The sequence below is a fragment of the Perognathus longimembris genome, chromosome 28 (genome assembly GCF_023159225.1).
Source record: "Perognathus longimembris pacificus isolate PPM17 chromosome 28, ASM2315922v1, whole genome shotgun sequence".
Lineage (NCBI taxonomy): Eukaryota > Metazoa > Chordata > Mammalia > Rodentia > Heteromyidae > Perognathus > Perognathus longimembris.
In genome coordinates, this window is record NC_063188.1 from 81,728,723 (window position 1) to 81,872,901 (window position 144,179).

General features: G+C 39.9%; 2 protein-coding genes and 2 long non-coding RNA genes across 15 annotated transcripts in view; 2 read left to right on the plus strand and 2 right to left on the minus strand.

Moving 5' to 3' along the window:
* Positions 1-22,950: 22,950 nt before the first annotated feature.
* Positions 22,951-79,686, plus strand: Dipk2b (divergent protein kinase domain 2B). 2 transcript variants are annotated; one of them, XM_048336222.1, is made up of 5 exons: positions 22,952-23,335; positions 42,068-42,332; positions 75,440-75,613; positions 76,927-77,215; positions 78,595-79,686. In XM_048336222.1, exons 1-5 carry the CDS (start codon positions 23,103-23,105, stop codon positions 78,936-78,938), a joined length of 1,305 nt encoding a protein of 434 aa, XP_048192179.1. In that variant the 5' UTR covers positions 22,952-23,102; the 3' UTR covers positions 78,939-79,686. The 2 variants fall into 2 exon arrangements, with proteins under 2 accessions (XP_048192180.1, XP_048192179.1); XM_048336223.1 differs by lacking the exon at positions 75,440-75,613 and having other exon boundaries at positions 22,951-23,335.
* A 3,707-nt stretch (positions 79,687-83,393) lies between these two features.
* LOC125343703 lies at positions 83,394-105,451 on the minus strand. The gene is made up of 2 exons (XR_007209368.1): positions 105,405-105,451; positions 83,394-83,446 (listed from the first exon to the last, which is right to left on the minus strand). It is a non-coding gene; the product is annotated as an uncharacterized LOC125343703 (long non-coding RNA).
* Positions 105,452-117,786: 12,335 nt separating this feature from the next.
* Positions 117,787-144,179, minus strand: part of Kdm6a (lysine demethylase 6A) — a 171,835-nt gene continuing 145,442 nt past the window's right edge. For 6 of the 11 annotated variants that reach the window (XM_048336734.1, XM_048336731.1, XM_048336735.1 and 3 more), the window contains 5 exons: positions 143,419-143,606; positions 142,535-142,676; positions 123,630-123,756; positions 120,482-120,652; positions 117,787-119,305 (listed from right to left, as the gene is read on the minus strand). In XM_048336734.1, the coding sequence (XP_048192691.1) occupies positions 119,276-119,305; positions 120,482-120,652; positions 123,630-123,756; positions 142,535-142,676; positions 143,419-143,606 (658 nt within the window). In that variant the 3' untranslated portion in view covers positions 117,787-119,275. Of the gene's footprint in view, positions 119,306-120,464; positions 120,653-123,629; positions 123,757-142,534; positions 142,677-143,418; positions 143,607-144,179 lie in introns of all 11 variants that reach the window. The other 5 variants (XM_048336736.1, XM_048336730.1, XM_048336737.1 and 2 more) reach the window with 2 other exon arrangements.
* On the plus strand, positions 133,272-134,673 carry LOC125344131. Its single transcript, XR_007209413.1, has 2 exons — positions 133,272-133,644; positions 134,262-134,673. It is a non-coding gene; the product is annotated as an uncharacterized LOC125344131 (long non-coding RNA).

Consider the following 144,179-nt stretch of genomic DNA (forward strand, 5'->3'; position numbering starts at 1 on the left):
CTGTCAATAGATAAATGCTTTAAAAAATGGTACAAATATACAAGGGAATACTATTCAGCCATCAAAACAAGGCAAACCTGTCCATTGATACAACATGGATGGTATCAGAGACCAGCATGCCAAGTGAAATAGGCACCAGACAAGTATAAAGAATGAAATTATATCATTTTCAGGAAAATAGATAGAACTATAAGTAAACTGAGAAAGACAAGTATCACATTTTCTCCCTCATATGCAAACTTCTAGACCTAAAAACTGAATGTCATGAGTATGAAATGTGGGGACTGTTTGGGAACCAGAAAGAAATAAGAAGGTAAAAGAGAGAGTAATGAGGGAAGAGAATATGATCAAAGCACTTCATACACATTCTAAAATAAAATTTGTTTTTAAATGTTTTAGAAGTATGGAGGAAGCCAGCCACCTGGGGCTCACATCTGTAATCCCAGCTACTCATGAGATTGAGATCTGAGGATTGCGGTTCAAAGCCAGCCCGGGCAAGAAAGACTCTTATCTCCAACTAACCACCACAAAACCAGAAGTGGTACTGTGGCTCAAGTAGTAGAGCGCTAGCCTTGTGCTGAAGAGTTCAAGGACAGTGCCCAGGCCCAGAGTTCAAGCTCCACAACTGATCAAAAGAAAATAAAAGAGGAAAAAGAAACCATAATGGAGCAGTAAATTTGATCAAAGCACATAATATACGTTTGTGAAAATATCCCCAATTTGATCAAAGCACATAATATACCTTTGTGAAAATATCCCCAAGTAAAATATTGTAATAAATAAAAAAGATAGGACTGGGTATGTGGCTTAGCGGTAGAGTGCTCATCAGAAAGTAGAGGGATTAAAATCAGCATAATAAAGGTGGTGCTGAATGAAGATAAACAATTCAGAGTTAAAAGGAGAGACGGGCATTGGTGGCTCTTGCCTGTACTCCTGGCTACTCCTGAGGCTGTGATCGATCACAGTACAAAGCCAGCCCAGGAAGGAAAGTCCATGAGACTCTTTGGTCCAATAAAGTATTTAAAGAAATTGCCCAGTAGTGGTGGCTCATACCTGTAACCCTAGCTACTCAGGAGCCTGAGATATGAGAATCACGGTTCGAAGCTATCCCAGGCAGCAAAGTGCACTAGACTCTTATTTCCAATTAACCACTAGAAAATCGGAAGTGGTGCTGTGGTACAAAGTGATAGAGCTCCAGCCTTGAGCCCAAAAAGCTCAGGGACAGGATCTCAGCTCAGTTCAAGACCCACAACTGACCAAAAAAAAAAAAAAAGATAAAATCAGAAGTGAAGCTGTGGCTCAAGTGATAGAACATCAGCCTTGAACAAAAAAAAAAAAAGAAAAAAGCTCAGAAATAGTGTCCTGATCCTGAGCTCAAGCCCTAGGACTAGCACAAAAATATAAAATAAAGGAGAAGACACAATACTGAGGACCCAACCACTAACCACCTCTCCAGGGGTGACATCTGAATCTCCTCATATTTTGTGAAGGGGTGTGTGCAGGCATGAGAAGCTCATACAGGGCCCCTGCTGAGGAGAGGAGAGGGCACAAGCTGATCCTATGTTGCTGATTCAAGAAGCATGTTGCCTTGTTTGGCTGTGTTGCCAAAAGCACACATGGAAAGCCTTTGGAGAACCCAATGCCTTTTCTGGACATCTAGAGACTCAACTTAGATTGCTGAAACCACCAGAACAAATTCAAACCACCTTTTGAGAGGCAGCCAAAGTAGAGGAGATGGTATAGTGGGTTATGCTTCAAAAGATCTGGGTTCAGCCCTCAGATCTGGCATATACTAGGTGTTTCAACTTTTAAAGCACAATATCTAACAAACCCTCAATGTTCTCATCTACAAAATTATTGACTTTCAGTTCCTTCATATGGTTGCTATAGAAGAATCAAGTAAAAGAATAGAGAAGTGCTTTGTAAAAAGTGTACAAAACTCTGAGATGTAAGCTATTATTAGTGGTTTTGAAGTTCTGGTCAGATAAATTAAAAAGTGGGGAACCAGTGATTCCAAATTCACTAAGGGCAATTTTATAACCATATTCTTCTAAAGAACAACCACAGAATAGATTTGCTCCCTTGGAGCAGGTGGCGTTAGCAGACAGAAAGCTGAATTATATTGAGTTGTCATCATTGACATCACAGAGAATTATTTTCAAATATTAAAGAGTAGAGCTAATACACTTGAGAAAGACTCATATCCCAAGCAATCTGAAGAAAGTAAACATGTCTTTCTTGAGACTTCATGCTTCACAAATCATTCATGAATCCTTAAACAACAACAACAACTGGGCCTGCGCTGGATGGCTCACACCTGTAATCCTAGCTACTCAGGAGGCTGAGATCTAGATCACAGTTTGAAGTCAGCTTGAGCAGGAAAGTCTATGAGACTCTTATCTCCAATAAACTACTCCAAAAAAAGCCAGAAGTGGAACTGTGACTCAAGTGGCAGAGTACTAGTCTTGAAAAAAGAAGCTCAGGGATAGTGCCTAGGCCCTGAGTTCAAGCTCCAGGGCGCACACACACACACACACACACACACACACACACACACACACAAATGAGCATTGGATCCCAGGTCCAATGCTGGAGGAGCACAAAAGAATGATATTTGTGTCAATTAACTCTTCCACGAAGTAGACAGAGGGATGGAGCAAAGAGTATGTATTGGCAGAAGATACCCACAATAGACATAGGAAGAAGATTAGAGTAGGAGATGCCTCTAGTCACATACACAGCTAACAAAGCTACAGTCAACCAAGTAGGAAGCAATGAAGCAAAAGCTACATATTGAAAGTATCCCCTGTTGGGAAGAAGTAGGGCTTGAACTCAGGGCCTGGGCACTCTCCCTGAGCTTTTGCACTCAAAGCCAGTGCTCTACCATTTTGAGCCACAGCGCCGCTTCAGTTTTGGAGTGGTTAATTGGAAATAAGAGTCTCATATAGACTTTCCTGCCTGGGCTGGCTTCAAATCACAAAGATCTCAGCCTCTTAAGCAGTGTAAGCCACCAGCACCTGGCTGTAAAACTAGTTTTTGGTAGGTGTTTTTTGTTTTTTTTTTTTTGGCGGGGGGAGGTCGGTCATGGGGCTTGAACTCCAGGCCTAGGCTCTAAACCTGAGATTCTGTTGCTCAAGGCTAGGGCTCTACCACTTGAATCACAGCTCCACCTTGAAATTGATCAGTATATTCCCTTCTGGAAGGAAATTTGAGCAGTGTCCCTTTGTAACTGCCACAGGTTGACTAACACAGACGTCTGGGTTTTTTAATGTGGCATATCTAGACTGGAATATAGTATGGACTCCATGAGTTCTTGCAAAAAGCATTAGAGATTACTGGGAACCAGTAAGGGTTCATGTTTTTGTTGTTGTTGTTGTTGTTGTTTTGGTGTGTGTGTGTGTGTGTGTGTGTGTGTGTGTGTGTGTGTGTGTGTGTTTCAGGGCCTGAGCACTGTCCCTGAGCTTTTTTTCCTCAAGGCGAGTGTTCTAGCACCTGAGCCCCAGCTCTACTTCTGTCATTTTTTGTGATTAATTGGAAGCCTTATAGACTTTTCTGTCCAGGCTGGCTTCAAACTGCTATCCACATATCTCAGCCTCTTGAGTAGCTAGGATTACAGGTGCAAACTACTAGCTCCTGTCTCACTTCTTGTTTTGAGTATTGCCAGTCTAGCACACGAGATACTATATGTATGATACACATAAATGGATTTCAGTAAGGCTGATCAAAACGATTATCATCGAAGTGAAAATATAGAAGCTGGAAAATAAGTTGGACAAATTCTGTTATACTTAAGTATTCATATTTATGAATATCAGTTAATAAGACCTACATTAGCAGCTAATGTTTTATGTACAAAAATAAAAAATGGGGATTACTAAGAAAATGGTGTGTGAAATTACGCCCTTTATCTTTTGTCTTTCTTTCCCGTGGTTTTAGCCCTGATATCACTGTAACTGATTTTGGTACCCTGGATATTGTCTATAGGTGTATTGGAACTAGGGAAGGGAACTGGAATACCAAATTCGAGGACAAAGGATAAAAAAGACAAACCAATGCAACAGCAATACTTACAAAACTATATGGTGTAAACCAACTGCACAACTCATGGGGAGGGAGTGGAGGGGCAGGGGAAATGAGGGAGGAGGTAACAAATTGGATAAGAAATGTACACACTGCCCTACTTATGAAACTGTAATCTCTCTGTACATCACTTTGACAATAAAGAAATGAATTTTAAAAAAAAGAAAATGGTGCATTACTGGCAACCACTATGGACCAATTATAGGTGTGAGTCTTAGAGGAAAGGCCAGCTTAGATGAGGATGCCTGCAATGTACAGACAAACTGTGGAAGCCTAAATTACTGAACTTTTTTTTTGGTTGGTTGTGGGGCTTGAAAAAATGACTGAATCTTAAACCTGTAAAAAATGAAGAAAGGATTCCAAGTCTATACATATACTATCATCTACTCACTTAAAAGCTTAGACAGGCGGGGCGGGGAGGGGTAAGGGAAGGACAGCCACTTGGTACAGTAACTGACAATTCCAATATTTTTTTTTAAAGTTTGCTTTTGTCAGGGTTTGGTTCTCATTGTTTTGATAGTATATTGGCTTGAGTTGATTTTTTTGTATCTATCATTGATGTGTCATTGTACTCTTCTTCCTTTTCATTTTAGTTCTGTATTTCCTTTCTTTCCTTTTCTCTGCCATCATTAGATGGGACCCATGATACCAAACTTTCATCATTCAATCTGAAACCGTATCCTCTACCTTCCTTTCCTCACTAACAACACTGTTCTCTTGCTCTGATTTTGCCTCTATATCTACCCATACTTATACTTTTACCTCAGCATAATAAAGGCTATAACAGCACAACTATATAGTCAATATCATATGAAACAGGGAGACTGGTAACATTTCCCTGAAAATTAGAATTGAGATGTGGTTATCCACTGCTACCATCTGTATTCAATATAAGTACTGAGATTCCTAACTAGAGCAATAAGACAAGGGACCACTGACTCATACCTGTAATCTTAGCTACTCAGGAGGCTGAGATGTGAATATTGCAGTTTGAAGCAGGCCCAGGCTAGAAAGCCCGTGAGACTCTTAATCTCCAATTAGCTATCAAAAAGTCGGTAACAAGTTGAACAAGAAATGTACTCACTGCCTTACATATGACTCTGTAACCCCTCTGTATCACACTTTGACAATGAAGAAAAAAGAAAAAAATTGGGGGAAAAAAAGTCAAAAGGGGAGCTATGGCTGAAATGATAATGGACTAGCCTTGTGTAAAAAAACCTCAAGGACAGAGTCCAGGCCCTGAATTCAAACCCCAGGACTGGCACAAGAAATAAAAAGAGGGTGGCAGTGTGTTTTCAAGCCCACTAGCTGTGCTACACCGATCAAACCAGGGCCCAGAGGATCTACAAAGGCTGTAAGAGTAGATTCATTTTACTGATAGAGCACAGCTGGTATTCATTCTTCTACTCAACACAGAAGAAAAACTATTTGGTTTTCCCCACACATAGGCTGATAGTTGCCTCCTGCTTTCCTTATTTTCAGCTTTTCTGCCCTTTTATAATCCACTGAATAATAGACCTATGCACAAGTATTCTGGTATCTGAATACTCCTCACACTCCATTCCTGCTCTCCCCATCTTCCTTCTTCCTATCTCTTTCTATACCACCCTGAAATCCCCAACTCCCACACGTTATTTTTGTTTTCCTAATTCCTTCTTTTACCATAGAAGAATGCTAGTCTCCTGCATATATAACAGGATTATTTGTGTAATATTACCAATGGTATTTTACTGCTTGTAACTATTGGATTGAGTATACCAGTGAAGTAGTTAGTGCTGAGATACCAGTGGTGAGAAGCTGTACATCAGCTAAATGCAAGTCCTATGAAAATAGAGAGAATAATCCAATAGAAAGACTTCAGGTGACTAATACCACAAACGGTCTTCAAGTTAGTGAGTCTAAATACAAGAAATAGGAGAGAGTAAGGAAATATAACCCTTCTAAAAAGCAGTAATTACACAACAAAGGATAATAATGACATCGAAGTAAAGGAAATCTCATATACTGAGTTCAAAGGAATGAGAAGAATGTCCAATGAAACAAAAAAGGATGGTTGTAAGCAACTCAGTGAAATCAAAGAGAATACAAGCAAACAACTAATTAAATCCAAAGAGGATTCAAATAAAAAGCTAAATAAATACCAGGTAAATGCAAATAAACAGCTACATGATCTCAATGATAATACAGCTAAAAAAGATCAAAGAAGACACATATAAACAAATAGCTAAAGAAGGCAATGCAAGACAGAAAAAAATTCTTCCTACAGATATAGAAATTTTGGAAAACAAATCAAACTGACGTCCTAGAGATGAAAAATAAAATGGAAAGCCTCTCAAGCACAGTAGATGAAATAGAAGCCAGGATTTCAGGGCCTGAAGATAAGTAGACAGAGTAGAAAAATCAGAATAAAATACAGAAAGGTTAAAGATATATATTTTAAAAAGGGGCTTTGAATATGGACTAGTGGTAGAGTGCTTGCCTTGCATCCATGAAGCCCTGGGTTTGATTCCCCAACACCACATATATTAAAAAAAAAAAAAAGCCAGAAGTGGCGCTGTGGCTCAAGTGGTACAGTGCTAGCCTTTAGCAAAAAGAAGCCAGGGACAGTGCTCAGGCCCCTGAATCCAAGCCCCATGACTGGTAAAAAAAAAAAAAAAAAAGAAAGAAAGAAAGAAAGAAAAATGCAAGAACTTCATGACTTTATTAAAATACCAAACATTTGTTTTGGGTATTGATGAAGGAGATGCTAGCTGAAGGGACAGGAAACATTCAAAAAAGTAATTGTCGAAAAGTCCCATTAAAATGGTTAAAAAAAAAAAACACGATAAATTTTTCACCAATATAGAGTAAAAGGCTTCAAATGAAAAGTTATAAAATATGAAGTTAGTTGTTTTTACATATGTGAACCTATAGATTGAAATACCTACCTGCTATATTTGTCATGCTTGAAATTAAAGGTGCCAAAAAGGTGAACAATTGTGAGAATACTATGAAAAACAGTATAATTTTTAGAAGAAAACAATTCAGGAAAAGATTAAAATTCTGAGAAACACTATATTTAATCCAGATTCTAAAAAGGAAGTCGTCTATACTATAATCACAAGTGGGCCAGCGCCAAAAGTAATCAGAGGGCTACATTTTTGCTATATCCCCTTTAAATGTATTCTTGAGACAACATTTCCTGTGTCTTTCCCTTTAAAAGACTGTATTGAAGGGGGAAAGTGAAGGACAGAATGATAATTCCCAAAAAGAATTGTATTCATTACTGAACTTATCATATAGTAACTCCTCTGTACAACACTTAATAATAACAATGAAATCATATCTACAAAAGTTTTTATTTAACGCAGTGGTGCATGTTATAATGTAAGGCATTTTGGAAGTAAAGAAAAACACTATTCATCATTTTCAGGATTTTCAACGGTCACAATCTTACCTATCAGTAACTAAAATATTCAACAAGGGATTTGTTAAATAAATGGTGCTATGTTTTTTATAATGGAATGCAGTAGTTATAGATGGCCTAATAAGAAATGTTTAAGGACATGAGAAAGTGCTAAAATTAACAGTTAAAAATAAATGACTTGTCTGTGAGCTATGAATGTGGGGTGGGTGTACACACACACTCTCACAATTTATATATCTGCCTCCAAGGCATCTCCCAAGCTTTCTAATCTGAAAGATTTTCCTTAAATCTAATAGCCTGGCCAACCTGAAATATAATCTCATATCCTCAAATGGAAGTTCTACCAGGGCTAGAGTCATCAGCCATTCACATTTTCCTGGAAGGGAAAGCCTGCCTGTAACATAATGCATTCCCATCAGGACTCAAAAGAGTCCTGGGCAAATTGGAGCAATTGATAAGTGCTGTTTTGAATGTGTCTCCCAAAAGTTGGTGTGTTGGAAATTTAATTAAAAATGCTTGTTAATGGTATTTGGAGATAGAATATTTGGAAGGTAACTAGGTATTAGTAACTTTATAAGAAAAAAGGAGTAGCCAAGCACTAGTGGCTCATGCCTGTAATCCTAGCTACTCAGGAGATTGAGATCTGAGAAATGCAGTTTGAACCCAACCCAGGTAGACTTTTATCTCCAATTAACCACCAAAAAAGCCAGAAGTGGAACAGTGGCTGAAGCAAAAACAGTGAGGAACAGCACCCAAGCCCTTAGTTCAAGCCCAGGAAGGAAAGAAAGAAGGAAGGAAGGAAGGAAGGAAGGAAGGAAGGAAGGAAGGAAGGAAGGAAGGAAGGGGAAAAATGAGGAGGAAGAGGATGAAGAACAGGAGTAACCCGAGATAAGACACTTGCTCTGATTTATCATATGATGACCTCTGACATTTCAAGACATGGTAAGAAAGTCCTTACCAGGTACAACACAGATGCCAGCATCATGCTCTTGGGCATCATAGCTTCCGTAACCATGAGGTAAGTATACTTCTATTTTTATACATTTGCTGGTCTCATATTTTTGTTATAACAACAGATAGCAGACTAAGATAATCAGCACAGGACTGGGAATGTGGCTTAGTGGTAAAGTGTTTGCCTAGCCTGCATGAAGCCCTGGGTCCTCAGTACCATATAAACCAAAAAGCCAGAAGTGGTGCTATGGTTCAAGTGGTAGAGTGCTAGCCTTGAGCAAAAGAAGCTCAGGGACAGTGCCCAGGCCCTGAGTTCAAGCCCCAGAACTGGCAAAAAAAAAAAAAAAAAAAAAAGATAATCAGCACAAATGACTCAAATTCCCCATCGATCTTTGCTACAGCAACTTGCTTCTATTAGCCACAAACAACTTCCTTGATTCTTCCCTGGTTCCCCTGATGTTGAGCCTTGAAGTCATACTAAGTACCAATAGATATGTTCTTACATGTGTTAAACTTCAGCAGTTCTTCTAGCACTTTCTCTAGACCTTTGTACTTAGTCCAGTACCCTTTTTCGTGTATTTCAGAGCTGTTTTTCCATTCATGATAATAATGTGCTTATCAAAGTAATAAACAAAACTGAAACTAGCTAACTCTCATATCCAAAATATCTCCAAAAGTGGAAACAAATAGCCTCAATCAAGATACAACTAAACAGGGAGAAAATATCAAGATTTCAAAATAAGGCATTTTTCAAATCATAATATAGAGTAGTTAATATGAAAAAGAAAAAAGCCTAAGAATGTAGTTTTCTGGGAGCTTAAATGAGGCAAAAGAATGCATATATAGCTGCCAAAAAAAGGAACCATAATCTTTAAACACATCTGTAGAAATATAATCTTTCAATAAGAGTGAAATCCAGATCACGTTTACCCCTTACGAAAAGGGTTGATGAGCTGTATCACTAACTCTCCATGTGCATCATAATCACCCAGAAAACTCATTAAAGCCCAGATTACTGAGCCCCACTACAGAATTTCGAATTCAAGAGATCAAGTGAGGCCAAGAATTTCCATTTCTAACAAGTTATAGATAAAGCTTGTCCTGGCACTATGTTGGAAATGAACTATACAACTTGGGAGAGAGGAGGGCCAAGAAGGGAAAAAATTGGGAGAAAATGAGGGAGGGAGTGACACTGTTCAAAAGGAAATGTACTCATGACCTGAGATGCAATTGTAGCCCCTCTGTACATCACATTTGCAATAAAATTTTTAAAAAGTAAATGAATGTTGGATAAAGGTTATTTGAAAAAAAAAAAAAGCTTGTCCTTGGATTAGTTTACAAGGGGTAGAGGGACACAAAAGAATGGCAAATGTTCTAGAACTCTTGACATGATAAACTACCATGATAAAAGAACTCTACCTCTTTAGCTTGAATAAAAGGGATACAGTCATGTGCTATCTGTTTGAAGGCTTAGGTAACAGAACAATGGGCTTCCCAGTTGTAGATGCATTGCATTGTTAAATGGCAAATCCTTTGTACACCTACTTAAAAACAGCAATTTTTTAAAACATTAATTGAAAATTACAAAGAAGAAAATTGAAGCTTAGAATAAGGACATACTTTCTTTTAGAACTACTCAAAACGAGACAAGTTTTTTTTGTTTTGTTTTGTTTTTCAAATTTTTATTATCAAACTGATGTACAGAGAGGTTACAGTTTCATACGTTAGGCATTGGATACATTTCTTGTACTGTTTGTTACCTCGTCCCTCATTCCCTCCTCCCTCCTCCCCCTTTCCCTCTCCCCCACGAGGTGTTCAGTTCACTTACACCAAACAGTTTTGCAAGTATTGCTTTTGTAGTTGTTTGACTTTTTTTACCCTGTGTCTCTCGATTTTGGTATTCCCTTTCAATTTCCTAGTTCTAATACCAGTATACACGGTTTCCAATGTACTCAGATAAGAGTACAGATACAGTGTAGATACAGCCACAGGAAGGTGATACAAGAACATCATCAATAATAGAAGCTACAGATACACATGGGACATTGAAAGTAGTTACAACTGTGATATAACAATTGTTTCCATAACATGGAGTTCATTTCACTTAGCATCATCATATGTGATCATAAGGATATAGCTATTGGGCTCCTGTGATCCTCTGTTGTGACTTGCCTAAACCTGTACTAATTATTCCCAATAAGGGAGACCATAGAGTCCAGGTTTCTTTGGGTCTGGTACACTTCATTAGTATGATTTTTTCCAAGATCTTCCATTTCCTTACAAATGGGGCAATGTCATTCTTTCTGGTAGAGGCATAAAATTCCATTGTGTATATGTACCACATTTTCCTGATCCATTCGTCTACTGAGGGGCATCTGGGTTGGTTCCAGATTCTAGCTATGACAAATTGTGCTGCGATGAACATTGTTGTGCTGGTGGCTTTACTGTGATTTTGTTTGTGGTTTTTTGGATAGATACCCAAAAGTGGGGTTGCTGGGTCATAGGGGAGTTCTATATTTAGCCTTCTGAAGAATCTCCATACTGCTTGCCAGAGTGGCTGAACCAGTTTACATTCCCACCAACAATGAAGTAGGGTTCCCTTTTGGCCACATCCCCTCCAACAATTGTTATTGTTAGTTTTCTTGATATATGACATTCTTAACTGGGGTAAGATGGAATCTCAATGTTGTTTTGATTTGCATTTCTTTTATGGCCAGTGATGTAGAGCACTTTTTCATATGCCTCTTGGCCATTCTCATTTCCTCATCAGAGAAGTCTCTTTGTAAGTCTTTAGCCCACTTGATGAGGGGGCTATTGGTTCTTTGCGGTTTTGTTTTGGAGGAAGGTAATTTTTTTAATTCTGCATATATTTTAGATATGAGGCCTTTGTCCATTGAATGGCCGGTAAAGATCTTCTCCCAGTCTGTGGGCTTTCTGTTTATCTTGCGAGCTATGTCCTTTGCCCTGCAGAAGCTCGGCAGTTTGTTGCAATCCCATTTGTCTAACCTTTCTTTGATTTGTAGCCTTTCTGGGTCTTTGTTAAGGAAGTTCCATCCTGCGCCAAGGAGTTCAAGTGTTTCTCCTACTCCTTTAGTGTTTTCAGGGTGTCTGTTTTGATTTCGAGGTCTTTAATCCATTTGGAGTTGATTTGGGTGCAGGGTGATATATAAGGATCTAGTTTTAGTTTGTTGCATGTGTTGAACCAGTTTTGCCTGCACCATTTGTTAAAGAGGCAATCTTTCTTCCATCCTATTTTTTTTAGCAACTTTATCAAAATTAAGTAGGCATACTTCTGTGGGTTCATTTCTGGGTCTTCAATTCTGTTCCATTGGTCTTCAGGCCTGTTCCGGTGCCAATACCAAGCTGTTTTTATTACTATAGCTTTATAATACAGCTTGAAGTTGGGTATTGTAATTCCTCCAGCACTGTTCTTTCTGCTTAGGATTGTTTTTGCTATTCTAGGTCTATTATTGTTCCATATGAATTTCTGGACTTCCTCTATTTCATTAAAAAATGGTGTTGGGGGCTGGAGATATAGCCTAGTGGCAAGAGTGCCTGCCTCGGATACATGAGGCCATAGGTTCGATTCCCCAGCACCACATATATAGAAAACGGCCAGAAGCGGCGCTGTGGCTCAAGTGGCAGAGTATGCTAGCCTTGAGTGGGAAGAAGCCAGGGACAGTGCTCAGGCCCTGAGTCCAAGGCCCAGGACTGGCAAAAAAAAAAATGGTGTTGGGATATTAATGGGTATTGCAATGAACTTGTAGATAGCCTTTGGCAATATTGCCATTTTGATTATATTAATCCTCCCAATCCAGGAGCATGGGAAGTTTTTCCATTTCCTTAGTTCTGACTTAATTTTGTTTTTCAAGCTTTTAAAGTTCTCATCAAAGAGGTCTTTCACTTCTTTGGTTAAGATTATTCCTAGGTATTTTATGTTTTGGGGGGCTATTGAAAAAGGAGTTGCTTTCCTGATTTCAGCCTCAGTCTTCGGGTCGTTAGCATAGAGAAAGGCCGCTGATTTTTGAGGGTTTATTTTATATCCTTCAACTTTGCCAAAGTTTTGGATCAGCTCTAGTAGATTGGGGGTAGAGTCTATGGGGTTCCTAAAGAACCCCATAGGATCATGTCATCTGTGAAGAGAGAAAGTTTAACTTCATCTTTTCCTATTTGGATCCCTTTTATATTTTCTTCTTGCCTAATTGCTCTGTCTAGGAATTCTAGTACTATGTTGAAGAGCAGGGGAAAGAGTGGACATCCCTGCCTTGTTCCTGATTATAAAGGGAATGGCTTTAGTTTTTCACCATTTAGAATTATACTGGCTATTGGTTTGTCATAGACTGCCTTTATTATATTCAGAAATGTTCCCTGGAATCCCAGTTTTTCCAGGGCTTTTAGCATAAATGGGTGCTGGATTTTATCAAACGCTTTTTCCACAACCAGAGATAAAATGATGTGGTTGTTTACCTTGCTCCGGTTGAGGTGGTGGATTATATTAATTGACTTGCATATATTGAACCAACTTTGCATCCCTGGGATGAATCCAGATTGATTGTGGTGTATGATTTTTTTGATGACCTGTTGAAGTCAATTGGCCAGACTTTTTTTGAGAATTTTTGCATCTATGTTCATCAGGGAAATCAGTCTATAGTCCTCTTTCTGTCATGAGTCCCTGCCTGGTTTTGGGATGAGGGTTATACTGGCTTCATAGAATGTGTCTGGTAGTGAACGTTCTCTTTCAATTTCATTGTAGAGTTTGAGAAATATTGGTATGAGTTCTGTTTTGAAGGCCTTGTAGAATTCTTCTGTGAATTCATCTGGACCTGGGCTTTTCTTGGATGGGAAAACATTTATTGCCGTTTCTATTTCAATACTGGATATGGGTCTGTTTAGAAGGTTTAAATCTTCATGGTTGAGATTGGGGATATGAGTTTTTTCTAGGAAATCATCCATTTCTTCCAAGTTCTCGAATTTGTTGGCATAAAGGTTTGCAAAATAGTCCCTTATTATTTTATGAATTTCGGTTATTTCTGTGATTATGTTACCTGTTTCATCTCTTGTCTTGTTTATTTGAGTGTGCTGCCTTCGTTTTTTGGTCAGGTTTGCCAGGGGTCTGTCTATCTTGTTGATTTTTTCAAAGAACCACCTCTTTGTTTTGTTGATTCTTTCAATGTTTTTTTTGTCTCTGGTTTAATTATGATTTGATTTTAATTATTTGTGCCTGTCTATTGACTTGGGGTTTGGCTTGTTGTTCTCTTTCAAGGAAATTAAGGTGCTTCCTTAAATTATTGAGTTGCTGTTTCTCCAGTTTGTTGGTGTATGCACTCAGAGATACAAATTTTCCTCTGAGTACTGCCTTTGCTGTGTCCCAAAGGAGCTGGTACTTTGTGTCCTCATCTTGGTTGAATTCCATAAACATTTGAATTTCCGTTTTAATTTCTTTAATGACCCACTGATGGTTCAGCAGTGCGTTTTTTAGTCTCCATGAATTGTAGGATTTTCTGTGGTGGCTGTTTGAGTTGAGCTCTAATTTTATTCCATTGTGGTCTGAGAGAATGCAGGGAATGGTTTTGATACTCCTGAGTTTGTACAGATTTTCTTTGTGCCCTAAGATGTGATGTATTTTGGAGAATGTTCCATGTGCTGCGGAGAACAATGTGTATTCTGTTGTTGCTGGTTGGAATATTCTGTAGATGTCGGTTAAGTCTAGTTGGTCTGTGCAATTATTTAGTTCTGTAATTTCTTGGTTCAGTTTTTGGCGTGTTGATCTGGCCAGAGGTGACAGTGGAGTGTTAAAGTCCCCAACTATCAATGTGTTTGGATCTATGAGTGTTTTTAGAGTCAGTAATGTTTGTTTGATGAAGTTGGGTGCTCCTGTATTTGGTGTGTAGATATTTACAATGGTTATATCTTCCTGTAGGAGAGATCCCTTTACTAGTGTGTAGTAACCTTCTTTGTCTCTTCTTACCATTTTTAATTTGAAGTCAATTTTGTCTCAGACTAGGATTGCAACTCCAGCCTGCTTATGGCAGCCATTTGCTTGATAGATTTGATTCCAGCCTTTTACTTTTAGAAGATGTTTACTTTTGCTGGATAGATGTGTCTCTTGGAGGCAGCAGAAGGATGGATCTTGATTTTTGATCCAACTTATGAGCCTATGTCATTTGATTGGAGAATTAAGTCCATTAATGTTGAGAGTTAGTATTGAGAGATGATTGTTTATTCCTTTCATTATCACTATCTTGTTTAAAGCTGTGTCTTCCCATTTCTTGATCTGATGTTTACTATTTAGGGTTCATTTCTCTGTCTGTATTGGGATCTTGATTATTTTCCCTGCATAGTACATCTTTGAGGATTTTTTGTAAAGCTGGTTTGGTGGTTTTTCCTTACTGTGGAAGACTTTTATTTGACCTTCGGCTATGAATGAGAGTTTGACTGGGCACAGAATCCTTGGTTGGTAGTTATTTTTATTTAGTGTTTGGTATACTTCATTCCAGGCTCTCCTTGCTTTCATGGTCTCTTCTGTGAAGTCTGGGGTAATTCTGATTGCTTTTCCTTTATATGTGATTATTTTCTTCTCCCTAACAGCTTTAAGGATTCTTTCCTTGTACTCTACTGATGCTGTTTTGATCACAGTGTGTCGGTGGGATGGCCTATTCTGGTCTGGTCGGTTTGGGGTTCTAAATGCTTCTTGTATCTGTATAGGCCTATCCTTCTGGATATTTGGGAAGTTCTCAGCTAATATTCTGTTAAATAGGTTGCCTATCCCATTAACTTCTTTCTCCAAGTTTTCCTCAATACCTATTATCCTTAAATTGGGCTTCCTAATCATGTCTTGAATCTCCAGTAGTGATCTGTTTTGTTGATTGGACTGGATTTGTATTGATTTTTTATCTTTCTCCATAGATTCTAGGGAATCTTCAGCTCCTGAGATTCAATCCTCTGCTTCAGTTAGTCGGGACTGTAGGCTAGCTACTTGATTTCAAATCTCTTTTCCTTCTGACTGGTCTTTCCTGATGATTTCCATGTCATCTCTGAGGTCTTTCATGGGCTTCTTTACTTCATTAATTTGGTTTTGAGTGCTGTCTCTCAAATCTTTTACCTGGGTAGCTATCTTTACATTTGACTCTTGAATTTCATTTATTTTTCTATTTGTTGAGGCCATGAAATCATCTATTACTTTATGAAAGGATTGCTGTATTGATTCAGACTTTTCATTTAACATGTTTATCAGTAGACTTTGTACAGCATTTTGAGGGTTCTCTTCTATGTCTTTGATTGACTGCTCTGTTTCCTGCTTGTTTTGAGTGGGAGAAAAGAGTCCATAGTTTGCCATCTTCCTTGTGTTTCTTCTGCCCATTTGGATTGGTAATGCTAATCTACAAGCACCTATGAGCACCGTTTAAGACCCAACGCAGACCTTACCAAGCACTGTTGTGTAAATCTTACAAGTTCACAATTATATACAGATACCTTGTATACCTGCCTATAAAATTAGATTTGGTGTTCCTAAAGAATACAATTTCAGTATAACAACCTATCCTGGGCCCTGTATTCAGTAGTTACTTATTTACTGTTACAACCCTATGAGCAATTCTTGTTCTTATATTAAGTTCTTTCAGGACTGGCTTTCTCTATGAACCCCTTTGATTCACTTGGATTAAGCAGGGATACCATCTATCCAATAACCAGGGGTCAATGGAACCTGGAGATCCTGGCAGTAAGTCAGGAGGGTAAGTTAGAGGTAGTAAAGAGAATAGAATAAAATGTATTGGGGGGTGATGATTTTGGTTTAGTTTCAGTGACGTGGAAATGTGGAGAAGAGTAGAATCAGTAGGAAGATCAAGGTTAAAATGATAGACAATGGAGAGTTAGCAGAAAAGAGTGGAGGTGTTATTCATAGGAAAGTAATTTTTAAAGAAAGAGAATGCAAAGAGAGAAATGAAGAAAAAATACTGGAAGACAGATGCACAAAACAGAGAAAAATTATTTTTAAAAAATAAAAGAAAAAATAAAAAGAAGAAACAAACAAACCAAAAAAACTTGATAAAACAAACAGGTAGTAATGGAAAACAAAAAAACCAACGACATTACAGAAGTGAAAAAAAAATTTTTTAATTTTTTTAAAAAGTTTAAAAAAATGTTTGAAAAGAAAAAAAATGGAGTCCTCCTTGTTTGGGTGGTCTTTCCCCAGTTTCTGGTTTCCTTGCAATGGTCTGCAGTCTATTTTCCTGACTGGCTGGTTTGACTTGCTTTCAGTTTGCAGGGGATGGATCTGTTCTGACCCTTCTCCCCTATTGGTACAGTCCTGGGTCTCTGTGGTTTGCACAGCTTGCAGGTAAGACTTGGGCATCCTCTGTAGATAGGGACTTGAGCAGTCTCGGGAACCGTGGCTCCTCTGTCTGCTGTGAGGCGTCGGCCTTTAACGCCTGGCTTTGAGTAAGCTGTGTACTCAGCAGGGCGGGGTGCTTCTGGCCTGGTTTACCTGGCTGAGTGTTGCTTGCCTGGGGGAGGTTCCTTCCTCCTGGGCGGGGCAGCCGCCTGGCGGAGCTGGCTGTGGAATTCAGCTCCGTTTCGGGCTGGGAATTGGCTCCTCTATGACGGGACCGTTTATCTGTCTCAGGAACTGTTTGCTCCCGCATCTTGTGTTTCCATGCCACTGGTTGCTGCTTGTGGCTTTCAATTTAAATTTGGAAATTCCGGCAGGCAGGGTGGGACACCTCTGGCTAAGCCTAGGCCCAGGACTCGCCTCCCGCCTGGGCAGGGGGCGTTCTCCTGGGCAGAGCTGGCTCTTACTGTTTGGTCCCTCTTGCCCTTTTCAAAGATGGCTCCTTTGTCCTCGCTTTCCCCAGGCCTGCTTTAGTTCCAGTCTTGTCTGACCCTATGCCAGTGGCAAAGATGGCGCTTTGCTCTGGCGGTGGGGGAAGGGCTGCCTTCCAGAAGCTGCTCTGTGGGCACAAGTGAGAATGTCTTTCGTGGGGTACTCATGCTTTCTCTGCGATTTCAGCCCGTCCGTGCTCAGCCGCCATCTGGAGGATTTCTCCCTGGTCTATGCTGTGTGCTTTAGCCTCGCAAAGTGCGGGTTGCTGTGCCAGGCACTGTGCCGGTGCCAGCACTGGCGTGGTGGCGGGATGCCTCCCGGAGCTCAAATCTGTGTTTTCAGACGAGCAAAGTCGATTTTTCCTTCCTGGCCAGAATCCCTGTACTGTTAGAACTTACTCTGACTGTCTTTCTAGGAGTAAAAGTTTCTATGGGGTGAGAAAACTGCGATGTCGGAGGGAGCTCAGCTAGGGTTCTGCTCTACAAGTTTTTTTTTGTTTGTTTTTTGGGGTTTTGGTGGGGGGTTTTTTGCCAGTCCTGGGCCTTGAACTCAGGGCCTAAGCACTGTCCCTGGCTATTTTTTGCTCATGGCTAGCACTCTACAGCTTGAGCCACAGTACCACTTCTGGACATTTTCTATATATGTAGTGCTGAGGAATCAAACCCAGGGCTTCACGTATACAAGGCTAGCACTCTTGCCACTAGCCATAATCCCAGCCCCTAGACTTAAGTTTTTTTAAGATCTGTTTTTCAATTTGTGTGTATTATGATTGCTTTTCATATATGTGTGCATGCATATAAGCACACATATACACATAGGCATATACATACACATATGTATATGTATGCATGCATATGTGTGTGCTCATACACATATACACATGTGTGGGTATATGTATGCATGTGTGTGCATATATGTGAGTGCATATGTGTATATATATATCTCTTTAATATCCAGAACCAGATTTTTTTGTATCACCTGATTTTAACACAATGCATATGGATGATTTCTGTAATAAAGTAGTAACCATTACAAAAGGAAATGGGCTGCCTTGTAGAATGGGTAAGTAGTTCTGTGACCCTGAGGTGATTTAAGCAGAAACCAGAGGGATGGCTAAGTAAATGCTTTGAGAGTATGTCTCAAACCCCAGTGTGCATCAAATGCCCTGGAGGGCTTGTTAGAGTGCTGACTCCAGTCCTAGAGTTTCTAACTCACCAGGCTTAGCTTAGAGTCCAGAGATTTGCATTTCTAACAAGTTCTTAGTGATGCTGATGCGGCTGGTCTAGAGGTCACAATTTAAATGGCTTTAGTATGGTACACACCCACCTAAAATGGCTTTCAAAGATTTTCCACTTGTGCTGTTCATGTCCTGGTGTCAACTTCTCTGCCTCGGTGTGAGCTGAACCTAATGACTTGCTTCTAGCAAGTAAAAGGCCCCCCAAATGATGGAATGTCATTACTGGAATTCAGCTAGAAAAGACTAGATTTCTGCCTCCAAGAAAATAGAAGACTTTTTCCTCCTTCCCTCCTCTTCCTAAGCACAACTAAAAATTCTGGACATTATGTATAAACACAGCAAAAAATGACACTGAGAAGTGAAAAGAAGAAAACAGATGGGCTAGGGACCTTGAGATCCAAGAAATGTGCTATGATTGTGTTGGAGTAGACAGATAGCTAGACAAGTGGGAAAAGGATGCCCTCCACACACACTCCCACACATCTGAGACATTTTAAATATAAGAACCTTTGGGGTATGATTAACCAACACCCTCCTACATGGGGCCATCTTCATGTGAAAGGCAAACATACACAACTTAGAAGAGCAATAGGTGACCCTCAAAGAGCGAAAGGGATATATGACATTTGCATCTGTCCTCGTTGACATCACTGTGCAAGCATTCAACTTCCCACAAGGAGGCAATATGTGCGCATGCTCTGGCTCCCTTAGAGACAGGTGAAGGCAGATCCAAAAGTACCACTAGCAGATTTCCCCTCTCCATTGCCTAACAAAAGATCCAGACAGCTAGATCTTGAGATAGACAAACTGGCCTTGCATATGGAAGAATACTTTCACCTTCATAAAAACATCTTTTTTTCCACAGTAAAATTTTCTCTGTTGTGCTTTTCTTTGCTTACTTTTCCTGCCACCAGGACAGTGTTCTCATTTTAGGCACTGTATCTCAAAATTGAGGACTTTACAGTACCACCCACCAACACCTACTAACTGGTAGCAGTTATAAATTGCCTATACTTTCTTTTTGCCTTATATACCCAAAACTTGGTACTGGAATAGCTGGTAACCTGGAAATGTCAATGGATGGGTATTTTTCTTAAAGCCACTACAAATGCCATTGCTCTCTACCCAAAGGAGTACTAGAAAGAAAAAAAAAACAAAAAACTATAGCCTTTCTCCCACCAGCAAGGCCAAGAGAAGAACCTAACTTTCTACTCATGCCAGGCTATCAGAACAGCCTAATTCTTCCTCTAGTGAAGTGGTGTCAGAAAAAACCAGGTAGGGAGCTAAGATTTTCATCCACCCATGCAATAAGGCCCACCCTCCCTTCACACCAGGGAACTTATGTGGGGAATCTGAACTCCACCTCTCACCAATGATTCATGGCGTGCCTACTCTATCTTCCTGCTAGCTTTTTATTAGAAGGAGGCCTAATGAAGACTCAGGATTTTCTCCACTGCCCAGTAGTAACAAGAACTCCATCCCCATGCAGTATCTGAGATCATATGGTCAGAGAGGTATGGCAAAGAAACATCCCTTCCACGTGAAGAAAAAGAGGGAAATGGGGCATAGATTTGCCTTAGAATCCAGCACTGGGGCCCTAGGTACCAAGCCTCCAACTCCAAGCTGGTATCCATGGAATGAACCTTCAGGCAACCCCAATGCCAGGTCAGATCTCATAGCTCCAATTCTAGGCCTCCATTTGGGTCTGTCCCACCAACCCCAGGACTGATGCCAACAGCCTCAGGGCTTTAGATTCAACCCAGGCTAAGGCTCTAGACCACCCTGCACCTAGCTAGCCCCTACAAGCTTCAGACCCATTCCAACAGCGAGTAAACTGCAGAAGCTATAGCCAAAAGGTCAGCACTCACTCGAAAACCCACCCTCCAGGCTGGCCCCGTATATATAGGCATCAAACCCGCTGGCATAAAAACCAACAAAAGAAAGAATGACAAGCCCTGTGCATTTACAGCCAATTGATTTTTGACAAAGCTAGCAGGGACACAAAATGGGAGGAGAATAAGCTTATTACATGAAATTGAGACACTGGATATCGAAGATGCTTTTGTTTTCCTGCTATGAAGTTATTTGAGTTCCTTATAGTACTTTGGCTATTGTCCTTTATAAGATACGTAGTTTTCAGGTGTTTACTCCCAATAAGTCAGTTGTCTCTTTACTGTTTGTTTCCTTTGCACAAAATATTTTTGTTTTAAATTGCAGAAATGATACTAGACACTGTTGAAAATGAACTATACAACTTGTGGGGGCGAGGGGTCAGGAGGGAAAAACTGAGAGAAAATGAGCGAAGAGGTGATAGTGTTCAAAAAAGTACTCATTACCTGACTTATGCAACTATAATTCCACTGTACTTCACTTTTAGAATAACAATTTTTAAAGTTTTCTGTTTTAGTTTGATGCCAAACCATTTGTCTGCATTTGCTTTCCTTATCTATGCATTTTTGTTATCTATGCTTTTGGGGATCATATAAAAAATCACTGCCTTCAACTAATATCATGCAGCTTTTCTTCTGTGTTTCCTTCTAATGGTTTTACAGTGTCATGTGTTAACATTTAAGGCTTTAGTCCATATTGAGTGGAATTTTGCCTATGGTGTGAGAATCTAATTTCATTCTTCTGCTCATGGATATCCATAAATAGGGATAACTGACAAATCAGAATTCAACAAATTCATAATTTTTGTTCTGTAAAAGACTCTGGTAAGAGGATAAAAGACATATTGATATACAGGCTGGAAGAAAGTATTTGCAAGTTATATTAAGTTAACTTTTCCATTACTGTTACAAATGCCTGAGAAAATCCAGCTAGTAAAGAGAAAGGGTTTAACTTGGTTCACACTTCTGGAGATTTTAGTTCTTGGTCAGTTGGCCTAATGCAGACTGTGATAAAGCATCACATCATGGCAAGAAGCATGTGGGGGAAGAAAACCTCAGAGGGACAGGAAGAGAATGATTCTCATGGCCTCACAATTCTCTTCAAGGGCATGTCCCTACTGACCCACTAGGCTTAACCTCTTAATGTTTCCATCATATTCCAATAGTGCCATGGGCTGGAGACAAGACCCTTAACATAAGAGCCTTTGGAGAACATTCTAGATCCAAACAATAGCACCATATATGCCACAAAGGCCTAAGATCTCAAATGGATAAATGAATGATAGACAGGTGATAGATAGATAAATTGATAATACACAGAAAGATAGATGATAGATGACAGAGAGATATGTGATAGATAACACCTAGATAATAGATGATAAATAGACAGATAATAGATAGATGATAAATAATAGATGGTAGGTATATAAATAGATAATAGATTATCAATAGATGCCAGACAGAGATAGATGATAGATAATCAACACAATGCATAAATAGACAGATGATAGATAATGCATAGAAAATAGATGATAGGTTAGATAGCAAACCCCGAGATGGAAGATAGATATATAGATAAATAGAGAGATAATAGATAGATAGACAGATAGATAAAAATTCAATCATCTTTAAAACGACTCAGTCCAGATATTTCTCCACCCTGTCTTCCTGGACTCTCTCATATTTCCAATCTGGCCAGCTACTGGCAAATGACTGCCAACCTCTGTAGGAAGTCAGGCACTCTCACTGCCTTTCCTGATTCCATCCTCACAAACTATTCCCAAATCAGCACTCCCATCTAGTCCATGCTGTGATCCTTACCTTGGTATTGAGAGGCTTGCAATCGGGGGACAGTTAAATCCTCCCAAATCAAGCCTACAGCTGAGAACTGAGGATAAATGGTTTAAAAAACAAGAGAGGCTTTCAGGCCTGAGGGAAAAGGACAGACACTGCTGGGTATGGGCAGGGGCTCTTTCTGTTCCTCTCATCAATTCATAGAGGTCACTAAGTTTTTCCCCTTCTCTTGTTCTCAGAGAAAATGTACTAAGCTGGAGTTTTTGACGATCTAAGCTGTGCAAAAAGTCTTGAACTTTCCAGTCAGTGTTAAATGTGCCACTTAATGGCCAGCACACTAATCTGTAATTATTTTGAAGCAGAGTATGGTAAAAGTGGGGGAGGTATGGTTGGTTAAGTGACAGGACAGGTTATCCAGTCCAGGGGAGGAAGAAAGCGGAGAGTGTGTGTATATTTTCCATAAGGGCAGATATTCACAGAATGAAAACAGTAGAGGGCGGAGGACTTCAGGATTCTTTGAAACTCCCAGGTGGAACGTAGGTCAGACACACATCCTGCATGAACCTTTCCTGCCCGGCTGGGATATCCTGTGTTTGTTGAAAGAACCACTCAGGGAAGCCGTGGCCATTGTCCTTCCCGAAATCTGCCAGTGAACCCCTCCCCAGGCTGTGGCAACCACCCCAGGCAAAGGAAGAAGGACTCTGGGAAGGTCTTTATCAGCATCCTCCATGGACTTCCTCACCTCCTGTCCAGCCTCATTAGCCCCAAGCTCCTCAGCATCCTCAGATAGAAACCTGGGAGGCTGGGATGGGCTCAGAGCCCTGAAACAACTGCCTCTGACAGTTTCCTCTTTGGCCCTGTGTAGCCCTGACTGAGCAGCTGGAGGCCGCAGCTGGAGGCCACAACCGCAGTCCAGAGCCCAGGATGGACCTACGGCTGGGGCCTGAGGCTGCCGCTCCCAATCCAGGCTGGCCAGCCCTGCTGTTTTGGGGGGTCTCAATCTTGAGCTGCTCTACCTCGCCAGCATCTCCCCTTCCTTCTCTGGTACCCCGAGTCAGAACCAGCTACAATTTGGGAAGGACTTTCCTCGGTCTTGATAAATGCAATGCCTGCATCGGGACATCTATTTGCAAGAAGTTCTTTAAAGAAGAAATAAGGTCAGAATCTCCATCAAATAATGCAGAGGGGCAAAATTCTGTACCTTTCATGTGAAGATGTCCAGGAATTTGTTGAAAATGCACTGGAATGTAATTGGTGGGGTGGGAGGGAAAACAAAACCAGTTAATGACAGTGATGGTTTGACATTGCAAGGGGTAGCTGAACAAGGGCTGATTCCAACTTCTAGCCCTAAATGCTAAATGCAAAGTTCCGTCTGAAATGAAAACTTGAAAGTTTTCTTTTTTATGAATAAAGTAGTCTGGGTCTGTTTTTCAACTTTATTCTTCATGGTGAGGCTGGGGGCAGCTAAAATTTCTAGGAAGCCTAAGGCTGACAAGCCTTGGTAGCCATCTTGGGTGCTAGTAATTTGTACCCATTATTCAGATGGTCAACTGAGATATAGCAAGAAGAAGTGATTTTTCCAAGGGCAAGTGACAAATCTGGGATACAAACTGGAGCAGGTGTGTGACTGTGTGTGTTTGTTTTGTGTGTGTGTGTGTGTGTGTGTGTGTGTGTGTGTGTGTATGCTAGTTCTGGGGTTTGAACTCAGAGACTGGGCACTGTCCCTGAGCTCTTTTACTCAAGGTTAATGCTCTACCACTTGACCACTTGAGCCACAGCTCCACATATGACTTTTTGGGTAACTAATTGACGATAAGAGTCTCATAGATTTTTCTGCAAAACTAAAACAATTTTAGCCAAACTCCAAAGTCTCAGAGCCAGTTTTCTGCTGTGTGATATTGATCAGAGGGGAATCAGAGGTCGGTAGATTGTGGTATACATGGCTGTCACCCAAGGAGGACACTACACTCTGCAAAAGCCTGTCAATATACAGACACTGAGCTTCTACCAAAGCCAGACCCAGAATATGCTGTGATGATGGTCACTATAATTGTGGTTATTGATCTCTAGTGCATCCGAAGGAGGAAGCCATGTTACAAATAAAGAGAACACTTGGTCTGATCCAGGTCAGGGCAAAGGACCTCCAAGATCCCCAGGGAAGTGACAGTAATTCCAAATTGGACCAGGAAAGGATTTTTCTGCAGGGGAAGAATTCTGAGCAAAACCATAAAGGATAATCTAAATTTCATGAGAGGGGATAGAGATCAGGCAGAAATGGCTTAAGAAAAAGTATAAAGTATGGAAAGAGATGATAAGAGATTGGTAGACAGTGCACTGGATGGGTATAAAGGTGTGACAGAGGACCTTGACAGCCATACCAAGGAATTGAGACATTAACCTGCAAGCCAATGATTTCTAGCCTTTTTGGTACCAAAGCCCCTTTGTCATACAACCCTTCATTATTTTAAAAAATATTTTCTTACCTTTAATTAGCTGTACAAAGTAGTTACCATCTAACAAAAAAGTTTATGAATACAATGTATTTTGATCAATGTCACCACTTCCAACATTCTCACTCATCCCTCCCCTACCCACCCCTTCTCTCACTCTTCTTAATTTTGTAGGATAGACATTGAATTGTTATTGCATTCTCCCCTCCCCTTCTTCTCTTCACATACAATCCTTTCTTCCATCCTTCCCTAACAGCCTACCTCATACTTGTAAGGTTCAGTGATCAAGCTAAAAGCATCAACAATCAGTTAATGACAAATCTATACTAATTAGACATCTATGATTATTCAACTAAATCATCAGAAAAAATAAATAGAAAATATCCATTGAAAAATGCTAAAGTTTTGAGAGAATAGATATTTTAGGAAGGTGATATGAAATTTTTCTCTCCTAAGCCCTTTTTAAAGGCACTTTTTTGCAGGGTACTGGTGGCTCACACCTGTAATCCTAGCTACCCAAGAGGCTGAGATCTGAGGATCACAGTTCAAAGCAAGCCTGGACAAAAATAAATCTGTGAGACTTGAATCTCCAACTAAGCACCCCCAAAAAAGCTGGAAATGGAGTTGTGACTCACTTGGTAGATTGTTAGCTTTGAGCACAAAAGCTCAGGGATAGCACCCAGGCTCTAAGTTAAAATACCAGTACCAGCACACAAAAAAAACCCATTAAATAAATATATAAAATAAAGGCACTTTGAATGAGGAAAAGTTGGAAGAGCCCCACTGGGATAGCTCTCTGGAAGGCAAAGTTGAGGGCATGAAGCTGGGGAAGGAAAGATGAGGCTGGGGTTTCTGAAAGATCTCATAGAAAGCAATGTGTAGGAGGGACAGGATTTTGTGACTCATTCTAATTATCTAAAGAGATCATTGAGAATAAAGTAGAGCAGGAAAATACAAGTCCATTTAGCCATAACAGTTTACTGAATAACTTGATGTGAGAGGAAAGAAAGGTGGAGATGTTGAATGTGATCTCCAAGGTTCCTATCTAGGAAATGAAAAGAGAATCAAGAACATAGATGAATGATGTAAACTCCCTTAGGGAAAGAAAGCAATGAGAATATGACTCTGTTTTAAGCTAGAAGAGAGATACACTTATTGAACTGAAAAAGATGTCTGAGTTTCCATCCTCCTTCACCAAGTAGCAGTGAAGGGAGGGTTTTCTCCTCAGGCAGGTACTAAACAAATCCAGAAAATAGTTCTCTAAATAGGTTTGTGTTCCACAGTATTCAGGATATTACTTCCCCTCCCTTATAATTTATTTCCCACAAGTGCCTAAAAGGGAAATGTGCACGTACACACAGGAAAACATCAGAAAGGAAGGCTCAGGGCTGCAGCTGTCCATGCTGAGTGTTCATCCCCAGCACAAAGAGGCAGAGAGGGGCAGGGAGTAAATTTCACAGGACTTGGCTACCAGCCTTCTTGATCCAATATACAGTAACTTTTTTGTGTGTGCCAGTCCTGGGGCTTGAACTCAGGGCCTAAGCACTGTCCTTGAGTTTTGTTTCTGTTTTTTGTTTTGTTTTGTTTTGTTTTGTTTTGCTCAAGGTTATCACTCTATCACTTTGAGCCACAGCTCCACTTCTGGTTTTCTGGTGGTTAATTAGATATAAGAGCCTCACAGACTCTCCTGTCCTGGCTGGCTTTGAACCACAATCCTCAGATCTAAGTCTTCTGAGTAGCCAGCATTCACATGAAAAACCCCAAGTAGAATATTGGGTAAAGAAGTAAAATATTTTGGATGTATATCTATCTTCAGAAAGACACTTCTACCTATAAAATTCACTTCTTGCATACTCACAAGCTCATCCATTAGAAAGAATGATATTGTACAATTTGTAAAGAAATGGAAAGACCTCATGAAATTAATCTAAGTGAAGTAAGCCAGATCCAGAGACACAAAGGATGCATGTTTTCCCTTGTATATGGAAGCTAGGTTTAGCTTATAAACTTGTAAGTAAATACATTGGGTGATATACATGTATATACAAACACCAGGAATCAGGTACTTGAAAGGAGTAGGGTAGGGCCAAGGAGAGAGGGGTATACAAATAAAGAGGAAGAGAACAGAGTTACAAATTCAAAGTGTATTCTAGAAAATTAAGAAAAGTGAGAGAAGGGGTGAATAGGGAAGTATGAGTGAAAATGTTGGAAGAAGTGATGTTGACCAAAAGCATTGTATTCATAAACTGTTTTGTTAAATGGCAGCTTCTTTGTATAACAACTTAAAGATAATAAAAAAGAAAGAAAAAATTGGAAAAATAATAGTGAATTAAATTAAAACTATTGAATTAATAAAATTAGTAAATTTTGAAGACATTAAATAATATCATGTATATATTTCCTATAGTAACTGTAATTATCTTTCATGTTATCTTTTCTTTTAATTTTTATTATCAAACTGATATACAGAGAGGTTACATTTTCATACGTTAGGCATTGAATACATTTCTTGTACTGTTTGTTACCTCGTCCCTCATTCCCCCTCCTCCTCCCCCTTTCCCTTTCCCCCCATGAGGTGATCAGTTCACTAACACCAAACAGTTTTTCAAGTATTGCTTTTGTACTTGTTTGTCTTTTATTACAGTGTGTCTCTCAATTTTGGTATTCCCTTTCAATTTCCTAGTTCTAATACCAGTATACACGGTTTCCAATATACTCAGATAAGATTACAGAGATAGTGTAGGCACAACCACAGGAAGGTGATACAAGAAGATAATCAAAGCTAGAAGCTACAGTTACACATAGTACATTGAAAGTAGTTACAAAAGTGATATAACAATCGTTTCCATAACATGGAGTTCATTTCACTTAGCATCATCTTATGTGTTCATAAGGATTTAGCTATTGGGCTCTTGAGATGCCCTGTTGTGACTTGCCTAAACCTGTGCTAATTATTCCCAATAAGGGAGACCATTGAGTCCATGTTTCTTTGGGTCTGGCTCACTTCACTTAGTATAATTTTTTCCAAGATCTTCCATTTCCTTACAAATGGGGCAATGTCATTCTTTCTGATAGAGGCATAAAATTCCATTGTGTATATGTACCACATTTTCCTGATCCATTCGTCTACTGAGGGGCATCTGGGTTGGTTCCAGATTCTAGCTATGACAAATTGTGCTGCGATGAACATTGTTGTGCTGGTGGCTTTAGTGTGATTTTGTTTGTGGTCTTCTGGATAGATACCCAAAAGTAGGGCTGCTGGGTCATAGGGGAGTTCTATGTTTAGCCTTCTGAGGAATCTCCATACTGCTTGCCAGAGTGGCTCAACCAGTTTACATTCCCACCAACAATGAAGTAGGGTTCCCTTTTGGACACATCCCCTCCAACAATTGTTATTGTTAGTTTTCTTGATATATGACACTCTTACTGGGGTGAGATGGAATCTCAATGTTGTTTTGATTTGCATTTCTTTTATGGCCAGTGATGTAGAGCACTTTTACATGTCTCTTGGCTATTCTCATTTCTTCCTCAGAGAAGCCTTTTTTTAAGTCTTTAGCCCACTTTTTGTGGGGCTATTGGTTCTTTGTGGTTTTGTTTTGGAGGAATTTCAATTTTTAGTTCTGCATATATTTTAGACATGAGGCCTTTGTTCGAAGTATGGCCGGTAAAGATCTTCTCCCAATCGGTGGGCTCTCTGTTTATCTTGAGAGCTATTGCCCTGCAGAAGCTCTGCAGTTTGATGCAGTCCCATGTGTCCAACCTTTCTTTGATTTGTAGCCTTTCTGGGTCTTTGATAAGGAAGTTCCGTCCTGTGCCAAGTAGCCCAAGTTTTTCTGCTACTCCTTCCATTAGTGTTTTCAGGGTGTCAGTTTTGATTTCAAGGAATTTGATCCATTTGGAATTGATTTTGGTGCAGGGTGATATATAAGGATCTAGTTTTAGTTTGTTGCATGTGTTGAACCAGTTTTGCCTGCACCATTTGTTAAAGAGGCAATCTTTCTTCCATCCTATTTTTTTAGCAACTTTATCAAAATTAAGTAGGCATACTTCTGTGGGTTCATTTCTGGGTCTTCAATTCTGTTCCATTGGTCTTCAGGCCTGTTCCGGTGCCAATACCAAGCTGTTTTTATTACTATAGCTTTATAATACAGCTTGAAGTTGGGTATTGTAATTCCTCCAGCACTGTTCTTTCTGCTTAGGATTGTTTTTGCTATTCTAGGTCTATTATTGTTCCATATGAATTTCTGGACTGCTTCCTCTATTTCATTAAAAAATGGTGTTGGGATATTAATGGGTATTGCATTGAATTTGTAGATAGCCTTTGGCAATATTGCCATTTTGATTATATTAATCCTCCCAAACCAGGAGCATGGGAGGTTTTTCCATTTCTTTAGTTCTGCCTTAAATTCATTTTTCATGTTTTTAAAGTTCCCATCATAGAGGTCTTTCACTTCTTTGGTTAAGGTTATTCCTAGGTATTTTATGTTTTGGGGGGCTATTGCAAAAGGAGTTGCTTTCCTGATTTCTGCCTCAGTCCTCGGGTCATTAGCATAGAGAAAGGCCATTGATTTTTGAGGGTTTATTTTATATCCTGCAACTTTGCCAAAGTTTTGGATCAGCTCTAGTAGCTCAGGGGTGGAGTCTATGGGGTTCATTAGGTATGGAATCATGTCATCTGCGAAGAGAAAGTTTAACTTCATCTTTTCCTATTTGGATCCCTTTTATATTTTCTTCTTGCCTAATTGCTCTGACTAGGAATTCTAGCACTATGTTGAAGAGAAGGGAAGAGAGCGGACATCCCTGTCTTGCTCCTGATTTTAAAAGGAATGCTTTAGTTTTTCACCATTTATAATTATACTTGCTATTGGTTTGTCATAGACTGCCTTTATTATATTCAGGAATGTTCCCTGGAATCCCAGTTTTTCCAGGGTTTTTAGCATAAATGGATGCTGGATTTTATCAAATGCCTTTTCCGCATCTAGAGATATAACCATGTGGTTCTTTACCTTGCTCTGGTTGATGTGGTGGATTACATTAATTGACTTGCATATATTGAACCAACTTTGCATCCCTGGGATGAATCCAGTTTGATCGTGGTGTATGAATTTTTTGATGACCTGTTGAAGTTGATTGGCCAGAATTTTGTTGAGAATTTTTGCATCTATGTTCATCAGGGAAATCAGTCTATAGCCCTCTTTCTGTCATGAGTCCCTTCCTGGTTTTGGGATGAGGGCTATACTTGCTTCATAGAATGTGTCTGGTAGTGAACGTTCTCTTTCAATTTCATTGAAGAGTTTGAGAAATATTGGTGTGAGTTCTGTTTTGAAGGCCTTGTAGAATTCTGCAGTGAATACGTCTGGACCTGGGCTTTTCTTGGATGGGAGATCATTTATTGCTGTTTCTATTTCAATACTGGATATGGGTCTGTTTAGAAGGTTTAAATCTTCATGGTTGAGTTTGGGGATATGAATTTTTTCCAGGAAATCTTCCATTTTTTCCAAGTCCTCGAATTTGTTGGCATAAAAGTTTGCAAAATAGTCCCTTATTGTGTTCTGAATTTTGGTTGTTTCTGTGGTGATGTTACCTGTTTCATCTCTGATCTTGTTTGAGTTTGCTGCCTTCGTTTTTTGGTCAGGTTTTCCAGGGGTCTGTCTATCTTGTTGATTTTTTTCAAAGAACCAACTCTTTGTTTTGTTGATTCTTTCAATGGTTTTTTTCGTCTCTAATTGATTTAATTCTGATTTGATTTTAATTATTTGCTTCTGTCTATTGACTTGGGGTTTGGCTTGTTGTTCTCTTTCAAGGAAATTAAGGTGCTTCCTTAAATTACTGAGTTGCTGTTTCTCCAGTTTGTTGATGTATGTACTCACAGATATAAATTTTCTTCTGAGTACTGCCTTTGCTGTGTCCCAAAGGAGCTGGTACTTTGTGTCCTCAACTTGGTTGAATTCCATAAACATTTGAATTTCTGTTTTAATTTTTTCAATGACCCACTGATGGTTCAGCAGTGTGTTGTTTAGTCTCCATGAATTGTAGGATTTTCTGTGGTGGCTGTTTGAGTTGAGCTCTAATTTTATTCCATTGTGGTCTGAGAGAATGCAGGGAATGGTTTTGATACTTCTGAATTTGTACACATTTTCTTTGTGCCCTAAGATGTGATCTATTTTGGAGAATGTCCCCTGTTCTGCCAAAAAGAATGTGTATTCAGTGTTGCTGGATGGAATATTCTGTAGATGTCTGTTAAGTCTAGTTGGTCTATGCAGTTGTTTAGTTCTGTGGTTTCTTTGTTCAGTGTTTGGCATGTTTATCTGTCCATAGGTGACAGTGGAGTGTTAAAGTCCCCAACTATCAATGTGTTTGGGTCTATGAGTGTTTTTAGAGTCAGTAGTGTTTTTTTGATGACGTTGGGTGCCCCTGTATTTGGTGTGTAGATATGTAGGATGGTTATATCTTCCTGTAGGAGAGATCCCTTTATTAGTATGTAGTAACTTTCTTTGTCTCTTCTTACCTTTTTTAATTTGAAGTCATTTTGTCTGATTCTAGGATTGCAACTCTGGCCTGCTTATGGGGGCCATTTGCTTGGTAGATATGATTCCAGCCTTTCAATTTTAGAAGATGTTTACTTTTGCTGGATAGATGTGTCTCTTGGAGGCAGCAGAAGGATGGATCTTGATTTTTGATCCAACTTATGAGCCTATGTCATTTGATTGGAGAATTAAATCCATTAATGTTGAGAGTTAATATTGAGAGATGATCATTTGTTCCTTTCATTATCACTATCTTGTTAAAAGCTGTCTCTTCCCATGTCTTGGTCTGATATTCTGGTTTACTATTTAGGGTTCATTTCTCTGTCTATATTGGGATCTTGGTTATTTTCCCTGTATAGTACATCATTGAGAGTTTTCTGTAAAGCTGGTTTGGTGGAGATATATTGATTCAGTTTTTACTTTGTGGAAGACTTTAATTTGACTTTCGGCTATGAATGAGAGTTTAACTGGGTACGCTATTCTTGGTTGGTATTTATTTGTTCTATTGATTCTGTTTTGATCACAATGTGTCAGTGGGATGTCCTGTTCTGTTCTGGTCGGTTTGGGGTTCTAAATGCTTCTTGTATCTGTATAGGCCTATCCTTCTGGATATTTGGGAAGGTCTCAGCTAATATTCTGTTAAATAGGTTGCCTATTCCATTAACTTCTTTCTCCAGGTTTTCCTCAATACCTATTAGCCTTAAATTGGGCTTCCTGATTGTGTCTTGGAGCTCCTGGAGTGACCTGTTTTGTTGATGGATTGGTTTTGTATTGATTTTTGATCTTTCTCCATAGATTCTAGGGAATCTTCAGTTCCTGAGATTCGATCCTGTGCTTCAGTTAGTCGGGACTGTAGGCTAGCTACTTGATTTCGAATCTCTTTTCCTTCTGACTGGTCTTTCCTGATGATGTCGATGTCATCTCTTAGGTCCTGCATGGACTTCTTTACTTCATTAACTTCATTAATGTGGTTTTGAGTGATGTCTCTCAAATCTTTTAGCCTGGTAGCTATCTTTACATTTGACTCTTGAATTTCATTTATCTTTCTATTTGTCGAAGCCATGAAATCATCTATTACTTTATGGAAGGATTTCAGTTTTGATTCAAGCTTTTCATTTATCATGTTTATCAGTAGACTTTGTAGAACATTTTGAGGGTTCACTTCTGTGTCTTTAATTGACTGCTCTGCTTCCTGCTTGTTTTGAGTGGGAGATGAGACTCCATTGTTTCCCATCTTTCTTGTGTTTCTTCTGCCCATTGGGACTGAGAATGCAAATCTACAAGCCCCTCTGAGCACCATTTAAGACCTAAAGCAGACCTTACCAAGCACTGTTGTGTAAATCTTAGAAGTTCACAATTATATATAGATACCTTGTATTCCTGTCTATAAAATTAGATTTGGTGTTCCTAAAGAATACAATTTCAATATAACAACCAATACTGAGGGCTGTATTCAGTAGTTATTTATTTATTGTTACAACCCTATGAGCAATTCTTGTTCTCATATTAAGTTCTTTTGGACTGGCTTTCTCTATGAACCCCTTTGATTCACTTGGATTAAGCAGGGATACCCTCTATCCAATAACCAGGAGTCAATGGAACCTGGAGATCCTGGCAGTAAGTCAGGAGGGTAAGTTAGAGGTAGTAAAGAGAATAGAGTAAAATGTATGGGGGGGAGGTGATGATTTTGGTTTAGTTTCAGTGACGTGGAAATGTGGAGAAGAGTAGAATCAGTAGGAAGAACAAGGTTAAAATGATAGACAATGGAGAGTTAGCAGTAAAAAGTGGAGGTATTATTCATAAGAACATAATTTTTAAAGAAAGAATGCAAAGAGAGAAATAAAGAAAAAATACTGGAAGTCAGATGCACAAAACAGAGAAAACTTATTAAAAAAATAAAAAGGAAAAAAAAAACAGAAAAACGAACAACCAAAAAAAAAAATCTTGATAGAACAAACAATTAAAAATGGAAAACAAAAAAAACAATGACGTTTCAGAAATGAAAAAAAATTTTAAAAAGAAATCTTAGAAAATGTTTGAGGAAAAAAAATGGAGTCTTCCTTGTTTGGGTGGGCTTTTTACAGTCTCTGGTTTCCTTTCGATGGTCTGCAGTCTATTTTGCTGCTTGGCTGGTTTGACTTGCTTTCAGTTCATAGGGTGTGGATCTGCTCTGACCCTCTTCCCCTGTTAGTGAAATCCTGGATCTCTGTGGTTCCCACAGCTTGCAGGTAAGACTTGGGCATCCTCTGTAGATGGGGAACACGAACAATCTTGGGAACCGTGGCTCCTCCTGTCTGCTGTGGGGCCGCTGACTTTAACACCTGGCTTTGAATAGGCTATGGACTCATCAGTGCGGGCTGCCTCTGGCCTGGTGTACCCAGCTGAAAGTTGCTTGCCTGGGGGAGGTTCCTCCCTCCTGTGCGGGGGGGCCTCCTGGGCAGAGCTGGGTATGGAATTCAGCTCCATTTCGGGCTGGGAATTGGGCTTCCTCTGTGATGGGACCATTTATCTGTCTCGAGAACTGTTTGTTCTCCCGTCTGGCTGTTCCGTTCCGCTGGTAGCTGTTCGCCACTTTCGCTTTTAATTTAGGAATTATGGTAGGCAGGGCAGGGCACCTCTAGCTGGTTGTTCTCCTGGGTGGAGCTGGCTCTCACTGGTCCATCCCTCCTGCCCTTCTCAAAAATGGCCGCTTTGTCCTCACTTTCCCCAGGACTGCTTTAGTTCCAGTCTGGTCTGACCCTATGCCAGTGTCAAAGATGGTGCTTTGCTCTGGCAGTAGGGGAAGGGCTACCTCCCAGAAGCTGCTCTATGGTGCCAGTGAGAAAGTCTTTCGTGGGGTACTCACGCTTTCTCTGCGATTTCAGCCTGTCCATGCTCAGCCTGCAATCTGCATCTGTCTGCCGCCATCTGGAGGATTTCTCCCTGGTCTCCATTGAGTGCTTTAGCTGTGCGGAGTGAGGGGCGCTTTGCCAGAGCTGGCACTGGTGTGGCGGTGGGACACCGGCCGCCTGGAGCTCAAATCTGTGTTTTCAGACCAGCAAAGTCGATTTTCCCTTCCTGACCAGAATCCCTGTACTGTTAGAACTTACTTGGGCTGTCTTTCTAGGTGGAAAAGTTTCTCTGGGGTGGGAAAACTGCGATGTTGGAGAGAGCTCAGCTAGGGCTCTGCTGCTCTTCCGCCGTCTTCCCGGAAGTCTCTCATGTTATCTTTATAGCTTGTGTGTTAAATATATTAGTAGAAATAACTTAAATTATATTTAATATTAACATTTTTACTTTTCATTTCTTCTAATTTTTGAACATTTTCTTTCAGGATCATCAGCCATTTGTGCTTCTTTGCTAAATTATCTAACTGTGCTTCTTTGTCTCCTTTCTTTTTTCCTTTTTTTGCCAGTCTTGGGGCTTGAACTCAGAGCCTAGGCACTGTCCCTGAGCTTCTTTTGCTTAAAGCTAGCACTCTACCACTTGAGCCACAGGACCACTCCTGGTTTTTTCTATTTATGTTGTGCTGAGGAATCAAACCCAGGGCTTCCTGCACGCTAGGCAAGCACACCACCACTAAGCCACATTCCCAGCCCTTGGGTTGGTTTTTGTTGTTGTTTTTCAGCCAGTGAGCTAATGGTGGCTCATGTATTGTTTTTAAAGGATTGGGTAGGGGGAGATAATGTCTTACATTATATGACCTACAAACTTTAAATATTTGCTATCTGATTCTCTGTAGAAAAGGTTTCTAAAGCTTTTGATTAGGAGCAATCTCGGTGGATTGTTGGGGATAAAAGCCTAATTGTAGTTGGCTTCAGAATTAAGTGGAAGGAAAAAACTGGAAGTGGAAAATACAAATAGTTCCAGCCCAGTCACATTCTCAGCCCTTTTGCCTCTTTTCTAAAGAGGAGGGGCTGCTGGAGATGGAATTCCAGAGCCTCATGCATTCTAAGCAGCCACTCTATCACTGAGCTGTGCCCAGACCCCCGGTTGCTTTTCTTTCTAATGGTGTATGTGTTCTTCTTGATCTCCTCTCTGAACTGCTTACACATTTTTCAGATTGATTCTCATTATACTTCAGGGCGGAAAAAGACCATCCCAAAGTCTCAGTAGTTTGACGACAATGTACTAACCCAGCCTGCTTGAGTACTTCCGCCCTGATTCTCACTAAGGACTATACAATGCTGGAATGCAAACAACAGAGGGCCTTTCTGGACTGGCAGGGTATGCTGGGGACCTCTAGCTGGTGGATGAGCGTGGCCTTGCCTTCCTTCCTTTATCTCTTCTTTGGTGAGAATGCTAGTTATATATCAGTGCCCTCCCTATTCAATACTTGGCCACCAAACACTGAAAATTGGAATGCTTTTTGTAACAGTTCTCCCAAGCATTCCATGTTGACTTTTATATCCTGAATGAAAGCATGAAAGGAAGCTAGAAAACTGAATATGCCTTATTGGCATACTCTTCCTATTGAAATTATACTTATGTATAAAATCCTGAAAGGCCATATAAACTGGGAGCATCTACCAGGATTTGGTTGATTAGTATTCTGTATGGGAGAGCACTTCATAGCACTGTTTTAGAAATATTTAAGAAGGCCCAAAAGAATTCAATTTATCTAGTAGTAGCCAATTGCATGATGGGACATCAAGCTTGTAATTGCAACAAAAGGTAATGAACCTAGAAAGAACATGGTAAACTATGATAAGGGGTATGAGTCCTGAGGCTTTCAAAAGATATTGAATGCTATGAGCTTTCCATGCTAGAGCTAAGGAATGGAGAGGAGAGAGGAAAGGCAAGAAATATTTAGGAAGGTCTGTGTACCTACAAGGGAAAAAAGCATTTCATTCTAAGTCCAAGTCTGTGCCCTTTCCAATGATAACCACCCTATTCTCCATGTTGAGAAAGTTAGGGACTTGACCTGGAGACTTCTTTCCTACTCTGAGAAATTGTGATACTCTTTGTTTATCTTTTTATTTTATTTTCTTTTTGCCAGTCCTGGGGCTTGGACTCAGTACTGAGTACTGTCCCCGAGCTTCTTTTTGCTCAAGGCTAGCACTTTACCACTGGAGCCACAGCACTACTTCTGGCTTTTTCTGTTTATGTGGTCCTGAGGAATCGAACCCAGGGCTTCAGACGTGCTAGGCAAGCACTCTACAACTAATCCACATTCCCAGCCTGCTCCTTGTTCATCTTTGAATGCAATGAGGATTTTAACTAGACTTACTTCAGTCATACCCATGATCTCAATTCAATAGAATGGTTTAGACTTAGCTACCCCTGACTGAGTACCCATGGCTCAGTCCTGTAATCCTAGCTACTTGGGAGGCTGAGATCTGAGAATCACTGTTTGAAGCCAGGCTAGGCAGGAAAGTCTCTGAGATTCTTATCTCCAATTAATGAGCAAAAAGCTGAAAGTGGAGGTGTGGCTCAAGTGGTAGAGTACCAGCCACAAACAGCTGAGTAAGTGCATGAGGCCCTGAGTTCAAGCTCCAGTAAGTTTCTTTTAAAAAAGAAACAAAAGCTACCTCTGTTTTGCAGTTTTCCAAATCCCAGGGTATCAACATTTTAGTGAATTTTTAAAAGCTCATGTTCTCATTAACATTCTCCTACCCAATAATGTAAATAATCAATGTTATAAAAAATATACATTTTCCATTTGATGAAATAAATGTATTACCATGCTCAATGTGGACAAACCTATTTGCCTTGGGTAGTCCTTATGCAATGCCTTGATCACTGCACCTGTGGGTCACCTAGCAAATCAGTGTTGTCACTTCAAGCATCCTGAGGAGATAAGGACTGAAGAAAGCTTGTCCCACAGGGCAGGAAATCTACCCTCTGCAATCCAATTGAGTGAGTAGGAGCCTTGAAATTTGCATCCCTCTACCAATAATTGTGATTCCTTAGACCGGTCACATGTTTGTTTTCCCTTTAATACTCTCATCCTCCAAACAAGATGGGAATAGAGGCAAAGAGAAAATAAACTCTCAGCTGGAAGAAAGCAAAGGAAGGGGTGGCATTGTCTAAAAAAGAAATATACTCATCATCTGACTTACAAAATGGTAACCCCTCTGTATATTACCTTTATAATAGCAATAAAAAAACACAAATATAAAAAGTAAACTTTCAGGACCTTGTCAGCTCTTAACTTTAATAAGGTTAACAATCTATTCCTATGTGCTAATTCAGGAAATGGCTGATGGATTAACAAGCAATATCAACGTGGTAAATATTGTGCCTTGAATACCACTTCTCCAATTCCTAGTTGTATGACCTTGGGAAAAGAATGCACTCAGCTAATAATATTATTAACCTCACAGATTCATTGAAAAGCTTACATAAAGGTCAGGCATGGTGACACATGTCTATAATCCTAACTACTTGGGAGACTGATGTTGGGATGATCAAAGACAGCCTCAGTAAAGAGTTAGCAAGACTCTATCTCAATCAAATAAGATTGAACCGGTAACATACTTGTCATCTCAGCTACACCATAGGCATGAGTAGGAAGATAAAGATCAGGGGCTGGTTCTGGACAAAACCCACAAAACACTACCTGAAAAATATTTAAAACAAAACAGAAGGGCAGAGAGCACAGCTCAAGTGGTCAAGTGCCTGCCTAGCAAGTGTAAGGCCTTGAATTCAAACCCCAGTACTCCCAAAAGAAAAGGAATCAAGAATGGAATCAATTAATACACATAAAGTATTTAGCAAAGTGACTTTCACACTTAATGGTTTCATAAATATGTGGTTCTGTTATTATTTTTTAAACCCACTTAGTTGTAAGTCCTAAGCCTCAGGACCTTTGTGAGGTTGAAACTGCACAAGCAAAAGCAGTCATGAGCAAAAGGGAGAGAAGCCTTTCTCTGGGCCTTGGCATGTTCCAATCCCCCAAGAAGGAAGAATCACATCACAAGGTTGTCCCCAAACTGAGTAAACTGGATACATTATAAGTTTACTGGATTTCATCATTCCTAATGTTTTGTGACAAAATTCTAGACTACATCCATAACAATTTGCCTTGTTGCCTCGTAAAAGTTGCTGACTGACAATCTGGAGCATACTTCCAAACGTAGGAGGACAAAGTTCTAGTACATTCCTCAAGAACTGAGTCAGGGCTCTCCAGCTCCCTGGACAAGTCCCTTGACCTCTTTGTTCTTGCAAGTTTTAGATGGTTTGTCTCACCATCAAAACAGGAGGAAAGGTTGGGATTGTGGCTCAATAGCACAGGCAAGGTTCCGGTTCTATTTATAAATAAACCATAGGACAGAGATTGTGGTGTCTTAAGGTAAAGCTGTACCATGCATGTTAAGGGAGAAAACGAAACAATACAATATTTGAGAGTTCTCAAAAATCTTAATTCTTCCAAAACTCACTCACTAAAATCCATTATCATGGGGTTACCTAATAGATCACAATAAAAATTTCAAGATTGAAAGTGGGAGGAGGGAGGGGGGGTATGAGGGACAAGGTAACAGTACAAGAAATGTATCCAATGCCTAACGTATGAAATTGTAACCTCTCTGTACATCAGTTTGATAATAAAAATTTGAAAAAAAAATTTCAAGGTTTTCATTTAGATTAAATACATACTACGTGTGTGTGCATGTGCACACATATAGTTGGTTGTGGGGTTTGAACTCAGCCTGAGCACTGTTCCTGAGTGCTTTTGCTCAAAGCAAGCCCTCTACAACTTGGAGCCACAGCTCCACTTCCAGGTTTTGAGTGGTTAAAGAGTCTCATGGAGAATTTTCTGCCCAGGTTGGCTTCGGACTATGATCCTTAGATCTCAGTCTCCTAAGTAGCTAGGATTACAGATATGAGCCATTGATGCCCAGCTACATACTATATTTTTATTAATTTATTGTCAAAGTGATGTACAAAGGGGTTACAGTTACATGCGTAAGGCAATGAGTACATTTCTTATCTAACTTGTTACCTACTCCCCCACCTCCTGCTTCCCATTTCCCTCCCCCCCCCCACCATGAGTTGTACAGTTGGATTACAGCATATAGCTTTGTATGTGTTGCTGTTGCATTGGTTCACCTTTTACCTTTTGTCTCTCCATTCTGATGTTCCTCTTCCCTTCCCTATTTCCAATAAACATATATACAATACCCAGGGTACTGAAATCAGTAACATCAAGGGTAAAACCCTGGGGAAGAAAGACAAAAGAAAGTGGCATAATTTCAAATGGTACATTGAAAATAACAATGACAATAGTAAACCATTTATTTCCATAACTTGTAATTCATTTCACTTAACATCATCTTATGTGTTCATAAGTACATAGTTATTGAGCTATTGTGATCATCATCTAGGACTATCCTAGAAATGTACTAATTATTACCAATGAAGGAAACCATAAAGTCTATGTTTCTTTGGGTCTGGCTCACTTCACTTAATGTAAGTTTTACCAAGTCCTTCCATTTCCTTACAAATAGGGCAGTATCATTCTTTCTGATAGAGGCATAGAATTCCATTGTGTATATGTACCACATTTTCTTGATTCATTCGTCTACGGAGGGACATCTGGGTTGGTTCAATATTTTAGCTATGACAAATTGTGCTGCGATGAACATAGTTGTGCTGTTGGCTTTATTATGGTCTTGCTTGTAATCTTTTGGGTAGATGCCCAACAGTGGGGCTGCTGGGTCATAGTGTTTAGCCTTATGAGGAACCTCCATACTACTGTCCAGACTGGTTGAACAAGTTTCCACTCCCACCACCAGTGTAGTAGGGTTCCCTTTTGGCCACATCCTCCCCAGAATCTGTTATTAGTTTTCTTGATAAAGGACATTCTTACTGGGGTGAGGTGGAATCTCAGTGTTGTTTTGATTTGCATTTCTTTTATGGCCAGTGATGTTGAACACTTTTTCATGTGTCTCTTGGCCATTCTCATTTCCTCTTCAGAGAAGTCTCTTTTTAGGTCTTTAGCACACTTATTGAGAGGGCAGTTGTTTCTTTGAGGATTTGTTTTGGGGAACTTACTTTTTTGAATTCTATGTATATTTTAGATATGAGGCCCTCATCTGTTGTATGGCCAGTGAAGAGCCTCTCACAATCTGTGGGCTTTCTTTTTATCTTGCAAGCTATGAGGACCAATGGAATAGAACTGAAGACCCAGAAATGAACCTGCAGACCTATGGCTACTTAGTCTTTAATAAAGGAGCTTAAAAAAATAGGATGGAAGAAAGACAGCATCTTCAAAAAATGGTGCTGGCAAAATTGGTTAAACACCTGTAACAAACTAAATCTAGATCCTTATATATCATCCTGCACCACAATCAATTCCAAATGGATCAAAGACCTTGAGGTAAAAGCAGATACCCTGAAAACATTGCGGGAAGAAATAGGAGAAACACTTGAGCTCCTTGGCACAGATCAAAACTTTCTTAATAAAGGCCCAGAAACACAGCAAACCAAAAAAAAGGTTGTACAAATGGGATTACATCAAACTGCAGAGCTCCTGCACATCAAAGGACATAGCCTGCAAGATAAATTCATACTATATTATATAGCCTGATATTCACTTGCAGTATAACCTTTAATAATCATGAAGGTAAAATTTTTTCTTGGTAAATTTTCGTACATAAATCTAAAAGATATTGAACATTCACTCTTTCCCTAATGGAAATGTCAGCATACAGCTGGAGAAATGACTTTAGAATAAAAAGTAACCATGAGGCCTTGGAAACTGGCAGTTGATAATAGGTCTGTGCCTCTCCCCTGAAAAGAAATAAAAGCTGACCGGGTCCTTGTATGTAATTTTCAGCTCTCCTAACGCTCTGAGATCTTCAAATCTGGTGACCATTTCGCAGCCATGATTGCCTGAGACTTGACTGGTTCTGATGACTTAAATCTTTAAACTGAAAGCTAAACTGATGGGACTCCTTAGGGGCTGCCTTTCAAGTGTCTGTTGGAAACTGTAATTCTGGGTCCAGGAGTTTGGCCTAGTGGTAGAGTACTTGCCTAGCATGCACAAAGCCCTGGGTTCAATTCCCCAGTGCCACATACACAGAAAAAGCCAGAAGTAGTGATGTGGCTCAAGTGGTAGAGTGCTAAGTTTGAGCAAAAAGAAGGCAGGGAGAGTGCCCAGGCCCTGAGTTCAAGTCGCAAAAAAAAAAGAATTAAAAAAAAAGAACACTATGATTTCAAGATCTAAGCAGTAGTTAGATGGTGGGTAGTTTGAGGCACCTAAAATATTTACCTGCAGAACAAATTCACAAGGCCTAAGTGCTGGTGTCCTATGCCTGTAATCCTGGCTAATCAGGAGGCTGAGATCTGAAGACCATGATTTTACGCCAGCTAGAATAGAAAGGTCTATAATAATCTTATCTCCAAAGTGGTAGAGTGCCTGCCTTGAGCAAAAGAAGCAAAAGCAGTGCAAAATTTCAAGCCCCAGTATGTGAAGACAAAAAAAAAAGGAGAACAGTTCAGAAGGTCATAACCAGTCCTTCTGTACATGCTGAATGAAGAGGATAGTTTCTCTCTGATCCATACCTTTCTGATATCACATATAAACGTATCTAAATCTGAGGAAATAAAAATGGCCAACCACTCGCACCACACTGGTAGATCACACCTGTAATCCTTGCTACTCAGAAAGCTGAGATCTGAGGATTGTGGTTTAAATCCAGCCCTGGGCAGGAAAGTTCTCAAAACTTTATCTCCAGTTAATCACTAAAAATAGCTGGAAATGGAGTTGTGGCTCAAGTTTTAGAGTGCTCAAGGTCAATGCCCAGACTCTGAAGTTCAAGCCCCTGGACCAGCAAGAAATAAAAATGGCCTTTTCATAAAAAAAAATTTCAAACTCTTCAGTCTGAGAAAGAAAAGTAGAAGAGAAAGGCTCCTTCCCATCTCTGTCTCTCATCTTATCTGACCTGTAGCTCACAAATCAATTATAAAAAGGCTATTCTTCTAACAGGTTTGACAACTCGCTGGCTTCTGACCTTGAACTGCCCCCTGACTACCTACCTTCTTATTCTGCAAATTACTCCGATGATTCGAAAACCTGGCGCCCTGTGGAGATCTTCAGGCTAGTGAGTAAAGAGCAAAATGAGATCTCAGACAGGAGAATCTGTGCCTCTGCCTCGGCCCCAAAGACCTGCAGCATTGAGCGCATCCTTCGGAAAACAGGAAGGTTCCAGAAATGGCTACAAGCCAAACGTCTCACACTGGACCTGGTACAGGTGAGTGTTTAGGCTATGGGCAGAGGGGATTAGGGAGAGAAGAGAAAGGAAGGAGGGAGGGAGGAAGAAAGAGAAGGGAGAGGGGGATCAAGGGAAGAAGGGAGGGAGAGAGAATGATCATGAATCCCCCTCATCTCAGTCTAATAAAAAGAAGCTGTAGTTCAAAATATCTGAAATATGACAGAGCACTGTCATGAAACAGAGTGATGTGACAAGACCTAATCAAGATTTACTTTTAATGAGGCTCCATCACATTTTCATCCACCATTCTTTTTTATGTGACCCTCAGCGGTTATTTAATACTCAAACCCTACATCTTGTCTAAAGACAAGTAGGAGGATGGCCCTTAGAAGCTACTCTCTGACAAGTTTTAGCTCACCTGGAAGTCTTCACCAAACCCCAGACCAGCTGAGCATCCTGCTGTAGAAACTCTATCTACAAGCTCTTTTGCCATATAGAAATCAGCTTCTTTTCTGTCTCCCACTATAAAGAAGAACCAGCCAAGCAAGCGCTAGTGGCGCATGCCTATCATCCTAGCTACCCAGGAGGCTGAGATTTGCAGATCATGGTTCAAAGCCAACCTGGGCAAGAAAGTCTATGAGATTCTTATTTCCACTTAACCATCAGAAAACTGGAAATGGCGCTGTGGCTCAAAGTGATAGAGTGCTAGCCTTGAGCACAAATGCTCAGGGACAGTGCTCAGGCCCTGAGTTCAAACCCCACAACTGACAAAAAGAAAGAAAGAAAGAAAGAAAGAAAGAAAGAAAGAAAGAAAGAAAGAAAGAAAGAAAGAAGAAAGAAAGAAAGAAAGAAGAAAGAAAAAAGGAAAGGAAGGAAGGAAGGAAGGAAGGAAGGAAGGAAGGAAGGAAGGAAGGAAGGATGGAAGGGAAGGGAATCAGTACCCTTTCCCAGCTGACAGTGCTGCACCCGCTCCCATAAAGACTCTCCCAGTTTCAATGTTCTTTGACTTGCGATGTGTCTGCTTCATTTATTTAATTCATTCTGACTGAATACCTAGTTTCACCAGATAGCAAGGTAAGCTTGGATTTTCTTGTTTCTCAAATGGCAGCAAAAGGTCCCTACCCTATCTTCCTCACTTTCTCTAGTGTGCCTATAAATATGAAAATATTTTAGTGTTAATCCATAACTATAGAAACATATAACAGCATTCTAATAATAAACCCATTAATTTATTATACTAGATTTTTCTTTATTTTTGCCATGTTGCATTTGACATTCAGTTAACCAAGTGTAGTTTCTTTCTGCCCAAACGATATCCAATAACAGCATTCTGACAACACAGCTCAAACCATAACCATTTTTCACTTTACTTTGGCCCTTCCTCTATTCTATCTTCTCACTTTCACCAGATTTTCCCCTTCCTTGTAAAAACCAGAAAAATACCAGCAATCATTTTATAAACTCGGCAGAGACTTCATCTATTTTTCTTTTCTTTCCTTCTTTGTGTGTGTGTATGTGTGTGTGTGTGTGTGTGTGTGTGTGTATGTGTGTGTGTATGTGTGCCAGTCCTAGGGCTGGAATTCAGGGCCAAAGTGCTGTCTACCACTTGAGCCACATCTCTACTTCTAGCTTTTTTGTGGTTAATTGGAGATAAGAGACTCATGTACTTTTCTACCCAGGCTGGCTTTGACCTATGATCCTCAGATCTCAGTAGAGAACACTACTAGAATTAAAGTCGTCTGACTTCCATTTCTCTTTCATCCACCAAGATCAAGGTCATCACTACTTCTTTCTGGCACCATCTCCTCCTTTTTCTGCCCTCCTCTCCTCCCAGATACCTTTGCCCTTGGGACTGAGAAGGGCATTCTGCCACACTCCTTCCTATTTCTAGGCCTCATCTGGGCAGCCCTTGGATGCCTATTATTTTCTTCTTAGCAAAACTCACACAATGAACAGTTTCAAATAGATCTGTTTTTGCTAAAGTTGGGAGGGGAAACTCACCCATCCCAAGGGCAACACTGTGAGGTCCTGCTTTATCATCATCATCATCAACAACAACAACAACAACAACAACAATAAATTTCAAAATATTCTGCCTCCACTAAACATGTGCAAACCTTTTTCCTTATCATTATTCCCTGAACAACACAGTTTAACAATGATTTGCATAGTATTTACACTATTGTAAGTAATCTAGAGATGATCTAGTACATGTCAGTGGATGTGGATAGGCCCTATGTAAATATTATGCCATTTTATATAAGGAATTTGAGCATCTCCAGATTCTGGCATCCCTGCATCTTCCCCTATTAAATCCAGATGTGGCCTCAAAACTCTATCCCACAAGTGTTCCAAACAAGCACCCCTCTGTCTTTGATCTCATTTGGAACAAGATGAAATCTCTGTGTGGTTATTCATCCCAGATTTGGCTAAACAGCTCTGCCCTATTTTCTGATAATTTGCCAGACCTAAGTCCTAGTTTCTGGTTTGGAAATCATGATCCTTTTATACTTAAATGGGAGTTTTAAACATCAAATGGAGATCAGTTACAGCATGGGCAGGAGATATGTATCATCCTTCAACTTGTATCAAATGGCCCAGTGTTCATTCAGCCTACCCCAAACCCCTAGATACTCTTGATGCTTGACTTAAATGGTTTCTCTTGATTTTCCTCAAGGGTCACTAACAGGAACCTCTGCCAAAACTCTCAATTGTGTGTGTGTGCGTGTGTGTGTGTGTGTGTGTGTGTGTGTTGGTGTTTCAGAAAGGAAAAAAAGGAGACACAAGGGACTAACAGACTTTGTTCATAGAAGTAGCAAGGCAGTGGTGAGAAAAAGAAGTCCAAGAAATGAAAGTAAAAACCGGATCTGATTGGTTCCTGGGACATTGGAACTTGGGCCTTGACTGTCAGGCTTATTTATGAATAAAGTCAAGTTGGATGAGAAGTTGGCTGAGTCTCAGAATCTCAGGTTCCCCTCCTGCATGGCCCAGTGTGGCCTGATCTTAAGCACACTCTCTCTGGAGCCACAGACTTGCAACAAAGAGGGCCACAGGACCAAGAATCAAAAAGGAGATCAATGCTCTGTATGTGTTGTCTCTGCATGTGTAATGTTTGTGCTAATACAAGCAAGCCTTTTCACATATAAAAATGGCATTTTCAGATTGGACGATCGCACAGGCTAAATTACTAGCCCACGGACTACTCAGAGCTTTTCATGATGTGCTTATTCACAAACCTACAAAGAAGGCTTCCTTTGCTATTATGCTAAACGCCAAAGGAGCAAGCGCTCTAGGCAGTCCGTGGCTAACGGGAATGAAATACACTGTGCCCGCCTCCCATCCCTGCAAGAATCAGCCCCATCCTCTGCTGACATTGTCCAAGCTATTTCCTTTACCCGGAATGGACTAGATGGCCGCAGAGCCTTTTCTCCCACGAGATGGCAGTAGAGAGTTCTCAAGCAGCTTTGTTTAAACAAGGATGGCTGGCAGTTTTACTTCCTTGTTTCCATTATTTCTTTTAATAGATTGGATCCAGGAAATTAACCAAAATGCACTTTAATCATTTTGTCAAAATATAGGTTTATATGTAACTGTCAGCAAGGAAAAGTAAATTTTGCTTATTTAACTCAAAAGTATGTAAGGGGCATTGGCAGGACCTGCATTAGGTACTGAGAAGATTTGTTTATAGGTATCAAGAAGCTACCTCTGCACTCTGGGAAATGACGCCCCAGTGGGGAGATAGATCATACTAGAATTATCTGATACAAAACAGACTGTGATGAAATGTTTTAATGTAGATGAAAATCTTATATTGGATGCCTGGCTACTTCTCAAATTTGAGTGTGTGTGTGTGTGTGTGTGTGTGTGTGTGTGTGTGTGCACGCACACACACATGCTCTGGTCCTGGAACTTGAACTCGAGATCTAGGCACTGTCCCTGTGCTTTTGTGCTCAAGAGTGGCACTTTACCACTTGAGCCACATCTCCACTTCCAGTTTTCTGATGATTAATTGAAGATGAGTCTCACGGGCTTTCCTGCCTGGGCTGGCTTTGAACTGCCATCCTCAGATCTCAGCCTCTTGAGTACCTACGATTATAGGCGTGAGCCTCAGGCAGTTGGCTAGAAATCTTTGTTTAAAACTTTTATTGTTAAGTAGTTGTATAAAGAGGTTACAATTTCTTGAGTTGACTACAATGCATGTTGATCAATGTCACCCCTTCCATTAATCTTCCCCATTATTCTTCCTCCCATCCCATTCAATTTTTACATAGCATTCATTGAATAATAATGACTGCATTTGCTCACCCTTCCTCCTTCCATTCACGTGCCCCTTCTTTTTTCCTGCCCCTCAAACATATTTTTGCTTTCTGGTATTCATTATTATGAACCATTAATTATTAGTAAACTAAATTAGAAATCTTCTAATCACAGACTATCATCAGGTCAAGGACCCTCCGAAGAACATTGCAGTGGGGTTTTTTTGTGGTTGTTTTGTTTTGTTTTGAAAGTAACATGACTACATTGATGTTGAAACAAAAAGCAGCTGACTGGTGACTGTATCATTTTCATGATTAGTTAACTCTGGAATAACACATGAAATGATTATTGGTGGGAAAGGAAATTGAAGCAGCCCAAAGTGCCTTGCCAGTACACCTGGAACAATATTATTGCCTGTCTGCCCCCTGGTGAAAGTCTTCCAGATCAGAGCCCCATCAAAAGTGAGTATGAGATCATAAGACTTCCCTTCCTATAACTCTCAGGAAGGAGGGCCTGTCCTGTGTGTTGCTCATAAGTTTCAAGAGATATGATGAGCTAAATGCATGTGTACCCACACTGCACTTTCTCTCCAATCAATGGAATGGTTAGGAGTTGAAACAACTAACACATTGAAGAATGGGATTTGTTTAGAATTAGAGTTATTGAAACCTTGCATTTGTGGTAAAAAGTTATTTGGAATGGAGACTTGACCTATTCATTTCCAGGCCTCTCTATATTAAAGACCCATAGAAAAGAAACGAATAGATCACTCAGTCTGTTCACTAAAATGAGCCCTGAATTATTCCTCCTGTACCTGTGAGTGAAAAGGAGATAATCAAAGGCTTCCCTAGGTTTGATACAAGTGGAAAAAAGGAAAAGAAAGCAAGGGAAGACTAGGAGAAATGTCAAGTGATAAGCCCCCATGAGCCCCTTCGGAATGAAGCTCAGGCACAGAATAGAAGCATTTTGTCCCTCTCCCTCCCTGAACAGTCCCTCTCCCTGCCTGAACAGTCTTGCAAACAGACTGTCCAAGGTAGCCTTGGTCTTTAAAGGGCTTTCTCCTTTCCTTGTTAAGTGTGAGCCAGCCAAGGCCCCTTTTAGAGTTTAAGCCACCCTTTCTCCTTGCTATGAAATTCTTCTTTGAATATCTCACTTTCCCTATTCTGATGTATAGTAATCTTCCTGCACACCTTATCTGCAATTTCACTTGCTAGTTTCTGTTCTCTGCAGTCAACCACAGTCCAGGAAATAGTACATAGAATGTTCTAGAAAGAATTTGTGAGTTTTAAATCACTTTTATTAAAGTATATTATTATAATTGTCCTCTTATTATTAGATACTGTTTGTAATCTCTTACTGCACCTGATTTATAAATTAAATGTTATCACAGTTATGTTGAATAGAAAATATATAGTATATGTAGAATTTGATACTTCCAGTTGTTTCAGGCATTTCTATGACATCACTGACTTCTTCCTCCGCAGATAAGCATGTACTACTATTCTCTACAATAAATGCTTTTGCTGTGAAAGTGACTTGATTATCTTGGTCCTCTGGATTGATCTCATGATATGAAGTTGGCAGAGATTCAAATATGTACTTATAGAACATTTATCTACAGAGAAAGTCAATTGGAAGAATTAATGATAGAACTAACTTACATGTTGATTATATTCCAAAATTTCTTCCTTTTTTGCCAGTCCTGGGGCTTGGACTCAGGACCTGGTAAGTGTCCCTGGTTTCTTTTCGCTCAAGGCTAACACTCTAGCACTTGCGCCACTTCTGGCTTTTTCTGTTTATGTGGTACTGAGGAATCGAACCCAGGGCTCCATGCATGCAAGACAAGCACTCTACCACTAAGCCATATTCCCAGCCCCCAAAATTTATGTCTTAGGTTACAACATTCCTCAATAATTTCTTTTGTTGCTTATAGGGCTTGAACTCAGGGTCTGGGCACTATCCCAGGCTATCAAGGATAGTGCTCTACCACTTGAGACACAACACCACTTCCAGTTTTTTAGTGGTTAATTGGAGATAAGAGTCTCACAAGGACTTTTCTTCCCTGGCTGGTTTTGAACCACTGTCCTCAGATCTCAGATCTCAGACCTGAGTAACTAGGATTACAGGTGTGAGCCACCAGCACCCGACCTCAATAAATTTTTTAAAGTAGGAATATAAAGACCAATTTATTTTTGCTAATCAAATGGCTTGAAGATGCTGGGTGCTGGTAGCTCATGTCTGTAATCATAGATACTCAGGAGACGGAGATCTGAAGATAGTGGTTTGAAGTCATCCTGGGCAGAAAAGTCGGTGAGACTCTTATCTCCAATGAACCAGCAAAAAGCCAAAAGAGGAGGTATGGCTCATTTGGTAGAATACCATCCCTGAGAGAAAAAGCTAAGGGACAGTGCCCAGGCCATGAGCTCAAGCCTCAATACTGGCACCAAAACAATAAATAAATAAAAGATTTGTAAATTTTCTCCATATATTACTAAGTATATTTACTCCCAGTTTATATGTGAAAGCTATCAATTTGTTAAAGATCACAATAGATTTCTACTCATAGTCCTTGAGTTAAACTTGAAAACTCATCAATTCAATCTTTTGAAATAGTTGCATCTTTTTTACGAAGTAAAATGTCATCTGCCTTAACCTACTGTGGAGAAGTTCACTATCTTCAGAAACAGCTTATGCCTTCTTTGCATTGAAGAGAAAATTATTCTCAACTGAACCCGCTTATAACTCATATACATGTACATTGTTTCTTGGAATTACGCATATTATATATGACTTTTCTCCCTCACATATCTCTGACTTCTAAATCATAGTTTTCTAGTCTAAACATCCTAATTCTTTTTCCTATCTAGCATTGCCCTCACATTGAATAATATTAACATCATATCAACTAAAATCCCTTTCACAACTAGCCTTTACTTGACAAGGAAAGCATACTTTACTTATCCTACTAAATTTAATCTTCAATTAAATCTACAACTCTAGCCTATAAGCTTGATTTTATTGTTTTTTTAAGTTTTTATTATAAAACTGACGTACAGAGAGGTTACAGTTTCATACGTTAGGCATTGGATACATTTCTTGTACTGTTTGTTACCTTGTCCCTCATACCCCCCCTCCCCCTTTCCCCCCGTGAGGTGTTCAGTTCACTTACACCAAACAGTTTTGCAAGTATTGCTTTTGTTGTTGTTTCTCTTATTTTACCCGTTGTCTCTCAATTTTGGTATTCCCTTTGAATTTCCTAATTCTAATACCAGTGCACACTGTTTCCCATACACTCAGATAAGATTACAGAGATAGTGTAGATACAATCACAAGAAGGTGATACACGAACATCATCAATAGTAGAAACTACAGATACACATGGGATGTTGAAAGTAGTTACAACTGTGATATAACAATCATTTCCATAAAATGGAATTCATTTCACTTAGCATCATCTTATGTGATCATAGGGTATAGCTATTGGGCTCTTGTGATCCTCTGCTGTGACTTGCCTAGACCTGTGCTAATTATTCCCAATAAGGGAGACCATAGAGTCCATGTTTCTTTGGGTCTGGCTCACTTCACTTAGTATAATTTTTTCCAAGTCCTTCCATTTCCTTACAAATGGGGCAATGTCATTCTTTCTGATAGAGGCATAAAATTCCATTGTGTATATGTACCACATTTTCCTGATCCATTCATCTACTGAGGGGCATCTGGGTTGGTTCCAGATTCTCACTATGACAAATTGCGCTGCAATGAACATTGTTGTGCTGGTGTATAAGCTTGATTTTGATCCGTACCACAGCCACTATCTAAGTACATATCATCTTCAATTTTAATGAGTACAACTTTTGTCTATGTACCAATTGTTATTAAAATATCAAATAGTATATATACCAAAGAGAAAGTCCTGTTGTTCTATGTGGACTATCCCATTAATTTGAGGGCAAATTTATTTATCCAGTTGTAAATCATCTTCATTTTCTAGCAGCCCAAATATTTACAATGTTATCCTGAAAATCACTGTTGAATATCTCACTATAGTTTATATATGCTACACATATTGCATTGCTCTAATTTTTAAAAATCAAATAAGTCAAAGTGAAAAAGGAAGTTAGTCTGTAGTTATTTGGTTCAAAGAATCTTCGGTGATTTTATTATCGTATTATCACTTCTTCTAGAGGCTCACAAATTATCCTACTAATAACCTGTTTAGAAATGTGCTATGATCCAGGATCAATCCACAAATCATCAATTTGTCAGCTTTATTCTCTGGCTCCTTTTGAATATCAGAAGTGAGTTCTCACATTCCTTTTTGCTTTCTACATTCACTGCCTATGGTTGAACAATGTTGTTTTATAAGGCTTTTGTGAATCCGCAGGGTCATAGGGCTCCCTCAGAACAATAAAGGCTTCCTTGGTCCACCTTTCTGTCCATTTCTGTTCACCATATTTTGCTCTATCTTCTTTAAATCAAAGTCTCAGCACCTGACACCGAAGTCAAACAAACATTAGAAATGAAAATTGGGGGGTCAGAGGTATAGCTTAAGTGATAGGTAGAGCACCAGATAAGCAAGCAAGCTGAGAGATTACGGGCCCTTGAGTTCAAATCCTGATACTACAAGGATGGAGGGAGGGAGTCAGGGAGGGAGGGAGAAAGGGAGAGAGGAAGGGAAGGAGGGAGGGAGGGAGGGAGGGAGGGAGGGAGGGAGGGAGGGAGGGAGGGAGGGAGGGAAGGAGGGAGGGAGGGAGGGAGGGAAGGAGAGAGGCAGAAAGAGAGAGAAAAGAAAATTAGACCTTGATTATCTTATTCACCAAAATTCTCCCCATATTCAACAAGTCTTAGCTTTCTTTGTTTTCTGTACATTGTGAAAATATAACTTTTCTTTTCCTTCCTTCCTTCCTTCTTTCCGTCCTTCCTTCCTTCCTATCTGCTCTTATTTTACTGGGTTTTGTTGTTTTGTTGTTTTTTGTTGTTGTTTTTGGTCTGGGCACTGTTCCTGAGCTCTTCATCTCAAGGCTAGTGCTCTACCACTTGACCCACAGCACCACTTCTGGTTTTCTGGTGGTTAATTGGGGATAACAGTCTCACAGACTCAGCTTCCTGAGTAGCTAGGATAACAGGCATGAGCCACCAGAACCCAGCATTACTCTGTTTTTAGACAGTTTCACTATATAACCTAGGATGACCTCCTCTTCCTCCTCCTCCTCCTCCTCCTCCCTCCCTCCTCCTCCTCCTCCTCCCTCCCTCCTCCTCCTCCTCCTCCTCCTCCTCCTCCTCCTCCTCCTCCTCCTCCTCCTCCTCCTCCTCCTCCTCCTCCTCCTCCTCCTCTTCCATTTTCTTCTTCTTCTCCTGCTCTCCTTCATTTTTGTGCTGGCACCAAGGCTTGAACTCAGGGCTTCAGACTCCCATTTGGCTTTCTTGCTTGACTTTCTTGCTCACAGCAGGCACTCTACTACTCCAGTCAAGCCTCTGGCCTGACTTTTTAAAAGTGGTTACCTTGGAGAGAGTCTTACAGTCTTTTCTTCCCAGGCTAAATTGAAACTGTGATCTTTGGGATCTCAGCCTCCCAAGTAGCTGTGATTATAGGTGTGAACCACCAGAGCCTAGCTAGGGCTGCAAACTCTTGATCCTGTTGCCTTGGCCTTCCAAGTGCTTGGATTTCAAGTGTGTACCACCATGCCTGGTTGAAAGATAGGTCCTTTTAAAGATTTTTGAATAAAATATATTTAAAATACATTAATATATAAATCTTAATTGGACAGCAGGATAAAATTTCCCACATGTATTCACTAACAGCTACAACTCATAGCAAGTTATTGGATGTTGCATCCCTTAGAAGGAAGGTTCTTCCATGACTCCTACCAACAAAAAGACCCCTTCTAGGGTGGCCAGCCATCCTAGTTTGCTTGAGGGTAAATTGTAAGTTTGCTTATGTAAATTACCACCACATTCCAAAATAACCTTTGACTCCCAAGCCAACCAAATCAGGTCACCTAATCCTCTCCTGACAGTAGCTACTATTCTGGACAAAATCACCATGGAAGCAGATGCTGGCTGTAATCCTAGCTACTCAGGCAGCTGAGATCTGAGAGTTGCAGTTCAAAGCCAGCTCCGGCAAATAAAAAGTCCCCATGAGACTCTTGCCTCCAATTAACCACTCAAAAACCAGGAGTGGTGCTGTGGCTCAAGTGGTAGAGCACAAACAGGCTCAGGGACAGTGCCCAGGCTTTAAGTTCAAGCCCCACAACCACCACCAACAACAACAAATCACCATGAATTAGTTTTGTCTGCCTTCATTTAAGTGGAATAATATAATATCACTACATTGTAATACAATATTATCAATCCAAGCTACTTATCCATGTTATTTCATGTATCAAGTAATTTGTTTTCTTTTTCATTGACATATAAAAGTCCCTTGCATAAAAAAATAAATAAGGGCTGGGGATATGGCCTAGTGGCAAGAGAGCTTGCCTCGTATACCTGAGGCCCTGGGTTCGATTCCCCAGCACCACATATACAGAAAACGGCCAGAAGTGGCGCTGTGGCTCAGGTGGCAGAGTGCTAGCCTTGCACAAAAAGGAAGCCAGAGACACTGCTCAGGCCCTGAGTCCAAGGCCCAGGACTGGCCAAAAAAAAAATTTTAAATAAATAAATAAAGGGATGAGGGTATGGCTCAAGTGGTAGAGCTCCTGTCTAGCAAGAATGAGGTCTAAGTTCAAACCTCAGCACCACCAGATAGATAGATAGATAGATAGATAGATAGATAGATAGATAGATAGATAGACAGATAGACAGATAGATAGATAGATGTCCCCTGCATGATGATATCAAAATGTATGCATTCTACTGTTGATGAGCATTTGGGTTGCTTTTAGATCAGAGTGCTGAGTAAATTTGCTGCCAGCATTTCTTTACATGTCTATCTCTGAGCATAAGCACTTAGAAGGAGAACTTCTGGGTCATAGTATTACCTGTGACTAGCTTTAGTAGGTATAGTATAGAGTGCCAGCCAGTTTTCTCAAGTGGTTGAACTGCTTTCTTGTATGCCATGGAAGAGAGCTTTCCATTGTTTCCTATCAGTATCTATAATTGTGAGGTTTTGCCTTTAGTTATTTTGCTGGGTGTCTAGCAGTATCTCATTATGTGGTTTCATTTGCATTTTTCTGATAACTAATGAAATAATGTCATCTATTGTTTTCTTTCATAAAGTGTTCACTTAAGTGTGTCCATTTTTATTGGCTTGTCTGTCTTTATTACCAATTTGTACAAGTTATATTTATCTGCGGAATGCGTGTCCTTTAGCAGATACTTGTACTATACGTAACTTCTCTCAGGCCCCATTGTGATTCTGTTGCTCTCTATGCAGATCTAATTCTTTCAGCCAAGTTTTCCTCCTATGGCCATTTCACCCCACTTACTGGGAGGTGGAAAGACACCGTTTCTGGACTGCTTCAAAAAGCCCTAGACCCATACTCTTGCTTGTCACTCTTCCTTTCTCCAACACAACCTCAACCTGGCATCCTGCTAGCCTCCCTTGAAATGCAGTGATTCCTTTTCCAGCTCAAAAGCATTCTTTTCTTCTGTTTTTGTTGTTGTTAATATTATTGTTTTCTAGTTCTGGGGCTTGAATTCAGATTTATTTGTTTGTTTGCTTGCTTGTGTGTGTGTGTGTGTGTGTGTGTTTGTGTGTGTGTGTGTGTGTGTGTGTGTGTGTGCTAGTTCTGGGACTTGGACTCAAGGCCAGTGCGCTATCACTGAACTTTTCTGCTCAAGGCTGGCATTCTTCCACTTTAAGCCACAGCTCCACTTCCAGAGTTTTTGGTGGCTAATTGGAGATAAGAGTTTTTCAGACTTTCCTGTTCATACTGGCTTTGAACCCTGACCCTCAGATCTCAGCCTCTTAGTTATCTAGGATTACAGGCATGAGGTACTGGCACCTGACCACTACTGTCTTCAAAATTGTATGAGAGGGAGAGAAGACGGCACTGACACAATAAGGAGGCACCCCAACTCACTCCAACCAAATAGTGAGCTGGGAACTCCAACACCCAACACCCCATCAAGAGACCAGTAAACCCAACAACCAGAACAAACAGAGAAACACAGGAAATGAAAAAGAAGAAATAAAAGCCTATAATCTGCACAAAGCTGGAAAATCTCCAGGGTACCCCCCCCACCCCGGCCCAAACAGGGCCAGGCCAGGAAAGCCACCCCAGAGCCAGCCACAGGACCACAGATCTTCAGTGACCCAAAAAGCAACAGTGGAAAAGTCCCGCCGCGAGTGCAGAGACCATACAGCAGGAGCTCCATGGCCCCAGAGTGCACACAGACCGGACCGAGCCAGACGGCGGTGCAGAACCTCATGGCCTGGACCCGACAACAGTGAGGGAGCCAGTCCTTGTGGATGAGGAGAGCCGGGGCCACTGCCACCACCACACCACTGCCACACCCTGCCCCGGAAAATCCCACAGCAGCACGGGACACACACACACTCCAGGACCAGTAAGTTCCCCATTGCCTGCCCCCCCACCAATCCAACGGGAGATCAGCTCTGGCAGAGACCCAAAACCTGATGTAGAGCTCATCACAAGGGGACAAAGAAGCTAGAGCTCCCTCCCTCCTCCTCCCTACCCCTAGGGAACAAAAGAGCCCCATATCTTGCGGCTCTAGGACCCTATAGCTCCTGGGAGGACACAGGAGCTAGCAGCAGGTGGAGCAATGCCCAACAAAGTGGTCGGAAGACAACTTAGGCCAGCATCCTCTAAAGCCCTAGCTGGGGAGCCTGAATCTGTCCACAACAGCCCCCCTGCCCCCCAGCAGGGACCCGGGGACTGGTGGGCATTTGAGCACTGCTTGAGGGGCTCGGGTTTGCACGGACTTTTTGAACAACAGTCGCACTCGTGCTCATGTGCAATACCAGTCAGCAGGGTCACCTGGGCCCAAGCTCATGCCCCCCTCATAGCGGAGGCGCGAAGAGGCATGGGCACCACCCCACGCCCAAACACTGGAACCTGCTTGGGGCCACACATACCACCCCACAGCAGAATCACGAGAGGGCACAAACACATTCCAACAATCTGAGGCAGCGCACCCCCAAAAGAAGCACAAGAGCTCATACGCACGTGCCCCCCAGAGGGCCATCGTGGGTCAGCGTGCTAGCCCTCCAGCAGGAGAGTCTCACGCCCAACCCCCCGCAGGAGCACACAAGTGGGCAAGCTGCCCCCTCAGCAGCAACACCCGCTCTGATTGGCTCACTCTGCCCAGGTGGGCAAGCTGCCCCTTAACAGCAACACTGAGGAACACATTCTGCAACCCTCAACAGCAACACCCACTCTAACAGGAGCACTTTGCACAGGTGAGCGAGCCACCCCTCAGCCGCAACACTTGCTCTGAGAGGCGAGCACTCTTGACCCACAGCAACTAGTGAAACAAAAAAGAGAAAAGTCTCCATGCCATGCTGAATCAGCGACTGCGAACCCCAACAGGGGCCCACAAGGGTCAGCACAGCACGGCGGCAGAGCACAGTCCCTCAGAGAAAGACACAGAACCTACCCACCCCTAACTGTGGCGAGGGTAACTGCCTTGGCAACAATCGAGATGGTCACGCTTACCCATAGGGCAGTAAGATTCAACAGCCAAACTCAAACCCAGAGCCAGGACACAAACAAGTCCCCACTGATAGACCAATGGGAACCAGCACAAAGGCAAGCCAAGACCGCCACCTACAGGCCATTGAGAAGAAGTACAGGGTCTAATAAAAAAAAAAAACCATAACAAATCCCAGATGCGTAAATCACAACGAAATATTACAAATTTTATGAAAGGTCAGCCAACTTGCCAGCTCCAAAAAACAGTATGGCCGAAGAGGAGATGGAGAATAAAAAAACACTTGAGGCTATGATAGCAGGAATGACCAAAAGCCTCAGGAATTAATTCGAAAAACAATTCCAGGAATTTAGAATGGAATTCTCGAAGGATCTTCAGGAAGTCAAGAAAGAAATGGAAGTAAAAATAGATACAGTCCACTCCTCACTTAAAAGAAGACCTTAACGTCCTGAGAAACAAAATGCAAGAGAAAATGGAATCAAAATGCAACTCATTAAAAGAAGAAATTACCACACTGAGAGCTGATCTGGCAACCATAAACAGCTCACTGGCCTCAATGCAAACCACACTTGAACCCATGGCACAAAGAATTGATCATCTTGAATCTCATGTCTCTCTCCTGGATGATGATTCAGCTGATAAGGACCAGAAGATTATCCCACTCCAAGAATCGGTCAACCTCCAGAACAGACTAATCCAGGAGATAGTGGACAGGGAGAAGAGATGTGATCTGTGTATAATCTGAATAGATGAAGGAGAGGAGTATCAGAGCATAGGTATACAATAAATATTTAATAGAATTGTTACAGAGAATTTCCCCAATCTCAAAAAGGAAAATCTCACCCAAACAGAAGCATATAGAACACCTAGCAGACCAGACCCTAGAAGAAACACCCCCAGACACATCATAGTCAAGGCCTCCAATTTTAACCACAAGGAACATGTTCTGAATGCAATCAAAACAAAGAAATAACTACTACAACAGAAAAAAAAAAAGATCAGAATCAGAGCAGACGTCTCCACACAAACTTACAATGCACAAAGAGCCTAGAAGAACACCATCCAAATGCTTCAGGCCAATAACTGCTAACCTAGACTTAGATGCCCATAAAAATTAGAATTTACTTTCAATGGAGGAACCAAATCATTCCATAGCAAAGAGAAACTAAAGGAATATGTGAACAAAAAACCAGCCTTACCGAGAATTCTAAGAGGAGTACCCCACCCAACAGAAAACATACAGGACCTCCAGACAGAAACAGACAGAAACTACAATAGCCAGAACCCAATAGGAAAAACAGCTCAATAAAGACAAGAAAGAAAGGAAAGGAAAGAAGCAAAAACAGCCTAACAGGAAAATGGAAGGGGAAAAAAACCACACCTATCCATGATCTCTATAAACATCAACAGATTGAAATCTTCGATAAAAAGGAAAAGATTGGCAGAGTGGATTCACAAACAAAACATATATATCTCTTGTCTTCAAGGGACCCAACTTACAGCAAAGGACAAAAACAGGCTCCAAATGAAAGGATGGAGCAAGATCTTCCAAGCAAACGCACCTACCAAAACAGCAGGGGTAGCCATCCTGATTTCAGACAAGCTAGACTTCTCATTAAAATCAGTTCAAGAAGACATAGAAGGACACTATATATTAATACAGGAAAGAATCCAGGAAGAAGACATCACCGTGATAATTTTATACTTACCAAACAAAAGAGCCCCTAAATATGTCAAACAAATTCTTTCAGAACTACAGAACAAGATAAACCCAAATACAATCATAGTGGGAGATTTTAATACTCCACTCTCTCCAAGAGACAGATCCAGCACACAGAGGAAGGGAGCTAAGACCTAAGTTAACACCATATCCCACATGGATCTGACAGATCTCTACAGAGTTTTTCACCCTACAGAGATTCAATACACATTCTTCTCAGGAGCCCATGGAATATACTCCAAAATAGATCATATCATAGTTCACACAAAACCCTCAGCAAATACAAGAGTATTGACATTATCCCATTTATTCTATCTGATCACAGTGGAATCAAGGTAGCCCTCAATAACAAAGGATACTACAGAAACTATACAAATACTCGGAGGCTAAACTCCTCACTGTTATCTAACATTTGGGTCACAGAGCAAATTAAGGATGAAATTAACAAGTTCATAAGCCACAAAGATGATGAAAAGAAATCACAAAGAAACCTACGGGATACAGCAAAGGCAGTGCTGAGGGGCAAGATCATTGCCCTCAACGCACACATTAAAAGAATGGAATCCTATCAGGTGAATAACTTCATGAGACAGTTAAAGTGACTGGAGAAACAAGAAAAATTTGAATCTAAAATGACTAAGAGAAGAGAGATCACAAAGATTAAAGAAGAGATAAATCTGATTGAGAATAGAAAGACCATTCAACAAATAAATAAAACTAAAAGCTGGTTCTTTGAGAAAATAAATAAAATTGACAGACCCCTTGGCAGACTTACCAAAAAAATAAAAATAAAAGAAAGAAGAAGAGAAGAGACTCATATCTGTAAGGGACACCACCAGAAAAATTGAAACAAATACACAGAATATTCAAACAACTATAAAGAACTATTTCCAGAACCTCTACTCACTAAAGAACAATAATTTTACAGAAATGGATCAATTCTTAGAGAAGTATAAACTGTCCAAACTGAATCAAGAAGAAATAAATCAACTAAATAAACCAATGACCTGCAGCAAGATGCAGAATGTAATCAAGAGCCTTCCAACAAAGAAAAGCCCAGGCCCAGATGGATTCACAAATGAATTTTTTAAAACCTTCGGTGAGGAACTAATACCAATACTCCTTGACCTCTTTTATGAAATAGAAACAGTGGGAGAAATCCCAGACTCATTCTATGAAGCTAATATCATACTCATCCCCAAACCAGGCAGAGACCCAACAAAAAAAGAGTAATACAGACCAATATCACTAGTGAACACAGATGCAAAGCTCCTCAACAAAATATTAGCTAACAGGATCCAGAAACTGATCAAGAAAATTATACCTCATGATCAAGTAGGCTTCATCCTACAGATGCAAGGCTGGTTCAACATCCACAAATCAATAAACGTAATTCACCACATCAACAGCACTAAGACCAAGAACCACATCATCATCTCAGCTGATTCCCAAAAAGCCTTCCACAAAATATAACACCCATACATGTTAAAAGCCCTGGAGACAACAGGAATAGAGGGAATATTCCTTAAAACAATAAAAGTCATATACAACAGACCGACTGCTAATATCATATTAAATGGGGAGAAACTAAAACGATTTCTCCTAAACTCAGGAACAAGACAAGGATGCCCAATCTCCCTGCTTCTATTCAACATAGTACTGGAATCCCTAGCCATAGCAATAAAGCAAGAGGAGGACATTAAAGGGATCCACATTGGTAAAGAAGAAATCAAACTATCCCTGTTCACAGATGACATGATCTTATATCTGAAGGACCCAAAAAACTCAGTCCCCAAACTCCTACACCTAATAAACCATTTTGGCAAAGTAGCAGGTTACAAAATCAACCCACAAAAATCAGCAGCTTTTCTGTACACCAGCAATGTACAAGCAGAAAAGGAAATTATGGAAACAATACCATTTGCAACAGCTAAAAAAGAAATAAATTACCTAGGGATCAACCTAACCAAAGATGTGAATGACCTATTTAATGAGAACTATAAAAATCTAAAAAGGGAAATCAAAGAGGATACCATGAGATGGAAAGACCTCCCATGCTCATGGGTAGACAGAATCAATATAGTGAAAATGGCCATATTGCCCAAAATGTTATACAAATTCAATGCAATCCCCATCAAGGTCCCAGCTACATTCTTCACTGAAATAGAGAAAATAACCCATAAATTCATATAGAATAGCAAAAGACCTAGAATAGCCAAAGCAATTCTAGGCAAAAGAAGCAGCACAGGAGGAATCACAATACCAGACTTCAACCTCTATTATAGAGCTGTCATAACAAAAACAGCCTGGTACTGGCATAAAAACAGACCTGAAGACCAATGGAATAGAAGACCCAAAGCCATATTCTTACAGTCAGCTGATATTCGACAAGGAGCTAAAGGCATACAATGGAAAAAAACATAGCCTCTTCGAATACTGGTGCTGGGAAAACTTGGAAGCCACATGTAGAAAACTCAAAGTGGACCCTAGCCTACCACCATGCACCAAGATCAACTCAAAATGGATTAAGGACCTCAACATAGGACCTGAATCCTTGAAACTACTGAAGGACAGAGTAGGAGAGACACTGGAACTTATAGGCACAGGTAGGAACTTCCTGAACATAGTCCCAGGGGCACAACAGATAGGGGAGAGACTCGACAAATGGGACTACTACAAAATAAAAAGTTTCTGCACAGCTAAAGACATAGCCATTAAATTAGAAAGACAGACAACCATATGGGAAAGGATCTTCACCAGCACAGTAACACACAAAGGCCTAATATCCATCATCTACAGGGAACTCAAGAAACTAAGCCCTTCCAAACCCAGTAAACCAATTATTAAATGGACAAAGGAGCTAAAGAGAGTCTTCACAGGAGAAGAGATAAAAATGGCAAAGAAACCTATGAGAAAATGTTCAACATCCCTGGCAGTAAAGGAAATGCAAATAAAAACAACCCTGAGATACCACCTCACTCCAGTTAGAATGGCCTATACTCTGAACTCAGGCAACAACAAATGATGGAGGGGAAGCAGGGAAAGAGGAACTCTTCTCCATTGTTGGTGGGAGTTCAAACTAGTACAACCACTTGGGAGAACAGTATGGAGGTTCCTCAAAAAGCTCAGCATAGACATACTCTACGACCCAGCCATACCACTCCTAGGCATCTATCCTGAGCAACAGGTCTCAGGATATCATAAAGACATCTGCACATCCATGTTTATTGCTGCACAATTCACAGTAGCCAAAATATGGAAACAACCCAGATGCCCCACTACAGATGAATGGATTCGAAAAATGTGGTACCTATACACAATGGAATAGTACATAGCGATTAGAAATTATAAAATATTGGTATTCGCAGGGAAATGGCCAGAGCTTGAACAAATAATGTTGAGCGAGACAAGCCTAGAACACAGAGAAAAAAGGCACATGGTCTCCTTGATATATGACTGTTGTGGGGGAGGGAAGGGGGCAGTAGAGACCAGGTCTACAAAATAACAAACTTCTTTTCAAATAGTATTTCCACATGTTTGGGTCAGCAACTTTACATTATGTATCTAAAACCAAACAACTACTAAACATAAAGAGGTTTAGAATAGACCTATCAGTGGATCACAATAGCTCAACAGCTACGTACACATGATCATATAAGATGAGGATAAACAAAAACAACTCCAAGAGAAGGACACAGGAGGATTCTATTGTTGACGTTACGTTTAATGTTCCAGGTGATTTTCCTTTGGCGTACCCTACGTGGTTACTGTATATGATTTTGGTACACTGGATATTGCATTTATGCCTACCTTAACTAGGGAAGGGAAAGAAAAATGAGGGTGTAAGATATCACAAGAAATGTACTCACTACCTTACTATGTTACTGGACCCCCTTTGCACAACACCTTGTCAATAAAACTTAATTTTAAAAAATCATATGAGAATGTGTGTGTGTGTGTGTGTGTGTGTGTGTGTGGCAGTACTTAAGTTTGAACTCAAGGCCCTGAGCCCTAGCTTGGCTTTTTGCCTTAAAGTTGGTGCTCTACCACTTCAGTCACAGCTCTACCTTCAGCATTTCTTTGGGTTAATTGGAGATAAGAGTCTCAAAGACTCTTCTGCCTGGAGTGGCATCAAACTGTGATCCTCAGATCTCAGTTTCCATAGTAGTGAGGATTACAGGTGTGAGCTACCAATACCCAGCCCCTATGAGAAATTCTCATTCCCCTCCCCTTTATAGATGAGAAAGTGAGGCCTTGCCATAGATCATTTAGCTAGTATATTTTAGACCTGTGATTTTAACACAGACTTGTCTCCTGACTCCAGAAATCACCCCATTAAATACTGTTTTGTTTCTTCCCTACTTTTCTGTAGTGGAACCACTAAGTCAAGGGTATGACTGTTTTTTGCATATTTGAATGCATTTTAGCAAACCAAATTTAACTCCCACCAGAAATTGAGAGTGTCCATGACATCTTTTCATTTTTTTTTCTTTTGTGTGGTACTGGTGATTGAACTCAAGGTCTCGCACTTGCTAAGCAAGTGTTCTACCACTTGAGTCATGACCCCCTCAGTCCTTTTTTCCCCTCCTTTATTTCAGAGAAGGTCTCACATTTTTTCCCTAGCAGCTAGGCTTACAGGCATGCACCACCATGCCCAGCTGTCCACGGCATCTCATGAGCAATGACATTTCTCTCTAAAATTATGCACATTATCTATAGAATAAATGCTGAATTACAAGATAGTTTTCAAAAGCTCCAGTTTAGCTTTAACCTACTTTTCCGGTCTTCTCTGATAAACCCATGTCTATATCCCAAAAGCCAGGCATAGTCTTTAACTTCTCCTTGTATTTGCTCAATTCTGACCCTTCCACTTGAAATAATTGACATTAGATCTCCACTTGCCAAAGTCCTACTCATTCACCAAGACTTTCTGTGAAGTCTGCCTGGATTCCACTACTGATTTTTCCTCTGCATTCCCAAAGCACCTAGTTACACCTCTCACAGCATTTGTTCTGTTCTTTCTCATGATGAGTGTGGTATGCTGTATATTCTGGCTCACAAAAGTACCAGTTCCTTGGAGATAAAACCCTATGTTATTTATCTTTGCAATATCTGTTTTATATAAGGCATTTCACATATGTTTTGATAAATGTTTATTGAACCATTAATTTGTAACAACCTCATGGGGAAAGTGAGCAAGATTTCTACCTATGTGCATGGTTGGAGTGGGAGATTTGGGTTGGAGAGTTTCCAACCCTTACCCTAGGTCAAGATAAAAGTTTTCTTGACTATTAGTATTCTCTCTGGACTTTTGGGACCACAGTACCTTTGCACAGTAGAAGTTACTGAGAAATTCTGGATTTTCTTGCAAGCTTGGGTGCATAGGTCACTTGCTTATCTTTTGATTTCTAAAACACGAATGAAGGAAAGAGAAAAAACAGCAGTCCATAGAAAGAAATTGCCTAGTGGAAAATTATGACCAGCCTTAGCATACTTGAATCAAAATGACAGATCATGAAATAATGTGTTTTACTCTGCATCATCTGCCTTGTCTGCCCTAGCTATCGGCTGAATTGCCTGCCACAGTGATTAGAGCTCATCTGCCAGGGTGAACATCTTTGAGCAGCCTACAAACACTTCAGTGGCAAAGCCCCAGTGGCCCTGGGATGGAGGAAGATAAAGGTTCTAGTTGGAAGTGGGGGGAGAAGAAAAGAAAGTCTCTGAGCAAAAGAGAAAGCCAGCTACTGCTTGCACCAATAACATCATCCAAGATGTCAGCTCCCCATAGAAGAGTGGATTATGGTGGCCACCAAGCTAGCCTCTGAATGCCAAATGTTTGCCAGAAAAAGATGCAAGGCCTATTGCTGGTGTCTCACACCTTTAATCCTAGCTACTCAGAAGACTGAGTTCTGAGAATCCTTCTCCAAGGTCAGCACAGACAGGAAAGTCTGTGAGACTCCAACTAACCAGAAAAAAAGCAAGAAGTGGAGGGATGGCTCAAATGGTAGAGTACTGTTGTATTCTGGTCACCCAGGACTTGAACTCATGACAATCAAATCACCAACACTCAGTCGATCAGTCTAGGAGTCTTTATTTAGCTGTGCTCAGCATCTGCTCGCCACCATCGGGATGGTAAAGAACAGCAATGAGCCACTGCAGGGCTGGGTTTTTTTAAGGTAGAAGCTATGCATTCTACAGCAGGTGGTCACATAGCACAGAGGGTCAGAGCAAGTCACAAACAGGTTAAGCAAGCCATTTACAGAAGCAGGATTTCGCGGTCAGGCTGACCTAGTATCAACTTCATTCTAACAATTGTTACCATGTTTCCCTAATATAAACTAAGCAAGCATGAGCGGGCTAAAACAATTCAATACTCAATCATAAGTGGATAAACCTGACAGTCGCCATGGCATTTCTATAACTACTAGTATGATTTTTTTCTATAATCTATTAGTATGATCACTTTTGCAATTGTTACTATGGTTGCTACCTAGATACAGAGAGAATCAGGGCTACATATATTTTTAAATGTCAAACTACAAGGAAATAGTCTCATGTGTGGGGGTGCAGCCCTCTAGCATGGAGTCGCCAAAATGGAGTTATAGAAGCTAAGAGTAAACTCTAAGACAGTGAAATTTTACAAGCCCTATTGTTTCTAGGAGCTGAGGGAGCTACAATTTTCCTTGCTTTTCCCAATACCAGCTTTAAACAAAAAAGCCAAGCAAAAACATGAGTCCCTGAGTTCAGGCCCCAGTACTGATGTTACACAAAGACACAGGAAAGTAAAAACAAGTAGACCTGACCACAGTTCTTGATACATAGACCCCATGTATGACATTGTGAGATATTCAGCAAACATGGCCGCCTACTTAACCATGACAGAGTGTCCCTTCAAAAGCAATCATTTACTTGCATCATAATCAGGGTTCAGTGCTTATAAGGATCACAGACCAATTAAAGTCTAGAAGGTGGTTCCATGTCCTGGAGGAACATCTATCCATGTCTCCTGGGAAGCAGGAAGTTGCAAGGCACCTCTTCAGTCTACCTCTGTCTCCAGGTTCACATCGTTTCTCATCTCTGCGCCTTTCTGGATGTCTGTCCTATGACCTGTGGGAAGACTGGATCTCTCTATATTTGTTACATTTCCTGATTCTCCAGCATTACCTGAGCAGAACACCAGATGTCTAACTTAGCCCCTTGAGAATTGGGGGGGAGGGGGGCAGCAGGAAAGATATTCTAAGTAAGTACACTGCAGTGCATCAATGCATTAATCATTCTGCAGATAATGAGTTGCTTCTTTAGTACCTTGGAGGTGCCCACTCCCTACTAGACCTAGTCTTGGTCACAGAAGTGTGATTATGCAAAGTTTCTGTCTACAGTGCACCAAACAGCTAAGAAGAGATACCATGAGCACACAGCATAAAGTCTGTGTGCACAGACTGCAGGAGAAAGAAGAAAATGGGGACTAGAGAGGTTGTGAAAGCAGCATGGAGGAGGTGGGGCCTGAACTGGAAAAGAAAAGAGGGGGGGGGAAATGTCAATGACCCACCTTCTGCTAGGTGGGGCAAAGACTTGAAGTGAGAATGCAGTGCAATTGTGGGAACTAGTGTCATGACCAGCCATTATAGTGTTCAAGAACAATGGGTAAACATTATAATGGCTGAGGCTGGGAGAACAAAGCTAAAGTTCATTCTACAGGACATTTGTTGTCAGATTTGAGCATGCATCAGAGTCCTCTGGAACACACACACACACACACACACACACACACACACACACACACACACACACATCAGACCTCCGGTCTGGGGATGAATCTGAGACTTTACTGTCCTAATGAAAAATAACTTGAAAACAGTTCATCCTTCCACAGATGGGCCAAAGAATGGTACACAGGGTAGATAAACAAGCAAGGGTCCACACAGGGTTCCAGAAATGCTCCAAAGCAAAGGTATACTGGAGAAAGCAAAGAAGGGAGGGCACATGCGATAGGCAAGACCATGTCCAGAGTTCCTAAAGAAAGGAGGGTATGTGAAATCCAGTTCTTGAACTTAAAGAGTGGACTACTAGTCAATACTGGAGAAAGCAGACCCAAAAAGGAGGCTGAGACTACTTCCTTCAATACTAGGAGTCTGAGTCAAGAACTTGGACAGATCTAGAATTTGATCCTCACTCTACTACTATGTACAAAACCCTGAATATGTCACTCAGCTCCCTGGCACACAGAATCCTCATTGTGTGCTATCACTGTGCCTTGCCTCCAGTTAAGTGTGAGAATGAACATGGCAACACATATCAAAAACATTCATGTTTGCTATTGTTTTGGTTATCATCAAGTCAAAGATCAGTCCTCACATATTTGACCCTCTCCACACTCTTCTGAGCCGATACTATAATAGTTATGGTAACCATCTGTTCAGGTTGCTTGAGGGAGTCCCAGTGTATTGCTTGCTATGCTGATTTATTATGAAAGCAATCTATTTCACTCTGGTTCAGAAGATAAGTCATCAGGTCCCCTCAGTTATATATAAAGATACTGTGGCAGTTGCTAAGTGACAGAGCTGGGATCCAAACCCAGGTAGTTTGACTGTCCAGGACATGCTCATAACTACATTGTCACACTATCTCCTAAAAGGGGAAGTTATGAATGCCTATATTGTTCCTTAGAAATGTGGGGTGAAGGACAGGCCACCCATCCATACAGAGACCCTTCCCACACACCAGTGGAATACAAGCTAGAATGAAGCAAACTTGACAGTTATTTTAGAAAGATGAGTCACAGAGATGTGCCAGAAGGTTCTGGTAGGGGCAGGAAAGTGCAGAGTGCATGAAACACCATGTTCTGGGGGTGACTCTGCAGTACTCTTCCCAGGCAACAGAAAAAAGACTTCTCTCAACTTCTCTGCTCCTGACAAAATATTTCATTTATCCCTTCAGAGCACCTAGAACCTAAACAGAAGCTTTGTCCAAGGAAAGGATATCACTGGAATTGAGAAAGTGAAAGGATTTTTTTTATGTTGGTTCTGGTATTAGGACTTGAACCCAGGCTCTGGGTGATGTCTCTAAGCTTCTTCATTCAAGTCTGGCGCTCTACTGCTTGAATGAAATTTCCATGTCTAGCGTTTTGGTGGTTAATTGGAGATAAGAATCTCACAGACTTTCCTGCTCAGGTGGGCTTTGAACTGCAATCCTCAGATATCAATCTCCTGAGTAGTTAGGATTACTAGATATTATTAGTCATTATTCACTATATTATATACTCATTAGAATATCACTAGATATTCATTACTAAATACTAGTACTAGTCACCAGCACTGTGTTTCATGGAATCTGGATCAATCAGCCTAAGCACAAAGGAGAGCATACAGCAATCTTCTAAGGTGGAAAGGACCTGTCCTAAACTTGCTGTATCTTGTAGATTTCAAAGCAAATACAAAATGATTAAGCATCTGTCTACATTATCCCTTCCCCTTCCTCCTCTAGTACCTGTAGCAGTGAGCTGAGAGTGAGTTCTGCCTGTTAAGTCATGTAACTGAGAGTTACAATGAATATATTTTATCATTAAACTTTTTAAATTATGAAAGTGATTTCTCCCAAATCATCACTGTGGTGGCAGACAATTGTAAAGTGAAATTTAACACATCAAAACACCCTGTGTTGTGTGTGTCTGGGTTTCAGAAGAAAAAATAACGACAAGAACTTTGGGGAAGGGGAGAAAATTCCTCTTTTGGAGTAGCAAAAGAACAATGAAGCCATAGAATAGCAAAAACAATCCTAAGCAGAAAGAACAGTGCTGGAGGAATTACAATACCCAACTTCAAGCTGTATTATAAAGCTATAGCAATAAAAACAGCTTGGTATTGGCACCGGAACAGACCTGAAGACCAGTGGAACAGAATTGAAGGCCCAGAAATGAACCCACAGAACTACGCCTACTTAATCTTTGATAAAGGAGCTAAAACAATAGTTTGGAAGAAGGATAGCCTCTTTAACAAGTGGTGCTGGCAAAACTGGCTCAACACATGCAACAAACTAAAACTAGATCCTTATATATCACCCTGCACCAAAATCAATTCCAAATGGATTAAAGACCTCGAAATCAAAACAGACACCCTGAAAACACTAAAGGAAGGAGTAGGAGAAACACTTGGGCTCCTTGGTGCAGGACGGAACTTCCTTAACAAAGACCCTGAAAGGCTACAAATCAAAGAAAGGTTGGACAAATGGGACTGCATCAAACTGCAGAGCTTCTGCACGGCAAAGGACATAGCTCGCAAGATAAACAGAAAGCCCACAGACTGGGAGAAGATCTTTACCGGACATTCAACAGACAAAGGCCTCATCTCTAATATATATGCAGAACTAAAAAAATTACCTTCCTCCAAAACAAAACCGCAAAGAACCATTAGCCCCCTCATCAAGTGGGCTAAAGACTTACAAAGAGACTTCTCTGATGAGGAAATGAGAATGGCCAGGAGACATATGAAAAAATGCTCTACATCACTGGCCATAAAAGAAATGCAAATCAAAACAACATTGAGATTCCATCTCACCCCAGTAAGAATGTCATATATCAAGAAAACTAACAATGGGGCTGGGGATATAGCCTAGTGGCAAGAGTGCCTGCCTCGGATACACGAGGCCCTAGGTTCGATTCCCCAGCACCACATATACAGAAAATGGCCAGAAGCGGCGCTGTGGCTCAAGAGGCAGAGTGTTAGCCTTGAGCGGGAAGAAGCCAGGGACAGTGCTCAGGCCCTGAGTCCAAGGCCCAGGACTGGCCAAAAAAAAAAAAAAAAAGAAAACTAACAATAACAATTGTTGGAGGGGATGTGGCCAAAAGGGAACCCTACTTCATTGTTGGTGGGAATGTAAACTGGTTCAGCCACTCTGGCAAGCACTATGGAGATTCCTCAGAAGGCTAAATATAGAACTCCCCTATGACCCAGCAGCCCCACTTTTGGGTATCTATCCAAAAGACCACAAACAAAATCAAAGTAATGCCACCAGCACAACAATGTTCATCACAGCACAATTTGTCATAGCTAGAATCTGGAACCAACCCAGATGCCCCTCAGTAGACGAATGGATCAGGAAAATGTGGTACATATACACAATGGAATTTTATGCCTCTATCAGAAAGAATGACATTGCCCCATTTGTAAGGAAATGGAAGGACTTGGAAAAAATTATACTAAGTGAAGTGAGCCAGACCCAAAGAAACATGGACTCTATGGTCTCCCTTATTGGGAATAATTAGTACAGGTTTAGGCAAGTCATAGCAGAGCATCACAAGAGCCCAATAGCTATACCCTTATGAACACCTAAGATGATGCTAAGTGAAATGAACTCCATGTTATGGAAACGATTGTTATATCACAGTTGTAACTACTTTCAATGTCCCATGTGTATCTGTAGCTTCTATTATTGATGATGTTCTTGTATCACCTTCCTGTGGTTGGACCTACACTATCTCTGTAATCTTATCTGAGTATATTGGAAACCGTGTATACTGGTATTAGAAGTAGGAAATTGAAAGGGAATACCAAAATTGAGAGACACAGGGTTAAAAAAGACAAACAACTACAAAAGCAATACTTGCAAAACTGTTTGGTGTAAGTGAACTGAACATCTCCGGGGGGGGGGGAGGGAAAGGGGGAGAAGGGAGGGGGGGTATGAGGGACAAGGTAACAAACAGTACAAGAAATGTATCCAATGCCTAATGTATGAAACTGTAACCTTTCTGTACATCAGTTTGATAATAAAAATTTGAAAGAAAAAAAAAAGAACAATGAAGCCAGGCACTAGTGGCTCATTCCTGTAATCCTAGCCACTCAGGAGGCTGAGATTTGAGAATCGCAGTTCAAAGCCAGCCTGGGCAGAAAAGTCAGTGAGACTCCATCCACAAAATAAATAGTAAAATGTCAGACTGGAGATATGACTAAGAAGAACATTAGCTATGAACAAGCAAGACAAATGAGAGCCCAAAGCCCTGAATTCAATAACCAATACCAGCACAAAGAAAAAGAAAAAAGGAAGAAAGGAAAGGAGAGGAAATGAAAAGAAAGGAATAAAGAACTGTGAGATGTTCCTCTGAATAATAAGTAAAATGGGACTGCTCATGATTTTGAATACAATGCAGGTTGAAGAAAATCTGCAGAACATTTTGTGTCAATTATCTATAACCATCGAGACAGTTATTGAATTGTCACTGTTGTAATCATGACGTACTGATTAGCTACTATATATGATTAATCTTAGTGCTATTTTGCAAGCATATTTAACAACTAAGTCATGTAAAAAGTGTTCAGAGATGGGTGCCAGTGGCTCACGCCTGTAATCCTAACTACTCAAGAGGCTGAGATCTGAGAATCCCAGTTTGAAGCCAGCCATGGCAAAAAAGTCCATAAGACACTTATCTCCAACTAACCAGCAAAAAGCCAGAAGTGGAGCTGTGGCTCAAGTGATAGAGCACCAACCTAGACTGAAAAAGCTCAGGGGCAATGTCTAGACCTTGAGTTCAAGCCCTAGGACTGGAATAAAGAAAAAAGTGTTCAGGTATGTTAGCCAGAAAGTATTAGAAACTACTAGAAGTTGAGTGCTAGGAGAGCTTGAGAACAAGTATGTTCATTCATTCCAAGTAAAACTTCATGTATTTGAGAGAGCTTTCCCTTAGCTTTCCGCACCTAACTGTTAAAGGCAACTTAAAAATGCTAATTTCTGACTTTAGAGAGAAAAAAAACACACTTCTGGCCTTAGATTTTCTTTTCTTGGGTTTTCTTTCAGCTATATTTCCATCAAAACAAATACTCAAATATGGCCAGTAGAGATAAATCTTTGTCTTTCCAGTAATAATTGCTTCTGAAAACCAAAAATCATTCAAGTGGGTTAATTAGGATTTGGAAATGAGCTTGAACATAACATGACTATCTAGAGGCTGGAGATGTTGAATGCATTATACAAACATTATCTTCTTTGTGACTAATGTGAGGTCGGAAAAATGCCCCATAATCAACCTTATAAAGGTCAACATTGAGTTTCTTCTGGTCCAAGACTTCTGATCCGAATCTACTGCCCTTCCCTCATATTTCAAACCACATTTCTCTGGGTCAGTGAGCTGCTTGGCTTCCCTGGCTATAAGGAGCTCATAATCAGAGAACCTACTCTCTGGAAAGTGAATTTATGATCATGTCTCTGTCAAACTTTTTTTCTGTTGCTACACATGAACACCACAGACCAATTTCTTTCTTTTTTTCCAGTTCTGTGGCTTGGACTCAGGACCTGAGCACTGTCCCTGGCTTCTTTCTTCTCAAGACTAGCACTCTACCACTTGAGCCACAGCGCCAATTTCCGGCTTTTTCTGTGTATGTGGTACTAAGGAATTTAACCCAAGGCTTCATGAATGCTAGGCAAGCACTCTACCACTAAGCCACATTCCCAGCCCCACAGACCAATTTCTAATAAATATTTATTAAGTACATAGTTCTAGAGAATAAAAAGTCCAAGAGCTTAGCACTGGCATCTGGTGAGGGAATCTGTGTTGTTCTATAGTGAAGACATCCCACGGTGAGACAAAATAAGTGTGCTAGCTTACATTTCTCTTGAGCTCTTCTTAAAAAGCCACTAATACCATCATATTGATCCCACCTTCTTGACCTCTTCTAATCCTATGTCCCAAATGCTTCCCACTCCAAATATCATTAATATATGATTTGGGGGATTAAGTTTTCATCTATGAAGTGTTGAAGAACACATCCAAACCACAGCACCATGCTTGGTCCAGACCTTAGCATAGAATCTTCCAGGAACTGAGCTCATCTCCAGTGTCTATGATGTTGGTGCTTGAGCCTCCCTGTTATGGCCCTCAATCACTCTGGCTCCTGTCATCTCTACTTCCTCCTCTATCTCTACCCTATCAACTCTTTCCCAGATGAGTCCAGAAATCTAAATCCAGAAAGGGAATCCAAATAACTGAATTCACTTTGCACATCAGCCAATTAGATCAAGCCTGTATACCAGGTACCCTGTATCAAAGATCCATGCTGATGACAATGATGGGAAAAAAATCATACATGCCATTTATTGAGTACAGACCATGTGCTCTCACCAAGCCAGTCATTTTGCCTGAATGTCCCATGACAAATATAAACTGAGTCTTGGTTCAAGGCACAAAGAGGTAGCAGTACAGGCAGCAAGAAAGCATTCCAATGATTTCTCCGGTTCTTCCACCATGCTAACTTGGACTATTTCACAGCATGACTTCTGACATCTATTTTGTTGAAATGACCAAAAGGGTAGTCTTACTACCTTTCCTTGCCCTGATCCAATGTAGGAGGAGGTCTCGGAGGTTCTTGTCACCCTGTGTAGCACAGGTCTGTGAGTCAAATGGAGTCAACACAGGACCCTGGGATAGTTGATGCCTGTCCAGCAGCAATCTGGCAATCCTGGCTCTTCATGAAGCTTTCTGGAAGAGAGTTTTACACCTTCTGAGAAGCCCACCTGGTTCCTTGACATGATTTGAGTAGTCTGCAACTCCATCTCACCTCCAATCAGCTGCAACTTCCTCTCTGTAACTCCATCTCTCCTCCAATCATCTGTGACTTCTTCTCTGCAACTCCATCTCACCTCTAATCAGCTGCAACTTCTTTTCTGTAACTCCATCTTCTCCTCCAATCATCTGTGACTTCTTCTCTGCAACTCCATCTCTTCTCCAATCAGCTATGGTTTCCTCCTAATAGATTCATTCACTGATTTAAAAAAAAAAACCTTATATTTATCTTAGAGATAGGATCTCATTACATTGCCCAAGATCCCCACTTATCAGGTCTGCAGTTTTGTGCCTAGGCACTCATTAGTTAATCTGTGTTTCTAAATCAACCTTATTATAATATGCATACTCCCTTTTAAAGGATAACTTATATCAGTCGAAACTTATCAAAGATCCAGACTCTGGTGGCTCACAGTTGTAATCCTAGCTACTCTGGAGGTTGAGACCTGGGATCGTGGGTTAAAGCCAACCTGGGCAGGAAAAGTCGGTGAGACTCTTGTCCTCAGTTTACCAGCAAAAGGCAAGAAGGAGAGCTGTGGCTCAAGTGGTAGAATGCCAGCCTTGGGTGAAAAAGCTAAAGGACAGTGCCCTGGGCTGTGATTTCAAGCTCTGGTACTTGCACATACACACACACACACACACACACACACACACACACACACACACTTACTTCAGGGGCAAGATGACAGCTATCTGAAGAGTAATAGGGAAGCCATCACTAAATGTCCATACTGTATCATCAAGAATGCACAACCAGGGCTGGGAATGTGGCCTAGTGGTAGAGTGCTTGCCTAGCATGCATGAAGCCCTGGGTTCAATTCCTTAGCACCACATAAACAGAAAAGACCAGAAGTGGTTCTATGGCTAAAGTGGTAGAGTGCTAGCCTTGAGCACAAAGAGGCTCAGGGATAGCACCCAGGCCCTGAGTTTAAGCCCCAGGACCAGCAAACAAACAAAAAACAACAACAAAAAAGAATGCACAACCATCTGTATTTATGTCCAAAATAAAGGAAAATGTCTGCCCAGGGACATCTTCTAAAGCTCCTAATGTAGGAAGGCTGAATTACATCTAATTCCTTATCACCATGCTCACTGCCTGTGTTCCTTAAACTTGCCTGGTAGCAAGAATGATTGAGACACCTGTCAAAAATGCAGAATTCTGGGCTGCTACTGGACCTCCTTATCCAGAGTTTTTAAGTCATAGCCTAAGAGTATATGTGTGTGTGTATTTTATAACACTTATATATATATATATATCTTACTTCACTATATATATATATATCTTACTTCACTTATATATTTCATTTATATTATCACTTATGTAGTGATACATATCACTTATCACTATATATACTATATATATATCACTATATATATATATATATATATATATATATATATGGTGTGGGTGTGTGTGAAAGAGAGACTTAGATAGAGACACAGCGGCTTGAACTCAAGGCCAAGGCACTCTTCCTGAGCTTGTTCACTCAAGGCTAGTATTCTATCACTTGAGCCATAGCTCCATTACTGAAATTTTTTGGTACTTAATAGAAGATAAGGGTCTCACAAACTTTCCTACCTGGGCTGTCTTTGAAGTGTGATCCTCAGATCTCAGCTTCCTGAATAGCTAGGATTACAGGTGTGAGCCACCAGTGCCCAGATAGTATCTATATTTTTATAGTACTCTGAATGTTTTCACCATCAGTCAAGTTTGCTCATTGTACAATCGGTGTTTTTCTTCTCTCTGTGTCTTTATCTGTCTCTCTGTCTCTCTCCTCACTAAATCTTTCTGCCTACTGGAGTTTGGATATGAAAGAAAGCTTGGGCACCAATAAGCAGCATGATCTTTGCCAAGCCATTTCCCTTTCTGGGCCCTATTCTTGCCTGGCAAGTAGAATCAGTCTACTAGATCACTTGATATTTTGGGTCACCATTTGCATTTGCTGATGTAGGCTGTACAATTAATGTTATATCTTCTACAAAATTTTGATGGCTTTTTTTCAGTCCATCATTTTTCATTTCCAGGATATTCACTAGGGAAAGAAAGAACTAACGGTGCTGATACAGAATTACTGAGGAAAGGTCTCAAGCATAGCATCTGACACTGAAAACTTCCAGAATGTTACCCTCTTTCACCCAACTGTGGCAGGCCAACCATGTCCTCATGCTTTTCAGGCCTTAACATCCACCCTCTATGGGTAACTCCTGTACCAGTGTCTGGTAACACACACTCGTGATGAATAGGCAGCTCTAACGCCCAGACTCATCCTCACACTGTGATCCCCTAGATGTGGCATCTTCTACTTCCGCCCCCCCTCCCCAATTTCTATACCTCAGGCTTTTTGTTCCCCACCCAGGAGTTTCCCTCTCTTTCTCCTGCCTACCACCCTCCCCCATCTCCTATGGGTCTCTCTGTCCCGACCCGCAGGACATCAACAGGGGAGACCACCTACGAGAGAAAATGAAGGGAAAGGGAGACGCAAAGAGGACAGCAAGACAAATGGGAGTCTGTTCAAGCTGCCAATTTATTTTGATTTTTCACACACTTATATACTCTTAAACCAGGAGGGGGCAGTTCTTCAGCACCTGAAGGAAGTTGGCTTGGGGTAGCAAGACGTTGGCAGGGTAAAAAGGTTACTGGTCATGCTATAGGGGAGGGTTGCTTAGTGACCTGACCACAGAATATTCCTATAACTCTGGGTGCAGCCGGGGTTGCTAAGAGACTTGACTGTAGGACGTTCCGGTAGGTTTATTCTCAAGAATTACCTATTATTATTGCTCTATGAACTGGGCCATCTAGTGCAACCGGGGTGGTGCTGGCTCAATAGTTGGTTTCTTAGCTGGTTTCTATGGTGGCTTCCAGCCAGAGGCTCAAGTCAGGGTCTCGGTCCCTGACATCTCTCTTCTACCATCCACCCATGACGTCTTCTTCAGCAGAGCCTGTTTGTGCCCTCTACAAGACTTTAAACATACTTTCCCCCCCGGGGGTCTCTCACATGGTTGCAGGGCTTGCCCAGTCCTTTCCTGCGCTGCCCTTCGCAGAGACTCCTGGACCGGGTGGTTCGGCGCTACGCTGAGGTAGCAGATGCTGGCAGCATCTTCATGGACCACTTCACCGACCGTGACAAGCTGCGCCTCCTCTACACGCTGGCTGTCAATGCTCATCCCATCCTCCTACAGGTATTTGGTTACTCTCACAAGTCCTCCAGGTTGGGGGCTACCTTGGACTAACAAGGGTCCACCCTGGGATGAGCTTTCTCCCCCTTTACTGCATGCATGCCTTTGGAGCCACAAGCCCCATGCTAGTACCTTTGTGGTGTTCAGTACCTATGTGATGCCTTTTGCAATATGAAAGGGCTTTGAGTGCTGTAGAGGAAAGAGACCAGCTCTATATAAGAAAAAGACTGAGGCAGCCCCAAAGGGCTTTGTGAAGGAGAGGGCATTTTTTTTCCGTGTGTGTGTGTGTGTGTGTGTGTGTGTTGTTGGTTTTTTTTTTTTTTTTGGTAAAATTTTTTATAAAGGTGATGTACAGGGTTAGTTACACAAGTCAGGCAATGAGTACATTTCTTTTTCGATCATGTCTCCCTGCCCCTTGCCTCTCTCCCAGTCTTTCCCTTCCATCCCTCCCCTACAAGTTGTGTAGTTCATTTTCAACATAGTGTCTAGTGAGTATCACTGCTGCATTTGTTCACTCTTTGTAAGGAAGACAATTTTGATCTATGCTTCAAGAAAAGCTGTAAGCTTGATTGAGTGGTTGATTGATTAAGTGCTGGTCTTGGGGCTTGAATGCAAAGCCTGGACACTGTCTTTTACCTTTATTTATTGTTGTTCAAGGCTGGTGCTCTACCACTTAAGCTACAGCTCTACTTCAAGCTATCTGGTGGTTAATGGCAGATAAGAGTCTTACAGACTTTCCTGCCTGGGCTAGCTTTGAACTACAACCCTCAGATTTCAGCTCCCTGAGTAGCTAGTATTACAGGCATGAGCCACCAGCACCTGACTTGAACTGTTATTTAAAAATAAATTCTTTTCGATAGCTCTTAAGTGGAGCCTATATTATTTTCCCCATAATCTCTTTCTAAGCAGTAATATGTGTGAAATCTCAAAGACTAACCATCATTTTGCAATGATACAACTCTCCAGCATATTCTCCGGAATCCTGAGTACCACTGAAAATCATGGCAGATCCACCGGCATTCTTATACCTCATTTGGAAAAATTTGCAAAACACTCTGCACAGAAATGAGAGCAGCATCCTCCCCAATTCTTTCCATCTGCAATCGAATTGTTTTTTAATGGGGGAAGGGCCAGGGTATTGCTAGATTCAAGAGGCATGAAAAAGCTGGAGAGACACTTTGCTGATAGAATTGGAAACCAAGTGCCCAATGTAAGGCTGAATTTTTTTTTCTGTGAGTTCTTGGTGAGAATGAGAGAGCTCTGACTCTGAGATTTTTGTCTCTCTTTCTCTAATGCCTGTTCCTCTGGCTTGACAGATCTTCCCTGGAGCAGAGGGATGGCCACTGCCTAAGTATCTGGGTTCATGTGGCAGATTCCTTGTCAGCACCAGTACCAGACCCCTAGAGGAATTCTATGGTGCACCCCCAGACCAGGCAGCTGACCTCGCCTACCAGCTCCTCGGTGTTCTGGAGTCTCTGAGAAGCAATGACTTGAATTATTTCTTCTACTTCACCCATGTTGACGCAGCCATGTTTGGCATCTTCAGCAATGGGCATCTGTTCATCCGGGATGCTAGTGCATTGGGTGTCATCGACAAGCAGGAAGGTACTCAGCATGGGCTTGGCTAAACAGCTGGGGGGGGGAGAAGTCAGGGTGACAGGAACTAAGAAGGGATGACCCAGAGTCACCCCGTTGTACCTTTCCAGCCTCTGTGTACTACAGTGAAAACAGTGTGAGATATGTACAATGTCCCTCACCACCATTTGAATATCTGTTCCAGACCCCATTTCCAAAGGGGAAAAGGATTTGACTGTGTCCACAGGGGCAATGTCCATGGTGGCATAGTCCCAAGTGCACCCGAGCGGGCCAGTTCCATTGTCTAATTGAATCTGTGGGGCCCCAACTCTCCTCACACAACTTCTGGGCCTATCTCCTGCTGAGAGTCTTTTTCATCAGATGCTTTTAGCTCTTCTCTGAAACTTAAATATCTGCCTGATTCACTGGTACATTTTGTAATCCATGTTGGCACATTTGCTTTTTATAAAGCTTTCAAATGTAAAAGCATGGAACCAAACGAGGTATATGAGTGAATCATGTTTCTCACTATGTGCCAAAAGCTCACTGGCTCTGGAATCCTCTAAAAATTTCAATTTCTCATGGTGAACAAATTTTCTGAGCCCTATAATAGGACAGAAGGTTTTCCTACATCCTTCCTTTCCTTCCTTCCTTCCTTCCTTCCTTCCTTCCTTCCTTCTTTTCTTCCTTCTTTCAGTCCTTCCTTCCTTCCTTCTTTTCTTTGTTTCTTATTTCTTTCGCCATCTATCATTTATCTACCTATCTATCGTCTATCTACCTATCTATCTAACATCTAGCTAGATAGCTAGCTAAGTAGCTATCATTTAGCGATCTAGCTATTCTATCTGACACTACCAGGCTTTAAACTCAGCCTCAGTCTTTCTAGGAAGGCCTTGTACCACTTGAAACAAATCCCTAGTCCTTTGTTTCCCATTTCTGATATTGTTTATATAAGGAAATCTACAAAGATAGAAAAAGGAAACCATCACTTGTTTTCTGATTAGCTTTTATTAAGAAGAAACAAATTGGAAGAAGTAAAGCTGGTTCCAGAACATACAAGATATGTAAATCAGCTCCATTGCCACCTGCTGAGTACATAATATGGGTTACCTGTTTTTCCTTCTGACTTTAAATTTTAACTGGTAAATCAAAGTACTTGGAACCATTTCCGTAATTGCTGAATTCAGTAAGAATGGGATTCATACAATATGGATATGACCTCTACAATTCTAAGCTCAACTTCTTGTAGAGGTAAGAGGGTTGAATGTGTTCTCAGAAGGGGCCATAGTGTCCTTGGATCTGAAACCTAGGCTTGGAGACTAAACCACTTGACCTAACAATTCTCATTGGTGATACCCTCCTCTGAGAAAAGGTTGTAAAGTGTGTAATGTTTCCATTTCTTTTTCCAGGGAGCCAAGCAGCCCCCAGGACAGGAGAAAATCAAGACATTTTTAGCTGCCTGGTTTCTGGTTGCCAGGCCCAGCTGCTGCCCTCTTGCAACAATGTCCCTGACAAGCAGAATGTAGTGCTCGTGTGCCAGCAATTGTTGCCTCAACTTCTCCAGGGGAAATTTCCCTCTCCAGTCCAAGTGGAGATAGACTCTGCTCTTGCCCTGTGTAGACAGGGCATCCACCCAGACTCAGAAGTCCTTGGGGCTGCCAGTCGACTAAAGGACATCTTGAGACCACTGAGAACCTGTGACCCTAGATTTGCCTACCGCTACCCAGACTGCAAGTACGATGACAGATTCTGAGGGGCTGGAGCTTACCTGACCTGAGGAGACAATATGCTTGGCCCTCTGTGTCCCCAGTTGAGTGGTCTGCCGGGTGGAATGAAGCGGCTCCATTCGAAAGACTGAAGAACTGAAGAACACTAGCTAGGGAGATAAGGTGTGTGACTGAGCAATCATCCCCCCTGCCTCCTCCGATACATGGGCAGGACATCATGGCAGAGCCCAGGGGTGGGCATTCGAAGAACAGAAAGTGGCTATCCACTCTGTCTTTGAACCTTTATTTCCTCTATTCCCTACTGGACTCTCATGAGGCTGTCAGAATAGAGAGATTTGAAGGGCTATGACATGTGCTCACATCCTGCAGCTCAGCTGGTTACAAAGTATATTCCAGAAGCATGCACTGTAGTAGTGAATGAGAAAGACAATGCAAGTCACGTGGCTACTGTGGAGGGAATGCAGGATGATGCTGAGGCTCTGGAGGACTAAACAGATTTAGAGTTCAGACCAGGAGGCCTACTTTCTGCTCCTGTCCACCATGCCATGTTCCCCCACCATCATGGGGTAAGAAGATTAAGCCCCAGGGGATTGGCCCACCAAGGCCTACTCCTGAGTCATGTTCTGAATGCCCTAAGCCTCCCTACACAACTCCAAAAGCATCTGGCAGTGTATGAAGGACACAGGGGTAAGAGGAGAAGGTGGCCAGGGCATTAGTCCAGGTCACATAAGAGGCAAGTGTTAGCGGGCACTGGTGTTTCATGCCTATAATCCTAGCTACTCAGGAAGCTGAGATCTGAGGAGCACAGTTTGAAGCCAGCTTGGGCAGAAAAGTCCATGAGACTCTTATCTCCAATAAACTTCTCCAAAAAAGCCAGGAATGGCTTTGTGACTCAAGTGGTAGAGGGCTAGCCTTGAATACAAAGAAGCCCAGGAACAGTGCCCAGGTCCTGAGTTCAAGCCCCAGGACTGGCAAAAGAAAAAAAGTGGCAGGTGTCAAGACAGGATTACACATGTGAGAATTTTCTTAGGGGAAACACCCATGGGAAAGAAAAGGAACAAATCCTGAGAGGAGCAAGATGTACAGTTAGAGTGTCCTTGAGACAAAGTCAGCCAACAAAGGAGCCCTGGATCCCATGAATGGACCCTTCTCCTCTTAGTATCCTGCAGTTCCCTCTCTAGCCACAGCAGGAACCCTAGCCTGCTCTCTCCACATCACATGCTCCAGTGTAGGATTCTAAGGAGTCATTCAAATTTAGCCTTCTAAGTCATTATTTTAAAAACACCATCAAGCTGCATGCTTGGCTCATGCCTGTAATCCTCATTACTCAGAAGACACCTGGTGGATCATAGTTTGAAGCTAGCCTGTGCAGAAAAGTCTGCAAGATTCCATCTTCAAAATCACCAGTCAAACCCTGGGATAGAGGCATGGCTCAAGTGGTAGAGCACCAGCCATGACCAAGAAAGCCAAGTGAACATAAGGTCCCAAGTTCAAACTCTGATAACCAGCACACACATTAAAAAAATTTTTAAGGTCAGCTAATAGAGCATACTTTACTCAAAAATTAATTTATCTTATATATTTTAAATGAAATATTTAGCCACACTGAATGTAGGCATCCAGGTATGCTATTTCTCTGGTCCTTTGAACAGTAGTGAGAGACTTTTCTACACTTTTGTCCAATTTCCCTTCTGGCCTTCTATCACCAAGGACTCTTCAGTCTACCTCCTCTCTTCCACCTCTGAATCAGCATCTTGAAGGTCAGAATGCCTGGCATAACATGCCTTACATGCAGACAGGGAAACTGAGGCCAGGGAAGGAAAAGTGATTTGCTGGATGGAATAGTTGCAGAACTCCTGTTATCAGTCCATACCTTCTTGCATTTCTCATCAGCATCCCACTCTCACCCTGTGCTAGCCAATTCTAGACCCTTCACTCATATTTACCCAAAAGGTGCTATTTGGTGATGTACCAAGTGGCCTTTGGTGTCTGCCTTTTGTCAGCTCCAGTTTGGGCAACCATGACAGAGAGGAAAACAGGCCAAGCTGATGGACAAACAGGCTCTGACTGCCTGAAAACCTTTAGAACAACTACCTTCTGGCTGGTCCTCAAAGATAAAATCTAAACACTCTTCTCCCAGGAAGTCTCTCTTCCTTGCAGGGTTTTATTTATGTATGTATTTATTTATTTTGGTGCCCATCCTGGGGCTTGACCTCAGGACCTGTACACACTGTCCCTGAGCTTTGTGCTCAAGGCTAGTGTGCTTTACCAGTAGAATCATGGCTCCAGTTCCCGATTTGGGGTAGTTTATTGGGATAAGAGGCATTAGGTTACAGGCATGAGCCACCCTGCCCTGCTGTTTTAACTATAGTATGCCCACCCCCTAGCCAGCCTCTTCACCAGAACCCAGGACAAGGTCCTCGGCCTCCAGACCCTCCTGAGTTCCATAGAGAACTAAGAGTGCCACAGAGACCCTTTCATGCATGCCCTATCTGTCTGGGGCCAAGAAAACACACACACACACACACACACACACACACACACACACACACACACACTCCTAGGGCTTGAACTCTGAGCCTGGGTACTGTCTCTGGGCTCCTTTTGTTCAAGGCTAGTGCTCTAACACTTGAGCCACAGCTCTACTTCTTCTTCTTTTTTTTCCAGTCCTGAGGCTTGAACTCAGGGCCTGGGCACTGTCCCTGGCTTCCTTTTGGTCAAGGCTAGCACTCTACCTCTTGAGCCACAGCACCACTTCCAGCTTTTTCTGTTTATGTGGTGCTGAGGAATGGAGCTCAAGGCTTCGTGTGTACTAGGCAAGCACTCTACCACTAAGCCACATTCCCAGCCCCACTTCTGGCTTTTTCTGTGGTTAACTGGAGGTAAGAGTCTCATGGACTTTCCCTCCCATGCTGGTCTTGAATTGTGATCTTCAATCTAAGCTTTCTGAGTAGCTGGGATTACAACCCTGAGCCACTGGCACTCAGCTAGGAATATATTTTTTCTATTGCAAAGTGCTTGCATGTGATAAGTGGTTTTGAGAGAGGTCCTCAGGGAATCCAGGATGCCCACTTGTGAAGACCCCCAGACCTCTCCTTTAGACCTGACACTCTGGGAAGTATTCCTACAACACCACCTGTTGCCCCCCCCCCCCCCGCCCACCGCAGCTACTGAGTCTAGGCAGGAAATGTAGCCCTGGACTCCTGCTGCATCAGAACAAAGAGAACATATGCAATACTGATTTGATACAATCCTAGTAGACAGCAAAGACCAAAACCACCCAAGCACCCCCAGGAGGCTGTTGAGAGATTTGTTTTTGTATAAATAAGAATCAAACTCTTTTTATTTGTGCAGCTGTGTTCAAATCTGCAGGAAAGGCCAAAAGCTAATGAAGGCAGGGCAGATAGATAATATCTAGGACCTATGTATGCTTTGGAATGACCTAGAAATAGCTGCCTAGCTAGTGGCCTCTCACAGATTTGGAAAGTCTTGAAAATCACTTTGCTCATACACATACAGGATAGAGCAGATGTATTATTCTTGTCAACATGGCTGAAAATCACAGAGTGCACTGTCACTGCCTTCAGTGTACATCCTCTCACCCCCTGTTGTCTGCTGACTGGCTCTTCCCTTGAGGTCACATCCTTCCTATGATATAAGCATAACTAGTGACTGGATTTGGCAAGGTGTGACAGACCAATTGATTTGGCCCACTGAATTGTTAGTCTTGGTGTACAATTCTCATTCTAGAACTCTTTACCTAGTTAGTCAATACTCTGCTGGGTCTATATCACAGTCTAACTTCCCTCTTCCCATCCTACTTCCTCTACATTCTTTTCACAGGGGTTGAAACACCTCTAGTGGGCTTAATACCAATACTCAGAAAGACATGTCCATATCCTGGCCTAGAACGTGTGACAGTTACCTTAGATGGCATAAGATGTGGTTAAGAGCCATGAAGTGATATCCTGGATTATCCAGGTAGGCCTTAAATTCCAGTCCATGTGATGTGAGGGATGTGGGGTGTGTGTGTGTGTGTGTGTGTGTGTGTGTGTGTGTGTGTGTTGGTATTGGGACTTGAACTCAGGGCCTCACATTCTTGCTTCGATTTTCGCTCATGGCTGGTACTCTATCACTTGAGACCCAGCTCTACTTCCGGGTTTTTTAATATATATACATATTTTTATTGTGATTTTAAAGGTGATATACAGAGGGGTTACAGTTTCATAAGTCAGGTGATGGGTACATTTCTTTTTGGACAGTGTCACCCCTTCTTTCACTCCCAGTTTTTCCCTCCCATCCCCACCTGCAAGGTGTATAGTTCATTTTCAACATAGTGTCTAGAGAATATCACTGCTGCTTTTGTTCACCCTTTTTCCCAAAGAAACATAGTTTGCATGGTTCCCCTCATTTGTGATAACTAGAATGTGCCCATAAATCTACAAGGAAACACACTGGGTAATAAATGACACAGGTTTTTGTTGCTTCATTGAGCCTGTTTTCCCAAGCTGGCTTCAAATAGTGATCTTCAGATCTCAGCCTCCTAGTATTACAGGCATGAGCCACCCATGGATACCCAGCTAGTTTATATATTCTTACAAAAGAAAGGCAAACAAGTTTTGAGACCAAAAAAAAAAAAAGAAAAACAGGAGGCATTGTGAAGAAAGAGGTTAAGATTGTCAGTCACAAACCAAAGAACTCTAGTAGGCACCAGAAGCTGAAAGGCATAAGAAATGGATTTTCCTCCAGCACCTCCAGAGGCAATATGGTCCTAATGACATCTTGGTTTCAGCCCAGTGAATTTGACTTTATAATTCTGGTGTCCAGAATTATGAGGGGTGGGGATGGGGGGGACTATTGTTTTCAGCTGCTTAATGTATAATAATGTGCCACAGCACCTACAAGAAATGAATACATACTTGAAAGTCCATCTCAATATCGGATCCTGAGAACCCAATTTACAACAATGAACTTGAGTCTATTGGGATGGATTCAAGGGGAAGATCTGACATGGAAGAACATGTGATATACACTCCATGCAAGCCTCCATCCTCCATTTACAAAGCCCTATGCCTCGTTGAAGGTGCTGTCTGAGTCCTCCCTTGACCCACATCTGTTCCTGACAGTCTAGCCCTGGGAAATCCCTATTTGAACCTCTTCTCTGAGACTGTGAGCCACAGGTCTGTGCTCCATTTAATTCTGTGTTCCACCTTCCTATCCAATTGGGAATGGTGGTGACATGGGGACAGTTTGTGTTCCCCATAGCAGCACAGGGCTGGACATAGAGCCAATGCTGAGGAAATGTTCTTGCTAAACACAATGATTACATTCTTCTGCTGGTATACCTACCCCATACCTACCCCATACTGGCTACACATAGGTCAGAGTCACTTCCTCTCAACAGCCAGGAGATGTGTGAGTCCACATTCAAGAGATTTCAGCCAAAACAAAACCATCATTGTGTATTCTCACTTTCCTGAAATTTGATTGGAGGCATTCTTTTTCTGAGTTATATCAGCCACTGCCCTTTAGCCTGCAGAACTGGCTATAAGATTTGCAGGGCCTGGAGTAAAATGAAAATGTGAGGTTGGTCCTATGTTCAAACAAATCGCAAGGTGAAACAGCAAGAACAGGAAGCTAAAGCCAGACCCTCTACAACTGCACAGGTTGCAGGTTCACCAAGCTGGCTATGTGGACATGCACATACACATTCTCCTTACACTTGGCATTGAGTTTACATGGCCATTTGCTGGGGATTCATTTGACCTCCACGCCCAAAGAGAACCAGTGCAAGACTAGGAATGAAATACGAAGTATCTAACCACCTCCAGACTCCACCAGCTGCAGCTGTCAGAATGAAACCACAATGGGCAACGCCTTCTTTTCAGAAGATACTCATTTCAATTCATTTCTTTAAGTGACCATTTTACATCTCCTGCTTTCCTAATACTTTTCTATACCATCTGATTTCTGTCTATAAGTGCTAGTCTATGAACCTGAACATTTCCTTTAGTGCTAAATAAATACTCTGTTGGATTTGTGTGTTCTTTTTTTTTTCTCTCTTTTTGGCAATACTAGGATTTTGAAATCAGGACTCTGTGGTCGCTGAGAAGGTATCCTCCCATTTAAGCTATGTCTTTAGCCCTTCCTGCTCTGGTTATTTTTGAGATAGGGTCTCACTTTTTTCCTGAGCTGGCCTGGATAGTGACAGGCATGTGCAACATCACTCAGTTATCAGTTGAAAGGGGTTGCACAAACCTTTTGGCATAGGCTGGATTTAAACTGTGATCATTCCACTCTTAGCCTCCTAAGTAGCTAAGATCACAGATGTATTAGGATGATAGGCCTGAGTCAGACACTAGTACCTGTTGGGTTTGTGTTCATTTTAGGGACTATCTAGAGCTCTGAAATCAGACAGACCTGGTACCCAATTATGACTCTTCTGGGTACTATACAACCTTTGGTGAATTAATTAACCTCTTTGAGCCCCATTTTCCATGTTTACAAAATGGAGAGGGAAGATGTTTTCTTGCAGAAATATTGTCCTGTTTAAATATTGTGATGTCTCTCAAGAGCTTATACATTCTATATTTGAAGTCCAAGGTAGGGAAAGAGAGGAACAGCTTCCCCACACAGATGAACACTGCAATGTCTAAGACAGGACCCTGATCCCTAACCCAGGTCTCCACTCTAGTGCCCAGGAGCCACTACAATGTCTGGGGCTACTCAACCATCTAACTTAGGTGAGGTTTTCTTGCCTCACTCATTGAGATCTTTGGGTCAATTATTATTGAGTAGCCTCTGAACACATCTCCCCAGCCTGGCCTTCCACCAGGATCAACAGAAAATGTTCCCCCATGGTGGGTGCTGATGGCTCAAGCCTGTAATCCTTGCTACTCAGGGGAGCTGAAATCTAAGGATCTTGGTTCAAAGACAGCCCAGGAAGGAAAGAGTATATGAGACTCTTATCTCCAACAAACTACCTAAGAGCCAGAAGTGGTGTTGTGGCTCAAGTGGTAGAGTGCTAGCCTTGAGCAAAAAGAAGTTCAGGGATAGTGCCCAGGCTCTGATGTCCCTTAAGCAGGGATTGTTGGGAGCCCAAAATCTATCTGTGCTCAATATGGAATGGGGAACACATCTTGCTTTACTGTGACCCCCCCACCTTGTTAGTGGTTCATAATATTGAGGGGGTTGTTTTTTGTTGTTTTATTTTTTGTTTCATTTTGTTTTGTTTTTGGTGCTGGTCCTGAGGCTTGAACTCAATCCAGGGCACTGTCCCTGAGCTTTTCCACTCAAGGTTGATGTTCTTTGACTTGAGTCACAGCTCCACCTCTGGCTTTTTGGTGGTTAATTGGAGATAAGAGTCTCACAGACTTTCCTGCCCAGGCTGGCTGAGAACCACAATCCTCACATCTCAGCCTCTGAAGTAGCTACGATTACAGGCACATGTCTGTATCCTTACTGACACCCAACCTTGTTGTGAACCCTCCCCCAACTTTGGACCCTGTTTCCTACATATATTGGCACAGGTATATTCACATGAGCACAAGGATATTCTCTTTATGTGAGAAGACCAATATATAGTCAGGGGGTCCTTACATTTGCAGATATAATAACCTTCCAAGAAGGCAACTTAGAGGAATGGACCGGCAAAGCTAACCTGTGCAAGTGGCTCACCTATTAGAACCTTTTGAAAAGGTGTATAAGGAAACACTCTATTGTCCTCCTTTAGTGGTTAAGTATTAGCTTCAGGCCTGGACTGTGACCCTAGAGCCAGTGTGGCATCTGAAAGCTGACATAATAGTTTTTCGATCTTGCTCCAGCCCCCCTCACAAAAGTCAGTGTCATTCTTTGAAGCAATGATATTTATTGCAATTGAGTAATAAATAAGCAAATCATTTGCAATGGATATGCATAGTCTTTCATTGCCATTACAAAACACTGGAAACAAGCTAAAAGCCAGAATATAAGAGAAAGATTGAATGAACTATAGACTGGCCCCATGAATAGAGTGACACACAGTGGTAGAAACGAATGAAGAAACTAGGAAGTGGTATGAACAGTTCTCAGGATATAGGGCAAAGAAAGAAGTAAAGCACAAAAAGGATATTTACAGAAAATTATAGGATATTCATGTAGGAAACAAGGAGATACACGAAACCGTGTGTGTGTGCTCATTTATAATGTTCTGAATTAGATGCTGTAAGGAAATGGAGGTAATTCCATGATTGCATCTCTCAAGAAGGAATGAAATGTAGCTAAAGCTACAATTAGTAAATCAGCAGCAGCAGTTGCTCATAATTCTCCTATTACTCATGGTAGGGTTGGGGGGGAGTGTTTGGTCATTTTGTTTGAACAATGTTCATGTTGTTGTTTGTGTTCAGATATGAGGACAGGGTGGCCTTGTTTTGTCTCAATCCATCATGATCACAGAGTGGCCTTGTTTGATGTTGGCATTTGGAGAAATTGTTTATGTCCAAAGAGAACAAGAAGGCAGAGCTGGGCCAAGCCAGCAGTGAGCAGTACAGAGGGTAGGGCCTCTGGGTAATGCCCACCAATCCAGCTGTCATGGGTGCCTTTTTTCCTTGGGACAAATAGTGAAATTCAAATATCAGTGGTAATTTCTTAATACTTTGGTGAAGTAAGGCATTCACATGAAGGAGTTAGGTAAAGCATATAAAGGAATTCTATATACTGTTTTATAACTTTCCTTTCTTAAAAAAAATCTCCAATTCAAAAAACAACTTTTTTCATCCACCATGGGGCTTGAACTCAGAGCCTGGGCACTGTTCCTGAGCTTTGTTGTTCAAGGCAAAACACTCTACTACTTTGAGCCACAGCTCTGCTTCTAGTTTTCTAGGAGCCAATTGGAGACAAGAGTCTTGTGGACTTTCCTGCCTGGGCTGGCTTTGAACTGATATCCTCAGATCTCAGCCTCCTGAGTAGCTAGGATTACGGGCATGAGTGACCCGCACATGGCTCCACATCAAAAAAATTTAACACACACACACACACACACACACACACACACACACACACACACACACATCTCAGTGCACAGAATGAAAATTGGTTCAGGTAAATAGGTAGGCTTGTATATTGGGGCTGTGCAAAAGCAAATATATAGCTCAAATACCATAGCATTCCCTGTGTGATGACATAGTTCTGATGATGAGAAACACATGGAGATGGATTTGGATTTTAAAGGATGATTCAGGCCTCCCACGTGAGGCATCAACTAGGGTAACACACTCCATGGGGAGAAGTATCACTACACTGTTTCCATTGGTACTGCTCTTTCTCTCCCTTGCTTGTTTAATTTATTCAAGCTAATGTTCCTTATTGAGAGCTGAGATGCCACTTCTGTGCTGGGAGACAGTAGAGACCTAGGGTTTGCCCTTACTTACCTCTGCCTCAGCCCTTTCTGTACACAAGCCACAGTGCCTCTTGTGGAGGTGGGCATGGAGCACCAGTTGAAACCCACTCACCCTCTTCCCGTCTCGTCACCCTGCCATTCCCACCTGTCATCATTTAACCCCAATCCATCTTTCTGCTCCCTGTCCATACCTGGAGCTTCTTTCTGAAAAAAAAATCACTTATTAAGGAGAATTGTGCCAAAAGTGAATTCATACTTGCCTTGTCAACATAACAAATGTTTTAATATTTTGTTTTTTAATGATCCTACCTGAGGTGAGCAAAAAAAAATTTCAGAAAAAAAGAGGCAAGTCATGCAAACTTTGTGGAATATAATCCTATTGCAAAGCAATTTGGCAAAGTTAATTAAGAGCCTCCAAAAGGATGACACACTCTACCCAGTAAACTCCACTTCTGGGATGTTGTCCAAAGGAAATCATCAAGAATGCAGAGAGATTTATGTGCAGATTGCCTGTGAAAAATCATAGATGCAACATTTCTAACCCCTACTGAATGAGAGTAACTGGGATTTTTAATAGGCAGAAAATATAAGACAGGAGAAAATGAGATAGGAGAAAAATAGAAACATCATTTTAAAAGATGGAAAGCCAGTAACTTAGGACCAACAGAACTGAATCTTAAATTGACTGCAAAGAAGGGTGAGAAACAATCCAATTTATACCATGAAGTCCCTCAAAAGGGAACTATGGAACTGAGGATACTCGATCCCTCAAGAAGTGGGGTTCAATAAAAAGGTCTAGGACAGACCTATCAGAGGATCACAACAGTTCAACAGCTATGTACATATGATTATATAAGATGAGGCTAAGCAAAATGAACTCCAAAAGATAGAAACAGGAGGATTTTATTGTTGTTGTTATGTTTAACATACTAGGTGAATTTCCATTGGTGTACCCCCTGTAGTCACTGTATATGATTTTGGTACACTGGATATTGTATATATGCTTATCTGAACTAGGGAAGGGAAATAAAAATGAGGGAGGGTGTAACAAATAAGACATGAAATGTACTCACTACCTTATTATGTAACTGTACCCCCTCTGTACATCACCTTGTCAATAAAATTTAATTAAAAAATAAATTCAAAAACAAAGTTAACTACATACAGAAAATTATTCTCTACATCAGAAGAGTATTTATCATTAAGTCCTGTGATCAAACAAACAGAAAGCTTTGGGTCAAATGTGCTTTTGGGAAACAGAACTATATGTCACTGCTAAGGCATATCGATGATGTCAACTGTTAGTTATTTTACATTATCTGCTCTTCTTCCAAAATTCCTGGTAGCAATTTGCAAATATTTGTTATGAAAGTTTACAATTGATTTATTAATGTAAGAATAAAATCATATCAGCTGTCTATGTGAAACTAAATATATATATATATGCATATATATATATATTTCTCTTCCTCACTGCTACCAGCACATATGAAGTATGTATATACACAAGCTATAGATGCATACATAGCCATACATGGAAAGTAAAATTATTATGCTAAAATAAAAAAATCTTCATCAGACAAAAACAAAAAAAGAAATGGGGTTCAAGAAGTAAGTGAACATGGATGAGGCCTAAGTGACTCTTTTCAAAAGCAGTTGGGTGCTCACACTTGCTAGCCAGTCAGGAGGCTAAGATCTGAGGATTGCAGTTCAAAGCCAGCCCAGGAAGGAATGTCCATGAGACTTTTATCTCCAATAAACTTCTCAGAAAAAAACGGAAGTGCAATATGGCTCAATGTGGTAGAGTGCTAGCCTTAAGCAAAAGAAGTTTAGAGACAATACCCAGGCCCAGAGTTCAAGCCTCAAGACTGGAAAAAAACTGAAAATAAAAATAAATAAAAACAGTTGGGTAACTTATTCCTCTACTCTTTACAGCCAAATAATGGCCCTCCAAGACCATCAAAAAAATTGGACACCTCTTCTCTGGAGAAAGGCAATCTTTGGGCCCAGCATGGAATGATCCGGGTGGCAGGTCACCCTTACTGCCTGTGTACACATGAATTGTGAACTTCCTACTATTTCTTGCACTGGTAGGTTAAGGGAATGGATGAGTAAACCTCAAGGGGAAAAGATCAAAAGACTACATCAAAAGCTCCTCAACCACCGCCCTCTCCCAGCGAGATCCCCAGAGTGAAGATCACATTGGGCAAATCCTGTTGGCTGTGCACTGCACTGAGTAATCTATATAGTTCTCCACTCTTTTTGTTTTCTATTCCTCCCCCCCCATGTTACTTTTAAGTTATTTCAAGCCTCCTGAAAAGGTAAAAGTACAAATAACTCCCATATATTCTGTATCCTTGATCACTTGCTTTTTTTTTTTTTTTCACATTTTTGTTCTTTTTTTTTTTTTTTTTTCTCAAATTTTTATTTTCAAACTGACGTACAGAGAGGTTACAGTATCATACGTTGGGCGTTGGATACATTTCTTGTACTGTTTGTTGCCTTGTCCCTCATTCACTTGCTTTTTTTAAATCGTGTTTGTTTTATCATATTCTCCCATCTCTAGCCATTTCTCCTTCCTTCCTTCCTTCCTTCCTTCCTTCCTTCCTTCCTTCCTTCCTTCCTTCCTTCCTCCCTTCCTTCCCTCTTTTCCTCCCTGTTCCCATTGATTTCATGTGTTCTTGCCCCTTTTTTATCTCCCCTTTTTTTCTGAGGTATTTTAGAGATGTTACAATGTGCCCCTAAATACTAGAGACAAATACATGTTTTGGTAACCATATTATAATGATCAAAACTAGGAGATTAACATTGGTGCAACACTGTGGTTAACTACAGCCTTATTCCAATTTTTTTCAATTTTCCCCAAACTTTCCTTCAAAGACTTTTGTGGGTTTCTTTTTCCTGTCCCAGAACCCATTCCAGGACCACACATTACATTTAGCTGTTGAATTACTCTGGTCTCCTTTAATTTGGAGTTGTTTCTGTGTGTGTGTGTGTGTGTGTGTGTGTGTGTGTGTGTGTGTGTGTGTATTATTACTTTGGTATTTCCAAAGCAGACAGTCGATTGTTCATAGAATGTCCCTCAACTGTGTGTCTGTTTTCCTCCTGTTTCAATAAGAATGTCTCAGAACCCCTCACTGAGGTCAGTTTTTCCATTATTGGTGATATTCACTTAGGGTTGACTTACGTTGACTATAAACCTACATTGTAAAGTTAATACATAACTAAAGGGGAAATACTTTGAGACTATGATCACATTCTCTCTCCATCCAACTTTCAGCGACTCATTATCGCATCCATTGGTGATTCTTGCCCAGATCAGTTGACTTTATAATAGTTAGCAAAAGGTGATTGTGTATTACTCCTTCCATATGTTTTAATTCTCATCATATCATGTATGAACTAATTTCTCCTTTCCCCTTGCTATTTTACTAATGAATTATTTTACTAATACAAGTAGACTAGTGGATTCTTGTTTTATTCAATGGGTTATAGTTTTTCTCTCATTTATTTTGATGCTTCAAAATTTCCCAAGTCTACCCTGTGGGAAACTTCTCAAGAAAATAGAATAAATAAAAAGTCCTATTAAGGCTAAAGAATTTTTTAAAAATACAAAATCAGTCCAGGAATCCAAAACTATCCAGAAATAGGAATTCCAGAAAGCATACATATACATTTTCAGACATATACATAGATATGTAAATAAACACAAACTTTACACAGTGATGTAGGCACATACAAGGATTTTCCCTAACCCAATCCAGGTCAAAGACACACAGGCATCCAAACACATACACTCAGACCCAGTCACAAGCTTACAAATACATATACAAACACATAGGAAGATGTCAACAAGAAAATTTTGTTTCCCAGAATTGAAGGCCATTAGTGTTTCTATGAGAAGGACTTTGGGAATACACATTACAATATATGAAAGTTCACAGCTCAGTAGAGTAAGGAAAGACTCCATCGTTTTCTAGACATGGGTAGAGAGGGGAATCAGAAACATTAGAATCTCAAAAATAAGCCTTCAAAATTCTAAAGGGAAATTATTGCCAACCCTGAATTTATGACTCAAATAATCAGGCAATTCTATATCTTCTCAAATTATCCAGTGTAATTTCAGGTGTCTAAGGTCTCAATTTATTTTTTTGTTTTGTTTTCAAGCACCTTGACTTTAGGATGTGATAGGAGATTGTGTTCGACCACAGGGCACATAAAGCAGGATAAAGGAGATGTTGGTTGTGGAAAATGAGAGATCCAAGATAACACATTGATAAAAATGTATCCCAGGTGGCTGGGAATATGGCCTAGTGGTAGAGTGCTTGCCTGGATTCAATGCCTCAGCGCCACATATACAGAAAAAGCCAGAAGCAACACTGTGGCTCAAGTGGTAGAGTGCTAGCCTTGAGCAAAAAGAAGCCAGGGACAGTACCCAGGCCCGGAGTTCAAGCCCAGGACTGGCAAAAAAAAAAGTATCCTAGGTGGTTGGTAGAGTGGTTCTAGGAGACAGCAGGCATAGACCAACCCAGTCCCCAGAGGGGTCAGGACAAAAGGCTTCAGAAGACATTTGTTCAGGAAGAAGAAACACAAACTTGATGTGTCTGAATAGTTTCAGAGATTTCAGACTATATTGTCAAAGAATTTTTATTTGAATTGAAGATACATAAAAAACTGCCAGGCACCAGTGGCTCATGCCTATAATCCTAGCTACTCAGAAGGCTGAGATCTGAGGATCTCAGTGCAAAGCTAGTCTGGGCAGGAAATTCAGTAAGACACTTACTTCCAATGAAACACCAAAAATCCAGAAATGGAGCTGTGGCTAAGTGGTAGAGCACTAGTCTTGAGCAAAAGAAGCTCAGAGACAGCTTGCAGGCCCTGAATTTAAGCCTTAGGATCAGCACGCATGCATGTGCACACACACACACACACACACATCATATATAGAAATGTTGGACATTATTTTTCTTCCCTATGGTTTAACCCTTGTTGTCACTGTATGATTTTGGTACCCCAGGTATTGTATATACATTTATCTGAACTAGGGAAGGGAAGGGGAACATCAAAATAGTGAGACAAAAGGTAAAAGGTGAACCAATGCAACAACAATACTTCCAAGACAATATGTTGTAAACCAACTGTACAACTCAGGTTGGGGGAGGATTGGGTAGGAGGGAAGGTGGGAGAAAAATGAGGGAAGAGAAGAAATGTACTCACTGCCTTATGTATGTAACTGTGATCCCTCTGTACGTTACCTTGACAATAGAAATTTTAAAAAAAGAAATGTGGATGTGTATACCTCCTGGCTCAGCCTTTGAATGGCATTTGCATGGCCAAAGTAATCCCAAAAGAGTGATTTAACCAAAGTAATAATAGGTCTATATTGGGAATATAGAGTTTACCTGGGAGGACTAGGCCAGGGAGAAAATACTTAAAGTGAAATGAATCTTCATCTTCCATAGTGGAGATTTGGTGAATAATGCCTTTCACAACACAAAGGAAGAAGGTTCCATTCAAGTCTGTGATGTCAGCAACAGGACTCACTAAATGTTGTCAATGCCTGTGAGGCAAGGCAAACAGAAGGCAAATGGATGGGGAGAAATGGAAGTGGCTAATTTTTCTAAAAAACCCTACAGGGCTTGACCCTCTAGATTATACATAAGTTTACCTTTGTTCTTAAAAAAGTGCAACACTAAAACTTTGAAATAGGAAATTTATGCATTCAAATTATATTCACAACATTACTTTAAATAGCAGATTTTTTTAATGCACAAGAGTAAAGAGATTTGGGTTGTATCTGCATAGCTACATATGCAAATCAATTAAAATACTATTTAGAGGGAAGTTATAATGCCACCAGAAAACATGTAAAAGCCAATGTGAAGTGAAACTAACAGGCCACAAAATGTTCTGCATTGTTTGAGCTTGTATTGTCTTTTGTTTCCAGTATTTGGCTTCTTTTCCTTTTAATAAAGTGTTTTTTAAAATAGAAATAAGACTGGAAGTAACGATAACAAAATATTAACAATGGCTAGATTAAGATCATTTGTTTCAGATTCTTTCAAAATGTTTATCTTTTTCACATTGAACAAGTATTAATTGGAACTGGTTGTGTGTATGCTGGTACTAGGTATTGAATTCAGGACCTGGACATTTCCCTTAGCTTTAAAAAAAAATTTATTGTTATTTTTATTGTCAAGGTGAAGTACAGAGGGGTTACAGTTACATGTATAAGGCAGTGAGTACATTTTTTTTTTTTTTGGCCAGTCCTGGGGCTTGGACTCAGGGCCTGAGCACTGTCCCTGGCTTCTTCTTGCTCAAGGCTAGCACTCTGCCACTTGAGCCACAGCGCCACTTCTGGCCATTTTTTGTATATGTGGTGCTGGGAAATCGAACACAGGGCCTCATGTATACGAGGCAAGCACTCTTGCCACTAGGCCATATCCCCAGCCAGTGAGTACATTTCTTATCAAACTTGTTACCTCCTCCCTCATTTTTCTCACACTTCCCCTCCTCCCCAGTTGTACAGTTGTTTTACAGCATGTTGTCTTGTAAGTATTGCTGTCTCTTTGATTTGCCTTTTACCCTTTGTCTCACCATTTTAATGTTCCCTTCCCTTCCCTAATTCAGACAGACAATACCCAGGATATGAGAATCAAATGCAGTGACAATGGCGGGGGGCCGGGCAGGGGGGAGCTAAATCATAGGGAAGAAGAAAAAGGAAATAATTTCACATAGTACATTAGCTTTTTCACTCAAAGCTGGTATTCTGCCACTTGTACTTTGGCTCTGCTTCTGGCTATTTGGTGATTAATTGGAGATAAGACTCTTACAGACTTCTCTGCCTAGACTGGCTTTGAACCATGATCCTATCTTTGAATCCCATCCTCCTGTGTAGCTATGATCATAGAAGTGAACCACAGAAGCGCTCTCTCTCTCTCTCTCTCTCTCTCTCTCTCTCTCTCTCTCTCTCTCTCTCTCTCTCTGGCTCTCTTGCTCTCTCCGTGTGTGTGTGTGTGTGTGTGTGTGTGTGTGTGTGTGTGTGTGTGTGTCCTAGGTCTTGAATTCAGGGCCTGGCCACTGGCCACAAACTTAGTTGATCAAGGCTAACTACTTGAGCTACAGATCCACTTCCTTTAACTGGAGATAAGAATGTCACAAACTTTCCTTCCCAAGATAGCTTTGAACCCCAATCTCCAGATCTCAGTCTCCTGAGTAGCTAGGATTACAGGCATGAGCCACTGGTGCCTGGCTGAAACTTAAATATTTTCGATTATATTAATGTATTTGTTATAGGAACATTGAAAATAAAGCGTAACTAAGAAGAATATTATATCATTTGCTCTTTTTTTTCTTATTTATTGTCAAAGTGATGTACAGAGAGCTTACAGTTTCATACATTAGGCCTTAGGTACATTTCTTGTATTGTTTGTTACCTCCTCCCTCATCCCCCCTCCCCCCTCCCCCTTTCCCTCTTCCCCCATGAGTTGTTCAGTTGGTTTACACCAAATGTTTTTTGCAAGTATTGCTTTTGGAGTTGTTTGTCTTTTTATCCTTTGTCTCTCGATTTTGATATTCCCTTTCACTTCCCTAGTTCTAATACCAGTATATAGTGTATCCAGTTTACTCAGTCATTTGCTCTTATTATGAAAAAAAGAAGGCCTTTAAAAATTTTGTGAGATTGTCTCCCTTTCCATATGCAGTGTTCTAAGAACTGCCATAATGTGACCAGCTAAGATTTGACCAAGGCTCCTAAGCTTTCATCTCGAGTTTCAGAGACTCCATCTGAAGCAACCAAATCATTATTTTTTTAAGCTGATAAAACTTGATAGAATATTCTTGCATGATAGATACAGTTTGTAAAAATCTGAACTAGTTCTGATGTTCATTTTCAAGTTCTATCTCAGGAACTAAAAATACCAACCCAAAGTTTCAAAAGAATTTCAGACACTAGAGGACTAAGTGAAAAAAGATGGCAAAATCCCCACAAATTTCACATTTGTAATTCATTCTATTTTATTTGCTTTAGTTCTAAATCTGCAGCCTACTTTCCTTAGGTTTCTGTTTCATATCTTGTATAAGGAACCACAGCTTATTTTTCTTTTGTGTACTCATAAGAAAAAAAGGAAAGGGACAAGACATCCATAAATAATTTTTGTCTAGAATAAACATATTTGGATATTAAGTATAATTATCAGTCAGATACCAGTGGCTCTCATTTGTAATTCCAGCTACTTATCAGGCTGGATCTGAGAGTTGAGATTCAAAGCCAGCCTAGGCAGAAAAGTCCACAAGATTCTTATTTCCAACTAAGCAGCAAAATCCAGAAATGGAAATGTGGCTCACATGCTAGCACACTAGCCTTGAGCAACAAAGCTAAAAAAAAGAACCCAAGGTCCCGAGTTCAAGCCCTAGGACCAACACACACACACACACACACACACACACACACACACACACACCACACACGGAGTAACTATCCACCCAAATATCTCAAATAGCTTTCCCTGGATACATGTATGGAAATACACATAGTGAGTGAGAGGGACTAGGAAGAGAGCATGAGAGAGAAAATCCAACTTGCCATCACACTCTTAGGACCAATAGGAGGAAATTAAACAGAAGCAGGAACAAGTCCAGTCTGAAAGGAAGAGAACAAATGACCTTTGCTTATTGAAAATGCAGCTCAAGGGCTGGGGATGTGGCCTAGTGGCAAAGAGTGCTTGTCTCGTGTACATGAGGCCCTGGGTTCAATTCCCCAGCACCACATATACAGAAAATGGCCAGAAGTGGCGCTGTGGCTCAAGTGGCAGAGTGCTAGCCTTGAGCAAGAAGAAGCCAGGGACAGTGCTCAGGCCCTGAGTCCAAGCCCCAGGACTGGCAAAAAAAAAAAAAAAAAAAAGAAAGAAAGAAAGAAAGAAAATGCAGCTCAATAGAAACAAATCCACCAAGTAACAACAGGATTGAATGGGAGACAAGGATAAGGCAGGCTGGAGGGAAGGAGAGAGGAGAAAGAGCAGAAGTTCCATTCTCAATCATTTCTTCATTCTTCTGTGGGTTAGAAAGTCAGAAGAGCTAAGTTTTCTGAACATAAGAGGATGCTATTCTTAACACAGAACTCAGTTGTGGCTTTGGGACACACTCTGGTCCTTCATTAAAGACTTCTTAGTTCCAACTACTATTTCTTTGCTTTTAGTTTTTGAAGTTGCCATCTTTTCTTTCCTTTTGGCAGCCAGTTTATGGGACTAATGCCCACTGGGTTGTGCTCTGGAAACTTGTTTCGCCTGTTTCTGTGATGCTCTTGAAATAGCTGCCAAGAGGTTAAGAGACTGAAATGGGGTTGGCAAAAACTCATGTCCAATTTTATAGAATGGTTTGTCTTCCTAGAAAGTCTGTAATCACCATTTCTGGAGGATGAAGAGCCTGTGGACCATTAGAGCTGATCCCGGCCCCAAGATCAAGTTGAGCCTCCCTTCCCCCAACCTTGGGCCAACTCCATAGCAGGCACCAGCAGGAAGCATACAGGCAGGGCATCTGAGCTAGAACACTGGCTCCATTCACTGGGGTGCTATGCAGCAGCTGCCTGACCCCCCTCTCTGGAGGATAGGCCTGCATGGCAGGCGCTGCTAGCCTCATTTTGTTCTTTGTTAGTTGCTTCTTTGATGGCTTTATTTCCAGTTTCTCAATCCTTTCCTTCCTTTTTCTCTCAATTTCAATAAAACTTAGCTAACACACTATTCACAATAGCCAAGCACTGTAAACAGCCCAGATGCCCTACAATAATAGATGAGTGGATGCAAAATATGTGGTACCTATACACAATGGAAGTTTACACAGACATCAGAAAGAATACTGTGTGATTTGCAGGAAAATGGATGGACCTAGAAAAAAATCATGTTAAGTGAGGCAAGCCAAGCTCAGAGAAATGAACAGTGCATGTTTTCTCTTATTTGCAGAAGTTAGATCTAAAATACACTGGGATATGATGAATTATACAAGATTGTAGACACTCACACCCAGTGAAACCAAAAGAGGATAGTCTTAGGGGAGAAACACCAAGGCGTAATGCCTACATACCTCTTTATATTTTTTGTTTTTGTTTGTTTTTTTGCCAGTCTCTGAGCTTCTTTTGCTCGAGGCTAGCACTCTACCTCTTGAGCCACAGTGCCATTTCCGGCTTTTTCTGTTTATGTGGTGCTGAGGAATCGAACCATGGCTTCATGCATGCTAGACAAACACTCTACCACTAGGTCACATTCCCAGCCCATCTTTATATTTTTATAAAATTTTATATACATATGTATATATCAAAATGAACTCCAAGATACGCAAACAAGAGGTCTCTTTTTTGTTGTTTCTGTTTTCTTTTCTTCCTGCAAGATTTATTCAAGTGTTTATTCTCTTTGGGAAGGGAGCCACAGAACTTGAGAGAAAAAGGATGAAAAAGTAAGGTACTGGATACTCACACCTGTAATCCTAGTTACTCAGGAGGCTGAGAATGAGGATTGAAGTTCAAAGCCAGCCTAGGCAGGAAAGTCTGTGAGACTCTTATCTCTAAATAACCACCAGAAAACCGGAAGTGGTGCTGTGGCTCAAAATGGTAGAGCGCTACCCTTGAGCAAAAGAGCTCAAGGATAGTGCCCAGACCTTGAATTCTAACCCCACAACCGACAAAAAATAAAAAGGTGAAAAAGTGCATCAGTGGAGCTCACTGGACACTATGTTGAAAGTGAACAATACAGTGGAGATGGGAAGGAGGGACTGGGTGAAAATGAAGGAAGGAGTGATACAGTACAAAAGGAAATGTGCTCATTACTTGACTTATGAAACTGTAATCCCTGTGTATATCACCTTTATAACAAAATAAAGTAAATTTTTAAAGAACTCACCTAAATGGCATACACTTTGAATGTACAGATAAATTTGTTACACACATAGGAACACAATTAAGATGCACAGCATTTCTTCAGGACACTTGCTCAGTCAAGGCCATGCCCACTCCCAAATGCAACAGAGGCAACCATAACTCTGCATTGTCTCACCACAATTACTTTTTCCATTTAGTTGTTGTTTGGTTTGGTGTTTTTGATATAGGTTCTTACTATGCAGCTCTAGCTGGCTACAAACTCACAATCCTAACATCTTGCTGATATTACAGATGTGCACTACCAGGCTCAGCTGCTTGTTTTGTTGTAAGGTAAATTATCTGAGAAGCCACATTTTGAAGGATCGAATCTTGGAGTCTGTTTTAGAGCATTAGCAGTCTGCAGGAAGCCAGTTGTTACAAAGGCCTGCAGACCTTAACATTGTTAGGAAACAGGCCAGAAAGGAAAGAAAGAACAGAAACAATTACCAACAAATCAATTCACCTCCAGTGGAAAGCCGAATTTGGATGCCATGGTGACTGGAGATGAGCCAGGAGACAGGACACATGACACAGGATGCAAATACGGAGACATGTGGCATGGCATAATGGTGCTTGAGCTGGTCTGACCCTAAATAGGGTCAAGTCATGGGCAGAGTCACAGGAAGATTCCAGTCTCAAGCACTGGACTGACAGGTTCAGTAACCTATAGGGCAAGTGTCTACTTGTCTCCAGGGATTCAGGAACACCCATCACCTGGGGGTGGGACTTCCCTTCCTCTAGGAACTCAGGCATACCCATCAAGACAAGATGCCAAACCCAAGATGGCACAGATCAGACCTGATCTTCTTACTTCAGTTTTCTCTGTCATTGTGCAAAATGTGCTTTGGGAGACCTAGATTATTTTACTTAACATGTTTTTGAGGGTTATCTATGTTGTATGCTGCTGTACTTCATTCCAGTTTCTATTTTATTGTTAACTAGAATTCTGTGATATGAAGCAATCATATACATAGCATATCCATTCATCCAGTGAAAGACATTTGGGTATCTGCCGGTTTAGAGCTACTATAATAAAGCCCTAGTTGATGAAAAGTAACATAACCCAAAGCACTCACCTTCTCCCTGACAGCCATATCTTAGATCTGTCCTTGCTGCTGAACCCACTGAATCATCTCCTCTCCCCTTCCTCTTGAAAAAATGCACCAGCAGTCTTGGAAGAGAGCCTGAGACAAAGGCCACATCTGATGTTGAGCCCAGATGCCGTTGAAGCTTTGAAACCCCTGTCAAAATAACATTGCTCACCCAACATGCCTCCATCTCACCCCACTTCTATCTGCCCCTTCCCTGACTTTACTTTTTCTGCCTACTATTTAAAGAGCTCCTAGTTGTAAGGGGTGTGCTCCATTTCCCCTTCAGCCATGCAGAAAGAGACTTGGTTGTGCTTCCCAGGCGTCACTCCTGAATGAAGCTTGTTGGTCTGGGCCCTTTCCTTATCCTGATAACCTCATGACTCAGTTTCCTTACAATAATGTATATTCATGTACAGGTCATTGTGTGACCTAGGCACATCCTTGTCTTACTGACCAATCCATATCTATTGGACTGGGGCAGTTAAGTCTGGGTCCAAGGTTTTCATCAAGAACACCAGGACATGGCTGCTATGATAATGATATTTCTATATCGACCCCTAATTCATATTCCTATGCTCTTGTTCAGAGTAACCTGACTCTTACTTAGTACGTGTCATCTTCTAAGATCACAAAAAAAGTTCTAACATGTTCTCTGAAAATTGAGATTATAAAAACAATATTGTAGTATGGAGGTCAGATCTGGCCAGCACCATCATTGGCCACATGGTGGGTTGTACTATCTGGCATCTTGTCCTGATAGGTGTGCCTGAGTTCCTAGAGGAAGGGAGGAAGTCCCACCCTCAGGTGATGGGTGTTCCCGAATCCCTGGAGACAGGGGTGGGCCCTTGGCCTATAGGTTACTAAACCTGTCAGTCAAGTGCCTGGCACTGGGATCTTCCTGTGACCCTGCCCCCTGATTTGGCCTATTTAGGGTCAGACTAGCCCAAGCACCATCATGTCGGCCCATGTGTCTCTGTCTTCACATCCTTTGTCCTGTCTCCTGACTCATCTCTGGTCACCATGGCATCCCAATTCAGTTCTCCACTGGAGCTGAATTGGTTTGTTGGTATTTGTTTTTGTTCTTTCTTTCCTGACTGGTCTTTTCCTGATAGTGTTAAGGGTATTTGTGGGCTGCAGGCCTTTGTAACAACTGGCTGCCTGCAGACTGCTAATGCTCTAGTACAGACTCCAAGATTCGATCCTTCAAAATGTGACTTCTCGGATAATTTACCATATAACAGTACCATTCATAACTAGATGCTGAATGAGAAAAAAAGTTTCACTGTGAGTACCCTAATGTGGTTATTTTCATCTTACAGAATCTTATCCTCTGTGTGTGTGTGCGCGTGCACGCACACGCTGGTCCTAGGACCTGGTTCTGGGTATTGTTCCTGAGCCTTTTTCACTCAAGACTAGTGCTCTACCATATAAACCACAGATCCACTCCCAGCTTTCTTGGTACTTAATTGTAAATAATAGTCTCACAGACTTTTCTGCCTAGTCTGGCTTTGAACTGAGATCCTGAGATGTCAGCCATCTGAGTAGTTAGGACTGCAGGTGTAAACCACCAATGCCTGGCCATAAGCTTATACTTTTTAAAATGAGTGTGTATGTTTTTACATCGTTGCAATTATAGCAACCAATTTTATTTTCTTCTACTTTTACAAATAGTGAAAGCATTCTTCTTATATTGCACTTTGGGAGATTTGATTTTAAGGAACATATGACATGGTGGATATGTTTTTATTTAATCAAGTCCCTGTTACTATTTAATTTGAATTTATTTTTTCTTATTAGAGATAAAATCATAAGTAGAATTTTTTGAAAGTATCTTTGCTTTTAATGAATTGTTTTGTCTGAATATTTTAATAAGAGTAAAGCATGGTTTACAGTTTGTTTGGCTTAAGCAGTATATATAAAGATGTAAAATTGTTTAGATGATACACGTGTAATAATTTGTCCTCTCATTGCCTTTTCTCATGCTACTTAAAATTTATCTCGCCTGTCTGTCGCTGAAAACATTTGGACTTTTGACTCCAGGATTAGTGGGTCAAAGTTACACTTTAAAAAATTCTAATAGGGGCTGGGAATATGGCCTAGTGGCAAAAGTGCTTGCCTCCTATACATGAGGCCCTGGGTTTGATTTCTCAGCACCACATACACAGAAAATGGCCAGAAGTGGCGCTGTGGCTCAAGTGGCAGAGTGCTAGCCTTGAGCAAAAAAGAAGCCAGGGACAGTGCTCAGGCCCTGAGTCCAGGCCCCAGGACTGGCCAAAAAAAAAAATAATAATAATAATTCTAATAAATATTACCATGTAAATCTTCCAAAAGAGAAAAAGAACACCAGGCCATTGAAGAGATGGGCTTATCTCCAGAGGCCTAGCTTATAGACAGCATCAGAGAAACTACCAGTCAAATAGAATATCGAGTAAACTGTTCAATGTTTCTAGCAATCCATAAGTAGCAGGGTATGTGGAAATAAAATTCGATAGCAATATGAGCTGTGGTTGGTCTCATTTTTTTTAAATTTTGTTTTGTTGTTTGTAGGGCTTGAACTCAGGGCTTGGGCACTGTCCCTGAGTGCTTTTACTCAATGCTAGTGCTCTAACACGTTAAGCCACAGCTCTACTTCCTGTTTTTTGGTGGTTAATTGATGATAAAGAGTCTCTCACTGACTTCCTACCCAGGCTGGCTTTGAACCACTATCCTTAGAGCTCAGCCTCCTGAGTAGCTAGAATTATAGGCATGAGCCACCAGCACCCAGCCTTGTATTTGCTTTTAATTAAAATTTTGTGTTTGAATGCATTTCTTCAGAGTCTGGCTTGATGTGTCTGGTGGGAATGGCTCGTGCACCATCTCTGAGATTTGAAGAGACCTTGCCAGTTTATCTCTTAGCTGCCGTATGATGCTCAGGAGGAATAATGAGTGATGGATATAAGTTAGGACTACTGATCACTTCCCATACCATGGAGACCAAGGAAAGTGAGTCAGTCTTAGCTATTGATTCTGTGATGCTAAAGAGAGTACCTTGCAGTCACAATGGTGCCTGGGCATTTGCCCTCACTTCCAGTCCTTAAGAGTAATATCACCTCATATTCCATAATAGAGTCGCTTTCTTATAGTTTGCCTGAATTTACTTCTCACATAAGCCCTTGGAAATAAAGATATTCCTTGTGTGGTGAGCACGTTGAGACTGCATTTCAGCTATAATAATAAAATACCACAGCCTAAGGGGCTTATAGAATAGAAATTTATTTCCTCACATGGAAGCTGGAAATCCAAGATTGGAATACCATGATGGTTGGGCTCTGGTTAGGACCCTTTTCATGGCTTGTGTCATCACATGTAGAAGAAGAGAGGAAGCAATCTCTTTTCTGGTATCTCTTCATGTAAGAATACTAACTGTCATTCAGAAGGGGGACCTACCCTCATTTGTGACTGCATCCAAACCTAATTATTTCTCAAAGGCCCCATCTACAAATATCACATTATGGGTTAGGGTTTCAGTGTGTGACTTTTAGACCATAATTCAGTCTGTAGCAGTGACTTGCTTATGCACATATAAGTAATAGCAGTGGACCTGGGATTTGAGTTTAGGTCTGATTAAATCTATGTGTTTAGCCACCATTATATTCTGCTTCAGTGGCATTAGGATTTTTGTTCATACTGTTGTCCCACCACCGATTTGCAGAGTGAACTCTAGCTCGGTATTCAGAGTAATCTTCATATATCAAGCTACAAGATCAAATTATAAGGGCAGCAGCCACTAATTAAAAAATCCTACCAGACCACATACTCAAGCCCATTTCTCCATGTGCTCTTTCCCTTGCCTTGAATTACTTAGTTCTAGGTATTCTTCTAAATTCAGCAGAAATTTACCTCTCCCAAGGGTTTTTGCTATGGACATTGGCAGCAATACTCTTGTTTTAAGCACTTTTTCTTATATATTTATTATCCAAATTATACACTTGGTCTTATATTCACTTATCCTAATCATGGTCTCTATAAAACAGTTCACTGTGTCATATCTATCATCAGCTTACTGCTTCTTCCCTTCAAGGAGTTTATCTCACAAATACATGAGCTATGTTAATCATACTAAAGGACACTTTACTTTTGTATGTTATATACCAAAATGAATGATATTGATGCTAAGTGCCCGGATAATCATTCATTCAACAGGCAAACATTAAGCGTTTATGATGTGGTTTGTGTATGTTGGATTCAATTGAATTTTAACAGATATTTGCTGAGCACTAACTGCTAACCTCCAGGAATTCAGAGAATAGTTATGACAGAAAGGAGGTCAAAAGAAATGGATACAAGACAAAGGTCAGAACACTAGGTTTGTGAAGGAACAGAAGGGAAAATAAGGTAAGAAGTATGGAAGGAACATAGAAAGCCAAGAGCTTAGTTACACAATAGTGTGTTAAAATTTTATCCTTAAAGCCATGGGAAACATAGGTAGGGCTGGAAAGAGAGATAATATAATAAATTCTAAATTTTAGGAGGTGGGTATTGAGTATTTGTGTCATGCAGCTGAATATCCATTTTGAGGGAGAAAAAGGCAAAAAATCAAAATGATATTAATTTAATGATAATACAGGAGAGTTGAGGAATACTAGAGAGTTCAGTCAAGGCCCTTGATTAGACCTAGGGTGAGACAATTAAAAAACATCATAGGGGCTAGGGATATGGCCTAGTGGCAAGAGTGCTTGCCTCGTATACATGAGGCCCTGGGTTCAATTCCCCAGCACCACATATACAGAAAATGGCCAGAAGTGGCACTGTGGCTCAAGTGGCAGAGTGCTAGCCTTGAGCAAAAAGAAGCCAGGGACAGTGCTCAGGCCCTGAGTCCAGGCCCCAGGACTGGCCAAAAAAAAATCATAGCACATGTGAATATAGGAAGAAACTGGATTTGTATACCTTCCACAGTCACTGGTGAATTGTTAAAAAAATTTTTTTTGAGGCCTGGGCACTGTCCCTAAGTTCCTTTTTCTCAAGGCTAACATTCTACCACGTGAGCTACAGCACCACCTCTGGCTTTTTCTGTGAGATAATTGGAGATGAGAGTCTCACGGAGTCAGCCCAGGCTGGCTTCGAACTGCTGTCTTCAGACCTCAGCCTCCTGAGTAGCTAGGATTATAGGTGTGAGCCACCAGCACTTGGCTTGATTGTGAAATTAAATGTGGGAAAAAGATTGAAGCTTTTTACAGGGTAATATAGGAGAATATCTTAAGCTATGAGAAAGAAGATTTCTTAAGACACAAAAAGGAATAATCATAAAGCACAAGATTAAAACACACATTAAGAATCTTACTGATTAAAATACTCCAGAAAGAGAAATGTCACAGAGTAGATGAATATATTTGCCAAATATTCATTGACCAAGGATTCACATACACAATATGTGTAAAAGAATATATTCATATTTGTAAAAAAAGGAAACTTAATACAAAAATGTGCAAAGCACTGAAATAGACTTTTTTTTTAAAAAAAAGGAAATTTAAATAGCCCAAACTATCTTACCTCATTGTCGAAGAGGAAGTAGGAAGTACAGATGATATACTGTGATATGTGACTAGATACATAATGTATTGGCAAACATTTAAGAGTCTGATAATATCAAATGTTGAAGAGAATGTTTGGTACAGATAGTTCTCATGCATTGGCCCCATTCCTTTTGGAAATGATTTAGCATAGTTTGGTGAAGGTGAAGATACCCTAACTCAGAAAATAAGTTTTACTGGGCTGGGAATATGGCCTAGTGGCAAGAGTGCTTGCCTCGTATACATGAGGCCCTGGGTTCAATTCCCCAGCACCACATATACAGAAAATGGCCAGAAGTGGCACTGTGGCTCAAGTGGCAGAGTGCTAGCCTTGAGCAAAAAAGAAGCCAGGGACAGTGCTCAGGCCCTGAGTCCAAGGCCCAGGACTGGCAAAAAAAAAAAAAAAAGAAAAGAAAAAGAAAACGGCCAGAAGTGGCGCTGTGGCTCAAATGGTAGAGTGCTAGCCTTGAGCAAAAAGAAGCCAGGGACAGTGCTCAGACCCTGAGTCCAAGGCCCAGGCAAAAAAAAGAAGAAAAGAAAATATTTTTTACTGCATGTTGATCTCTCTCTCTCTCTCTCTCTCTCTATCTCTCTCTCTCTCTCTCTCTCTCTCTCTCTCTCTCTCTCTCTCTCGATGTTAAGAAAACTTAGCAGAGCTTTATTGAGTAAGTAAGCAATCAGACAAACAGACAAATAGAAGGGCAGGGGCACACTCTAACAGGATGTGGGTGCTCTTGAAGGGAGATACAGACACCATGTTTTCCTTCCTTCCTTCCTTCCTTCCTTCCTTCCTCCTTCCTTCCTTCCTTCCTTCCTTTCCTCCCTCCCTCCCTCCCCTCCCTCCCTCCCTCCCTCTCTCCCTCTCTTTTCTTTCTTTCTTTCTCTTTCTCTCTTTCTCCTTCTCTTTCTTTCTTTCTTTCTTTCTTTCTCTCTCTTCTTTCTTCTTCTTTCTTTCTTTTTCTTCTTTCTTCTTTCTTTCTTTTCTTTCTTTCTTTCTTTCTCTTTCTTTCTTTCTTTCTCTTTCTTTCTTTCTTTCTTTCTTCTTCTTTCTTTCTTTCTTTCTTCCTTCCTTCCTTCCTTCCTTCCTTCCTTTCTTTCTCTTTCTTTCTTTCTTCTTTCTTTCTTTTCTTTCTTTCTTTCTTTCTTTCTTTCTTTCTTTCTTTCTTTCTTTCCTTCTTCTTTCTTTCTTTCTTTCTTTCTTTCTTTCTTTCCTTCCTTCCTTCCTTTCTGGGATTCAACCCCAGGCCTCATGTAAGTGCTTATCTTGAAAAGGTTTTAGATGAATTAGTTCTTGGCGGGGGAAGGGGGGAGCTATTTTGCTCAGAGGCTAGTGCCACAGCCACAGCTCCACTGCTGGCTTTTTGAGTAGGTTTATTGGAGATGAGAATCTCACAGACTTTTTTCTGCCCAAGCTGGTTTTGAACTAAGATTCCCAGATCTTAGCCTCTTGAATAGTTAGGATTACTGGTGTGAGCCACTGGGGCCAGGCTTTTTTCTTCTTCTTGTGTCAGTACTAGGGCTTGAACTCTGGGTTTGGATGCTGTCCCTTGGCTTTTTCACTCAAGGTTGATGCTCTACCACTTGACCCACTGCTCCATTTCCAATATTCTTTGTGATAGAGAGAGGCGTCTAAAGGGCTTTCCTGCCTCGCCTGCCTCTGAAATACGATCCACAAATCACAGCCTTCTGAGTAGCTATGATTATAGGCATGAGCCATCAGTGCCTACCAAGACTTTTCTTCTTTATGGCTTGCTAGATATCTGCTACTTAAAGAAGAAGAAATATGAGCTGAGGGTATGGTAGCTCATGGATGTAATCCTAACTAATTGGAAATATAAGATAAGAAGGATTGTAGTTCAAAGCCAGCTCAGGCAAAAGGTTCAGAATGCCTAATCTCAACCAATAAAATCTGGGCTTAGTAGTATGAGTCTGTCATCTTAGCTACACAGGAAGTATATAAGAATATTGCAGTACAGGCTGGTCTGGGCAAAAAACAAGGCCTATTTGAAAATAATTAAAACAAAAGGGTTGGGTGGCATGGGTCAATCCTGCCTAGCAAGTGCAAGACCCTGAGTTTAAACAATGGTGTGTTTGTTTTTTTTTTAAGAAGAATATAATATATGACAAATTAAAAGGTCTCCTGGGGCTGGGAATATGGCCTAGTGGTAGAGTGCTCACCTTGTATACATGAAGCCCTGGGTTCCATTCCTCAGCACCACATATATAGAAAAGGCCAGAAGTGGCGCTGTGGCTCAAGTGGCAGAGTGCTAGCTTTGAGCAAAAAGAAGCCAGGGACAGTGCTCAGGCCCTGAGTCCAAGCCCCAGGACTGGCAAAAAATAAAAATAATAAATAAATAAAAGGTCTTCTGGACATATCTTGTTTTATGTTTCTTCCAGAAGTTGTCAAAGACTTGCTTTTCAACCTACAAAATGCATCCCTAAAGAAGAAATTATAATCTCTATTTTGTCATAACCAGGCTGTCCCAAAAAATGTTGAGGAGGGCAAAGTATTTGCATGCAGCAAAGTATTTATTCAGAAAGTGAAAAATGTAGAACAAGCCAGGAGCTGGTGGCTCACACTTATAATCCTAGCTATTCAGGAGGCTGGGATCTGAGGATCACAAGTCAAAGCCAGCCCAGGCAGGAAAGTCCGTGAGACTCTCATCTCCAATTAACCACCTGAAAACTGGAAGTGGCACTGTGGCTCACGTGCAGAGTACTAGCCTTGAGCTGAAGAACTCAGGGACAGTGCCTAGGCCCAGAGTTCAAGCCCCACAACTGACAAAAAAAAATGTAAAATTACTACCTCAACTGGTTGGTTTAACTGGTAGGGACACAATACAAGTATCATCTATTTTTAACTATCACCTAAATAAAATGACATGAAAGGAAATATCAGACACATAGAAAACACTGGAAAGCCTCTAGTAGAAGACATTGTTTTGCATTCAAATCAAATTTGTAAAAAAAAAAAATCAAGGCAGGTAGAGTAGTAGATTAAGAGACTAAACAGAAATAAAACACATGCAATTCATCAATCTGGATTGGCTCTTGGCTTAAAAATGAAACAAAGACACTTATTGGGATAAATAAGAACATTTTCATTTGAGCTGGATATTAGATTCTTAGAATTATGAATACTTAAATGTCATATGTCATAGCATTTTTCAGATCTATATTTTTACAGAATGCACATGGAATGTTCAGGGGCAGTGTCATGAAACATACAAATGACAAATTGTTCAGTGATAATAACAATAACCACATATCTCCCTATAGGACCTGAAAGAAAGCCAATGTGAAAGAAGCCAGAGATAAATGTATACCTGTGGAATATAAAGTTCAAAAATAAAGCTAGGTATAGGTGGCGCATGCCTGTAATCCTAGCTATTCAAGAGGCTGAGATCTGAGGGTCACAATTTGAAGCCAGCCCATGCAGTAAAGTTTGTGAGACTTATCTTCAGTTGACCAGTAAAAATAAACAACCACAAGAACAGAAAAACAAACACAGACAGTGGAGCTGTGTTTCCAGTGGTAGAGTGCTAGCTTTGAGCAAAGAAACCAAGAGAGAGCACGAGGCCCTGAGTTTAAGCCTTAGTGCTGGCATTAAAAAAAAAAAAGCTAAAAAATAGTGAAAGTAATCTCTGGTAATCTCTAGAGGCCAGGGTGATGGTTATCTTCAGGGAGGACAGAATATGGTAATTAGATGGTGGAAAAGAGGGCTGCCTGGCTTGTGGTTGGGTATTGGCTTTGCTATATAACTCATTAAGGTGTAGTCTTAAGATTTGTGCCCTTTATAACATGTTACATTTAAATATAAAGTTTATAAAAATCAAGAAGGTAAAAGGCTAAAACAAAAATATATTATGTCCTGATTAGATAATAGTAGTAATGAAGAATTTAAATGGGAGTAGAAAAGGGGTAAAAAGGTAAGACAAAAACAAGAAAGGAAGCAAAGGGAGTTGGGTAGAGGGGGGTCACAAGCCTAAGAGGTGGGTTTTGTGGCTTTTCCAGGTTCACTGACAGATTACCTACTGTTCTCACACAGTTCTTCAATAGGCTCTTGTTTGGGGAACTTTGAGCAGACTAACCTCTCCTGGAGAAGCAAATAGAAAGCTGTTCAGAGTAATCCTAATTTGTAGAATACAAACCCTGTGTGACTGAGAATGATTTATTGTGGGATATTTTTATACACAGGATGAAACATTGGTGATGACAGGTCATACCATTATATTGGAACCTAAAATATACACAGTAAAGTTTGTTTCTAAGAAACATAGTATCAAATATTTGGTACTGTTGTCTTTTTTTTCTTTTTCCTATAAATTCTGATGAATCAGTAGGTCCTATTATTTGAATCTTTCTCCATCCCCATTCCCCAAATGCCTTTAGTATCGTTGCCCAGAAAGTCCTACTAACTCTAGATTACCGATTTGGGTACTAAATTTCTATTAATTATACACATTTCTCCATTTGCATTCATCTCAAAAGTTGCATCCAACAAGTAAATTTCATGAAAGATAATTTTCCCTTTTTATATTCTAAGATAACATTTAAAATAACTTATATTAAGTTTTCTAGAGATAGCATTCATATCGAGTTCCATTCTGCCAAATCTATTATTCTACCACAAAGTCAAGCATTAAAATTAATGCTTAACTAAAATGAGCTATATATAAGCCTACAAATCAGGGTATTTCATTTTCCCCCTTCTCCTGGAATAGATGTGGTTTCTGGGTGGGCATTTCTGAAAGTGAGTGTTAATGTTAATCATACCTTGAATCTATTTTAAGTAATTTCACACATGCACAGTTATAATTTAAATACATTAAAATAGTCCTTATGCTCATTAGGAATTTGTCTGCTGGCTTATATTAAGAGGTTTAATAACTTGGCACTAAATATTTTTAAACCCCGAGAAAAGTGATTCTACAATTTATTCAGGTTGACACTTTCTTCTAGATGCATATGACCTGCCAAAATTGACCTAAGAGGATATAAACTATTTACACAGATCTACAGCAAACATTGACATTGAATCAGCAATAGTCTCCCAACAAATAAAATCCCAAGACTAGAAGGATTCACTGTCTAACTCTAGCATACCTTAAAGAACATCCCTGCTTCTCAAAACCATTCCATAAAAAAGAAAGAAAAAGCAGGTCCTCAGAAGGCTAAACATAGAGCTCCCATATGACCCAGCAGCCCCACTTTGGGGCATCTACCCAAAAGATTTCAAGCAAGACCACACTAAAGCCACCAGCACAACTATGTTCATTACAGCACAATTTGTAATTGCTAAAATATGGAACCAACCCAGATGCCCCTCAGTAGATGAATGGATTGGGAAACACAATGGAATTCTATTCTTCTATCAGAAAGAACGACACTGCCCCATTCGTAAGGAAATGGAAGGACTTGGAAAAAAGTCATACCAAGTGAAGTGAGCCAGATCCTAAACATGGACTCTATGGTTTCCCTCATAGGGAATTAGTACATGTCTTGGATGGTCATAGCAGAAGATCACAATAGCCTAATAGCTATGCCTATATGGACACGACGATGCTAAGCGAAATGAACTCCAAGTTATGGAAACAAGTGGTATATCATTGTTGTAATTATTTTTAACATGCCATGTGAAACCATTCCCTTTTTTTTTCTTTTTTTCTCTCTTGTATTCCCTTCCCGTGGTTTTACCCCTGCTATCGCTATATCTGATCTTAGTACCCTGGATACTGTATATACATGTATTGGAACTAGGGAAGGGAAAGGGAATACCAAAATCAAGAGACAAAGGATAAAAAGACAAACCATTGCAAAAGCAACACTTACAAAACCATTTGATGTAAACAACTGTACAACTCATGGGGGAGAGGGAAATGGGGAGGGGGGAGGCAGGGGAAATGAGGGAGGAGGTAACAAGTTGGGTAAGAAATGTACTTGCCTTACATATGAAACTGTAACCCTTCTGTACTTAACTTTGACAATAAAGAAGAAAAAATTTATTTGATATCAGTATTACCGTGATATCAAAATCAGATAAGGATACAACAACAAAGGTGAGAGTCCAATATTGCTGCTAAACCAATATACAAAAATTCTCACCAAAATATTTGCTATAGAATCTGATTTCATTCTAAGGAAGCAAGGATGGTTTAACATCCAAAAATCAGTAAATTAATACAGTGCATAAACAGGATAAAGGGCAAAACTCCCATTATCTTTTCAATGATGCATTTAAAAGGCCTTTGACAAAATTCATCATTCCTTCATGAAGAAAAACTAAATAAAGAATAGAAGGAACATACCTTAATATAATAAATACTATGTCTGACAAAACTGTAGTCAAGATCATACTAAATAGAGGCAAAACTGAAACCATTTCCTTAACAGTTGGGAACAAACTAAGGGTATCTACTCCCTCCACGTTTTTTCTTTTCCAGTACCAGGGTTGGAACTCAGTGCCCCTTGTTTACTTGGCTTCCTTTCTTGGCTGGTATTCTATTGCTCCAGCCACATTTCTAGCACAGTCTTTTTTATTTGGGGGCGAGGGGCGATGAAGTCTTGCAGATTTTCCTGCCTGGGCTGTCTTCAAACTTGGATCCTCTGGATTGAAATCTCCTGAGCAGCTAGGATTACAGGTGTGAGCCCCTGGCACCTGGCTTCACTCTCTCCACTCCTATCATTGTTACTAGATGCAGCAATAAGACAAGAGAAAGAAGTAAAAAAGATACAAATAGGAAGGAACAAAGTCAAATTACCTCTAGTCACAGGTTGTTCTATCCTATAAATACCTAAAGAACTCGACCTAAACCAAGCCAAACAATCTCTAGATCTGATTAAACAGAGCAAAGCAGCAAGACACAACATATAGAAAGAAAAACAAAATCCCAGTAACTTTTCTATATATCAACAGTGATTAGACTGAGAAAGAAATCAGAAAAAAAAAATCTCATTCACAATAGCCTCAAAAATATCCAGGAATAAACTAGAAGGTGGAAGATCTCTACAGTGATATTATAAAACATTAAAGAAACTAAAGACATGAGAAGACGGAAAGAACTGCATGTTCACTGCTTAGTAAAATATTGTGAAAATGGCTATACCATCCAAAGTCATGCACAGATTCAATGTAATCCCCATAAAAATTTCAATGTTATTCTTCAGAGAAATAGAAAAATGAATCCTAAAATTCACATGGAAACATAAAAGATCCTGGATAGCTAAAGCGATCCTGAGCAAAGAAAGTAATGTGGGGGTTACTAGACTGACTTCAAATTATGTTACAGAATCACCATAAGAAAAACAGTATGGTACTGACACAAAACAGACATGAAGATCAATGAAATAGAAAGCCCAGAAGTTATCTAATTTTTAACAAAGGAGTAAAAATTACATGTTGGAGAAAGGACAAATCATGCTGGAAAACCGAATGTTCAAATGAAGAAGACTGAATTCTAGATCTTTCTCTCTCACCCAGTACCAAAATTAGTTGCATGAAAATGGATGGAACTGGAAATCATCATGTTGAGTAAGATATGCCAAGCTCAGACAAATACTATACGTGTACTTATGTGTGGGAGACAAACATAATAATGATATAAATCAACAGGATACTCCTCGGGAAGAGGGCAAGCAGGATGTGGGAGGGGAAGGTGATAGGAGGTAAATATTATTGAAGTACATTATATTTATGAATGGAAATAGCATTATGAAACCAACTGTTAAGAAGGGAGAGAAAGGAGACAAAGAAATAATAAGTTGGGTTTAGTCAAGGAACATTATATGCATGTATGGATATCAGTGTGACATTTGTACAATAAGCTATGCTGATTAAAAAAATAGATTGAGTAGTGACTTTTTTAGGCTCCTACTTAAAAAAAACATTATTTTGAATATGCTAACTCAGATTCCCGTTTTAGACTGGTGAGTGGTCAGATCAAGAGTTTGGATGTAGATTGATGATCTTTATTTTCTTCCCACATCATTTTCTCCATGTGTCAGTTTGATTTTGGGACAGGAACAACTTAGTAGACATTACTGATTTAACAGGACACTGCCCTTTCTTCTAACAGTTCCATTTTGTAATTTTGTATAACTGCATTTTAAAAATAATTTTGTATAATGGCATGCATCTTTATCCTGATTAACTCTCCATCTGCTTCAACCCTAATAGTGGGTTCTAATGCACCTAAACTCACACTTCTTTTCCATTATAAGAATGCAAAACCTAGAAATATGTTGAATGACTACGTGTCCCATCACACATTTTGGTTTCCCCAGAACAGCTCCATTTTGTGTCTGTTGTCAAGCTCAATTATTAAGTGTTCCCTTTCCAATCTCAAAGGGATCCTGATTTGAACTATAAAAGATATTGTCAGTTAGGTGCCAGTGGCTCAATCCTGTAATCTTAGCCCCTCATGAGGCCGAGATTTGAGGATTGCAATTTGAACCCAGCCTAGGCAGGCAAGTCCGTGAGATTCTCCAAATAACCACCAAAAAGCCAGAAGTGGAATTGTGGCTCAAGTGGTAGAGCACTAGCCTTGATAACACACACACACACACACACACACACACACACACACACACACACACACACACACGATCAGCTTAATTATAGGTTGTGAAGTTCAAAGCTATCTTGCTTGATCTTGTGTGACTAGCCTAAACCTGTGCTAATTATTCCCTATGAGGGAGACCATAGAGTCCATGTTTCTTTGGGTCTGGCTCACTTCACTCAGTATAATTTTTTCCAAGTCCTTCCATTTCCTTACGAATGGGGTAATGCCATTATTTCTGATAGAGGCATAAAATTCCATTGTGTATATGTCACAGCAGAAGATCACAAGAGCCCAATAGCTATGCCCTTATGAATGCATAAGATGATGCTAAGTGAAATGAACTCCATGTATGGAAACGACTGTTATATCACTGTTGTAATTACTTTCAACACGTGATGTGAAACCGTAGCTTCTATTATTGATGATCCTCTTGTATCCCCTTCCTGTGGTTGTACCTGCACTATCTCTGTATCTTATCTGAGTACATTGGAAACTGGTATTAGAAACTGGTATTAGAAATAGGAAACTGAAAGGGAATATCAAAATCGAGACACAGGGTAAAAAGACAAACGACTACAAAAGCGATACTTGCAAAACTGTTTGGTGTAAATGAACTGAACAATTCATGGTGGGGGGAAAGGGAAAGGTGGAGGGGGGAATGAGGGACGAGGTTACAAACAGTACAAGAAATGTATCCAATGCCTAACGTATGAAACTGTAAACTCTCTGTACATCAGTTTGACAATACAAATTAAAAAAAGAGAAAAAATATCAAAACTCATTTTCAAAATGGAAAGACTCCCAAATGCGACTGTGGAGTAAGCACTCAGAAATTCCTATTTCCTTGTTTTGAGAGGTACAATAGCACTTGCTCTAGAATCAGGCTGTAAGCTGTAATCATCAGTTCATCACTCAGTAACTGAGCACCTTATGGAAATCACTTGATATCCCTTATTGATAAAGATGAGGTTTAAAACAATACTTAAGGGTCACTGCAAGGAGCAAACAGAGAACACCATGTTTATACATGGTAGGTATCTGGTTCACAATAAAGACAATTCCCATTTTTCTGTTCATTTGAAGTGCCTTAATTTAAAAATAAAATTTATATGGGTTGTATTAAAACATTAGTACACAAAAACTATTATGTAGTGTTTTAGGATAATGCTGCAAGATTGATACTGAAAGTCATACTGCTATTCACCAAAGGCTAACATTAACTTCCTATCTGTAGCTCCCAGAAAGACCTAACTGAAACATGTCTCAAAGTTATTCTTTTTTTTATTATAGCAACCAGTTTGTCACCCCACTGAAGGAGATTTGGCAAATGGCGCCAACAACCAACAGTCTTAGGGCAACGCAAGGCAATTTCCTTAAATCTTGTAGCAAGATGGTATTTTTTTTTTCAAAAGCTCTCAACACAACCTATGGCTAATTTAAGCTTTCCTTTCTTTAGCAGTTTGTTTGCCCTTTATGTGCCTATATTACCTATTGGGTATGTGGTCCACTTCTCTCCTCAATGGTGTGAACTCAAGCCTTTGAGCTTGCTAGGCAGGTACTCTACCACTTGAACCCTGCCTCCAGTCACATGATCTTGGTTTAAAGTACTACCCAAATGACATCCAGACAGGTTTATGGTCCAGGCTACCCCTACCTCCAGATCAACACTCTCAACTACTAATTTCATAACAAATTAGATGCCCCACTGGCAATTCATTATCTTCTGCATCCATGTACCTCACATGTACCTCATTAGAAGCATTCTACCCTGGGTAGGAGACATGCAATGAGTCATGTGGACTTGTATCTTCCAAATCTGTGCTTTCCCTGCTCCCATTTTCATGAGATTGAGGTAAAAGTCCAAACCCTCTTCTCCTAGGAGGTTCTGTGCTTTAGAAACATTTATAAAGGATAGATGGGATAATTAGCTAAAAGAGACAATAGTACTACAACAACTACAAATTTAATGTTCTTTTGTTTAGATAGAAATGATTTTTCCATATTAACTAGAGGATGAAGTCTCAATAGTTAGAAACAGCTTTCCAACATCAGAAACTTCTAACTTCTCAAATAGTCTTAATTTAGCATTTCCCCAACCTCGAGCAAACTACCTGAATTTTCCTGATCTTTCTGCCTTCTCAGGGGGAATGCAAAGATATATGCCCCAATACATTCTTTGTTACCCTCACCCATCTTTGCATTTGTTTACATGATTCTATCCTGGACTTGCGTACGTTGGAGAAGGCATTGATACCTTATTAGTATTCAGGATATACAGGGGAAATGGAAATCAATGTATAAAGTATCATACTTAGACTCCTTCAAACAGCAGACACTTGATTTACATCAAGTTCATATCCTGTGATCTTAAATTTCAGTTTGCCAATTACCAGCATCCTGAAGGTCCTAATTGTCAATTGATTTATTACCTTGGAAAAATGATTTTGATTTTACTAAACAAAAGCCAATTTTTATTAACATAAGTAGGTTAAACAAACTGTTCTATTAATATTACTAAAGTTCCTATGGTGCCAATGTTATTTCTCGCTTTCTGAATCAGCATCTGCTTTCCCATGTATTGTGTGATCAGATTTGTTCTCTGAACAATGTGTGTGCTATGATGCAACTTTGTTTCATTAAGCCGACTGCATCAGGTGATTTAATAGAATTAACTGATACAAACACAACTATTTTGTTTTCTAAGGCCTGAGAAATCAAATGGTGTTAGATCAACAAAAAGCAATTTACACAGGACTATACACACCTATTTATATTTTGAATAATGTTGATTTGTTTGACTTTCACTTGCTATCACCTATTCCTTCAAAGTTCCTAAACAAATATTATTCTCCACATATAAACCAAATGTGGAGTAAACAACATTTGTGCTAAATACTTAGTAACTTATATTTATATTGATGAAAAATAACAAAACCTCAGAAGACAGTGTTAGTAACAAGCCAGTAACCGGTTAAGAATTGGGTATAGCTTTAGCATTCCTATCTTTCTTCTTGAAGGTGTGCTTGCAGTTTTTATTTGCAAAAATGCTTGCCTTGAGGATTTTTATTTTGATGTACAACTTTTGGATAAAAGTGTTTTTTTTTTTTAAGAAAAAAAAAAAACCTTAAAACAATTCATGGCCTGAGTAGCACTTAGATAAGCACTCTATTTCCTTCTGAAATTATAAATAAGAGATGATTGCTGTTAATAATATTAACAAAACTCAAAACTATCAGCCAATTGAAGAGAACATTTCCATGTTTTTAGTCTTCAATTAATACTTACTGGGAATACATAGAAAAACCTTGAGAGCGAGTGCTAATGCTTCAGAAAATGGAAGTACAATGTGTCATCAATAAAATACTATTAATTAGCAATGACTTGTGAATGGTAATAGTTTCTATATTTTAATAGTGACATAGAATCTGCAGCCACCTGTCCCAGGTCATATAAGCAGGAAAAGCATGAGATTTCAAAATTGCCTAACACTTAAAAAAAAAAAAAACTTAATTGATTTACATCCTAAAACAAAGCCCTTAATCCTGGAATCTTTTGTCCATATAAAATGTTACTAAGTGATGCAGAAGATTTCTCAGGCCCATGTAACATTCCCTTTAAAATCTTAACTCCAATTATTATTTTTTTCTATTATTATACTACATTTTGACAGCAATTGTTTATTGGTCTGTCTGCAGTAATTGCAACTTAACAATAAACCAGTCTGACATTTTAGGTCTTAAAGATACATACCATATATATTTCTTTAAAAATAATCATACTTTTGTAAGCAATACTTTACAGTAGACACCTCAAAAATCTACCATAGATGTGAAACTTAAAACGAGAAAAATTTGAGCTCTAAATCTTTATACATATATATCCAGATTTCTATATATATTATATATACATACCTAAGTATATATAAAATATATATAATCAGATTTGAAAAATGAACAAAACCTGGGCACTGTACATAAATTCTTTTTAAAACTCAAACAATAGAAAACTCTTTAAACATTAAACAATTTTAATAAAAGTTTCTGTACAATGCTAAGCAGTTTTATTTACACATAGAAAATGTAATAGGAGTAGTGTTTAAAATTACAGAACTCCTTAAAATTTCAATGGCAGGTAAATCTGGAAAAAATAACAGCATTCCATTCACAAATATTTTCAAGCAATAAATATGTATTTATAAATAGTGTAAATTTACATCAAGATTAGAAACAAAAATCACAAATCTGAAGTTTATTCCTTAGTCTATGTGCAATCCATTATCTTTGTGACTTGGCTGTTAATTTTTTTTATTAAGGTTTTATTTAGGAACCAAAAGTATAACCATCATGGTTTCAAAACAAGACAGAAAAACATAAAAGCAGGTAAAAAAAGTTTCTTAACTTTTCACATTGAAAAAAAAAAAAGTCGACCAAAGAAAGACTTAAAATCACTATCTACCTTACAAAGAAATGACCAGCTAGGCTAGTATTTTATTCCAAGGAAAATTCTGGGGGTGGGGGGTGGGTTGGGGAGGAAAAGATAGATGAAAAACAAATTCATCAGCCCAGAAGTAGAGAAATATAAAAGAGGTGTGTTCAAGTCAGTAGTCTGTATGATGTTGCCAGTTTTGTCAGATATATACAAAACATGGAAATTATTATTATGTTTTTTTTTCTGAAGTTCAGCTGATTAGCTTGTGAGAGTCCTGGAGCAGGAGACAGTCCTCTCTCCTATCCAGCTGGTTGACACTCCGCACTTGGAAGGTTGCATAGACAGTTTTCAGCCAGCAGCCTTACGAGATAGCTACAAAAACTAGTGGTGCAGAACTGGGTTACTTCCTGAATAGCAGAAAAGGTCTCATATTGAATGTCCATGGAACAATATCAAGACGAGGCGGATGGTAATGGAGGAGCCTGTAAAGAAAAGTAAGGTAGGTTATTTTGGTATGCAAGTTTTTGAGTGTTCCTCTACTCATGGCTTCAAACATATAGCATGTGAAGGTAAGGGAAATAACTCTCAACAAAGTTCCACAACCTGCTACACAATGCAAATGTACAACTTTCTTTACCATCTGCCACCTGCTCACATTTCCTAGGAGATTAATTCACTGTGCCTGGAAATGTCTGTACTTCTTCATCAGTTTAGTCAAAAATTCCTGGGACATCATTTAGTTACCAGGTTTTTTGTGTTTTTTTTTTTTAATTTTGAAGGTTTTTAGAAAAACTGTTTAACCAGTCAATTACTACTTCACTACTGATTGCCTTCAGGGATCTATCTCAGATAGTCAACACATTTTGTTCACAATATTCCACTTAATTTTCTTCTTCAATCTTGAAAAGCAGTTAAGTGAAATATCAGGCAGTAAATTTTGAGTCAGTTTCTGATTATACACATGTGAGGAAAAAAACTGGAGGAAATGAACAATTCATAAATTATGCCTGCATTTCTATTTAAAGTAATTGATCGGCTAGAATAAAAGAAAACCCCTTAAGCAACTGCTGCTTGAAATGAGTGAGGTGGGGGGGGAGAAAGACCCACACTAAAAAAAAACTATGTGTAAGTTAAAAAATACACTTAATTTCTATTATAAAACATACCAGAAAGTAAAGCCCCAGCAAATATTCCAGGATGTTAATACTTCTGGCAAGTACAAAATTTTAAACAAATACAATTAATTCTACAAAGTAAAAGTATATTTAAGAGCACATTTACTGATTGATTTTATGGCCACTGATTTATAACCTATGTACACAAATATTCTATCAACTGAGAACAAATGACATAAAAGATGTGATGGTGTTCAAAATTTAAAAATGCAATCTGAACAATTAAAATGTAATTATGAATTACAACATGAATATAGGCTGGCCTCACTCAGGAACAAAAGTTAAAAATGATATATGCCAACTACATAGGAATGAATTCTTGGAAGTGAAGGAGAAAGGAATGATATGAACACAACCTCATGTAACATGTGATAAGGCAAAAGAAAAATTACATTTCATTACCTCCTACTTATCAGATGGCAGAGCTAACACTGTTGTCTCATAACCCAGCTAACTATGTACTCACATGTTGATTTCACTTACTAATGTAAATTGGTCATAGACTTGCATTAAGTCCTCCATTTTGTACTGTTCTAGCACCACAAAATTTTCCAGATTTCCACTAGTTTTCCGTGCACAATCTTGGCAATGCACTATGTAGGTCTTTCTAGAATTACTCTCATTAGTGACAAAAAGGAGGTCAAAAACCTCCACCTGTTTGACACAAAAGAAAAACATGTTCAATAGAGATGGGTGACACTTGTTACCTCCTTCCTCATTTTTCTCCCACCTTCCCTCCTCCCCAACCTCCCCCTCCACCCCCGCCCACACCCCTGAGTTTTATAGTTGGGTTACAGCACATTGTCTTGTAAGTATTGCTGTTGTATTGGTTCACCTTTTGCCCTTTGTCTCTCCATTTTGATGTTCCCCTTCCCTTCCCTAATTCAGATAAACGTATATATAATACCCAGGGTACCAAAATCAAATACAGTGACAACGGGGGTTAAACCACAGGGAAGAAAAACAAAAGAAAAAGGCATGATTTCACATAGTACATTGACAATAACATTGATCAAACACCAAATTCCATAACTGGGGGTTCATTTCATTAGCATCATCTCATGTGATCATATGTACATAGCTATTGAGCTATTGTGATCATCTGTTAGGATTTTATTTATTTTTTTGCCAGTCCTGGGGCTTTCACCCTGGGCCTGGGTGCTGTTTCCAGGCTCTTTTTGCTCAAGACTAGCACTCTACCACAGCACCACTTCTGGCTTTTTCTGTGATTAATTGGAGATAAGAGACTCACAGATTTTCCTGCCTGGGTTGACTTTGAACTGTGATCCTCAGATCTCAGCCTCGTGAGTAGCTAGGATTACAGATGTGAACCACTGGCACCCAGCTCAGTAGGCACTTTAACACCAACAACAATATGGCTGTGTTGGAGAATTTTTGTGTTGTATCAAATCCAAAGACATGCTAGAAATGTAGATTTAGGGGAGGGATGGAAGGGGATGACATTCATGGCAACTTACACAGCAAAGCCTAATTCAAATGTTTGATAAAGGTTCATTTATTTCTGATGTTAAATCTTAACACATCACTATGTAAACTCCTCTATGGCTTACTGCAGAGTTTTGGAATAAGGAACCTTTTCCAACAAACTGCACTCTTCAAAGAAAAAGAGGCTGGGGACATAGCCTAGTGGCAAGAGCGCTTGCCTCGTATACATGAAGCCCTGGGTTCGATTCCCCAGCACCACATATATAGAAAAGGCCAGAAGTGGCACTGTGGCTCAAGTGGCAGAGTGCTAGTCTTGAGCAGAAAACAAGCCAGGGACAGTGCTCAGGCCCTGAGTCCAACGCCCAGGACTGGCAAAAAAAAAAAAAAGAGCATTGCTTCATTCACTTGTGTTATTACCCGAGAATGTTTTAAGCGCCCAGTGTGTAGCCAAACCTCAAAATTCACTTGTTGAATGAGAAAAGTTGGATCATTGGTTATTGGAAAGATTGAATTTCTCTAAGGTTTAGGTAGGAGAAGAAATAACATTGTAGTATAGGAGGCAATCTCAAATAATAATGACAGGTATACACCCTAGTTCCCTAAGGCACATCTATCACCTAATGACTGACTTTGGCCAGGTTATACAATATTAAAACAGCCAAAAAAATCCAATCATTTCAAATTAAGAAATAGTAAATACCAGAATGAGAAAATACTAAAATTATACACATTTCAAGGTTTAGAAGCGCTCCTCAGTATTTCTATCTCTGACATACCTTTAAATTTCTTTGAAAACAGAAAGCCCTCATAAATTCATTTCTTAAAATCCTAGAGCTTATCATATTTCTCACTACTATCAATGGGCAACAATATGAACAAAGTAATCTGAGCAAGAAAATTTGTGAGCAGTCTTCAACTTGTCCTTCATTTATGTCATTTAATGAGTTGTTTTCCTGATTTTACCTTCTCAATATGTGTTTCTTAATTCTCCCTGTTAATGTTACCATTGCCAGTTCCAGATGACAGTTTACTTAAGAGCACTGCAATAGCTTACTTGGGATGTTTTCTCCAACCAGTTTTCTTTCTTTAGTACAGATCAAACTTAGGTCTCTGCTCAAAAAATTATAGTGACTTTGATGACTTCACAATGAAGTTATCATCTTCCTTAAGATTTATTCAAGATACACTGCACTATGCATTTTGGTATTATAGCCACAGTGGAGATTATTCAGCCTTTTCTAAAGTCATTGCACTTCACCGCACCTACGTTCTTGTTTTCTTTTTTCATTTTGTCTCTCATCGGGCTTGAACTTAGGAACTGGGCACTGTCCCTGAGCTCATTTGTGCTCAAGGCTTACACTGTAGTTCTTCAAGCTACAACTCCACTTCTAATTTTCTGGTGGACTTTCATGCCTTGGCTGGCCTTGAATCACAACCCTTAGATCTCAGCCTCCTAAGTAGCTATAATTACAAGCATGAGTCACTAGTGCCTGGCTTCCTACATTGTTTTCATAGCATGACAGTCTACTTCCATTTCTCACCACTTTTAACAGCTGAAGTCTACTTTTATCCTCCAAAGGAGAACTAAAATATTAATAATTTTGTGGTTCTTATGCCAATACCAGAAAAGAGTATTAGTAGTCATGAAAGAGTATTCATAAGACTATTAGTATTCATTAAAGTCCATTTTCACATTCATCAGTCTCATGTACATTACAATTAGTGGTTTATAATTTGCCTTCTTCAAGCAGAATATAAGCTCCTTGAGATTAGCCACATCTTCTTTGTTCTGCCTTGAGCATAGGAGAAGTTTGACAATTGTACTGTGAGCTGTATCACAGAGGACTAAACATCAATCATTATCTAAACTACATCCAGTTTATTCTATCTGTGTACATCTAGATTGTTCTCAATTTAAAATCTCACTCAGACTAAAGCTCTCTGCTGATTATCATTTGTTGATGATTTACCAGATAAATGAATCTGTAGTAGATACTCTTGATTAATGAACTACTACACCACCTTATTAAATTTTAATACATAATAGGAAAGGAACAAAATCAAATACAATATTGATTACAGGAAAATGTATCACCTTAAAAGTTTAAAAAGAAACAAAACTAAACAGAAACCAAAAGTGGAAGGGAAAGGGGCTTTACAAAACTGGATGAGAACAATTACTTACCTCACAAATGCTACAGTAATGAGCTGGTTCCTCTTTTGCCCGCCCATGCCATATAATCTCTTTTCCCGCAGCAATGAGAGCTTCCCTCAATGTTTGACATTGCTTCAGAGTTCTCAAAAGACAGTATCTATTGTAGGAAAAAAAATTATTGCGACCAGCAAGTGAATACTGAATACTTTTCAGCATAAAAGATACAACCAATCAGAAATAATGCCAAGAGACTTGGTTCTAATGGCTTCCTAATTTTGTAATCAGAAAAATTTTCCTAATTTTCATTAATTCCTATTAATTCTCAGATTTAAAAAAAAGTAATGCTCAACTAGTCTGAGAATGACAATATAAAACCATTTAGTGTTGAAAAAATTGGTGCCTGAATATCAAAACATAAAGGTTTTAATTTAGAAAAACTGAGACTGCTTTAATATAAGGTGCTAATATTGGCTCTTATTTGGGCAAGTTACTTAATCCCTCTGGGAATCAATATCCTCATCCTTGAAATAAGGGGCCTCAATTCCAGGTGCGAATTGCTTTAATTTTTCTAAGGCAGAAAAGTGTATTATTTCTCTCCACACTACCTAGATTCTGTATAGTTGCTTTGGAAACTCTTAAAAATAACTTATGGGAAATAATTTATAGATTTAGTCACTATGGGATACAAAACTGGCTTAACTGTACTGGTAAAGATATATACATCCATTTCTTCGTTTCTACTTGAAGATAATATGGTAGAATGAACTTTTCTTATAATTTTTTATTTTTTCTAAGCACAATGCTAACAACATACTAAACATGTACTAGTTTTCCTATAGTTTATCATTACTTGGAATTGTCTGCTACATTCATACTTTCCTGTGAAACTTAGTGCTCAGATTTTCCATCTAAATGGACAGGGGAAGTTGCTCTAGATGATGTCTAAGATACTTTTCAGCTCTACAATCTGGAGACTGACCATCTCTTAAAAGAAGGAAATGGGTTTAGCAAATGAGTAATAACTTAAAAGCAAAGTTCTTGACTGTTTTATTCATGTAAATGACTCATCTATTCACTCTCTAGGACTATGCCTGGTATATACTAGGTGTTCAATAAATAAATACGACTGCCAAACAACTAAAGTATAATAGCATATTGGTCTTAATTTATACTTTCTTGCTATTATATAAGTTACTAGGTTAAAGTGCTGTTTGTTACTTACAGTACCCACAGGCTCATAGTTAACCCCAAGTTTAATATTTAACTATAAAGTAACATATCAATATAAACTTTATATATATAGCTGCACATAAGTTCACAGGAATTTCTTGAGTTCAGCTTCCATAATTCTTTCATGTATATTTAAACTTAAAAATAATGCTTTAGACTGTGATTACACATTAAACCAAGAACAGCCACTTGAGTATGTGTGTGCACACGTACATATATGTGTGTTTAAGATGCCAAGGGAGGTAGCAACTGAAAACTTACAGCATGGTAAACAAAGAATCTAATTCAGACCATGCTTCCAGCACTTGAAAAACATGTTCCATATAATTCACCTCTAAAAGCACAGATCTTACTCATTGGTTAAGTTTTCCAAGGAGAGCTTCAAAATAGTATTTTCCTTTTACAGGAAAACAGTATCCTAAACTGCAGATCCCTTTAGAAGACTTGCAAATTCAACTGCACTCCAAACTAGGGCAGATAAACAAAGGTAACAAGAAAAAAAATTTTTTTTTTAAGGAGTTCTTAACCACTCTAAACAGAAGGATTAATCTCTATATTAGGGATGGAAAGTGCTGGCTCCGAAAAGCAAAACACAGAAGCTTACTGGAGTGGTTGTGCTAGGGGTTTTTAAGGGCAAAATAAATCTCAAGCTTCTCTTTACCATCTCACACTGTACTCTCACTCCTTTTTGTTGGGGGTGGGTTGACTGGTCCTGGTCCTGGACTGGGTACTGTTCCTGAATCTCTCTGTGTTCAAGGCTAGCCCTCTATCACTTGAGCCACAGCACCACTTTTGGCTCTTTCTGAGTAGTTTATTGGTGATAAGAGTCTCATGGACTTTCCTGCCCAGGCTGGCTTCGAATTGTGATCCTCAGATCTCAGTCTCCTGAGTAGCTAGGGTTACAGGAATGAGCCATTGGTTCCCAGATCTATCACTCTTTAGCTACCCCCCTCCCAACACATTTTTTTTCATCCCCTTTCTTTCTTGTGAAGATGAGATTCATGGGCTCAGTTAGTTAATAGTCTCCTTCCCCTCCCACCCCCCCCACCCCCCAAAAAAGCCAGAGCTTTGGTTCAACAGAGTATTAGTCAATTCTACTCAACAGATGAACCTTTTATCTCCTATGCTACTACTTTGCAGTTATAATTTGTGGCTAGTTTAGAAGAAAAAGACAATATACTAGCCTTTGTGCCAATAATTAAGGGATGAAGATAAGGCTGAACTATAGTTACAAATAGTCTGCTTCTGGAATCACAGCTACCAAATTTTTATTTTCTGTGAAACTGGAATCTTAAAAAAAAAAAAAACAAACTTGGGTTCTCTGGCAATGAATTAAAAAACCATGCTTTCTTCTTGCCTGTATCTTTTTCTTTAACATTGATTCTTGTTGTTGTTCAACAGTTGAAACAGAATTATTTAGCGAGACAGAGGCTTTTATGGAGTCTGCAGCAATGAGAAGGCCTAAAAAAGGATGTGATTCAAGGAAGGATGGGTAAAAATAACAAGAAATTAAAGAGATTAGAGATGCAGAGACAGAATTCCAGGAAAGGTACAGAAAAAATAATGAAGACTTGACTTGAATATTAAGGGCTAATCCAAACTACCCACACTGATTTTATAAAGACAAAGTTTGAACATATCTAAAGAGCTTTAAAAAAAAGTTAAAATTGAGGTTATTTTCCCTTAACTTTCAGTTTTGTGGAATTTTAGTATGTTTATCTTACAACAATTAATAATTTCATTTTCTAAAAACAAAAACAATAGCAAAAGGTATAGAATGTAAAAAGAAGAAAATGTTATTCTGCATAAGGAACAGGATCAGAAACGGTTTAACACCTAGACACTGGTTTTTGTTGTTGTTGTTTTGTTTTGTTTTAGATTAAAAGCCACACAGATAGGCAGGAGGTAAAGACAGCAACAGGTTGGAAAAACCTACAAAGAGACAAAAGGAGACCACAGCATATTTGAGGTTCCACAGTAGAATCTAATCCAACCAAAAACTTATCTACAAAGACGAAACTCATAAAGGGATAGAATTTTAGTGAAGTTCACAGAAGGTAGAATAAAAATGCACAATATATTCTTAAGTCAACACAGTAGGCAAAAGAAAAGATCTAGGATATCATAAATACTAAAAGGTGGGAGAGATCTTCGGATGAGGGGAGGTAGAAATCCTGGGAAGTTTTTATATAGAAGTTGAAATTTCTGAATTTAAATATATCGATCTGACTAAGAGTAGAAAGGAGAGATGGGGAAAAGATAACTTCTATACAGAAAAGAATGCTATGAGAAGGCAATATGGGTATAAATAATTTTTCCTATAATGTTTTAATCTTGGAATGAAGTTTCTAGGGCAGAATTCTGGGAATAAAGCCATTAAACTATTATATCAAAGACAATATTGGGGTTTACTTTGATATTCAAGGCAACTTCAATATGTTCCCACATAAATGAAACGTATGTTTACTTGATACAGCACCTTAAAATTCTTTGTGAGAACAAACTTAGTAGATGATGAAAGAATTAAAAAGACTTTCCTTGCCTCTTTACTAAAAGAGCTGTGAAGGAAAACTCAAGCCAACACATTAGTCCTGAGACCTCACAATGACTTTGCTACCTGTCACTTGATGGTTATGTTCTACAACCACAACTGGTCTGACTATCAGTAAGACATTTAACTAATTTCATTAAATCAACTTCATTGAATCAACATGGCTAAAAATCAAGGTCTCAGTCAATGATAAAATATATCTTAGGAACTTTAAATTTCTGGATGGAAAAATGAGCATAAAAGCAATGGTATGTTAACTGGGAAATTGTAGAATTTTAGAACCTTTAGACTAAGTACAGTTAATGTTATTTTTAAAAGGCATTACGTTCCAAAGGAATATTAGAAGAATATCCGGACTATAGCATTTAGAGATCCATGTTAACTATTGTCAGGGTTTTGTGTGCGGTGTATGCACATTGTTGGGAAAAATTCTGTCCAGCTATTAGTACAACTGGCATGAACCAAACAGCTATAGACACATCAATGCATCCATTCAAAAATGGGGGCGAAACTTACTTTTGTTCTAATTTATATTTTAGAACTATTTGTGATAACGTATGTATTATGTAAATGAAGTAATGGCCTATACTATGTGTGAAACAAATAAATTTAAAAACCTTAGTTCTAAGACAGACCTAACTTAGTTCAGGGTTTCTCCAACTTGCTTAGTCTGCCACTTGAGTCACAGCGCCACTTCTGGCCATTTTCTGTATATGTGGTGCTGGGGAATCGAACCCAGGGCTTCATGTATACGAGGCAAGCGCTCTTGCCACTAGGCTATATCCCCAGCCCATCCAACTTGCTTAGTCTTAAGATTCAATAGGACAATATGAAACAGATTTCCAGAGTCCTTCCTATATAGCTTTGACTTCATTTAATAAGGATGAAAACTGGAGACATAGTTTAAGAAGAGAATCAGGTGATTCTTGTGATGGAATAAGAAGAATCATTGTCCTCATATTTCATGAGTAATGAAATTATTTGTGATTAGTATTCTTTAAGACACTAATACATTCAAATTCCACAAAGCATCACATATTATGATTAGTCTTAAGCAAATGCTTCTTATTCTATGTCTCAGTTTAACTACACAAAGAGGTACTAATGGTCCTGTTATGAAGATTACATGTTACATTAGATACTTACATTAGTGCATGATAATATTCAGAAAAAATACATTATTAGAACTTGACATGCCAAATTCTTAAAACATTTTAAACTATAAAATAACTAAATTGAACTTTTCAGGTGAGGAGAAAAAAAATTCAGAAGTTTTCATGCAGAAGCTGAAATTTCTAAATTTGAATAAATTAGTTTTAATTTGAAAAAATAATATAAACTATTAATAAGTCAACAAGTAATAAATTAATTCATAAAAATTAGCTGGCAGCTCATGCCTGTAATCTTAGCAACTCAGGAGGCTGAGATCTGTGGATCGAGGTTGGAAGTCAGCCCGGGGAAAAAAGGCTCTAAGACTCATCTCTAATTAATTTTCAAAAACCAGAAGTGGAGCTGTGGATCAAAAATGGTAGAAATAGCCTTGAGCAAAAAATGCTGAGGGAAAGCACCCACGGACACCCCCCCCCCAAAAAAAAGGGAAAGTTTTGTGATGAGTATATCAAGTCACAGTACAAGAGTTAACACGGAAAAGAAAAATGAAAGAGGTTATTTAAAATGTGCTTATTGGCTGGGAATGTGGCTTAGTGGTTGAATGCTTGCTTAATGTACATGAAGCCCTGGGTTTGATTCCTCAGTACCACATAAACAGCAAAAGTTGGAAGAGGCGCTGTGGTAGAGTGCTGGCCTTGAGCAAAAAGAAGCTCAGGAACAGTGCCCAGGCCCTGAGTTCAAGCCCCAGGACTGGCAAACAAACAAATAAATGTGCTTATTCTAGATTCCTTTTGGGTTTCCCAGCATTAGCACTATTGGTATTTGGGCTTGAATAATTCTTAGCTGTAAAGAGTTATCCTATGTTTTCTAGGACATTTAGCACCATTCATACCCTCTACTCCAAAATGGTGGTAGCAGTCTCCTACCCAAATTAAGATATTGCCTCCAAGTCCCTGGGGGAAGGTAAAACTCCTATATTTACGAACTACTACAGTAAGTCTACAAATTTTAACGTTCAGAAAAAAAAGAGGTGACTGGGATTCTATGATATTATAATAACAGCTATGACATAATTATTATCCCTATTTTTCAAAAGGGGAAACAAATTCTAATGAGGTTTCATAATCTGTTCACAGGCCCCTAAATAAGTACATGGAGAATCTAAGATATGAAGGCACACTGTGCAGTCTGTAAGTTATTGGGATATTAAATAGCACAGACTCAGGGGAAAAAAATCAGGCATCTGGGAGCGGTAGCTCAAACCTGCAATCCTAGCTACTTGGTAGGCAAAGCCTTGAGAAATAAGGTTCTGGTTCAAGCTAGTCTCAATTATTTTTTTTTAAAAAAAGTTCTTAAGATTCCATTTCAACCAATGGTGATGTAAAGCTTTCACCCATGGGAGGAATAAAATTGCTGATGGCAATGTGTCAAGTCTATCATCCCAAGCAAGAAGAGGAAGAACAAGTAGGAGGAACACAGACCAAAGCGGTCCAGGCATGAAGACACTACCCTAAAAATAAGGGACAGGAGGCAAAGCTCAATTAGTAGAGCATTCATATGCCTAGCATATGAGTTCAATCTCTGATACCACATTAAATAAAAAGTGGGGGTGATGAACTCACATACACACAGGGCATAGAAACAAGCACACAAAAGCATTACTATACATGTGAGCACATTTAAAAAATGGAATATAACAATGCTTTAATAGAATGGTCAAAAGGATGACAAAAATTAAGTTTGTGAAAAGTGGCTTTCAATGGACTTGGTAGTGCTGAAATTTTGAAGAATCTATTTTCAACTACTGGATTATATTATACATTCAGTAATTTCAGAATGTGAGGTTATCCACATTACAAGGAGATAGACAAATGACCTAAGCTACACTCTTCTTAATAATGACCCTGGAAAGTTCTCTGAGAATTTTGTTTTGGGCATATTTACTGAACTACTTACCATGGAGATTTAAGTGGACCTAAGAAAATTGTTGATGAAAGAAAGTTTCCAATGTCTCATAACATACACCCACTGTATTAACTTTCTAATCATTCCATATGATCGTGACAATACCCTATTTCTTGAGGTTGGTTTTATCTACCATTGACATTAAAACCATTCAATTGCATTTAGTATCCTATGCATTGTGAGAGTCTGTTGTTCTATGGGGGAAATCTCATCAGTACCAACTTTCCAGAAATCATCAACTATACTCAAGTTCTGATTCCTTGCAATGGTCCTGCTGCATATATATATATATATATATATATATATATATATATATATAATATAATATATGAGTCTTCAAAAAGTAAAGAGTGTATCACTGTGTGAGGAGAAAATGTAGGCCAGAGAAACGTATTTCAATTATCTGAAAAGGTAGAGAATGAGGGTTTCCTTTATTTTTCTGTTTTTTAAGTTACAACTATAGGGTAAGACCACGATGCTTCCCAAAGCTATAGGACAAGGGTCCTCACCCCTAAAATTTTTTTCTTTCTTTTTTTTTGGCCAGTCCTGGGGCCTGAGCACTGTCCCTGGCTTCTTTTTGCTCAAGGCTAGCACTCTGCCACTTAAGCCACAGCGCCACTTCTGGCCATTTTCTGTATATGTGGTGCTGGGGAATTGAACCCAGGGCCTCATGTATACCAGGCAAGCACTCTTGCCACTAGGCCATATCCCCAGCCCTCATATTTTGTTTTGTGAATAAAACAGATTTAAAGCAACTCTTGGCAAAGTGTTGAGATAATAGGCAGGATATTGAGTGTTTAGGTAATTATTCTCAGGTCTAGTACATGAGGCCCTGGGAAAACTTCAATGTTATATACAAATTTTACATATTTTAAGGGAATAAGATATCCTCACATAAAAAATCATAGTGGAAGGAATTAAAGAAAGACATCACCCCTATATTTTAAGATTTCCATAGTTCACTTCTTTATGTAGCTACTGTTGTTTTTAAAATAGCAAACAGAGCAAGGGACCAATGACTCACACTGGCAATCCAAGCTACTCAGAAAGCGGAGGTCTGAGGATGGCAGTCTGAAGCCAGTCCTGACAAGTCCATGTGATTCTCATCTCCAACTAGCCACAGGGGGGAAAATGGCTATTAGTAGAGATGTGGCTCAGGGACAGTGCCCTGGCTTCAAATTCAAGCCTCAGGACTGGCATTAAAAAAAAAGTTGCTGGGCGCCAGTAGCTGATGCCTTTAATCCTACCTACTCAGGAGGCTGAGATCTGAGGATCACAGTTCAAAGCCAGCCCGGGTAAGAAAATCCATGAGACTCCTATATCCAATTAACCACCAGAAAACCAGAAGTGGTGCTACGGCTCAAGTGATAGAGCACTAGCCTTGAGCTGAAGAGCTCAGGGACATGCCCAGGCCCAGAGTTCAAGCCCCATGACAACCCCCGCAAAGTTAACAGCTTTGAAAACTCGACAGCTAACACCTGAGCATGGATTACTTCTCAGCTTGGTGGAAACTATAAATATTTATCTCAGATTCCTTGTCTAACCTAATAAAATAATCATCCTTAGTTGCTTAACAGAAATTTTGACTCATACGAAGAATTCAAGTTTTGTGTCTAAAGCCAACCAACATGGTTTAATTATCATTTCCCACAGCAATTCATTTTCTATTTATCTTTCTGACCTTCTACTTTCATTAACAAGCACAAATATGCCATTGTATGGCCAAAGCCATAATCTAGTAATAAGATTTTTCTTTCATCTCCACCACTAATCTGTCAAGTGCAGTTTATTTTCCCATCTAAGCTTTATCACTCCTTGTTCAAACTGTAGCAATTATCTTCTAATTCATTCCTCTAAATCTTCTGTCTTTCCTTTAATACTTCATCTTGAGGCCAAGAGATTTAACATGCAAATTTGATCATTATTAAAGATATTAAAAATTCAAAAGAATTCTCATTAGCATCTGTTCTATCTGCAGTTTTTATTAACAAAAGTTTACATCTATACTCTTCAACTAAGATGAAAGCCTATGCCTAAAAGTTTGGTCTAAATCTAGCACCAATGGCGCCTATCTGTAATCCTAGCTACTCTGAATGCTAAGATCTGAGGATTGAGGTTCGAAGACAGCCTTGGCAGGAAAGTCCTAAGACTCATATCACTATTAAATTAGCAAAAAGCCTTAAATGGTGCAAGTAGTAGAGTGCCAGACTTGAGTGAAAAAGCTCAGGGTACCAGTAGCTCGTCTATAATTGTAGCTACTCAAGAGGCTGATATCTGAAAATCATGGTTTGAAGCCAGTCCAGATAGAAAAGTCACTGTGAGACTCTTATCTTCAATTAACCACTCAAAAAAGTGGCAGAGTGGTAGCCTTGAGCAAAAGGGCTCAGGGACAGCATGCACCCAGGCCCAAGTTCAAGTCCCATGAATGAGCAAACAATAACAATAACAACAACAAAACCTCAGGTACATTGCCTAGGCCCTGAGTTCAAGCCTCCATACTGCCCACTTTCTTCCCCTAAAAAGGTATGGTTTAAACAAAGAAAAACTGGTATGTGCAATATATGAGGCATATAGAAAAAAGTGTCTTCATTTTAACAGGTAAGTAAAATAAGTTATGGACTGAGCTGCCACTAAAATTTTCTCCAACTTAAGTCAAGGTGGCCACTGCATAATGGGATATAAGAATGTAATCAAGATAATAAACACTTTTGACTCATGTCAACTCAGGAGGTATTTTGGAAGAATGTGAAGTAGACAGTGATAAAGATAGTTTAGTAAAATAGGTAGGTTGTAAAAATTTGAAGAAATGTTCTAAATGACTTACTCAGATAAAGGACTTTATGGAATTGCAGGGCCCTTAAAGACAAAACTTGAAAATACAATGAAAATCAAGAGTAATACTGAGTTGTTTAAAGCAGTACAGTTAATTCAATGATGAGGAATTGGAAAGTCACAGCAACAGATATCATCATTCCCAATATTAAATTGCCTTGCCACAAATACAAGTTGGAACCATTAACACCCTCAAAATTCTCATAAAATTGTCATTTGGTGCAGAATCATGACCTGGAGATATTTACAGCATTCTCTTAGCTCATTAGAATGACTATGTTTTGCTGTAGAAACAGTGCTGTTTGATTCCTAAACTCTGTAATGGACATTAGTAAGAAGATAAAATATATTATAAAGGTGTTGGGGACTCAGTTTTGGCCTTGGTGGGGGAAGGGGGGGAAGGGCGACAAGAGCTCCTGAGAAGCTGCCCTTCCCCCAGCCCTGGGACAGTGTTGGGGCTAGCCACTCCCACCTTCGGGCCTCAACCGGAAGAGAAGACCCTGCCCCTGGGGGAGGCAGACACGTGCATGCCACCATGATGGGGGTTGTCCAGCCCACAAAGGAAGTTTAATGACATCACCTGATGGACACGGTCTTTAGCCTATGAGTGGCCCTTTGGCCAGTCCCCCTCCTTTCCCGCCATTACCGCTATATAAACCTCCCTCCCAATTAAATCCTTTAAGACCCATTCAAACATCCAACCGTCTCCCGGACATCTTTGTCCTGTGGCTCCTGACACATTATGGGGGGCTGAGGAAGGGATTTCGGCATCCCACTTCAGCTTAGAGCAGTCCGGTAAGGACACGCCTTACTCCTTCTGCCGGTATGAGGGGTAGGGCAGAGCTTCTTCCATAGATTTGAGGTTCAGGCATTCCCTCGGGAGATAGGAGGGGAAGGGGTCCTAGAGATCCCAACATTTGGGCATCTCCTCCGGAGAAGTGAGGAGAGGGGTCCTCAGAGGCCCTGACATAAAGGCACTTTACTACTCTCCTATACCTAAAATTTTCTGAATTCCCAAATGCATCTAACTTAAAGAGTTTAGATGAGGCACTGTGGGGAATATTGTACTTCTTTGGTGAGGTGAGGCTTTTCCTAGATTCTCCTTCTTTCAGTGCCTTCCTCTGGGCTACCAATTGTTCCTTATCAGAAGCTCATTATTACCGATTAAATATTTGAATGGTTCAAATGTTTCTCCATCTATTTTGAGTAGTTTGAGAAGTGATCAAATCCTTTTCACCTAGAAGAATACTTGTGTACTAACTTGGTCTACTAAACTTTACTGAATGACCAAAATAGCCAAAAAGAACTGAATGAAGGGAAGTGAAGACACAAGGTAAATTTTGCTCTTAATTCTTTTACATTGGGCAGGCTTACTATTTGTGGGGGGTGGGGTGGGGAACCAATACAAACAAAAACTACACATTGAAGAGGAGCAAGATGGCAACACTGCTACAGGTAAGCTCACTAGGTGTCTCTGGCTACACAGAGATTTAGGGTCACAGGACAGATTTTACCTCAAGAGACCCACACCAGTGGATCTCTGAGCAGATAAAAATTCAGCGTACTACAGAAGAACTAACTTATCAAAAAGAAAAAAAAGACAGAAAACAAGGAAAGAGGAAGCGAACTCCTGTGATCCTGCTGCCCATTGTCTCTGCGGTCTGCCCTCCCTCCAGGTAGTGTGGGGAGACCCAGGGGAAAAAACAAAACAACAAAACCAAAAATGCCAAGAATGCTATCAAGCAAGCTTCAGCCAGAGGATCACTCAAAAGAAAGCCCACAGAACCAGACCCATGGAAACTAAGGAGTCCAGCAGCGGAGGCCCGTGCTGAGACTGTCCACCGGGTGTCTGCAGAGGACTCCACTGCTGCCAGGCATACCCAAGCCTTCCAACCCTTGGGAAGGGCTGCCACAGGGCTCCACTCCACAGAGTGGGCCAGCAGGGGCCTCCTCGCCCACCACCATTCACAATGCTGCCTGTGTGACCACCACCATTGCCTTCACCACTGCCAGGGCTGCTCCAAGCACCAAAGTCAACAGCTAGCCACATCAACCCTGGGACGCTTCTCCTGCCACAGCCTCGCAGCCACAGAGAGCCAGCTATTGGCACAGAAGAACTTATCCCAAGAAAATTGAGGCTGAGCGCCCGAGCCACACACCACCACTTCTGCTGCTGTCACCTGATCCCTGCAGAGGCCGAGCCAAGCAGGGCAGCCTCGATGGCTACAAACTTTGCTGCCCTGCCCGGCCTCCACCTCTGCCATTACAGCTACTGGTACCAAAGCATTTGTTGGTGGGGGCGGGGGGGGGGGGGGGGAAGACCTCACAGAAGCCTGTGTGTCTGAGTGGGCGCACCAGGGTCACTGCCTGCCACACCCTTGCTCCCCAGGGCAGAAATCCCCAGAGGCTACTGACCCAGGTACTTAGGTACTAAAATCAGTACCTAAGGCAAGACCCCACCCCAACGTCTTATTGGTAAGATTTAGTATATGTCTGTCTAGGATAGTCCTAGCAGAACACAATAGCTATTTACATATGAACACATAAGATGACGCTAAGTGAAGTGAAATGAACTCCGAGTTACAGAAAAAATTGGTTTATCTTTGTTGTTTTCAATGTACCATGTTAAATTTTGCCCTTTTCTTTTGTCTTTCTTCCCCATGGTTTTACCTTTGATGTCACTGTAACTGATTTTGGGACCCTGGGTATTGTATGTACATTTATCAGAACTAGGGAAAGGGAACATCAAAATGGAGACACAAAGGGTAAAAAGGCTAACCAATGCAACAGCAATACTCATAAGACAATATGCTTTAAACCAACTGTACAACATAGGAAGGGGGGGACTGGGGAGAGGGGAAGGTAGGAGAAAAATGAGAGAGGAAGTAACAAGTTTGATAAGAAATGTACTTACTGCCTTACATATGAAACAGTCACCCCTCTGAACATCATTTTGACAATAAACAAATTAAGAAAACCCCACATTGCACATGCATAGAAAAGACTTAAGAGGAACAGTCACCCCTCTGAACATCATTTTGACAATAAACAAATTAAGAAAACCCCACATTGCACATGCATAGAAAAGACTTAAGAGGAACAATTGAGGGAACTAAGAATATATATATAAAAATCTCCACTCAAAATTCATGTTTGCCTAACATTAGATTTCTTTTAAAATAGCCAATACAATCCAAAAAATCTGTACCCAATAATCAATAGGTCCCCTTCTCTTTTTATCCTTCCAACCACCCTTCTACTCTTTGCCTCTAAGAATTAGACCACTCCAAGGATGCTGCAGAAGTGAAATCACTTAACAGTTATCCTTTTCTGTGTCTCAATTTTGCATAGAATGTCTTGAATGTTTATCTGTTATACATGGCAGGATTTCATCCCAAATTTTTCCCTGTGCCAATTAAACTGTTTTGAGCATATAACTCCAGTAGATGCATAATGCTAATATAGCATGTAATTATAAACCTTATGTAAGTGTTCAAAGGGTAAGATTTTAAAGGATAAACAAAAATAGCCTATCATTTATATGCTCAATGTTTGCAGAATTAATGTTTTATTAAATGCTAATTCAAAGGAGAAAAAAGGGTGAGGTGTAAAAGTTGTAGTTTAGGCATATTAAAGATGGCTTAATAGTGCACTAGAAAAATAACTTAAGGTTGAGTGCCAGTGGCCCACTCCTGCAATCCTATCTACTCAGGAGGCTGAGACCGGGAAAATTGTGGTTTGAAGCCAACCTGGGCAGAAGAGTCTTCAAGATTCCATCTCCAATTAACTGATGTATGTATGTGGGAGTAAGGGGGGGGGGGGATTAAAAACAATAACAACAACAAAAACCTGGCTGCAGGTGTGATGCAAGTGGTAGAGAACCAGCTGTGAGAAATGTGGAGCCCAGAGTTCAAGCTCTGATACAGGCACCAAAAATAAATTAATTCAAGTGCTCATGTAAAGGCAAGATGTGTCTGAAGAGGTAAACATTAGGCCCATAAACACAGATTTAAAATGAAACTTACTTTTGTGTTTTGATTTTTTTTTTTTGCCAGTCCTCGGGCTTGAACTCAGGGCCTGAGCACTGTCCCTGGCCTCTTTTTGCTCAAGGCTAACACTCTACCACTTGAGCCACAGCTCCACATCCAGCTTTTTCTATAGTTGTGGTGCTGAGGAATCAAACCCGGGGCTTCATGTATATGAGGTGAGCACTTTTTGACTATTTAGTTTTTACTGGTGACCTCAATAAGAAAAGTGTTGGAGCCAGGTACATACATACCTGTATGCCCAGCTACTGAGAAACAGGTGCAGAGGATCATGAATTTGAGCCCAGTCCAGGCAAAGATAGGGAGAACTTATGTCAAAAACAAAAAGGATTGGGTGTGTGGCTTAAAGTAGGAGAGGGCTTGCTTAGCCAGTTTAAGGTCCATGGTTAATCTAAAATGTTGGATACGCTGGTATATTGAGGATGGAAGGCCAAATTGCTTCAGACAGTAGAGTGAACAGCAGATGAAGAAAATGTCTCAAAGAGGGAAGGAATGGCAAGGAAGAACTTGTTTTTATTAACAATTGTCACATCTCATAAGCCAGAAAAACAAATACTACTTTTTTGGCATGGTAGATTTGAGGAAGAAAGCAATGATATGAATACAACAATTATATAGTCAAAATTGTGCATATAGAAAAAGACTCCTCTATTTCTGTAATATTACTTTCTCCGTGCTTTCCTGAGAACCATAACCTTACCTAGTTCATCAATTTCCTTTTCATAAGTAGAGATACTCTCCCAGTTCTGTTCCCAAGTTCAACCTTTTCATCTCAAGACAATTATAATCTGCTTGGTTGAAGATTCCCTACTCAATCAGCTTCTGAATAGATCTATTTTACTCAAACTTGCCCCCAAATGAAATTATACACTGTAGATTCATCCAATTGCTTCCATATACGACAGGCAGGGATGTAAATGATAGTTACAATAACTGGAAGTAATGGGACATACTTAGGATGCTGTGAGGAATAACTCAGATGTAATCTGGAAAATATTTTGCTGGGTGCTTGGCAAAGTATTAAGTGCAACTAGACCTAGCTTTATTTCTAAACCCTCCAGGACCCAGAACTGAAAACTAAAGGACCTCTGATTCATTCCTTTCTCCTATCAATCAGAAGTTTATTTTATATGTTTAATAGCTAGAAAGATCTTTATGAAACCCATATTAGTTTTTGAAAAAATTAAGACACCAAGAGCATTCCAGCGTAAGTTTGATACACAAAGCATCTAGCCAACTTATGACTACATTATATTCTACTAATCATCACATACATTGTCCTCAAACCAAAATATGCACTGCTGTCAATAGGCATATAGCAGAGCTTAAATTTAACATTACAGTAAGTGGGGAAAGGAGGTCAGGAAAGAGGACAAGGGAGGTAGGTGTTGGAGAATGAAAGTGGGACAAGGGAAGATAACCCCAAATGACTCATTTGCTATTTCTCTAGAAAGAGTTCCCTTTAAGGGAACTCTCAGCATGTAAGCAGTTTATAATTTTAGTAACTGGACATTGGCAATGGTCATATAACATGATCTTTCTATGCAAGGCAACCATTTTTGCCTGGTGTTCCACTAAAGAAGAGATTCATTCCTTTATTGGAGGGAAATAGGATTGTGTGGACTTAAGGATACATGTATATATGAATACTATTAACTTATGGATGAAATGAAGCATCTTTCTGATGGTACAATAGCTTGGACATTAGCTGGTTTTAGGTGTTATTCCTGTCTGTGGAGGCAGCACTGCCTCCACATTTTTACCTTTCACACAAAACTTATTTCTTCCCAGAATGTACAGCTAAAAATGACTGCTCACATTTTGTGAGATGGAAGAATCTAGTGGATTCATCTTGGTATTTCTTTCACTAGCTAGACTTACACAAGATATTATACCTCAGTATCTATTCCAGAGACTTTTTACCAGATATCTAGTACTCACTAAATGAAATATGAACAGTTGCTAGCTGGATAAAAGTATATTTGTAGTAATGGCTAAAGACTCTATTTTAAAAAGGAAATATAAAATCAGGCCCAAGGGTGTAAACTTGAAGTTAATTTAAGAAGAACTTCCTAAACCCCATCTCCTGACAATTCAAGCCAGGAGCACAATTTAATAGAATGAGGGACACCATCAAGATTCACATGTTTAGCCATTTTTTACTGCCAGGTAAAATGAAGCACAGATAAATACGACAGTGAATTAAGTTTTGTTGGTTTAAGTATAAGAAACAACATCTGCAGTAATCATAAGTGAGAAAATATCCGAAATTCTAGGCATCCAATTTCAGTGCAGAATAACTTTATTCAAAAATAATGTAGATTTGATACCCAACAATCTATAACACTAAGGCAAGATATAAATTGGAAGGAGTGTAGGACAGCAAGCATGATGGGAACATGGTAAGGAATGGGTAAGAAATAATGAGAAAGTAGTGGACACTTTAAATTTCTGAAGATCAGGTAGAAAAAAACCACAATATTGGCAACAATCTTTCTTTGGTTTCTTTTTACCTTACTCCACTACCATTGTATGAGCAAGTCCTGAAATGTCTATCCATGTTGGTTTATACTCCTGTCTTCTCTTACTTTTAATCTTTCCTTGTGGAATCCATCCTCTACAAAGCAACTAGATTCAGTTTATCTTTTCAGTACTGGGGTTAGGGACTCAGGGGCCTTGTCCAGCCCAGCTTTTGTTGATTATTTTGAAGATGGAATCTAGCAATTTTTTTTGCCCAGGCTGGCCCTGAACATCCATCCTCTAGATCTCAGTTCCTAAGGAGGGTAGGAGTATATGTGTGAGCCCTAAATACCCAGCCAGATCCATGTTTAAAATTGAAAATTTCACTAAGATTTTCTTAGAAAAAAATATGAACTTACCATGCCCTAAAAATCCATGTACAGCCTTTACTACATTCCTATTTACTTTGTTGAGCTTACCACTACCACACTTCCTTTCTGCCATTTTGCTGTCATCACACTTGCCTTTTTGTCTCATAAAGATGCCAAAGTTGATCCTGATTCTGCTTTCACTTGCCTTTTTTTTTTAACATCTAAAATGTCTGGTCCATAGATTTTGGAATGGGTGACATCTCATTACTCAGGAATACTCACAAAACTCATAGTATCAGATACCCTTCCTGATCACTTTAGGCAAAATTAGTATTTTACATGCACATATTTTAAAAAAAAAATTTATTCATATAAATAACTTCTCAGAACTCCTGCTTGGTGGTCAGTCTCTGTCTTTTTCCCTAAACTTAAGTTCCCTGAAGATTAGGAGTTCATCTTATAAACTGTAGTGTCATTTGGTCCTAGAGCATTATCTGCTATAAAGCTGGCTCGTCAACATAGGCTGAAAAGTTTATTCCATAACAGCCCCAATTTAAGTAGGCCAAAGGATAGGTAGATTGTAGTCAAATTCACAAAGGACCACAAGTGAGGTGAAGAGAAAATTTTAAGATGTTGATTGATGATAAAAAATTATGGATGCTATATAGATTACTGTTATTATGAGTTTTGACAAAACACCTTTTAAAATTATTTCCTATTATAAAATCTTTATCTGTTCAAAATGTACTGAGTGACTTTAACAACCATTATCTAAATGGCTTTAAAATTGTACTGTCCCTTTATCTTTGGATGATTTGAATCAGAATTTAGGTTACACCTACCTCTAACTCATTTAGCATCTTCAGTAACTAGGTTACCCCCCCCACACCTATTAACACTAAACTTATTCAGTGTCCTGGGGCTTGAACTCTGGGCCTGGATGCTGTCTCTGAGCTTCTTTGTGCTCAAAGTTAGTTAGGGCTCTATCACTTGAGCCATGGCACCACTTCTTGCTTTTTCTAAGTAGTTTATGGGAGATAAGAGTCTCACAGACTTTCCTGCTAGGGCTGGCTTCAAGCTGTGATCCTCAGATCTCAGCCTCCTGAGTAGCTAGGATTACAAGCATGAGCTTCCAGTGGCCTGCCTGAATTTAAATATTCTAATAAAACAAACTGATATCAATTATATTAATAAAGAAGGTATATATAAAGAGAATATGGGTAAAGAAATTCAATGTCTTAAGGATTTTTTACATTACTTATCATGCCTTGATATATATATATATGTATATATATATATTTTTTTTTGTCTTCCTATACATACTCCTTCTGCTTAAGACTAGATAACATAGAGCAAAGGATAAAAGATTGTATCCTAAGGTAATTCATACTCATGCTCACCCATTTTTTGCTTGGATAAAAATTTAAATTTAGGTTGGAAATCACTTTAATAAGCTAGGATTGCCTTCAAAAGACAGTTTTTTGGAAACAACACATGCTGACCAAATTAACATACCCATAGTGAAAATACTCAGTATAAGTACTATTTTAACAAAGACTAAAACTCAGTAGTTTATCTGAGTATAAAGCAATCCATTCCAAAAATGAATTTTTGAGCCTAATTCTTCAAAAGATTCTGGTCAAATAAATTTGGGAAATGCTATACGCTACTAAATTCTTTCCTACTCATGAAACATATTAAACAATATCCAAAAATTGTTCTCCAAAATAAGACTTGTCAACTTTACCTATCATTTCATATATTTCTTTGACAAGAACTCTGTACTATTTGGAGGTAGAATTTTGTAATGACAAACACTATACTATTTGAAAATATTGCCTCTAAATAGACATACAAAATAGGTAGAAAAAAACAACAAATTACACATTTACTCAGTAGCACATTGCATTCAAACTAAGTGGCTAGTAATAATTCATACAAACTTGTAAGTGTTTAAAGCAGCCAAGAAAAGGGGAACGGTTTAATTTATAAGCAATAAAGCATTGACATTTTAGTCAAATCCCTATGTTAACTGCAATTAGCTCTGTAACAGCAATAATTCTGTGATGCCATTCTCCCTTTGGTTTCTACAGAGCAAACTTCCAATATTAAAATGAATTCTCCTGTGATCAGGTAGTTCAAAGAGTGGGGAAGTGAATCTACAAGTTAAATTGTGTTTTTGTTCCTTCCTGTACCATAGTAGGATCTTTGAAAGGGAAAATATTTTTTGACATGTGGATTCTCATATTACATTTTGTTAATACTTCTGGAGCATTTTGTTTTAATGTAAGTATAATTGTAGGTGGGGAGAAAGATAGAGTTGACACTCCCCAGAAGAGAGGAACTACAGCAGTTTTAGAAAGCACTTACTTAATCATTTCAAAAAGCTTTGGATCTGAGACCTTGATATTTCGTGCCATATTCCAGGAAAGATGAACCATGGGTACTATTGACTTCACACTTTGCAATTTGTTCCATTCGTACCGTTCCACTGCCAATTTATACTGGCAGGCTAGGGGAAAAAAAACAGTTATAATGCAACCCAAAGTACCAAAAGATAATAAGACTACATTATCACCCAGTCAGGTGATACCTTCAACACCAATTCTGAAAACATCCAAACACTGTAATAGTAAATTTTATGTTCTATGATAATTGTAGGAACAACAATAGTACTCATCATATAGAGTGCTTCCTGTTATTCTGTGCCAGGCAGTGTGTTAAACATGTTTCTAACCAGTATCTCAATAGCACCATATGAATTTTATCATCTTCATTGAACAGATGGAGAGATCAAGGACTAGAAAAATTAAATAACTTGCCCAAAATTAGAAGAGCCAGGTTCTGGTCCTAATCCAGTTGTTTCTGGCTCCACAGGCCATATTCTCAGCCTTATGTAGTTAATGCCCAAAGGCAGATTCTGACATAACATTCATATGACATGAGATCAAAGAAAAATTAAAATGCACTCTTTACTTGTTTTCACCCATAAAGGACTTTATAAAACAAAATGAGGAATTCTAAAACTAACTTTAAAGTGTATCTTCCATGTATATAAGGACACAAATTTGTTATTTGTTGAGATCAATGATTTTGGATTTTCACTTGTTAATTTCCATTTAATTTCTTATACCACAGAGTTTTATATAAGGAGACATTCTTCCAAATTTAGTGAGCATTATTTAAGAATAAAGAATACATTTAGCAGACACAAGCCTTTATAAATTAAACTTAAAGTATATTCTTTAAAATACCTGTAAGTGGACCAACATTCCAAGCAATGTTGTTGCACCAGCCAATGGCCTGAACCCAATGAACAGTGCCTGCATTTATCCAGACCAGATCTCCAGGTCGCTGAATAAACCTATACACTGGAACATTTGCTTCATAAAGATCTTCAAGGTTGGGCCACCAAGAACCCATTAGGAAATTCAAATTATTTCTGAAATAAAGCAGGAGTGAGGGGGGGGGGGGGGGAGAAAGAATGCAAAGATTAGAAGAAAATGGCCAAAGGTTGTTTTTTTTTTTAATACACTAATTGCAATGAAGCCTAATGTGTGTGCAATTAAAACTATGGTATGTATGTAAAGTGTGAAATTAATTACAGTTGAGTACTAGATGACTTATAAAAAGATTAGTATTATAATCTGGGCATTGGTGGCTTACACCTGTAATCCTAGCTAATCAGAAGGTTGACATCTGAGGATCACGGTTCGAAGCCAGCATGGGCATGAAAGGGTATAAAACTCTCTCTTATCTCCAATAAACTTACTCAGTGGTGCTGTGGCTCAAGTGGTAGAGTGCTAACCCTGAGAAATGTTTTTAACCCCCTCTACCTCAATAATATTCCAGTGTTGTTACTATAGAAGAAGTGCCAGGTGCTCACATAAGCGTATTTGGGGGGGGGGGGGGGGGAAGGCAAAGAATTATATGAAATTCTTTCATGAGATAAAGTCTGAAGCAGTTAATTAAATTTCATAAAATTTCTAGAAAGGATTCATATCATGACTGCATA

Excerpts from the sequence above, each read along its gene's own strand:
- Dipk2b (XM_048336222.1), top strand. The coding sequence starts at position 23,103 with ATGGACCTACGGCTGGGGCCTGAGGCTGCCGCTCCCAATCCAGGCTGG. Across the intron at positions 23,336-42,067 it reads TTCTTTAAAGAAGAAATAAG|GTTTGACAACTCGCTGGCTT; the intron begins GTCAGAATCTCC and ends TTCTTCTAACAG. Across the intron at positions 75,614-76,926 it reads CTCATCCCATCCTCCTACAG|ATCTTCCCTGGAGCAGAGGG; the intron begins GTATTTGGTTAC and ends CTGGCTTGACAG.